The 144,179-nt window shown below is 41.3% G+C and overlaps 1 long non-coding RNA gene across 1 annotated transcript; it reads right to left on the reverse strand.

Moving 5' to 3' along the window:
* Positions 1-25,614: 25,614 nt before the first annotated feature.
* Positions 25,615-112,215, reverse strand: LOC149858254 (uncharacterized). The gene is made up of 3 exons (XR_016443965.1): positions 112,094-112,215; positions 26,281-26,369; positions 25,615-25,725 (listed from the first exon to the last, which is right to left on the reverse strand). It is a non-coding gene; the product is annotated as an uncharacterized LOC149858254 (long non-coding RNA).
* Positions 112,216-144,179: the final 31,964 nt, after the last annotated feature.

Genomic DNA, 144,179 nt, shown 5'->3' on the forward strand with positions numbered 1-144,179 from the left:
TTTTAGATTCAGGGGTAGCAGTGGATGTAGTCTTTCTGGACTTTAGGAAGGTGTTCAACAATGTCTCTCACCCCATTCTCATTATAAAACTAGGGGACTGTGGCGTTGACACCTACACAGTCAAATTGGTCACTAACTGGCTGGAGGGATGCACCCAGAGAGTGGTGGTGGATGGGTCATTTTCAACCTGGAGGGATGTGGGCAGTGGGGTCCCCCAGGGCTGAATCCTTGGGCCCACACCGTTCAACATCTTCATCAGCAACTTGGACAAGGGGGTAAAAAGCACCCTGTTCAAATTTGCAGATGACACTAAGATGAGGGGGGAAGTGAGCATACTAGAATGGAGGAACAGGCTGCAATTGGATCTAGACAGGTTACTGGGGTGGGCGGATGAGAACAGGAAGGGTTTCAATCCTGACAAGTGCAAGGTGCTGCACCTGGGGAGGAAGAACCAGCAGGATATCTACAGTCTAGGGAACTCCCTTTTCATCAGTGCAGAGGCAGAAAAGGATCTTGGAATCATTATTGATGCCAAGATGAATATGGGCTGGCAGTGTGGGGATGCAGTCAGGAAGCCCAACCATACCTTGTCATGAATCCACAGGTGCATCTCGAGAAGGTCCAAGGAGGTGATCCTCCCCCTCTATGTGACACTGGTGAGGCCACAGTTCTGGGCACAGTTCTGGGCACTGGTGAGTCCAGTTCTGGGCACCGCACTTCAAGAGGGATGTGGACAACATGGAGACAGTCCAGAGGAGGGCCACTCGCATGATCAGGGGGCAGCAGGGCAGGCCCTTGGAGGAGAGGCTAAGAGACCTGAACCTGTTCAGCCTCCACAAGAGAAGGCTGAGGGGGGATCTAGTGGCCTGTTACAAACTAGTTAGAGGGGACCAGCTGGCATTGGGAGAGTCCCTGTTCCCCCAAGCACCACCAGGAGTGACTAGAAATAATGGTCACAAGCTGGCAGGGGGTAGATTCAGACTGGACATCAGGAGGTGCTACTTCACTGTCAGGGCAGCTAGGATCTAGAACCAACTTCCAAGTGAAGTGGTGCTGGCTCCTACCTTAGGGGTCTTTAAGAGGAGGCTGGATGAACACCTTGCCGGGGTCATTTGACCCCTGTACTTTTTCCTGCCATGGCAGGGGGTTGGACTTGATGATCTGCTCAGGTCCCTTCCAACCCTACCAGCTATGAAACTGAAACTATGGAAATGGTGCTTGCATATGGGTCACAGAAAACACTGCGATAGAGGCAGATGAGAACTCTTCCAGGCCCTTGTATCCAGGAAGATATGGTTACTATTCAATAGCTAAAACAGTAGCAATTGTAACAAGGGATGGAGCTGTGTAACATACATATTCACTGGCCTGTGTTAGAAGCTGGATTTCATACCTCCGACTCTTCCACAATCCATCTACACAGATCCTGTTTATTAAAGATTTAGGCAGGTGAGAGGATTTCAGTCCTAGAGATTAAACCCTGAACATCTATTGTATTTTGGATTAACTTTATTCTCGAGACATGGTTACAGATGCATCTTCTACTATGGAGAATGGATTTGGGGTTAGCATTAGTAGAAAATTGATCAAATACACTCCTGGAAAGAAAGGTCTGTATTCAATTGCAGGAGTGCTTTACAGCCAGGTATTAAAAACCTTTAGAAAATGATTTCCAGTGGGATGGTTTCTACTCTATTTATTGAGTTGCAGGCTAAGATTACCAAGCTTGACCTTATTGTAGTTTACAAGGCTGAACAAGCTATTAGACATTTAAATCTAAGTGATAGATACATAGAGAGAAATTGCCTTAGCTGTTGACTTTTCAACTCAAAAAGTCATGCATCACTACTAGAAAGTGTGCTTGAACACATAATGCAGATGGACAAATTATCTGCGCATAGTCGAAATATCAGGTTGACATTTCAAAAATATTAAGAGGATGTATAGACCTGCTTACACTCCCCACACTAATATTGATTATAGCTGGCTCTCTAATCATGACATGCTTTATGTTGTTGATGCATAAAAGCAATATTCAGATGCCTTAGCACATTCAGAATGATATTGTGTTTATATAGTTTAGTCTGGTAAACAATCTGGGAAAACATTATATAGCTAGTTGAAATACATGCATGTTACCTTTGTATTTTAGACTATTTGCTGAACTTAATTCTACGCACCCTGCTTCTTCCCATTTGGTTATCCACTTTTCTGATGAACATTTTGATATATCAGTGATATCTTCAGGTTAGCATGTTTCGCAGAACACCGCAACTTGCATTAGTCCTACTTTTGTTTATTAATTAAAGACTTTAAAACTGCTGCTGAATACTGTACTGTGTCTGAAAAACTACTTAGTAAAACGCTACTTTGGCTTTTGATACCACTACAGGTATCTGCATATATTATTATTTATAGGTGCTTAAAAAGCACCCAGCTCTATTCTGCTGAAACTGTTTTACAGTTCAAGGAGGCCCTAGCATGCCTGTTTCAGTGAACAGTCTGGAATATGGGAAGAGCTGTCCCACATGAATCCTTCATCTGGAGATCTAGTCCATTAAAAGTGACAGTTGTGAATTGTGTTTAGATTTGGAAGAAAAGTATTTTTTGTTAAGCTGATTTCAGGTTTTCATTTTTCTAAATGGGGACATGGTAGAGAATTAAAGAAAGCCTGATTGGGTTATATAATAAATGGTGGTCTAAAAAGTCTTAGGTTTATCAAATGACATGAATCAAAGCTTCAGTGTGAGTTGCTGATGAGAACGTCATTATGTACGATTATCTTTCCATAAATGCTAACACCAGAACTACACCACAGTACATGCACTAATCTGAACATCACTTAACTTTATAATTTTTCACCTGGTCTTTCTCATGCCATATTTTGTACTGGAGGCAGAGGCCTTTAACTTAACCCCTCATGTTTTTAGAAAGAGGATTGCTCTTAGCCTAAACAGTCCAGGTGTACTTGTTGATCCCTACAACTGAGATAACCAACACGAGGTGTAGGTAGAGAGTAGGATGCTTAAGCCTCATCCTAGTGAAGTTATACAGGGCTTCAGCTTCTTTTGAGGAAACATTACATTAGACCTATTCGAAAAGAAATGTATAATTTACTTTCAAAATACTAAGCCAGCAACTATATACATCAGGCCTCTAAATGTTACTAGGTAAAGAGCAGAAAGTTTGTTTTGTGGTATACGAGGAAAAAATTGGGGAAAAAAAAATCAGTTGGTGTGGTTTCACTCATTTTCAGGCACCTGAGAATAACCTAAGGGATATTGTAAATACAAAAAAAACAAAAACAAAACAAACAAACAAACAAAAAAACTCCATTGTTTACAAAAAAATCTAAATTGCTATTGTGGTTACTTTCTGCTCTTTGTACTAAACAGCTAAAATGTGGTCAAGAATTCTGTTACATTGGGAGGCATCTGGAGGTCCTGTTAACTGTCAGAGTGATACCTAGTAATGATCTGCTCTAGAGCAATGAAAAAACTACTGAACATTTCATTTTTCTTGTCCAAGAAATGGAAACTTAGCTCTACACTATATTTGTTTTATCTCATTAGAGAACATCATGATGACTAAATAATTCAAAGCCCAATTATGCAATGTTCTAAGTATGTTCAATTCCTAATAAATAGGTTCTAAAGGCACATAACATTTCAAAGGAATGGGACCCCAGAGATTATCACCAACCTTGTTTCTTATAGTCTTTGGTGTATCTTTTTTTTCTCTACCATTTTAATTTCCTTTTCAAATTTAACCTGACATTGAGACTTTTTTCCATTGGTGTAGTCACATAATGTGCTATCTATATTGCATGGGAATGCGCTATTTTATATATATGACATGGATATCTGTGTTGTATATCTCCCTGAATTAAATGCCAGTGCTCAAACAATCATCCACAGGAAAAAATCAGTCTAAATTCTTTCCTGTAGTGCTTTGGTTTCTGTTTCTTAAATTGGAATACTGAAGTGGCTGCTGGCAGGGGGGAAAAAATCACAAAGAAATGTGCTATTTTGTCAGTCTTTATTTTATAGTAGAGAAATTTAACTATGACTTTGCTATATATACTTACCATAAAGATAGCAATACAATTTAGTTTTTTCTCCTTCTAGATGCCTCGCAAGTCTGATGACTCAGCAGTCCTTGTTCCTTCTCATAATTGGAGGTAGTTCAAGAAACTGTAGCTCCAGGGTATGTATGTAATCTCATTGTCTGTACTACATGAGTTGGGATTACATATAATCCCATTTTTTGTATCACTGTAGGTGTTAGTAGAAGTACTCAGTACATACACAGAAATGTAGGACTATGGATGCAATATTCTGATAACATCTGACAAAGGTTTTGATGCATCAGATAGCATCTAATAAAGTGAATATGGGCTCACCAAAATGTATGCATCTCCAATTTAGTTAGTCTGTGAAGGTGCATCTCTGCTCTGCCTTCTAAAGGTATGGATAGCCATTTATTTTTTTCTATCCAATGCAAAAGTACCTTTTTTCTATTCTTTATATCAGTTGCCTTTTAGTTGCTTTTATTTCCTAAATTAAATACACCAACATATTCTTCATTCATAATTGAAATATCCAATTTTCATTTCTTATGATAGGAAGACAAAACAATGGATATGACTCTTTATTGTTAGCATTTTCCACAGATCCTGTGGTTAGTGAATATTTGCCATAACTGAAAAAGTAGTAACAAAAAATTATGTGAGTACTGGGTTTTGGAGATTTCACAAGCCCCTGGCTATTGAGGGTTAACTTTCATAAAGTTACTTAATTATTCATCCTGAGTAAGCAAGCGGCTGGATTTAAATGCATTTGTTTTGGGTCATGAGAAAAATCTTTTTTTTTTTTTTAACTTTATTTTAAAGATGATAAACTCTAACTCTGCTTTGATGTGAATAACCTGCACTTAGTTTATCCACACAGATAACCACAGAAGAAAATATTACAAACATAATGAATATTTGAAACATACTACTGTCATTTTAATATGTTACTTGGGTTTTAATATACCTATTTTGAAGAAAATAGGTATCATGCATTTTAGCTAAATGTAAAGTAGATTTAGAGATGTAATTTTCAGATTGCCAAAGTACATTAACCTGATGTCTATTTAATGTATGTAATTGTACTGCTGAGGGTAGGATGAGGCATAAAAGAGGCTAGAGACATTTAGCCAAAAGAGCTGATTAATTGTTCATCCTATACAAATAGACTATCTAAAGAATTTTACCTATACCTAAACTATTAAGAAAGTTACAGATGTATATAATTTTACTTATAATGCAAAGTGTAAGGGAGGTGAAACATTACAGCTTCTATTTAAAATAAATTGTTGTTTAATGTTTCCACTGCAGTACTGCATTGGTGGAAGCCTGGGATTCTCTCTCTGCACTAGCTGGAGGAGAAGCAGCAATGGTGAGTAAAGATGACTAAAAGACACATTCTAAAAGACACATACTATTCTTATACTGCAGCATAAGATGATTAATTTAATTAAAATGAATATACAGTTAATACTCTTTGGTTACCATTCATTTCTTACAGCTTGTCAATGCTCTTCATTTCTTTAAAGAAATCTTCCTCCCTGCTGCCTTCTTTTCCCCCTTACCTTCCATTTTTTTTCCCTAAGAAGATCTATTATGTTTTAACTCTCTGATGCCAAGGTGATGCTTAGGAGTATTGTGGAAAACACCCCCATTTTAAATACCGAAAGAAAAAAAAATAGGGGGATTTTTATAGACAAGTAACTAAACATATAACTAATATCAGTTCAATTTGGGTTCCTAAAATCAAAGGGTTTTCTTAGCTACAAATTATATCCATTTTGCTTTCCAGCAAATTTGCCCTACCTTGCTGAGAACATTCTTAGGATAAGTGTAAATGAAGTAGCTCAGCTAACAACTGCTTTGGGGGCTGTCATGTCAGAGGTCTCTTAGTCCCACAAACTGCAACAAAAACCACCTCTCCCTTTCTCAGTGTCCTCTCTTATGGACACATCTACACATGCTATTACTGCACACCAGAATTTATTGCTCTGGAGTTAATAGTACACAGGCATGCCATTTGAACATGCACCTAAGAGCAATTAACTCCAGAGGTTATTCATGTGCAGCATGTGGAGCTGGGCTGGAGCAGCCCCAGCTGTCTGAGGGCACCAGGGCTCAGCCTGCCAGCACAGAGTTACTACCCTTGGCTCAGTGTGCTGTGGAGGAGCTGTCTGGGGCACAAGGGTGCTTCCATGTGGTGGCTAACGCCAGGCAGCCCTTGAACTAAAGCATCCTCATGCCCCAGCCAGCCTCTCCAGTGTCTACACACGTGTTCTGAAGTTTTTACTTTCCAGCAGGATAATACTTGTAAATAAAAGTACTATTCTGCTGCATGGTAAATTATTTACTCCAGCCTAATAGGGGCATGTGTGTAGCTACTAAGATATTTACTGTACAGCTAATTAGTCAACTGTATAGTAAATATCTCATGTAGATGCATTACATGTGGCCCAGAACACCTGGTACTCAGTTGCTAGTTTAAGATAACTGACCTCATTTAACACCTGCCATTTTCACCTGTTTCATTTGCAAATCACAGGTGTTCTCTCTTGCCCATCTAGACTATATTATCTCATCCACACTGGCAGGGAAGTGGTGATAGAGCATTTGACCAAGAGGGTTGTTAACTCATCACCCACCAGCCTCTAAGACATGTTTAATCTGGTGTTAAGATTGCTGTAAAGAGAACTGCATTGCTCACAAATATGCCAAGGTCAATTTCTTTTTCTAGGGATGCTAGTTTAGGCATTGACCAGCTGCCCTTGCTAAAAGGTTTATTTCTTCACTGGTTTACATCATAATAAAAATGACAGTATGTTCATTATTTAAATTACCATTATTGGCAATGGTATATTTATTAACATTAAAATATACCCTTTCATAGCAGTAAATGCAATAGTACAGCAGAGGTTATGGTTAAGGACCAGGCTAACCCCTCTTAATTAGTAAAGAACTCAACATAAAATTTGGATCTGGATTTTGAATTTCTCCCAAAAAGATCAGTATTATTAGTGTTCTAGAGCAGGGGTTCTCCCTGACTTAGAACTACTGTCCTAGGGATTGCTTTGGCCTGTTATAAAAAGGCATGCGGTATTTATTCCTTTTTGTAAGAACTTTTTTAATATATAATATGGTTTAATTGGTAAGACAGTTTGAAAAACAAACACTACCCTTTATCCAAATAAGTCTCTCACACTGAAATGAATACAGCATAACTCAATTAAAAACAGTGGGATCATTTGAGATTTACCATAGGTATAAGAGAGTTCAACATGAATATTCAACTAATATATTTCTGCTATAACATGAATTATTAGTATTTTAAAATGTCTGTTAAATACACAGGAAAATCTATTATTTATTAGGGATTTTACTTCTCTCTTCTGTAAGCAATAGCTTCTTCTAGCTCATCATAACACTATTCTTCTGTACAATAGGGAAACCAGCTGACCTCATATATTCACATCACTGTTGGATGGAGAGAATTAAAAAGCTTTGAAAACATAATCCAGTTGTTCATATATTAAAATCTTTTATAACAATTTAAAAATATTCTGCATGAAAGAAAAAATGGTCACGATTTGAAAAGTTGGCTTTTGATTCTAGGTACCTGAACAAAGCACATTAAATGACTTACCTTTGCAGACCTACTTTTAAATGCTTTCTGAAAATCTGACCTTTTTAGGGCATCAATTTACCAACCAAAAATTAAGTGATCCGAAACTACTAGTCCCTTTATGAATATTTCAGTTAATAGTCTGGGAGTCTTTCTCCACTAGGATGAGTTACTTGATGTTAATTTGTTTAAAGTCTAAATAAACTCTGAAAAATTGGCTCTAATGATGGATGCTGAGACCTTCCAAAGATTTCAGCCTTGAGATGGAAGGCTGAAACATGCTTGTTCTGCAAAGTGATGCAGTAAAATGGTCATCGGCATTATTCCCCTATGCACAGTATTACTTTTAGCACAGTAGGGCCTAGAACCTCTAGTTATGGACCAAGAGACCATTGTCCTACTGTTGGGTAGTCACCAGGTATGGGCATGGACCCCTACATCCCACTGACATTCACTGGTCCCCTCAGGGTGGCTGCACCCCTTATAATCAATCTGGGTGAGGTCTGGTACCCTTTCTTCTCGCCTGCCACAACTTTGATGATAAGAAGTTGTTTATGAAAGGGAGGTGGTGATTGATCATCGGGGCTGCCCCAGTACCCGAAGCCCAAAAATCAAAGTGATGAAAGGACCAACTTGAAACCAATTTCTTTACTCCCTTCTCGTTTAATTTTTTTTGGGGGGTGGGGTTAACTGAAATCCTATTGCTTTTATCCTTTTCTTCTTTTGGATGTTGTCGAAATCTGGTCCTGGTTGACTGGGGCTTTATTATCCTTTGGAGCCTGTCCGTGGCTTACTCTCTGCCCCAGACTCCTCCTGGATACTCTGTAAATTAAAACCATGCTGGGCTTAATTGGTGGTGCATGCTGTTTAATGAGGAGGGGAACTCCCTCTTGTGCAATCAGCTGGTAAGGAGGCATGGTCTTCACAGACCATCGGCTTTCTGCCCTACTCCCAATCTGGTTATGAGGCCCCTCGGGGCACACAATCCCCTTTCCCCAGGAAAATGCCTGGCCCCAATCTGGGCTTTCTTCTTTCTGGAACGTCCTGTGGTTCAATGGCATCCAGCAGCACCTGATACCTGCCTCTCAAGCAGGCAATGAAACATCAAAAGAAAGAAAAACAAAACCCATGGCAGATGGTTCAGGCGGATCCACTGCCTCCACCATTTCTAGGGTCTTTCCCCAATTTGCCTTCCACCACTTTCCTTTTTCCACCCTTCTCTTCACTCCCACAGCAAGGGTGTCACCACCTCTTTGGGATCTGACCAGGGGCTTACCCAACTTTCACCGCCTTCTCCCCATGTCTCTGGCCCCCAGGCTTCTTCTTTCTCTTTCCAACCACCCTTCTCTCTCTCTCTCTTCCCCACATCTCTGTTCCCAGCCCCCAGATATTGCCCCCACTGCAGGTTAGCACCAATCTGCTTTACCTGTCAAGGAGGTAAAGCCGGGCAGGTGCAGATGGGGAGCTCCTGTCACAGCATGGATGTCATGATGTGGTGCAGTCCATGCCCCTGGATGGGGGCATACTCTAGGTGAGTGCCCTCTAGTCTCTCATGCCTACACTATAAATACAAAAAACCTTCTTTATAAAAATCCTGGTCCTTGGGGAGAGTCACTGAATCATAGAATCAATGAGTCAGAAGGGACCTAGACAGATCATCTAGTTCGACCCCCTGCCATGGGCAGGAAGAAGCACTGGGGGTGGCAGGGGTCATAAGACCCCAGCTAGGTGCCTATCCAGTCTCCTCTTGAAGATTTCCAGGGAAGATGAGAGCACCACCTCTCTGGGAAGCCTATTCCAGGCTCTGGCCACCTTTACAGTGAAGTAGTTCTTCCTAATATCTAACCTAAACCTATGCTCCCTCAGCTTGTGGCCATTGTTCCTGGTGACTCTAAGGCGGGCCCTGGTGAACAGACTTTCCCTGAGTCCCTGTTGGTGGCCCCTGTTAAGATTGTAGGCAGCCACAAGATCCCCCTTCAGTCTCCTCTTGCGGAGACTGAAGAGATTCAGGTCCCTCAGCCTCTCTTCATAGGGCTGGCCACGGAGGCCCTCAACCATACGAGTGGCCCTCCTCTGGACCCTCTCCAGGTTCTCCACATCCTTCTTAAAGTGTGGCATCCAGAACTGGACACAGTACTCCAGCTGCAGCCTGTCCAGCACCGCATAGAGGGGGAGCAAGACCTCTCTGGACCTGTTAGTGGTGCCCCGTTGATGCATGACAGGGTGCAGTTGGCTCTGCTTATTGCTTCGTCGCATTGACGACTCATATTCATCCTGGAGTCAATCCTGACTCCAAGATCCCTCTCTGCCTCTGTGCTGCTGAGAGGGTCAGCCCCTAACCTATAACCATAATGCTGGTTCCCTCTCCCCAGGTGCGGCACTCTGCACTTGTCCTTGTTTAACAGCATCCTGTGCATATCCGCCCACTTTCTAACCTATCCACGTCTTCCTGGATGCAGTCCCTGCCTGCCGGTGTATTCACTTTACCCCACAGCTTGGTGTCATCAGCGAACTTGAACAGGGTGCTCTTCACACCCTTGTCCAGTTTGCTAATGAAGATGTTGAACAGCATCGGCCCTAGGACCGGGCTCTGGGGGACTCCGCTGCCTGGTCATAGAAAGAGAACAGATTAGTCAGGCAGGATTGGACTTGCATGAACCCATGTTGATTACCCCTCAACATGACTTCCCCTGCAGGGCTCTCACAAATGTGGCCCTTGATAATTTTTTTCAAAGACCTTCCCCAGGATACAAGTGAGCCTGACTGGCCTGTAGTTGCCAGGCTCTTCCTTTCTCCCCTTCCTGAAAATAGGGAGCACATTGGCCCTTTTCCAGTCCTCAGGGACTTGGCCCGAGCACCAGGAGTCCTCAAACAGCCGTGCCAATGGCTCCGCAATGACACCAGCCAATTCCCTCAGCACCCGCGGATGAAGGTCATCCGGGCCCGCCAACTTGGACACATCTAAGCCTTCCAGGTAGCCTTAACTAGGTCTGAACTAACAGTCGGGAGACTCACATCCTTCCTGGGCCTCTCCATGCTATCACCCAGGAGCACCCCATTGTCATCAGACAGGAACATGGAGGCAAAGAATTTGTTGAAGAGTTCTGCCTTCTCTCACACGTCTGTCACCAACTGCCCTGCCCTGCCTCGTAGGGGTCCTATGTTACCCTGAGACTTCTTCTTGCTACCTACATGCTTGAAAAAGGATTTTTTGTTATCTTTAATCCCAGAAGCTAATCTAAGCCCCAGTGCTGCTTTAACCTTCCTTACCAAATCCCTACAAGCTTGTGTCAGGAAGGTGTACCTGCCCCCTGCTTTGTCCCTGCCCTCTGCTTCCACCACCAGTATGCTTTTTTCTTTGCCCTCAGGCCAGCCTGGATATCCGTGCTCAGCCATGAAGCTTTCTTGGACCCTTTTCCCGCCTTCCTGTGCAGAGGAATTGCGTCCTGCTGCAACACAAGAGTGTATATGAAGTCACTGAACATCCTAAAGTACAGGGAATTCAAAGCATACTGCTGCTGCTGAGGTCTTCCTACTGGCTTGTGAACTCCTAGCAAACCCCTCACATAACTCACAGACATTTACTCTACTGGGGTCCTCCTAAAGTATAAAATAAAATAAAAACCTGTAGCCCACAATCTGACAAAAAAAACCTGTATCTAAGAAAAGTGACAAACCACCTGCAAGATAGTGGGATCTTTCTAAATATAGAGACACCTGTCAATAGTCCAGATTTGACAAATCCTGTTTTATTGATGTACACAATCTGATTGCTGTTTTCACAGTAAAATTGACCTAGCAGTAATGGCATCAGTTAAAAATTATTATAATGGCTAAGAGATATGAATAATTAGAAAAATAAAATGATGAAGAATCAAATAAACTATATTACTGGTATTTTGATTACTTTGCTTTTAATCTTTAGTTTTACTGAGCTGGCAAGTAACCAAACAATGTATTTTGTGGTAAGCAACGTTCCTAGCTTCCTAATAGCTGTTCTCAATGCTTTGGGTTCCAGACAAACAACTCTGCTATGATCCACTTCTGGTAATATAGCAAGACAGCTAAATAAATAAATTAATAAAGAAAATAGGTCAGCAAAGCAATTGTTTTTTACAAGGGACAAGATTTGGAGTATGGTGTCAGAAACAGAACTGGAAGCAGAGGATGCACAATAGTGGAATAATTATTTATACAAGAGTCTAGGTATTTATATGGACATATCCCAGCATCTAGAGTCTCCCATGCATTTATGAGTTTGGTATAAGACCCAGTTCTTTATATGGAGATTTTCCGCAACAGATCTCAAAGTACTTTACAAAATGGTAAGTGTGACTATTGCACTAAGGCACTAAAAGAGAAAACAATTGTCCAAGGTCACCAGCCAATCAATAGCAGAGCCAAGCATAAAACCCAAGTATCCTGAGTCCCAGTCTAGTACCTCAGGCACTAAACCACACAAGATGAAAATTCCTGATGGTGATACCCTTATCTAAATACTATTAGAATCCAAAATGGAAGTCTCTTCACTGGTTGAAAGAGATTTTGGACCAGACCCATAGCAGTAGAAGAATGTGCCAAGAGAAATGGATAAATGGATCTGGCCAACTATTATTTGGATATTCAAAAATATGATAAACAAGCTACCAAAATCATAGGGAACAAGCACAGGTGTAACAGGGCAGTTCTGCACCTGAAGCAGCCAATGCACTGATGCCAGCAGTGCAGTCACCTCTCTTTGTTTCCCACCTTTAAGCCCTCCCAAAGACATCATCCACAGATGCTGTCCCAGCTGACACCTGTTACTTAAGCCACTCAGAACAATCCTGCACTGGTAGCAATATGGATTAGACTGGCTAGCTAGTCTTTTTCTTCTCTGACTTTCAGTATTTCGTTTCTGTGATGTACAGAAATGTCTAGAACTTACCCTTTATTATTTTAGGATGAAGATGATCACATGAAGGGTGAGAGAGAAGAACACACAGATGGAAGAAAAGATGAAATTCAGAGTAAAGGGAAATGGTATGATTTGTTTTTGTCAAGACCATGTCTTATGAATATTTGTGTTGTTAGTATATGAAATATGTGCATTCTTAAGATACCTTTTGATGTAAGCAGTTTCCATAGATGTCCCATGCATGCTAGACATCTGCAAGTAGGAGAACTATTATAGCAAGAATAGAAAGGAAGTGACTTCACAAGTAATTCTGGGAGGGCTGCTTTTGCTGTTAAAATGCGGGCCACACCTTGGAAGTGTCTGAGAAGTTTGCAGTGTGTAAAGATGAAGGTCAAGGAGTAAGTACAAGAAACCTTGGCTACCTGCAGACTGTGAGATGTGTGGGGCTGATACATTCTCAGATTATTCCTAGAAACTCTGTCTATTTTTCCATAAATGTTGTCACAGCTTTTGAGATCATCAGCACTTTGTAGTGTCAAGTTATGATGTGATTTATAAAGCTCATGTTTTCAAGGTGGTTCATCAGGGAATTGCAACAGCTAAGATGTTAATAATCAGTAGGCCTAAAGCAGATATGTCAGGCAAAATACCAGGCTTCCTCAAAAACTTTTTGCTCAGAGATATCTGCTATAAACATCTTTCAGTCATCTGCAGGCAAATGCAGTACCAGTATATCTTGCCTAGATTTTGCATTCCCTTGCTAAGCCACCTCCTAATCATATTCTTTCATCTTTCTCTCAGCCTGTCTTGTGCTAGTACAGCATTTTGCTTGCCCAATAAATTACTAACATTATTCTGAAATTAAAAGTTACTGAGTCACAACATGATTCATGTGGATGTTCAGAAGTAATCCCATTTCAGCTGGAAATATTCACTTACAATATGTCATTTTAGTATATAAATATCTTTGTCCTGCATTAAGATATCAGATGATTCAAACACAATTATTTAAACATTATCATTTTTTATTGAAGTAGAAGTCTTTATCTCCTGAGAACTGGGTAGCTTACAGAAATGAAAATTAGATTCTAGGGCTCACCTAGATACACTGTTGAAATCCAGTCCAGGGAAGCCATGAAACCAGAAACTAATATCAGAGGACTACTCAGAGCCTGTGTGAAATAGGGTTGAAAGCCTCAATCCATTGATTCATATAAGCAAAGACTGAAGGTCCCTTAAGTTTCTAATCAGCCCTGAATTTACCGAAGTCTTTCATTCACTGTAGTGAGAGCTTAGTCAGAGTAAGAACTGAATAAAAACTGAATAAGGGCATCAGAAACTTGGCCTTTTATATCAAAACAGTTCCTGTCTTACAATTAAACAGACAAAATTTAATGGAGAATAACTTTCCTTTCTCCGCATAGGGGGAGATGAAGTCACCTGCTAAAGACAGACTTCTTTAACAAGAATGTAATTGGATGCACAGCTCTGGGGCAGAAGCCCAGCTTCAGGGGTTAATGAGCAATTTCCTGCCTGCTCAGGGACATGGGAGCCATCTGAGAGAGATGATTCCTAGTCCCAGGGGAAGTTAAAAACTTGGAGACAGGAGAGCTGGCAGGGAAGTAGTAAGTAAGTAAGTAACAAACAGACAAATAAACATTGATCTGCAGTATCCTCTCTCCAGGTCTGAGAAAGGACTGTAGCTGTGAGTTAACTCTTTGTTGACTCTATGGTTGTTTGTTTAAATGCTTGCCTAGTTATGGATGTTGTTTTCCTTGTAGGGACAACTTTGCCCCAGGAAAAATAAATAACTGAACAACAACCCACTACAAAGAAATTTGTTATAATACTGGGAAATGAAACCAGATCTTGAATTTCAATAAATCGTCTGAAAATGTGTCCAGAGTCTAGTGCCTAAGCATATGCCTACTTAAGAAGCAAAGTAGAGTCATAGGGTTGAAAAGGACCTCATGGGTCATCTAGTTAAGCTGCTGCACAAATACAGGATGCATTATTCCTATCCTATCTCAGACAAATGTCTATCCAACCTCTTCTTGAAAACATCCTAAACTTCTCTGAGCAGCTTGTTCTATTGTTCTGTGCTTCTAGCTATAAGGATTTTTTCCCCAATAGTAAACTAAATCTGCTTTACTGCATTTAATTCCATTGTTATATATTCTACCCTCTGCAGCAAGGGAGAACTCCCAATTTTTTATGGCAGTCTTTCAAATGCATGAAACTGATATCATGCCCCTTTTCGCAGTCTTCTTTTCCACAAACTAAACATATGTAGTTTTCTAAACCTTTCTTTATATGATTAGTCTTCTAAACCCTTTATCATCTTTGTTACTCATCTTTAGATTCTCTCCGGTTTCTCCACATTCCTCTTAAATTACAAAGCCCAGAATTGCATATAATTCTCCAGTGGAGACCTAACCAGTACTGATCTGATGAATTAGCCTATGCTGACTTCTGTGATGGCATGGCTAGATTGCTTCTGATACCTGACTTAGCTCATTTAAACCTAACTCAGGTATTCCTGCATTATACTGCAGTCTGCAGCAGGCACACCCTTAACCACAGGCATCTTTACTTAGCATATAACAACATTAAGACCCTACAGGATGTGTTTTACTGACCCATTAATACAAACCTCACATGGCAAAGGACCAGCAGCCTCATGCATCACAGCACACCTTGAGGCATGTATTAATTGATCAATAAAGAACACCTGTCGTGTCTTAATGTTATAATAAAGCACCCTACCTAGTCTGATAATTTTGTATTATCTGTTCTTTATCAATTATTTATTAAGAACCAACATTATAAATAATCTTCTGAGAGAGGTGCAGTAGTGTAAAGGAGGAGGGAATGGTACAAAAAAACGTTTTATCATCTTCCCTCTACAGTTCTAGGCTTTCCAGCACACTTCATACCTATAAATGCTTCAAGTGAGATTGAACTCTTCAGCTCTAAATCTTCATACCCTATTCACCAGGAGATTGCTTTGTTGAAAGTAACAAAAGAACAGGCTTTCTTATATGTATTTGCTTGTATCAGGTTTTCTTAAACCTAATGTTAGTAATTCCCTTCTGTATAACAGCAGCAGTTTCATCCTTTGTGAGGACTTGTTAGCTGACTTAGTATTAGCATTAGCTAATAGAAATATTTCCATTATGAGGAAACTTTAAACCCCGTTAGGACTAAAATGGCTTTTTAAATTTAAATGGAGGATATTTAGAGTCAAGTTGAACAAAAATAGTATATAATGGGATAGGAAGTTTCATCAGAATTCAAGGATAAAATATAAGAACTAGTATGGATTTCACTAAGGTCTCATAATGCTACAGTACTTAGGAATCACTGTCACCTGGTACTATCTCCAGGGGTAGCTGTGAAGCCCATGGAGGCCAAAAAAATGTCTTGCACCTTGCTCTATGGGCAGTCAGCCCTTCTTTCCCTGCCATATCTTGATGTTAATTGCCATTAAAATAGGGGAAGTTGAGCTGGTCTCACTGTAAAAATCACCAGATGGTGGTCGATGCTTTATGGGTTAATTGCATGGCTCTGTTCTGTTCCTAAACCATGCCCCAAGCTTCTCAGGTGTCATCCTCACTGATGTTCCCTCTTTACACACACAGCTCCTCTCTGGGCTGCCAGACCCCTTCAGTCTCTCACCAGTCTCTTCCTCAGCCCCTCACTGGGCCCTCAAGCCCCTCAGTCTTTTACTAAGCCTGTCCCTGGACTTCCAGACACCTCAGTCTCTTGCATAGTCCCTTCGCTGGTCCTCAGACCCCTGGTCTCACTTTCTCCTGGCCACTCTCTGGCCTCTGGCCCCCTCTGGTCCTACTCTCTCCCTTTCTTTTCTGTTAGGGTTTGATCCCTTAGATTTCCCCCTCCATGGGGTGACCTACAAGGCAGTGGGAGCTGAGGCTTTCAGGTGCCCCATACTCACCTTTTCCTGGGTGGCAATGCATGACATTTTGTGGTGCCTGCTCCACAACAGGCAGACCCACCACACTTGCCAGCCCCAGTAAGGTACAGTTTCAGGTCATCCTCAAGACCAATCTCTTGCCCATCTTACTCTATCCTACCCCACTTTCCCCATTATCACATGTCCCTCCTGGTCTGTGGGCTTTCAGTTCCATTCCTTGCCCCTTTTAAGCTACATACCTCCTGGCCCCCTTGGCCCCAGCTCAGTCTCACCTCCAGGCCTTGCACCAGCCATCTGCAAGGGGCTGCATGCCCCTTGACCCCCTTTCTGTTGGGTGTGGTCCTCTGGCCTACCCTAAGCCATGGCTCCACCCAAGCCAGTGAGATCTCTGAGCTCCCTTGGCTCTTGCAACTGTCCCTCCTGGATTCTGGCATATAGTAGGCCCTGGCCACCACCAGGGCCAGGAAGAGTCTGTGGGTCAGTCCTTCAGCTATCAGTCCTCTCTAGTCCATGGGTCTGCCCTCTCAGTCTTTTACTTTCAGACACTGGAGTCTGCTGGAGTGCTGTAATTACCACACTCCAGCAGACATGATTATTTAAGTCTGCTCTGACACACTGTAGTTACAATGTGAGGGAGCAGCCTCTCTGCACATGTATGGCCCCAAGATGTTACTGCCAGCTGTACTCAGGGCCTGGGCTTATATCCTGTCTGAACTTAGCCTTCCTACTGGGTCAGAGGACTCCATCATCAGGCCTGGCCTTACTGCAGACTTCCTGAATCAGATAACTCCATAAATAGTCCTCGCCTCACCTGGCTGCCTACCTTCTTAAAATGGGAGGCACCTTAAGCATTCTGTCACAATCACTCTCTCTCCCACTTAAGTAAAAGGATGTAGGGTTTAAACTATAGCTTTAATTAATCAAATATGCATCAAAACAAGTCTCAGCAGAAAAATATCCCAAATTTTTAAATAATTAATGTTTAAATATATGCCAAACTTTGAGCATAAATATTTGAGGCCATATGTCCAGCTGGTATAAACTGTTGTATCTACACTGAAATCAATGACTGCTTTGTACCAGAGGATCTGACCCGCAGTGAGAATCCATAATACAACATGGAGGTTGTAAAAATCAGACCCTTTTCTGTTTGTGGCATCCACCATCTACCAGTTTGTATGCAAGAACAATGAGACACCCATTTCCCCCAGGGGGTTGCCACTGTAATTTAGATGGGAGGCTTAGTACAATAATGCATCTGGAACCACAGTAATAAAACAGGATGGCTCCGTGTTTGAAATGTTTTCCATAAGAGCAATGGAGCAGAAAAAAATTAGTGTGGTTTCCAATAAAAGACATACATAGTAAAGTAGCATGCAAGGTTCTACCTCTGGGCTCTTGGGATCATCTCCCATTCAAGTGAAGAAGATTTGATAAGCTCAGATTTCTTTAAAGCAAGTATCATTAAAACTACCAAGCTACAGTCTAGTAAACAAGTGGTCAGTGCTGATCATAACAGAGGATGTGGGAGGTTTTTTTTTATGTCTTCCATAACAACTACTCTTGCATAAATAATAGAGCCATAATAACAAATCTGCAGTATAAAATGAGGCTGGCTATGCATGGGTATTACTGTTTATTTTTATCCTAACATCTTTTTAATTGACACATTATTTTAAAAAAATAGTTTGTACTTTGCAAATTTGGCTTTATCTATGTGAGGTACAGGATCAAATTAATGTAAACTGCAATGGAAGTGTTCAGATTAGAGATAAGGTGGGCAAAGAAAGGGCTAGATAAGATAGAAACCCTGACATGCTTTTTGGTAGGAGGCAGCATCTAACTTACAGGAGTTAAGATATTTCCAAGTTGGAAAGTGATCCAATAATTTCCTAATACAGGTTTGCATTGAAAATGGGGTACTGAGCTAGATGAACCTGTAAGGCACTGCATAGGGCTGCTCTTACCTTCAGCACTGGGCTGGCCCTACCTCCTCAGCTATTACTGACCTAAATCAGTGATTCTCTCTAATCTCAGCTTCCTGTGCAGCCTAGCTGGGGGTGTGGGGAGTTTCTATTCCTGCAGCTGCCCCCACACCACAGTGACTATTTCTAACCATATAAAAATACTAAATTAATTTGTAACATGTAACAAAGAAAAGTGCTAGGGCAAAAATCTGATATGTACAAAATTGTAAAATAAACTTTCTGAAGGAGGCAGCTGCATTTTTAGGCACTGTTTCCATGTTTGATTTTTTTTTTATTTGCCTGAATTTTGTGCAGTAGTACTTACGAGATGTCCAAGAGCAATTAGAGTAAGATAAATTTAAGGCAACAAAGTGCAAAAGCTCTGTGTGCATTTGAGATATGTAAACAGCATTTCATATAAAAAAAACATGCAATTTACAAGTCCCTACCAGTTTACATGGAGAGGCCAAAACTGTTTTGCCTCTAAAAACTAGAATGAGGAGTATAGTTTTGCAATATAGGAGCTGCTAAATGGGAAGGACTCTGGGGTCTCTCTCTTAGCAGCCACTGCCATAGTGGCCCCTCTCCCCAGCCCCTCCCCTTCACCAGCTAGTGACAATCAGAAGCAGCTGGGGTTGGGGGAGGGGAATGGGAAAAGGAAAGAAGCGCCCACCACAGCTTACTAGCATGGGTGCTGGGGGGGGGTTGGACCAAGTTTGTGTGGCATGGGAGCTCCCTTCCTCCCCCAGCCCCATGTCCTTGCTCACCAAAATGTGGGGCCAGGCAGCTCTGATGCAACTGCTGGCTACCACTGTAAAGAGGCTTGGATGGAAGTAAGAGATCCCCCCCGGCAAGACCCTGGTTTGCTGTGAGGGGTACCTCATGCCAGGTGGGGCTCCCTTTCCCCCCACCCCAGCTTCTTGACAGCAGCTGCAGGAAGGGCAGCAGGGCCTCACAGTAGGAATTGGGGCCAGTGGGGAGGGAGCACTGGCTGTTCAGCTGGAATGCACTCTAACTTACAGCACTTTAAGCACTCTCTTCCAGGGGCTTTTTGAACCTCAGTATTTAGCCTTTATTTTAGCAGATGTTTATTCCCCTGCGGCAGAAGAATATGGATAGCCAGAGTTGCTCATGCTGCCCATCCACCTCAGGCAGGCATGCTAGGGGCCTGCAGGTTCCTCAAGCCCATGGAGCCCTTGCCCAGAATTCCCACACTAGGGAATCGCAAGGTGCCTCTCCATAAGCAGAGAAGCTGGAGTTTCCTGCTTACAGAGGCTCAGCCAAGATCTCCAGAATCCCGGGTGTCCTGTGCTTGCATGCAGGGACCTGCTTACCCAGACCCACACCTGGTATCTCTGCGGAGCACCTGTATAAGCAGTAGGGATCTGGGTTTCCCATTTCCCACAATAAAAAAACAGTAAACCATGGATTTTGCCTTTTACCAGAGGCAAATGTAGATTTCTCATTTACCAGAGAAATCCATAGATTTTGCCACTTTGCAATGTGATGGAATACAAAGGCAGAGCTCCAGCCTGCAGGGAGCTGGGAGGGAGCAGGATGAAGGTGGGAAGTCAGGGGGTGCCATGTGCATAAGCATGCACCTGACTCCAACCAGTCTGCAGAGCAGCTCAAGCAGGTAAGGATGGTGGGGGGAGGAGGATTGAGGCCCCTGTAAGGAGAGATCTGGGCAGAGCTGGGGTTGCTGCCCAGACAGGTAGGGCTTGGGGCTTCGGGCCCTGGGCTGCAATGCACAGCTGCAGGGCCCCAGCTGGGAGAAGGATGGGGCTGTGGGTGGCTCATCTAGAGCAGGGAGAGAGCCAGTTCCCTACTGCTGCATGCACTCCTAGGGGGCAGAGGGGACCTGCACCCCCAGATCTGTACCTGAAGCAGGCTCAGGCTGAGGGCATGAGCTCCCACCCTGCTTCCTTCCCCCAGGGGCCACTTGAACTGGTAAGCATGATCCGGCAAGGGTGGGGACAGTGGGGCCACAAGGAGTTTCCTTGCCGGTGTGAGCTCCCTCCTCCAGCCCCCAGCCCACTACCCTGGTGACACACCTCCAGCACCTGCCACTGCTTTGTGGGGGGCAACCCTGCACTGCTGTCCTCACTGCAGCCATGTGTGCAGGAGGTGCATCATCAGGGTAGTGGGGGGACAAGAAGCGGCAGGAAGATTTTCTGCATGGTCATGGTCCCTCCGCTCCCTGCTTTGCCAGGTTGTGTGGGGGGGATGGGAAAAGCAGGGTGGCAAGGAACAGCAGGCCCTCTGCTTGCTGCTGTTCTCTGCCACCCTGCTTCCACCCCTGCAACACAGTGTGGTAGGGAACAGAGGGGCCATGCAGAAAACCTCCTTACCGCTGCTCACCCTCCCACTGCCTCAGTGACATGCTTCCCATTCACAGGGCTGCAGTGAGAGTAGTGGAATGGGGCTTTCCCTCCAAAATCAGTGGCAGGCACTGGAGGCACATCACCAGGGCAGCAGTGGGGGGGGGAGCTCACACTGGTTTGCACCTACCCCAGGTACAGATCTGGGGGGCACAGGTCTCTCCCGCTGCCGCACGCACTTCTGGGCGGCATGCAACTGGCCCTCACACTCCCCTCCCCCAGATGAACCACTCGTGGCCTAGTCCTGCTCCCAGCTGGTGCCCTGAAGCCATACATTACATCCTCAGGCCCTAAGCCCCATCTGGCTGGGCAGCAGCCTCAGCCTACATCTGGCCCAGGTACAGATCTGCGGGTGTGGGTCCCCGTGCCCCCTGGGAGTGCATGCAGCAGTGGGAAACTGGCCCTCTGCCTTCCCCAGATGTGCCACCCATGGCCCTGTCCTGCTTCCCACTGGGGCCCCGCAGCTTTGCATTGCAGCCCTGGGCCCAAGCCCCAACTGTCTGGGAAGCAGCCTCAGCCTGCACCTGCCCTGGGTACTGCTCTGGGGGGGTGCAGGTCCTCCCTGCCCTGCGGGAGTACAGGGGAGCTGCCCCACCAATGCCTGCTGCAGTGGGGGAGTGGGAGCAGGGGGCTGTGGACCCAGATGCGTATCCCTGGCAGCTCCGGTATGGCTGGGGGAGAAGGAGCTGTGGGTGGGGGGCAAGGAGTACCAGCAGGACTTTGGGGGCTGTATGTGGGGAGTGAGGAGCACCAGCAGGGCCTGGGTGGGGGGATGAGGGAGGGCATTCATTTTAATTATGGATTTGTGGGGGGTGGTAGAGAATTTGTGATTTTTTTTCCCAGGGAAATCCAGGATCCCTGGTAATGAGGGGAAGTGGGAATTTCTTTACTTACCCCTAATTGCCTCTAAAGATCACATCACCTCTTGCCCCTCACCATCAACAGGTGGGACAAAGGTCAACATGCGTTTAGCCCAATGAAGGAGATCATTTATGCTGCAACATACTGCAGCAGAGCTGATCCACTTCTGTGGCCCTATCTAGTTCTAGAAATAGCTTTGGATACCTGGGGGCCACATTCTTCACTAAAGACATTTTCTGGAGGGGTCTGACCTGGTAGGTTCAAAGTGCATTTGCTCAAGTGGAGTTCAACAAAGAGTCCACAGCATTAAAATACTGCTCTCAAATTATAAACTCTATTTTAAGACAAAATTTTAAAATTGACATTTTGGTGAATATTTTTTCCATCACAAAACATATTAAGGATGTTTTCTTTTTTGTGTAGTTTTTAAATGTAGTATTTTGAAAAATACCACTACCACTGCATTTCCCAAATGTCTCTTATTTCCATGCTTTTTCTCCTAACCCTGCAAATTACTCTCATCTGGCACACCACTGAACCCCAGTTTCCACCAACATGTTATTTATATACAACTATTTATATCAAAGTTGAATTGGGACCAATATGTCAAAATGAGTTTCAAAACCAGCACCGCAAGCAGAAAATTCAATTCTTTTCATTTCTTGCAGTTTATAAAACAAAAGAAAACTCTTTTTGAATACAGTACTTACGGAAGTACAAGATGGGAAAACTCGGGCTTTCGCAGTTGCCTCTTGGAAATCTGCTAGTAATTTTACTACAAATTTCCACCCATTTGAAATAGTATCTCAAGAAGTCAGTGCTGATGATACATTTGAAAGACACACAGCGCCACTTATCAAGTATCTACTCCTTGATGTTTAAAATAGTTTATATAAATAGAGTGCGTGTGTGTGCGTGTGTGTGTGTGTGTGTGTGTGTATCTGCAATAACAGGAGAATTGAGATAGGGAAACATTGGCAGAAGATATAGATTTTAAGTCATCCAAAGTCTGATTTACATTTAGTAAAATGTCTGACATAACATTTGTATGAATGTGCACTACCTACCACATAATTCTTGATCTATTTTTCAAACAAAAAATTAAATCATATTTCCATAAGCTATATACTTTGATTATAAAAAAAAATTGTTAACAAGGTACTAAAAACCTCATCTGATATCATCATCTGCTCCCTTCTTTTCTCTATTTCCATGAGCATGAAAATGTCTTTTGGTTGTGGGAGAAAAAGATCTGAATTAAAGTCTAAATTATTTATTTAAGATTTAAACATAGCAAAAAGAAAGCAAGAGCAGCACTTATTTAAGCAGCAGCATAAGGAAATGTTCATTTTTACTCCTTTCAGAAATGGTTTCATAGTTTCATAGTTGGTAGGGTTGGAAAGGACCTGAGCAGATCATCAAGTCCAACCCCCTGCCATGGCAGGAAAAAGTATTGGGGACAAACAACCCCAGTAAGGTGTTCATCTAGCCTTCTCTTAAAGACCCCACGGTAGGAGCCAGCACCACTTCGCTTGGAACACAGCCCCCAGTTCCAGATCCTAGCCGCCCTGACAGTGAAGTAGTGCCTCCTGATGTCTAGTCTGAATCTACCCTCTGCCAGCTTGTGACCATTATTTCTAGTCACTCCTGGTGGTGCTTGGGGGAACAGGGACTCTCCCAATGCCTGCTGGTCCCCTCTGACTAGTTTGTAAACAGCCACTAGATCCCCCCTCAGCCTTCTCTTGTGGAATACAGGTTGTTCCTGTATTTATAAAAGTAGTGGGACATTTGAGGAAATTGCAATATTGTTACCAATTCAGAGTCAGGAAATATTACCAAAGTCTCTCAATAGCTGGGAGTGTAGGAGAAAATCTTGTGAAAGTGCTCATAACCTTGCATGCAAGAAAAGTCATACACCATTCTTCATCTCTGTAGAGTGTATTTTAAATTGAAAAATAGGACTGGTTGTCTTGAATAGAAATAAAAAGTTTCCATTCCATAGTGATTGTTTTATATGCATCCTTCTGCTCAAATTTTCAGTGATTTATGATTTAACTAGGACTCAAATTCTTGGAGGTGCAAATAACTGGAGGTGAAATCCTGTATCTGCAATTATTCACACCAGCAATTTAGGTCACTTGGAGCCAAGAGACCTAAACTCAAGGCACAGTTAGCTCTGCCTGAAAAAATGAATGTCAGTCTCTGGACCTGAACATTTAACACAATGGAAGTAGTTTCATCTGCTCACTACAACTGTACTATTTCAAAAAGCATAAAACATATTGTTTCTCTGTCAAGATATGTTACAGGTGCACAAGATATTGTCTGTCTGTTGTGAACTGTGGTATTTTGTTATATAAAATGTTAGTCAGTTTACTAGTGTCTGTACCAGGGGTATCAAACTAATCCACTCTCATGGGCTAGGTGAGGGTCACTGGGCCTGTCTGTGAGCCAGACTGGGACCAATCCCCTGTGCAGTGTCAATGGCACTGGGTCTGGCCTGCCCACCACTGGGTCTGGCCTACCTACCAGCACAGAAGGTTGTTCTGGAGCATCACATTCCTCATGCTGGCCTCATATGTTGCATGCACAGCAAGTCTTGGGGGTGGCACCTACTGCACACTGAACACAGGGCCTGGCTTGGCACACATATTCCACACAGAGAAGCAGGCTGGCATGTGGCATGTTCTGCATGTAGCATTCTGCCAGAACACCCCTTTACGCTGGTTCTGGCACAGCCCAGTCCAGATCAGCTCTAGACCTAATTCACTAGCCTGATCCAGTAGGGCACCACATACAGCACGCGCCTTGTGCTGGCCCCAAGCTGTGTTCATGGCAAACAGCACCAGATCCAGCCCACACACAACACACAGTGCACAGGGCTGGGTTCAATGCATGGGGTCAATCCAGCAAAACCCATGAGCTGGATCATACAGCTCTGTGGGTTGGATTCAATTGATGGGTCATATGTTTCACACCCCTAGTCTACATGTGTTTCACACCCTAGTCTACATGGGTTTTATCTACCCGAATCATCCAGGCAACACATTCTAAAGTTCAAAGTGGTTAAGATGCTATGTAAGGACTCAAAGATGTCTTAATTTAGGGTTACCATACATCCAGGTTATCCGAGACATGTCCTTTTTTGAATCCTCCAATCTTCATTTGGGCAGTTTTTTGAAATCTGAACAAATGTCTGGGATTCTGCTCTGCTCCACTGGTGAGAACAAGAGAAGGATGGTTGGAGGCAGGGAGTATCATATGTGTGTGTGCACATGCACATGGCCAGCATCCAACCAGGCAGGGTGGTGGGAGCAACCTCAGCAGCTAGTTGCAGGTAAGTCTATGGGGAGCGGGTTGAGAGGGCCAGGGCGTGGGGACTGTCCAGGGTGTATATGTGGCAGGGGTGTTTGGAGGGAATGGGCATGTCAGTGCCCATGCTTGCATAGGAAGGGCAGCCCCAGAAGATGCTCCCTGGAGTGGGGTGGAGCATGGGGTGTGGGCAGGCCACCTGGCATGGCTCTTGAGCCCCAGCCCAGGGCAGGGGGTGCCACAGGCCTCCCCTCTTCTTCCCTGCAGCCTGTACTGGGGCTGGGCTGTGGCCCAGGAATGAGTGCCAGCAGCACAGCCCAGGGGGCCAAGGGACTGTGGGTCACGAGTAAGGGACACTGGCAGGCCCAAGGTGTGAGGGGCAGCAGCAGGGACAGGGGGCTGCAGGTTGGGAGTGAGGGGCCTGGCATAACCAGGGAGGTGTGGGTTGGGAGAGAGGTATCCCCCTGACAGGAATCTTCTTTTTTGGAACTGGAAATATGGTTGTAAAAAGGCTTCCCCACCTCTTCAGATTTAAAAAAAACCCCAAAGAGAACAAAGGTACTTACTGGACTGACAGGAATCCAGACAGAAGGAGAAATGCAGCCACCAGAAAGCCATGTCAGGAGCTTCCAGTCCTTCCAGTTTGGCATCCACAAAATCTGATGCCCTTCTATGGAGGTGAGCCCTGGGGAAGAGAAGAGGGAGTGTAAACAATGGTGTGGTCTGACCTGCAGTGGGATCAGCAAGGGGAAGGCTCTGGAGGAGGGGAAGAGAGGGAGAGACAATCCCTGAGCTCAGAGGAGCTTTAGCTTCAGAAGATGTGCTGCAAGGTCTATCTGCGGTGAGTGGGAGGGACAGAGAGTAACACTGGAGACAGTTTCACTGAAGAAAGATTGTTTTTTTCCCATCTTTTTCTCCTTGTGTTTGATATATTACCAAGTAACTTAGAGAGGAAAACACTGAACAAAGGCGAACCCTCTAGGGGAAGGGAGGCCTTGAACAGAGTAAGAATTGCAGGCAGCTGTAAGTAAACACATTGCTTAACCATGGGGTATATATATTTTCTCATGGTTTTTACTTTTGCTTTCTTTGGGATGCCAGTTTATACCCAGGACTGATTTCACTGAGGAGTGTTCTCAGAGTCTGGGGAAGAACTGATTTCATAGTAAAAAAGAAAGAAGACAGAAAAAGAATAGAAAGTGTCTAGCATCCCAGAAACTTGAGACCATTCAATACTTACTTAACTTGTATGTCTGCTGGCAGTTACCATTTTCTGTCAGTCATAACCATGAACGGACCTATTTCGGGGTTCACCCGGACATTTTCCATCTGAAAAATAGCATTGAAGGAGATGCTGAGCTAAAGAAAAGTAAAGACCAACAAAGAAATAGAATATCTGTTGGTGGCTAATATGAACTGCCATACCAGAACATCTGGTTGGTGTTTGGCTTGGGTGTAAGGGGAGGTTAGAGCCCCAGAGGAGACAAGCCTCATATATCTTTAAAGTGAATTCTCAAAAAGGGAACACCTCCAGATACCCAGAAGTAACAACAAGATGTGGCAGGCAGGCACAGGGTGATTACCATTGCTAGATTCTGCAAGGATAAAGTTAGTTTTTCCTTTGGGCACAGCACAACTTAGTGCAAGATCTATGGAGACTTTGATTTTCTCCAGAAGACGCTGACATTGGTAACCCTACTTAACTGGTTTTGATTTTTATTAGTACACAGTATCAACTTAGGCTAAACACTGGCTGCCTGCAGACATTATACACGTGTATAAGCATAAAAGAAAAAACTCAGGCTTTACCAAAAGCATCAGCATGTTATTTTGGCTCAGCTTTGTAGTGTCTGCATATACTGCATGCTTCAACCGTGCTTTTTGGCATTGTTATCTAAAGCTGAGTCAATCAGCTATTAGATAAAAGCACCAAAAAAGTCTTAGTAAAGCACCTGATCTATACAGAAGTTGGGCAAGTTGGGTCCAACTAACTTCTGGGCATATACTGGGCTCAGCCCAGGAATGATCTGAATTTAAAGTAAAGCACCATTTTTTTAAACATCTGTCAGCAGCCTGTATTCACTGTATATTTGGTGAGTTTTGACTGAGGATGTCAAAGGAAAAACAGTGAAATATGAGAACATGGGAACATTCAGAATGTTGTGTTTCAACAGATAAGGGAGTATGAATGATCAAGTCATCCCAAGTCAAGAACATACTTCTAACAGGGCAAGGACACCCCCGTTCCTCTGATGTTACAAAGTTGCAAGTAACGGGGAGAGTCCGGTCAGGGCCATGACAAAATAAATTACTTAGTAAACACAGTTGGGAAGGGGGTTACACCCAGGGTGAATGTTGACTGATTAGGAGCCAGCAGCTATTTAAGTCCACAGCAGAGGGTTTTCCTTTGCCCCCTGGGGCACGGTGTGCAGAGATTCAGCGGGGACGTCAGAAGCAACCAACCCAGCAGCGGAACAACTTGCATATAAGACTGTCTGACCAGGTGGAGGTAACAACGGTGACCAGTGAAGCAAGGAGGTGAGGGAGAAAGGAAAAACTTACCAGCCAAGAGGGGGTCCCATGGAGAAAGGATCCCTTGGTACCAGCAAGAGAGAGAAAAGACAGTGGGACTAGAGTCGAGCTGACTGGCTCAGGGGAGTGGGCTGCACAGTGGTGGAGGGCAAAAGAAAGACCATGAGCTGTGAGAACAGCCGGGGTTCTTCACAACCTGTGGGCAATTCATTAATAAACCAATTTTCTTTTATGCTGCTTGCAGGATGATTTACTACACCGTCTCTTGTTGGGGAATTAACTTCTTATTCTTCCATCATTCGAAAGCATGGCAGGTGAGCCCCAAGGAGAGAGATTTCATTATTCACCCCCACCTGGCCACAACACTGTTAAAAGGGTGCTGTTTCAGAGGAGTCACTACATTTTCAGAAATACTGTTGTAATTATTTTAATAAGTCTGTTCAGCTGACAAGCTCTTCAATGATCTACAACTGAAAATGAATCTCACAAAAAGTAAAACCCTGACCATATTATTAAACATAGCTCAAGCATAGAGACAAAATTGGAAAAGTAGACAGTAGGGCAAAGTAGCACCTTAGAAACAGAGATATAGTTAACAAGGAAACTAAGAAGTGTGGGGGGGAAAGCATTCTATAAATACTTTAGAAAGACTAAGAAAGATAAAGAAAATATAGGTTCCTTACTGAACTGGAAGCTAAGAATGATGAGGTGCATTTACTGTGTTAGAATATTGAAGTGTTTAATTCCCCTTTTTGTTGTTTACTTCACTCTGTACAAAAAAGGTCAACTATTAGATGCTTCACACAATTAGCATCAAAGAAAGTGGAAAGAACAAAGTAAAGTTTATTTCAGCTCATGGCAGACATTATTTCCATCAAAGAACAGGTGATACCACTTGATGGAAACTGCCACAGCATGTGACCTGCTTCTCGTTCAAAGGACAGAGGTGGAAAAAATATCATGGGAACTTTCTCTGTCAGAGCTCATCAGCAAGGGGAGCTGGAGAGCTCTTGGCAGGAGCTGTCGTCCTTCTCTTCATCTGTGATGGGAATGAAAAATCTACTGGACCAGAGAGGGTATTGAAGAGGGCATAGATCACTCTAGAAATATCAGTGCTCCCCCTGTACACCATCCACTTCTGCCACCATCAGAAACAGGCCTATTTGAAATGCCTTAGAGTCATAGGCCTTGGCCCATCATGGAAAACTTTAAGCCTCCCTTAAGAAGAGAGGCCACTGAAGACACATTAACTGAATACTTGGGACAACAAAAAAGAAAACAGGAAAGGGAGTGAGGTCACAGGGTCACTGAGCAGAGCTCGCCGGTCATTGCACACTGCCCCCTGAATAAGTCGAGGGAGCCTGTAGATGCCAAATAGCGAAACTCTGCCCCGAGATGTGAGCAAAGGAGTGACAAGAAGACAGCTCCACACTTGACTACATTCTCCCCAGCCAGAGCCTCCTTCCTGGTCTTATAGATAGCCAGCTTGGCCAGAGCCAGCAGGAGCCTGACCGGGAGGTTCTGGGACTTTGTGGGGCCATGGACAAAAAGGTACATAACAAAAAGGTGTGGGGAGAAATGCAGCCAGAATCCCCATCAGAAACAGGATACTGAGCATTTATCTGACCCAGTATGGTCCTGTTCTTGTTACCTCCCAGGTAAAGGAGTTGCTTCCCCCAACTCTTGTGTGGATCTGGGGATACCCACGCAAAGGGCCAGGCAACTGGGAGATCAGGGGCAGAGGGGCAACAGAAAACTCAAACCCTCCAGGGAACTTCTGAGGTGCTTATTTGTATGTGCTTGTCCTGCCCCCAGGGTTTCTGGAGGAAAAAATCCCTACCCCATCTTTTTTCTGTGTCAGACAAGTAAAGCATTTCACTTCAGGGTTTATTTACACCTTGGCTTTCACCAAGAGGTGCTAATGGCTTCTTAAAGCAGAGTTCAGGATGGCTGAAGAAAGGGAGGAGGGACAGTGAGTCATGCCATCTCCTATTTCTGCATCCTGGGGCATCAGAATTAACTGAGTCAAGAGAGTCCCTTGCAAGGAGGGAGAGACAGAGAATGAGAACAATCTACCCTGAGATGCCAGAGGACCTGGCCAAAAACCATCACCCTATGTGTGACATGCTACATATAATCACTGAGAAGTAAGGCTGGCAGGGACCTCCAAAGGTTATGTAGCCCCTGAGAGCTACCCATCTCTATCCAGCCATCCTATACAAATCTATAATCTTACTTCTTAGCAAAACACTGATCAACTCTAACACAACACAAGACATAACACCCTAAATTGACACAGGCAAAGTAAGGGGCCAAGGCAGCCAATGTCCTGCTTCTGTAAAAGATTGATACTGTACACTCAAGAGATTCCAGGTTTAGGGCTATGCCCCTTTCCCCACCAATACAGAGGAGATTTCAAGCTTGACAGAAACTAGCTTCTACCTTTGTCAAATATCTTTGCAACTCATTGGCCATTGCTATAGCTTGTTAGCCGTTTTTACTTTGCATATGTAGTATGTATTACGCAATTAACCAATTAATTACACAATAAATGTAATGTATGTCAGGGACCTTAGATAAACTAGATATTTTTTAAATTAGCAAGCACTATGAGATTTGCCCTTGAGTACTAGAGGAATTGGCTCAAGTAATTGCAAAGCTATTTGCTGTCATCTTTGAGAACTCATGGTAAGGGAATAGAAAATTGAAAAAGGACTTTTAAAAAGAGAAGAAGAAAGACCCAGGGAATTACAGACTGGCCAGTCTAATAAAGGCCTGGAAAGATACTGGTAGGAGCATAAACAGAATTTTATGTCCAGATTTGGGTAACAAACTTTTAGGGAGGAAGAGGGCAAATTGGGGAGAGTCCAGTAGAATATAACAAAAAATATTAGACATCCAGAAACCACAGTTTATGAAGTATGGATGTAAGAACTTATATGGAATTACTTAGTCTAAAGAAGAGAAGACTTAGAGGGATTTAATGCCTGTCTCCAAACACAAAAAGGATGACATTCAATCGTTCTCTGGGTCAACAGGGGGCAAGAAAAGTAGTAATACACTTCAATGGCAGCAAGGGATATATAATGTTTATATTAGAGATAATTTTCTACCTATGAAGGTAAATAAACACTAGGAAAAAATTCCTGAAGAAGTTGTAGACTCTCTATTGCTGGAAGTTTGTAAGTGCAGATTAGGAAAACACTTGTTTTGGGATAGTTTACACAGGGATGATCCTACATTAAGCATACTGTTGACCTAAATGACCTCTTGTCATCCTTTTTAGTCTTATTTATTTATTAAGATTGCTCCCAACTACAAATATAATAATGTTTGTAATGTATTAGTTATTCTCCACTCTCCTATTACTCTTCATTATTCAGCATTATCCCAACAAACCTATAGCCAACTTAAATTTGTCCTCTTTTTTTGTTCTGTTGTGGAATAATCCCGTCAAATATACATTGCTGATTTTATAGATTGTTCATGAAATGTGAAATAAAGATTCTGAAAGGAATATTGTTCCACTGTACTCTGAGTTATGAGAGGGTTATAAAGGGTCTCTTATACTGCAATTGTGGTGGTAGAATAAGATAATATTTCAATGGATAGCATTAAAATGATTGATCTATTTTATGCTATCAAATATCTTGATTATATGGTGTTGTAGGCCTTGCAAGTACATGTTACTGACAATTTAGGGAGACTGTATAGCAACTAATATATGCAGGTTTTTCATAGGGAATACTATTGCAGACCACATTAAGGTTATATTAAATTATATTGGAAATGGATCACTGGAATTGAAAAGAGATTTTCCTATCTCCTGATAGCTTGCTATTTTGATAGTTTGGAAATTATTATAGCACAAAGTTAAACCTGGATGGGATTAAAAGTCGTAATGCTCAAGTATTATATGGCAGTGGGGAACTGGACCCATCCCTTAACTGCTCATTTCTGAAATAGCGTATTCTTTTTTTAAAGGTTTCTCATTTTAATTAAGTATAAGATAATTTGTGAATTTCTGCTGGGCTGCGCTGAACTGTTCATTCACCTTAATATTTTTAATGACACACTTTCTCTAGGAATCTTCACAAGTATGAGCGTTTGTGTGTTTTAAATGTGCAGGAAAAATGTAAAACAATTTGGGAAGTACACATTATATTATTCAAGATATTCCAAAATAGTGACATAGACTGCTTAAAACATCCAGAAGAAAGGATATCCATCTGAAGAATTACTTTCTTCTTCATCCTGCAACACCATCCAGCATTTTTTTGTCAGTTCATGTGCCCGTTCTACACATGTAGGTGACTATATAGGTGCAAAGGCTATGCCATCAGAATTAGAAATCCTACCTGTGCCTATGAAGTATTTTTTACCTTAGAAGATGGAAAAGGCCAAGCAGATGACCAATATTGGACACCGAGACAACACGGAAGGGACAGAATGCCACCTTACATCCTTTTGTAATTTTTTTTTAATTTAAAAGAAGAAAGTTTTATTTATTTAAAACACATATGGTAAAGAGAAGGAAGGGTAGCTTCCAGTAGGATTACTTTTTCATGTCAGGATTAACCAATTGTTTTGTTTGGAAACAAAAAATAGTATGGAGTTTATTACAGCTTTCAAAAATCAAATATAACTAAGCCCTCTGATACAAACTCGCGTAAGTAAAAAAAAAAAGGCTAGTTGTAATATAGTCTCAGTTGAAACGGATGTGCTATTTATAAATGCAAATGCTACCATGTTAATTGTTCCTGAATATTAGTATCTGAATTCATACAGTTCAGATCAAATATCCTGGATTACTGGCATCTGAGTAATAGGATCATAATATCACAAATTTTACCTGAATTATGAACAAGCTTGAACCTCTGAGTTATGGGAAATTTTACAGTAAAGCAAATTATTCTATTGTTAGCATGGTGAAATTGATGTGAATGCTAGTTTTATTGAGTTGTTTGCAGGGTCTGGAAAGCATTTTTCATTTCACTATGTTCCAATTTACAGGAAATTATCAAAAGTTAGGATTGTAGTGTCGTGCAGACAAAAAACAGATTTTTAAGTAAGAAAATTTCCTGTCAATGAGAATCCCTGAATTTTGGACAGCTGTATGTCAGCACCTCAGTGATTTTTCATAGGTTAGAGAGACCACAAACAATTTTTTTCTAGATACTAGAATTGGTATAATTTACAGACATTTTACTGCCAATAAATCTAGAGGGATTAACAAACTAGAAATCTAAAAATTAGAAATCAAGCCATTTTGAGTAAAACAAAGCAATCCATTAGAATATGGAGATGGCTTGTCCCTGACTTTCATGTTAAAGATAAACCAAAATTAGGACTTTTAGGGTAGGCGAGGATTACTGTGGAGGATATCTTGTATTGGAGGACAAACTCCATTCCTGGGAAGGATTTAGGCCTTATAAAGACATTGATTTTCTCCTGGGAGTCATTCTCCCAGCAGAAACCATGAATGTACAGATGTTCAATCTTTTTCTCCAAGAGTGAAAATGGCTGTTCTAGGAGAATAACCTGGGAACAATCTGTGTAAATCATCCCCAGATGGTATCTATACATGCTGTGGCAGGAAGCCACCTTTGTTTCTCCCCAAAATCTCTGTGCTGTGACAATTTGATTAGGATGGGCCTAGCAGAGGAGACACACCTTTACCCTATCTCTTTAGGTAACTGGAGCTGGCTGCATTCCTGAGGGAGGGGGGAAACCTGTTCCCTCTGCCTACATGACTGGTATGAGCTACCGGGGTGAGGGGCTTCTTCCTGGTGGGCTAGAGTCTGCCCGGCAACTAGTGATGTATTTCAAATTGGTTGGCTGACAGCCAACAGGTGCTGGCCTCCATTGGACCAGGTGAATGAGATCACAGGGGCTATATAAGTTAAGACTGCCCAGGAGGAAGGGGCAAAAGCCATGTGGGGGACTCAGACTTAGAGAGGAGCTTTACCATCTGAAACTGGCTCTCTCCCCCATAACTCATGAGCAAGGAACAGCCTGCCCCCAGAGGGCATCTCCAACAGCCTCAGGATGATGCTTGTGAGCAAGCTACTCAAGATCTGATTAGATATATAGCTTGCAGTAACTCAGATGTGTGATCAAAAGGCTACCTCAGCCACACTGTTTGCTCTATGGGATTTCTATGATATTGCTGTATCTTGTATCCTATTTTCACCCTACCCCTGTAATCAATAAAGTTCTCCCTTGTGACCGGTGTAGGAGACTTATTGAAGGGTGGGTATAAACTATGCCTGAGAGGCCCCTTAGGTCTGTGGACTAAGAGGGACTTTCTTTTTTGGCCCCCAACTTGGGGAAGTACCCCAAGTGCCTGTACTGGGTCAAGTCCCCATAGGGCTATTAGGACTGTGTCTCCCCGAGGACACAGGCCCAAGAGAGTCCCTTCTCGGGGTGGTGGCATCTTACATTACCCCCAGGCTAGCGTGTTGCTCCAGGAAGGGGGTCAGCCAGATGTGAGGCATCCCTAGGGAGGCACTCGGAGCCTGGAGGGTGGTCAGGCACAGTGAGGTGAGTGGCTTAACGCAAGAGCACCCTCTACTGGCCCACCACACGTGCCATGGATTCTCTCAGAAGAGAACATAGTCTTCCAGCAAACCCCTCCAACTCCAGGGAAACAGTATGTCACTCTGGATTCTGCTGTTCCAGCAAGGACCAGAACACACTCCTTTCACAATTCCTGCATTGTGCTGAAGAGAAACACAGACTGCCCAGGCAGCCTGGGGCAGACAATCAGGGCTTCCCTATGTACTGCTGCCATCTGTCACCAGGCAGAATAAAGAAACCTACAGACCATAGTGAAGTGCACGCATGGGTCGTCATTTCTTCCACCTCACTCCTCACCACCACAACCGTCCCCTTGCTCTCAGCTACACAGTGTCAGCTTTCCACTCCTCAGGGCTTCAGTACTCAAATGTGTGTACATACAGCTCTGGGTAAGTTTCTGTATCAGGAGAACAAACATAAAGAATTGCCCCAGATTATCTGAATGTGTGTACACAGCCTTAGAATAACTTTTGAATGCAAAGCATTCTTCATCGGGTCACCTAATGCTAGGTGCCAGGTCACCTGGTAAAGAATGCTTCATATTTGAAAGCTTGTCTAGGTTTATCCCAACTATACAGTTGATCAAATAAAGATTTTAATCTATAACAATCCTTGTCTCTTGCATAATTTCTGGACCACCATTGCTACAATATCACCCCTACATAACTTCCTAGGTTATATTTTGGATCACTTTGTCAAAGCAGCAGTAGGTAATTAATCTGAATGAAATTTTCTAGGTAAATCCAACTATACTGTATAATTATTCTTGAAGTGGCTGCTTCAAAATGCTCTGAACTTCATATGAGTCTTTTTTATTGACTTCAGTGGTGTTTAGACCAAAGTGAATAAAATGAAAAGCTGAGCAGTTTTTGTGACCAGATCGTATTGTAAGGCATCCAGAGTCACTGACAACATTACTTGGGTAGACACTTGTTTTTCTGCTGTTTGAAAGTTTAACCATGGTAGAATGATTTCTTTGGCCCACGATAGTATTATCTTTATATGCAGAGTTCATTAAGCAGTATTTTTACACAGAGCTCAGTATAGACAGGGGAGCATACACTCTGTGTTGTCTCTCCCTATGTCTATCTCAAGGGAATTTTAGTTCTTTCTTGTTTGTTGCTCTGTTGGTCTAAACTAAAGGGAATTTGGTCTAAAAATGTACGTGACGATCTCTGAATATGAAAAAGTAAAACATCTCTATGCTACTTTCACTGACAGACCTTTTTTCTTATCCCAAAAAGTAAGGTTAGCAGTATTGGCAATAGAAGCACAAAATTTCAGTGGATAAATATGGAATGAGGCTGATTTTTCCTAAGCTGTCACAAATATAGGAAACATTTGTAAAACACAATCCCGTAATCATATGAGAGGTAACATGCCAGACCCATATACTTAAGTAGTTTTAATATTTGTTTTTCTTACAAAGCCTCTTAGGAATGTATGTTATGAGGGAAAGGATGAAGTGAAAGACAATAGAACCTCAAATTGCAGTGATGGAATTGTTGAAAAAAATCCATAAAAGACAAAGTTCTTCAATCTGTGACTGATATGCATTCACTATCTTAAAGCTCTGCAGAAAGAATAGATTTATGACTGAATAACTGGATAAGCTTTTGCATATGAAGAGAGGAGAAAAAAACTCCTACAGCAGTAAACATTTCACATGTTCTCCCAGAGTCAGTGTTCCCTTTCTAAGCTACTTCAATAGAATTTCAATTGTACTGGATGCTTATACATAAAAAATATTGAATTGTGCTAAGAATAATGCTAAATCTCCCCATAAAAAGTGATTGACAGTGACAATCAATTCAAATTCAACAGCAGATCTATTTAACTAGAAAAGGCTTATGATTTGTGGTTTAATTTCTATACGTGACAAATTATGTGGGTTTTTTTCCATATACAGTGAAGGCCTAGAAGTGCTAATAGAAAGCTGTTCTTCATTTGTCAGAGAATTTACTAACTGTTGTGCTGAGTGGTATACTACACGTAGTGGGGCACTGAGGGTTTGTGCACTAATTTCTGAAGCATGAGATATTGTTTGCTGCCAGAAGCATGATGAAACATTACGTAGGAAGACTTCTACCTAATGAGGGAGTGAGGGCTGTGGGGGAGGGAGAGCAGAGGATGCCTATGAAATGGAATTGCTGGTAATGTTTTTTGAATGAAAAATATCAAAATAACATTATCTTGGGCATGCATGAACCTATAGGTGGAGTTACAGAATAAATTATTTCTTTTCAATCTTGTCATAGTCTCTAAATTTTAAGCATGTTTTAAGCAAAATGGCCTTAATCTGATGCGAAGAGTAACAAATTTATACTGAGTATTATCATTTTTCTGCCCCTGCATCCATAAAAAATAGTGCTAAAAGCCACATTCCACCACTGCTACTGAATTCACCATGGAACTGTGCTGCATGGCAGCTCCTTTAATCTTGCAGGTTCCTCCACATTCCCCCCTCCCCACATCTGACAATTGGTGGAAGGGCCCTGCTGCTTATTCCTGATTGGCAGGGAGATGAAAATCACATTTTTAAATATGGTGCCATTTTGCCTCCCAGCTAGTCAGCAGGAAGCAGCAGTGCCATCAGGGCCCCTCAGCCAATCAGCAATGGGGGCCATGAAGGGGAACCTCAAAGATTAAAGGAGCTGACATGCAGCCCACTTCCACCATGAATTCAGTAGGTCCCTACCAATGCTTGTTCATATTAAACTGCCTAAGAACTAATCTTGAGGTTAAATCTCACTCCATCACACCTCAAGAGAGGGGACTGTCCTATCTTCCAAAATCAAAAGAGCACATCCAATTTGAATATTGGATATGCCACATAAAATACTAAAAAATCACAATTAACTTTGACTTAAAGCTCTTGCTAGTAATGCAATATGTAAATACCAGACTAAAGATAAACCAAAGTTCCATGCTACTATTTGCTGTCATGTCTGTTAAGAAGTCAGTAACACTTTTTGAAAAATTCTCTATTATGACTCTGGTAATACAATTCAGCTATAAACTTGCTAGCACTAGTGGAATGCTTTTATTCAAGCCATACACTGTTACTCTTTAATGGCCAGGAATGACAAATTAAGAGCCTATTTTATGAATCAAAAGGTTGTATTCATATTAGCAACTAGGGTGAAACTGATTAAAAGCAGAGCACAATAAGGAAAAATTAGAAACAAGGTCCCTTAGATGATGGGACAGCTACACACTCTTCTGGAGGGAAACACAACAGGGAAGGAAATAAGGCAGCTACTAAAAACAACCAAATAAGACAAGAGGAAGTAAGACAGAAACACAAAGTGATCAATAAGGAGTTGTTTTGGATTGAATGAACAGGAATAACCAAGCTCCCGACCTCCTCTTTCAACCCAAAGTGGAATGGCTACAAGTAGAAAAATTTAGACTGCCAGGCAGAGGGGTGGTAGAGCAGTGATTCTCTATCAAGGCATCAGCAAGTGTGGAGTTCTTACAAAATACATCCCTTGTCCATGCAATACATGCATACTTCCAACACAGGAAATAGCCATTTTCAACAGGCAGTTAAATAATAATAATAAAAAAAAGACAGCTGCTGATGTTATAAGTTATAGACCAGAGAATCTCAACCAGTGTGCCATGGCACACTCTGGTCTAGATTCAGACATTATGAGCATCTTTACACATGCTCTGGGATGGAGGTGGGGATGTAGGGGAGGGGGCACTTCAATTAGAACAGCTCTCTAGAGCCACTCTAATTAAAGTACCCAAAGTATCTCATATATTTAATATCCCATGCTTCAAAATGGTGACAGGAGTGCTTTAACTAAACTCATTCAACAAGGTTTAGTTAAAGTGCTCCTACTGCTATTTTGAAGTACGGGGATGCTGAATACATGTGATGCCAAGGCTCCTGGAACATGCAAATTAGCAATATATCCATAAATAATAGTGCTAATTAGCATGCTCCAGCAGATTCAATTAATCAAGTGATCTCCGATGTGCACTAATTAGCATGCATCAGAACAGGCACCAGGCACATGTGTAGGTGCCCTATACTTTTACTAGTATAACAGAACATATATTCAGCACACACAGACTGGTTTAAAAATGGCAGAACCTGGTTTAAGATTTCCACCCCATCAAAGGGTGAATGTGTGTTCTGTTTGCTACCGATCCAAACATTGCCACTTACAGAAAATGGCATAACTAAGATCAATTCTTCCTTGGGTTTTTTTAAAAATGTACTTAGCCATGGAGTGCCTTGACATCATTTTGAGGATACCATAGGGGATCGTGCAACATTAGGTATGCAGATGTAATTCACAAGATAAATCCAGAGATTTCAAATAAGAAACCATAGTATTACATTCTGATGCTCTGTGTTTTTCCTGGATTCTCTGTAACAGAAAAATTCCTATATTACTTTTCTGTAGTCAAGAAATGAGTGAAAACCAAGACCTAGAATATTCCAAGAGGTGAGTTTAAAGAGGTTGAGAACCCTGGCCACAGACACTGCAACACAATGGAGGCAAGTGCCTAATTCAGTTATTTCAGTGCTTGCAGAAAATACAGTGCAGACATAGTGCATCGTAAGTTTCTATAACAGTATGCCTGGTGCCAGCTCAGACAATGTGGCTTGGTACCATTTCAAGCACAATAGTCTTACAGTTCTAAGATTTAGACCATCTATGGGAGAGACATTATTTTCAGAATGATATAACTGCATTTTTATGCAAGCAGTGTGCAAGCCAAGTGAATGCAGATCACCAGTGCATGCATACTTGCCAGATATTTGCAGGTGGGGGCATTATTCAGATCTCATGTTTGTGTTTTACACAATGCAATTCAATTTTAATTTCTGATTCATTTGCTGTAGGATAAAAATCAAGACCTGGGCATACAACTAGACATGCGTATTCAAGCACCTTATCTATCTGTGTTTGTTGATTGCTGCCTTTTTGTCTGTGATTATCAGTAAAAGTATCCTTGAATATCTGATGATATATTTTATTACTACTATCATTCTGCATTTATTTTAATGCCAAACAATCAAAATCCCAAATGATAATTAAGACCTCATTCTATCAGGTGCTCAAACATGAAAATATGGTTTCTATCCTGCCATGATATCTATTTCAAATGTATTTAAATTGTAGAAAATTCAGAGAAGAACAATAAAAATAATTAAATATCTGAGCCAACCCAGAATAGAGGAGAGTATGTTTAGATCAGCTAAACCAAAGCATAAGAGATACATACATTGTGTAACTGCTGCATTAAAAGAATATGGTTGGATATAAATTATTTCAGATGGAATTAGGAATAATGGGATGAAAATAAAAAGAGAAAAAGAGTTGAATAACAGAGAAAACCTTCCAAATACAAGAATATCTAGGCTGTGGAATAATCTGCTACATCAGTTACTAAAGAAATTTTAAACCAGAGTGGGCAGAAGCACCAGAATAAATATTAAAAGCAATGTAAAACCTTGGGCTGGCAAGGGGGATGGATAAGACTAATAGATCTTTTCCATTGATATGATGTCAAATGGTCCAGAAGGGATTTCAATCTGTAATCTTTACCTAAAAGCCAGTTCCTTATTTGAGTCCATATACTTAGTAGAGCAGGCATGGGGAGGCTGTCAGTTGGCAGCCTGGCATGCACAAACCGTACTTGGGCCAGGCAAGACTGTGGTCAGAGTTGTTTGGGACAGTCCCCTAGTGGCATCGACAGGAAGTTGGGGGTGCACCCTGACCTAGCTGACCACCAAACCATTGCTAAGCCTGGTCTTTCTCTGGTCTTTCTTGCTCCCCCCCCACTCCCTCCCCCCATTTGACAGTGCCTATTTTAAAGCCCCAAAACTTGGTTCTATTTGAGATAGGCACTCTTGCTCTCTTGCAGACTTTGGGGATTAATGGAGAAGACAACACTGCTGGGTAACAAGGGAGCTGCTCATCCTAGCACTGCCCCTGCACCCTTTGGCACCACGCAGCACATAGGGCTTTCCAATGGGGGGTGTGCACCTGGGGCTTCACTCCTTGTCTGTCAGCCTTGCTGTGGTGCTGGTTTTAGGGTGAGCCCACTGGTCACCCAGGCAGTTCCTGGGTGATAGGTCAGCTCCCCCTGACACAGACCACAGTAGAAGACCATGGTACTGTCTCCTCATCTCTCCAGACACAACTGTGTTGACCCAGGACTGACCTAGGTGCATCTAGCTGTGGATTGTAAAGGCCACATATAACAGTGTATGATGAGGGCTGTGATGAAATGTTATATGTGGCCATTGCACCCAGCTCTGCGGTGTATCTCAGCCCTTCCCATGCACTATTATATGTGGCCATTACACCCCAGAGCTGGGGCTAACCCACACTATGCCTCTGGCACTGGGGACTCTCTTGGACACCCCTGACCATGGGACTGGGCTGGGAAGGATATCCAGCTGTCATCCAGGCCCAAAAACCAGGTCCTTATTCAAGCCCATATACTCAGTATAGTGCCCCTGGGGGGCTGTGAGTTGGCAGCCTGGCAGCCACTTTGGGCCAGGCAGGACTCTAGTCAGAGATGTCTGGGAGCGTCCCCCAGCAGCACTGAGTCATGGTGTGGGGGGCCTAAGAAGAATTTCCATCTCTAATCCTAGCCCAAAAGAAATGCCTTTTCCAAGCCCATATACTTATTACAGTGTGCACGGAGGGTTGTCAATCAGGCCACGCTTTAGGCCGCTCAAGAATCTGGCCAGAGGTGTCCAGGAGTTTCCCCTAGTGGTACACAGGCATGGTGAAAGCAAGATATTAATTTATATATTATTTGGTAAATATGCATAGCTAATGACAGTCTCTCTCTTTAAGAATGTGTAATTCACTAATAAGAAGCTTTTATTGGGTATAGGTTAGTTTTGAAAAAGGAACTGGGAACCAGGAATAAGGACCTGGCAATTAAAGGAACAAACTGCAGCCTCATGAACCATAGCATGTAGCCTTGGTGTTGGCTGCCCCCAAACAGTGGATGGTGGGAAGGCCAGTCACTGCCAGCCAAGGGTCCGTGCCTCACACCACCAGGGGCGGGGGGCGGGGGAAGAAGGGGGCTGTGTGGTACAGCTCTTCCTTGACCTTCAGTAGAGGCAGGCAGTTAGAAATTTGGGGATAAAACCCTAGTATGTGGCCTGGGGCACCCCAAAACAGTGGATGGTGAGAGCAGGCCACTCACTGTGATCAGAGGTCCCCCACAACCCCAGGCCCAAGCAGAGTGGGGTCAAGCAGGGAATTTTGCAAGTGAAATGTTCCTGGGACCTCAGAAATGTGTGTGGGTGGGCTGACTGATGAAAAGAGCAAATAAAGTTCATGGCTTGCCAAGTGCAAGTCACCGCTAAGCAGGCTTTTGCCAATACTGGGAGAGAACCCTAACATGTAGCACTGGGTGCATGTGGTATGGGTCGGGTAGCTCTGTGTAATTAAACATGGAATAGGCCTTATACCAGAAAGTAATGCAGGAATGGGGATTTGTCTCTGTGGACTGTTTGTGAGGGCATGGCTTCCTCTATTCCTAACAGGGTAAGCAACAAGAAAACAAGAATATTGCTGGCCCTTAAACAGTCACATCACAGAATGGTTTATTGAACTGGGCTGGTGTCTGTTCAAACTCCTGGAAAGGAAAGCCAGGTTCGGAGGTCTGCCTCAAAGCACAGACTGATGAGAGACCTGTACCCTGAGCTGTGGGGAAACCAGAATTGACAAGCAAATAGGGTTACTGTGAAATGCTGATAGGACAATGCACTTTCAGATTACAAGTCTCCCCCCAAAAAGCAGACCCGGGGTACTTGGACTCTGCAGCACAACATGATGAAACCATGTCTGACTCTGTATGAAAATAACAGTAAAAAAAAATTGCTGAATCAAAAAGAGTGTGGTCACTGATGTGTTATGCTTTGGGGCACCTCTCACACCCAACCTGCAGCCCCTGCCCCCGCCAGCGCTGCCACTGCCCTTCACTCCCAACTTGCAGCCCGTGCCACCCAGCCCTGTTGGTGCCTTCAGCCAGGGCTGCAGCCAAAAAGCAGTTTCTTTGGAACACTGTTAATGCAAACCAAGCAATTCAAAGGGGGTCCGCACTCCAGAATTTGGCCAGAGTCACTCAACTGGTTTTACAGGTTCTGTTGAGGAATATTAAGGTTATGGGGGGATGGGAAATGGTCCTCTCCAGTCCTACAGAAGGCACAATATATAACAATCACACAGAAAACATGATCATGCTTTACAGCCAAGCCACTGCCCCCCCCAGCCCTGCCTGTGTCCCTCACTCCCAACCTGAAGCCCCCTGCCTCACCAGCCTTGCCAGTGCTTCTCATTCCTAGCTAACCTGCAGCCCCCCCAGCCCAGCTGGTGCCCCTCACTCCTGACATGCAGCCCCCTGCCCCTTCAGCCCAGCTGGTGCCCCTCACTCCTGATTCACAGCCCCCTGGACCCCCAGAAAGAGGCAGCAGTATGACTGTCAGGCAGAGCAATGGCAAGCAAAGGGTGGTCAAAGAAGGACAGCTGCTGGGGACAAAAATAGGCTTAGGAGAAACAGGAGTACCAGAGAAGAGGGACAAGCTTTGGGGGCAGAGGCCAGAAGAGGGAACAAATATTGAAGGGATCTGGTTGTAGGCCAATGCAGCGGTGAAAAGATTGATATGAAAATAGACTAAGTGATAAGAAAATTCCTCTCATTGAGCCTGGGATTTTGCTTTATTCACCTCAGCCCACACCATGCCCCTGCTGTGTGGTGGGGGGGTGTTAGCTCCTGCTGGCACTGTGTGGTGATCGCAGGGGAAAGGGGAGTTGGAGTAGACTGATTGCACCCCCCCCCCCCAACACCACTCTGGGAGAAGCTGTCCTGGGCATGGGGATCCCTGGTACCCAAGAAATCCTAATCAACCTCAATAACAACTCCAGGCCACCCCTAAACTGGTTCTCAGCTTTGGAAAGTCCTGCTTTTTGATACAAGGATATAAATGGCAAGAGACACAGGATTCTTTCTGTTTTACATAAAAATTCCTGTAGTAATACTTCCATTCAGGCTTTAGCCTGGGTAGCCTGGGTACATGCTACCCAGATGCCAACACACCTTTGCATGAAAAGATTTCCTGCCCCAACCAGCAGCATCCTGTAAAACAAGCAACAAGCACCCAGAAAAAAGTGGGAGGCTTTGCAGGAGAGGCAGGCAGCACTACTTATTGAACTCAAACCCCACCCAAAAACCCATGACTCTCAATCAAAGCCATCAACAATTTCCCCCAAAAAGCAACTTGGCATGACCCAAGAAAATAAACCAACCAAAACAACGTGTCCTAAAATGCCACCTGGCAGTAAAGTAATACTGAAAGGGCAGGAGGGTAAAATTGTTCTGACTTGCCCCCTAGCACATTTTATTAGGTATAGAATAGTAAGTCTTTATGTGGTAAATCACATCCACATTACTTAATTAGTCGTCATAAACTAAGAAAGGAAAATTAAACCAAGAACATCTGTAGCAGGTTAAACCTGATTATGTGGACAAGCATCCTCCTAATTAACTGTTCATAAAATTACCATATAGAATAAAAATCACTGAAAAGCCTTGAAAAGTAGAATCATGATTAGGGAAAACTAGAAATGTTTTCTTTGGTTCTGTTTTTCAATTGAAAGCAGCACTTTTTACTTTTATATTTTTGAAGCTATTTCCCATGGATAGAAACCAAAGAATGAACAGAAACCAAAGATTTTTCATTAAAAAATTGAAATATTACAGTCCAAAACAGGATTATTTCTATTCAGACATCCCCTCCTAGTGCCCCCTGAGATTTCTAGTTTTGTTTTTGTTTTTGTTTATGAGTGAGCTCTCCAGTTGGACTTCATCCCCATGACATCCCATGGTCAGTGGCTCTTATGGTGTATTGTTTCCCATCACAGAATGGAAAAACTGTAGCATATCATGAGTTATATAACATGATGGGGAGGATCCATTTTAGAGTGGAGGATGGAAACATGAGAAACCCAAACCCCATCTTTCATAAAGCATCTTGAACACATTTACAGACTAAACTGTTTTTTTTTAAATCTTAACCAAGTTATTTTGGTTTTCATATGTCTCTAGAAAAATTCTGAACACGTTATAGCCTCAGAGTTTTGAGAACAATTCCAACACCTTGCCATAATGTACTAATCCCTTCCCAGAATTTAATAGCCTATCTAATCCCCAAACCATACAGCCACATGCAGCATGTGCCTATCTGAAAGTGAATAGAATACTCCTATAATAAGTCCCCAGACCTCTCCATACTTTACAAGGTTCTGGAATGAAGTTGCTAGCTCCTTCCTCAGTGAGAAATTAACACCGATATTAACAATACCAAAATCAAATAGAAACGATATTCATTATGCAGGTCAGCATATAAAAAACCAATGCAATGACAACCTGGTGACAGGAATAAAATCCAGTGAATAGTTTTGCATAATAATAATTACCCATTGGAAAAACAACATAGCAACAAAACCAAAGATGAATTCTAATCCTGAGTATATCTTCCCCAAACACCACCATGGGAAGACAATAAGGGACATGAAAAGATGATCCATCCCATAGCATCATCTTTTTGGGGTTTCCACAAGCTAAAGGGATTTTGTAGAATTTGACTTCACTCTTTGTGAGCAGCAGCACAATTGGGTATAATTAAATATACTCCTAGTTCCGAAGCCAATCTTTATACCATAAATTACACATCTTCTTCAGCAAATAAGCTGTATCATAAGCTTATCAATTTGTCAACAACAAACCTGTGCCACTCAGTTTCTCTTTTATCATGGATTTAACATTTATTTGACATGTAAAGTCACATCCAAGTTATGCTTTCCTTCTAAGCTGCCTGCTTGTTCAGTCCTTAGGACTGCATACAGCAGCTGAATATAAATTAAATGCATTCTACTCTAAAATTGGAGCATCCAAGTAAAATGGAAGAATGATGTGACAAGTACACTAGCAAAATGAAACAAAGCTGGAATGGTAGATTAAATTTTATTTCTATCAGTCTTGAGGGTGCTCTTTTAATATTTTATAACACCATTAATCACCATCATGCTACTGTCCCAATAACTCTAGAAATATGGCTTTTAACCTCTTAGAATACCATGCACCTAGAGATGATTGAAATCTAAGACTGAAATTTACATGGGGATCACTGATTACATACCTGAGGAAGGCAAGATCCTCAGATTTCTTCAAAAGATAACCGCCAGCTGTCACCAAAACCAAGCTAAATATAGGTATACAGAGCACCTAGGTATAGGCATAGCAGTTCTGTTTTTATATTGCATATTTACCAAATTCTTCCTCTGACTCAACTACCACCTAACTTTAAAATTATATATATTTTAGTTTTTAAAAGCTAAATTATTTTTTTTCGAAACTTGAATGTTGTACTGCCTTTCTGGTAATCACTAGGCTCACTCAGTTACAATCAATTTTGTTTAGAGAGCTAAGTGTTAGCTACATGAAATTAATACTCCCCACTATAGTCCAGAATGGCCATTCTTTCTTTGGGCCTAGTATGAGGAAAGCCTAATGCTCAATTTCAGCCCAGACTCTCTTCACAATGACCTATGCAACAGAGACATTAGATTTATTGTGCACTATTCCAGAGTACATCTCTATACCCCTGTCCATAAAACTTCCTGTATAACATCATCTGCATCAGATTGCAGTAAATGGAAAGAATATCACTGACTTAATTATTTTTGGGAAAAGTCCCATAAAGTATTATGTTTTGTGCCAGTCCTCTGCACTTCTGTGAGTTTTACCCCAGGTATTTATTTTGTAAGCTTGAATACTTATCGGTAATATTTATTTCTATCTTGACAAAATTGGTACCATATTATTTGATGATGTTTTGTTTGCAAATTAAAATTCCTACTTCAAATTACATAAATAATGAATATCAAATAGACATGATCAAACTTAATTTGACAGATTATAGAGTAGGAGAAATAAATAATTGATCACAAAACAACTCAAGCCCTGTCATGTAAGAGTGAGATTTCATTTAGATATAGTGACTGCTCATGACAGCTCTACAATATTTTCTTCTCAGGTAATTATTTAAAGAATATTTTTGATATATGCATTTAGCTCATACTATATATGATCAGTGAACCATTTGTTATGATGCTACATCTAAAAGCAGAATGGTTCAAAGCTTTAAGAGCTACTTTTTCACAGAAATAAACACTCTTGAAAAGTTAGTTGTATGACTTTAATTAAGGTGGGAACCATAATATAATGTAAGAACTTAAAATAAGTTTTCATTTCTCCCTGCAAAAATTACCACTTTATGGAAGAAAGGGAGAGAAAGAGAGAGAAAGATCAATCTATTGATTTGACATATGAAATAAATGTGTGTGTATATGAACTTAAAAAACATTAACAATGGTTTCAAGATACCCACTGGAAGTGTATTGAAAAGATGTTCTAATATTCACAGATAATAAATTTCATTTTGAGGGCAAAAGTGGATACGGTTGACTGCATATATAAACATTAATATTTCATAAAAATGCATTGTTTCAAAAGAAAAGCCAGAATTGGTAAATGCATAATGTCTTCTTATTCCTCTTTCATATGCTAGCATAATTCTTGGAAAGTCTTCATGTTATGTTCTTGGAAAGCTGTTTCAAAACCTATTTTTACATTAAAAATGACACAGAAAACCAACGTCACATACATGAGTACCCTTACAATATTAATATAGATTTTCCAGATTATTAGAGAAATGTATAACTAGCCTGTGGGATTCACTGATATCAAAATATCACGGCCATAATTTAGAAGGACTCAAAACAAACAATCCTCCCTTCCCCCGCCTCAAATAACCAACAAACAAAAGAATCCCCTCTGGGGTGTAATTATAAAGATTAGGAAGAAAATCTAATGTGAAATTTTGTCCTTAATGAAGGCAATGAAAAATGTCCATACTGATCTCAATGAGGCAAGAATTTCAAGCCAAATTGTTGGGTAAGGCATTTTAGTCTTCATGTAATGTTACAAGGGCAGAGCTGAATTCTAATTAGGGACAGTAAGAAACTTCCCTTTTTTGGGTAGGTATAACATGCCCCATACTGGAGCAAGAAGGTCTCCTGCCTGGCTCACCCCCTGGGCCCTACAATGTTTCCCTCTCTGGCTTCCCAGGGTTTGCCTATATTGTATCTTTCCTGCCATGTCTTGATGTTACAAATCATAGGAAGACTACCCCTAGGAGGCCTTTTGTAGTAGGCCTTTGTCAGGGTTGAAGCCTCTTTCAGCCTTGGCCCATGTCAATCTATCTGGGTTCCTTCCACCCAGGGCCTACCATACCATGACACCAGGCTTACAGACCCCAGCCTGCCCCGTAGGGTGTGGGCCTCTTGGCTTCCTGGTCAGAACCTTCATGGGCTCTGAGCTTGTGCTCCCCACTGACCTCCAATTCCTCCTCCCCTCTTACAGCCACATCCAGATGTCCAGTTTAAACAAAATCATGAGTGTCTGCTCCCAGACATAAAGGTCACACAACACAAGCTCTCCAGCTGGAGTTAATTTCACCCTGCAGTAGCATCAGTGTAAAGTTTTGAGGGACTTGCCTTGTGTTGCTCACAGTGCAGAGTTTCTTACACCTTTCTGCGGTGCAGAGTCCTTTCTCACCAAGCAATCCAGACTGGTCTCTTCATTGAGCTCTGCTTCCTGCAGCTTCTACAGACAAGCTCCCCTTCTGGGCCAAGCCCTGGACTTATGACACACTCGCTAGGTCACCTGACTCTACACTTCTATCCCAGGCCTGCCAATCACCGCCTATACCTTTATTAAAAGCCCCTTGTTCCATTAATTCTGTTCATGGAGCTGGGCCCTGGGCTTTCTCTCCTTCTCAGTACTGGGGCATGGGCCGTATTACAGCAGGTTACCCCATAACTACCAACAGCTAGGGTTCTTTAACCTTAGTCTTAATCAAATCGTTGTATTCTGTGCAGTAAACAAGACAGATCATAGACTAACAAATCCCATGTTCCTAATAGAATGGTTAGGAAAGAAATTTCTATTTCAAGCTCTTGGGGGCTATGAGAGCTGGGTTTAAGTATTAATGGAACATAGCAGCAGATGCTAATATTAAACAGCAATACCATTTGTTAGCTTCAGCCAATATAAATTGCACTGCTTTCTGATATAAGCTGAATGAAAGTAAATAATGTTTTATGTTAAAAATAGTTTTCAGTAGTAAGATACTGCATTTTTTTTAAAGAAAACAAAATGTTTTCTAAGGTCTTAATCCTGAATAAATTCCTGAATTCCTTAATTCCTGAATAAATACCCACAGAAGAGGCAAGAGCAATCTGCTTTCTACCCCATATGGTCTACTTCCATGGCTGGAGCTTATAGTAGAGTTAACAATAGTTGAAGATTTCCTCTAAGTGGGTGCATCCAGAAGACCGTGGCCATGTGATATGTAGGACTACAAACACATCTGCAGCACCATATACCACACAGTCAGGTTTTCTCTGCACTGCAAGGGCACGTTTCCCATGTGTGTGCTGCTCCGGTTTTTGTTTCCATGGGTTTTTTTGACCCCTGGTAGCTGTGGTGCAAGGTGTACTGCTGCTACTTGTGCCCAGGGAGCCAAACATCCATGCTCATCTGGACATAGCCATTCCCAAATGCACCAGATCTACAACTTGACACATGTAAACATTCTGGTGTTCAAGTTCTGATTAAAGGGAGTTCTTGGAAAACAGAAAACAACAGGAGTGAATAACATTCTGTCATAAAGCTGAATGCAATTATTTGCACAAAACAAGCTACAGAACACTTACACTGGCTAATATATTTGGACCAAATCCTATGCAACTATAACCCCAGTGAAGTCAAAAGAGTCAAACTAGGCAAGATATTAATCTGTTGTGCTTTATTAGATTGATTCTTACTCAAGTCTCAAAGAAACAAGTCTCAAGGAAAAGGCCACTAAAACCCCAACCCAAACCACTTCTGCAAATGTAAAATAAACACATGTAAGATCTTTGTAAATCTAGAACATTTCCAGGTTTTTGTGATGAGCAACCTTGAGCAATGACTGAAAAGTGAAGAGTAACAAGTACTGAAAACAATTGTCAGAAATTGTTGAGAAAGGAATGAAAAATGGGACAGGTTCAATGGACAAAAGTATATGAGTAGTATGAGAAGAAAAGCTTAAGAAAGAGGTTATGTAGAATAAACAGGGACTTAAAAATAATTTGATTTTATCTGAGCCCTTGCATTACTCTTCTATAGAACCTCATTAGAATAGCTGGTTTGAGATCTTCATTTGCACCCATGCTTGTCTGAATATAAACATGATTAGGTTCATTGTGGTCTACACTCGGGAAACCTCTACATTATGCCCCTCTGTGTCAGTGACTCCAATGAGACTGACATATTCATCTTAGATAAAGATGCTTTTTTTAAAATCGGGGTTGTATCACATATCACACATGTACACTTTATAAGACTAGAAACACAATTAGTTTTCAGGTTTGGTATTCAAGAGAAAAGCATCAACATTTTCTTTCACCTTTATCAAAATTAACCATAAAGAAAAAAAAGCCTCAGAGAGAAAGCCAAGGAAAAAATGTAACCTTTGTGCTGACATATAATGAACCAGAACCTTATTAATTAATTATTGCAATTATTATTAATTATTTGTTATTAGCAACAGATGTAAGAGGCTGGCAGCAGATGGCAGGATGGTGTGAGAAAGAGATTAATCTCCTGCATTTATTTTTGGCAGCCCTTCTGCCCCACCCCCACCCCCGCCCCATCTGTGGCATGTTAGAGAGATCAGAAGTTGCACCATGCACGTTGCAAAAACAACTTGAGCTATTTGACTATTTTCCTTTCCAATCCAAAATCCATTTATTATTTGTGATCACAGAATTTTAAGAATGTAGTTTTTCACTAGGCACATTTTGGCCCATATTCTACTGATGTTTCCATGGTACACATTGTACATGCTGCAGCATTTTGCTAAATGGTTTTTGCACATTTTGACATTTTTGACAAAATATAACTGAATTTCAAAAGTCTGACGTGACCCTGCAGCAGTCCTTATACAGGGAAGAAGATCTTCACTGATGATCCAGCATCATTGGTGTTATCCTTCATTGTAGTTTCTGATTCATATCTAAATGAAAATTCATAACCTGCTTACAGCAAACTAGCATACAACTTACTATTAGAATGATCTGGGAGATGACAATCTTATTTTCCATCAATTTCTGTATAATGGATTTCATGTTTAAATGATAGTGTTCTGATTAAAAAAGAAATCTCAGTTTATCAGTTCATGTCTTCCTCTCTCCCTCTTTTACTCTCTAGCCAATTATATTCTGAGCCAAAAGCTTTCCCCAGAAAAACTGATATTGAAAACAATATATCTTTATGAATAATCATATAGCAGTAAAAATCAATATAATATCACTATTATGTGATCAATAAAATGTCATTCAAAATGTTCTATCCAGTTCTATTTAATGCAACTGTATACAAAGATTTAAATTTCATATCTAGACATAGATATAAGTAGTAATTAGAGACACAAGCTGTAGTATTTGGAGATACAAGCTGTCATCATTTGGCATACTAAAAGGTGAAATGCATATTGATGATTAATATCAACATAAGTTTCTATAAATATTATGGCAAATTAGAAGCCATTCTTTTTAATTTATTACTGTAATTTCTATGCATGCATCAGTATCTCTTTGCATTTGGGGGGTTTTACTTTTGAGAAATCCTAATCACATAGGAAAAGGTTTAAGATGCCCAATGGATTTCATACATGGTGTTCACATCTATTTAACATGTAAGAGTTATTGCATAGAAGCCCATACTTAAAGCTGTCCAAATTAACAAAACCCCTACTCATCTTATTATATAAAATTGTTTATGTCAGCAAGAGTCAAAGACTAAATTAGACCAAACATGAAGATTTACTGTTACCATCTACAGACTGGTAAACAAGAGGTGTGGGACCAGAAATCCATGGACCAAAATTGTGGTGCTGAAAATGTAGTCTAATAATTGACAAAATAATGGGAAAAAAAAGATGTCTATTCCAAAAACCCTTTATGGGATCCAAAATTTGGTACTGCTGGTAGAGTAAAAAGGACAAACATTAGTATCCTGGCTTCTCATGCTACCCTTTGAAACCTGGGATCCATACGACACTATCTTGTACTTTTTACCCTCATTCTGTGAGATGTTCTGACTAGACTGAGAAACTCAAATGAAGCTGCATCCTCCATCAGTTTTGGCTAAATCTTATTTAACACTTGTGCTGTGGGACTTGTGTTCTTCCTGTTACTCTATGCCTTCTGTCTCCCTTTCTTTCCCTAGGTTTCTTTTCTTTTTTGTTGCTATCCCTCTGTGTTCTGCTCCCTATTTAATAACATGCTATTTAGCCAGCCAAGACTGAATCTTTTGCAACACTGCTATGATCCTGTGACCAGAAAGGCAGCTAAAAGTAATGTTTTAAATGGCCTGATGCTGATAAAACTTTCCAGGTCACAGTGTGGCTGTGTGCTGCCTTTTATTTTCAGCAATCAGGCTCAAAGAGTCAGTGCCAAAAAAGGAGCAGTGCTTTCTATCTTTGTTCTTTCCTCTCACCCCTTGTGTCTGTTTGTCCTGTTTTGGCATCATAGAAACAAGACTAGACTCTTAACCACAGCAACTCCACCCATCTCAGCTAACATTTTCTCTTTTCCCTCTAAAGGGCAGGTATTACTGTCTCTGATAACTCCAGAAACATTGCCCAGAGAGTTAGTTCCCCTATAAAGAACTCTTTATAGCTAAAAGAAAAGGGGACAAGGAAGATGATTAAAATAAAGCCATATTTAACACTTTACACTGCTAATGCTTTAACTGCTTTTCTTCTTTTTCTATATTTTGAATAAAAGGTTAAAAAGTTATTTTATGAAGACAGCTTGTCATAGGTTCTGCAAGATAAAAACTCTGAACTCATCAATCTGAATCTTAACTGTTTCACGTTGTACAGTGTACAGAATTTTAACACTTGATTCTCTGGGGCATTTTTTCCTTCAACATTGATACATACAACAGATTCTATCAGATCACTTTCTAATGTGTTTCATTTTTCACCTTTGCATTCAGATAATATGCAATGTATATTTGTAACAAAGTACACACTTGATATTATTTTCCTCAAGGTGACTCCTAATTTAATTTTAGTTGTGCATTTGTCTTATTCATGTTATCAGTTTTGGAGAACACCTGAAGCAGGAAAAAAGACCCATCTATTGTTAATAAATTAAGCTGAAGGGAGCATACAGATTTTTCTTTTCCTCTTCACCACTGCTTCCACTTATTAAGAAACTAAAAGAAAAATAAGACAATTCAACAAGGTATGAACTTAAAATATACTGGACTTGTTACTTTTTTCTTATACAACAGCTGTATGTATAAGATTGATTGGAATCCTTCCACCTGATATCATCCATGTGCTGTCATGCAGATCCTGTTTTTGTGAATGATAATGCCCAACACTAATTATGAGAATGAGGGTGCAGTACCAGTTATTCAATGCTGACTAAGTGAAACTGCAACTTTATTTCCAAAAGCTAACATTAAGTACCTCGAAGAATTACATCTGCTTAGTGTAGTTAGGTGTATGCCGGGTGTTCACATACCATAGCAATTAACATTGTATAGATACACATTTTAGGTAGATGATGACTACCTGACCTTCCTCACAATTACACAAGAATGTAATAAATATCAGAGCCGGTACAATCTATTTTTGAACTGATTATTGTCGTTATTTGAGATTCAAAATGAGTTCAGATCAATACAGTATACAAACAAATGTTTCTTCACTTATTTAACTGCAAATGCTATTCTCTTCCCAGTAATATATGCCTCTGCCCTCAAATAATCCCTTACTTTCTTCCTTCCTGAATCTCATTGTTTAGTCTCCAATCATAGTCCAGTTCACAACCTTACCATCCACAATGATCTTAAACACTCTAGTGCCCCATGAAGACACTAGAGAATACATTTAGTAATTTTAGATCAAAAGAACTTGAAATATGGCATTAGAATGGATTCAAGATGGAAGTAAGCAGCAGTTCATGTTACCTGCTATTGGCACCTGGCTAGGGAAGGAACTAAAAACAGGAAGCTGAAGAGCAAGCTTTGGGGAAAGAGCAGTAGTTTTTGCCTGTTTCTCTGTTTTTTGCAAAGGAAGGTTCATGAGTTTACAGAACTGGTTAGTGGGGCATAGGCTGATCCAATATCAAATATTGTATGTGGGTGAATTTTAGGCACTCTCCAGAATGGAATACTAAAGTCTGAAAGTGAGGGAGCCATTAAGAGGACCAAAAAAGAAAAAATATATTGATAAATTCAGACTCATGGGGATTTACTTGCAATGTTAAGTACCACAACACTTATTCCTACTTGTAGAATGGGAACAGCAACAGCATTATTCTTGATAATCCTTTGTGGTTTGCAATTCAAAGATTGGTGCTAATAGAATCTGTTGTTTTGAACAAAAGTATTTATTAGTTATCAAAATATCCATTCTCACCTCTCACCTCACAGCATGAAGCTGTGAGAGCAGGTGAGTTATAACCTAGAGACAGGAAAATGTGATTTTGATTCAGTTTTTATATACACCTTTGTCAGCCAGGCTTAAAGGTCTGCAGAAATGAAATGATATATATGTTGGATTCGGATGACATTCATAGAATTAGAAGTGAGAAAGATGGAGATTACAGAGATGAGCCAAAATCATTGCATATTTCAAACACACATGCTCAGTGGATCTCTGGCTTTTCATTCCCATTTGTGAGGTCACTTTATGACATCTCTTCATTTTGGATCAGTATTCGATACAAAAATTTTGGTTTTTTTCCTCTTGATTTGAGTGCACGCATCTTTTAAGTTGAAATCAAATGGGAGCTTTCTAGTTGCCTTCCCATGATACGATTTCTTCATATATAATGATACATTATACATGTCTCAATAGAATGGTATGAATGATTATGTGAACTTGTGGAGAATAAGCTGCAAATCATAATAGAAAGTGCTATCTTTATTCCCAACATGCATGGCAAGGAATTGGCTTCACCAGCCATAGTAACTGAGAAAACAGAAAGCAGGAAGAATTTGCAGTGATGTATGACCAACCTGCACTCTTTTAAAGAAGATTCATTTTCCATCAAGTTTAAAAGTCCAATCCTTAAAAGACAGAATTAAAGTTTTTCCCCCTTAAGCAGATACAAGATTCTAACTCACTGAAACATGACCTATCTTCTTCTCTTTTTCCTTTCACGATTGTAAGTAACTCTTCTGCTGTACAATAGCACAGAGACCAATACTAGATAACTATTACTGTATTCAGTACATTCTATATGAGCAAGTAGCATCTTTTGTTCAACACAGTAGCCATATAATCCCACTTCAGAGCATGTTTCAGCAAAGGCATCCTTCTGAATCTCATTTTGAAAGCCAGAGTAAAGTTTGTTTCTGGGGAAGCTAAATAACCAGATGCTGATGCTTTGTATACATACTAAAGTGCAGCTGAAACAAAAAATCTGAGAAAAAAAATGAGGAGACATATTTATTTTTAATTTGGTGAAGCAAAAAATTTAAATATTTGTTTTGGGGTCAAACCTTTCATTTTATGTCCTAAAATGCAGTATTTTCAACAAACTGTTGTGCTGAAATGAAAAGAAAAAAGCTTTTAAAAATGAGTTAACATTTTAGTATTCTCAGAAAAGGGCTTTTTGGAAATATCAAAAATAGTTTAATAATTTTGAAGTATTTCTCCAATTTTGGGGGTGAATTAACTATCCTTGCTGCCTCTTTTCTGTCCTCTCCTACTGTCTTCTGGTAGTACATCTGCAGTTTACTCATTCTCATTTTAACATAATCCTTGACTGAGAGCTTTATGTACATCAGAAGGCTCCTGGTCTTCCACAGGGTGCTTCTGACATAGGACACAAACTGATCTGAGTGGGCTAGTGGGGACCCCTGTTGTTTGATCGGGTGCCCATACAGTGTCCTCTCTCCCTGTCACCACCCAGCGGAGACAGTTTACTTTCTTCCACAACTCCCTGGTGTGAGGGCAGAACCACAAGAGGTAGCTGATGGTTTCTACTTTCCAGGGGTAGGTTTCCCTGGGCTAGTTAGGTTGGCTTATCTGTTCTTGTGTATCAGAGCCTGCATAGACAGTGCTCAGTGGGCTACTTACCAGTTCAAATCCCTGTGGTCCTTCTTTAGGCCCTTGTGGAAGATATGCTCCCATGCAGCCTGGTAGTTATTGCCAGGGAGCAGGTGCACAGTTGACAGTCTCTCTCTCTAGCTCTAACCACCTCCTGCATTTTCCAGTGGTTGGTCATGGCTGCAGAGGCTTCTTTGAGCATGTCATACTTGCTCTGAAAAATGTCCAGGGCCCTGTAGAACCATGGCTGCTCCACTGTCCACAGTTTCCCATTGGGCACTGTGTCAACATCTCAGCAAATGCCCAGAATAGTATTTGATAAAGCAGGCCATTTTTTTCTCTGTACCAGTCACCAGTATGAAGATCTGGCTCAGGTACTTGCCCCAGAGGAACAACAGGATATCTGGCATTGCCTTGCCTCCAGTCTGTTTGGTCTTGAACAGCATCTTCCTCACTACTTTCTCCCATCTTGATTCCAAGAAGGTGCACATGGGGATCTACCACAAGGATAGTCCAGTGTAGCCCATCTGAAGAAGATATATGCTAGTGACCATTGATCCCCCTCAGTGCTGGCTTCCAGGTCATGGTGAGTCACTGAACTGAATACATTTCAACATCCTCTTTACTCCCGAAGTTGTGCTGAGTTGTGCCTTTTTTTCTCATTTCCAATCATTCTTGTTTCTTCACCAGCCTTAGATGTCTGGCAAACATGACCAAATGGGGCCCTGAACTGTTCACCCAGAATCCCTCTGTTGGCCACTCTCTCAGCCTGTTGCATATGATTAGTGTAGCACTACCCTTCTTGGGGTGAAGCCAGACCAAGTTGCCCTGTGCTTCTTCTGTATATACATTTTGGAGGATCATAGGACTCATGACAAGAACATCCAGTTCCAGTCATGAGTGAGAAGCTAAGTAGCATATGGATCTTTTCTCGGGGGACATCTGGAGTACGTATATTGATCAGTGCTGAGCTATGGGGTCACTACATCTTGAAATGCTGTTGACTCTACTGGGGCATAGCCCAATGAACAATATGGTAAATCATGTGCCTTTTGGCTTTGGATTAATATCATGCATAATTTGTGCATATATATACATAGGTAGGAACAAAAGTGCTGAAGTGTCTTAATGGAGTACCTGTGCTAAAACATGCAGTGATTACAAAAAAGGTAAAATGCGTCAACTCTGGATAAACGAAGCCTATAGGTATCCACAGTAATTTGTCTATTTCAAACCATGGGTGTAACAACAACATCCAGGGTGAAAGGGATAGGGGAAAATAGCCTTACTCATATCTTTCCCCTTACCAGGTTGTGGGTAAGGATCTACCTCTTCAGCTGCTGGAACTACTGGAATTACACGTGCTTTGTTGCTGAGTCAGCCACTTGTGCCAGGCAGACAAGAAGCCTACAGGGAGCGCACCTAGTGTCTGGTAGGGGAAGCCTCAAGTGAGGACTCATATAACCTCAACAGTGTGCCAGGGCTGGGGGAGTGCTAAGTCGCTGGTGTTACTAAGTACGCCCCCGACTTATACCCTTGGACTCACCTGCAGGAAACTTGAGTGCCAGTGAGTCAGAGAATGCCATTCCTAATTATCTGGGTTTCTGAAGAGGTGGCACTAAGAGAACACCGGAAATGAGTGGAGGAGGCTCCAGGTGGCAGATAGAAGGCCACACATTGAAGGACATAGTGAGGGGCAAGCATGCTGCCCATGTTCTCTTTTTTTTTTTGTAGAGGACAGACTGTTGGGGATTCCAGGCATAAACCCTGGAGCCTATTGCTAAGGGATGCTTCCAGGTCAAGCTCCAAGTGTCCAGTGAATCCTTCCAGCCAGAGCCAGGAGCCACGAGACTGTATATAGATATGGAAGTTCATGGTAGGAATGTGGGGCAGAAGAGCTCCCAATCATTCCCCAAATGGGGTTGTGCCAACCAACATGGAGTAAGGGGCCCCAGCTAGCATTTTGGGGGTTCCCATGTGCTATATCCCCTTGGTAAAGAACCCAGCAGAAATGGGACTAAGACCACAGGAATCCAGTAGACTCTGAAAATCCAAGATAGGTTTTAAGACACAAGCTGGGTAAGGCAGAGGCCTTGCTGAGCAATTTCTATCATTTTACAACAAATTGTGGTGGGTAAGTCATTAGCAAGGACCAAAACCTCACTCAAATAAGGTAACAGGAAAGCTGGCTGGATCTCAGCTCCAGCCGTGTTAGAGTTTTCAAATGTGCCCCTCTCTTACATGTGCTCAGAGAGACCAGGATCTCAGGAAGGAGGGGGAGGTGGGGAGGGAATGCAGAAGGTCAAAGTTGGCAGGGCAGAGGGACTTCCTGATTCCTCTAGATTTATTTTCCCTGCTGTATTAGTGGTATGGGGAAAATTCAGGGCAAATCTCCAATAATTAGATTCTAAACCTGGAAAATTATAACAAATGTATATATTTTCCAGATATAGAATCTAATTATTAGGGTGTCATGTTATATTCAAGTACATATGGTGTATCTTTTCCATACTTCACCCTAATCTGTGATTCACTTACTAATGTCTCTCTCTCACATTCATTGCCAATGATCCCATGACTTGTCCTCAAAATATTATCTCTGCTTCCTTTGTCTTTCATTTTTGTCCTTCTCTGACATCATTAAGCTGTCTATATTTTATAACTATAGTGAATTTGCTTGATTCCAAGATAAGGTTTTTTGCCCCCATTCAACATGGAGAAAAACCCACATTTTGAATCTACAAGTGCTGGGGCAGGCAGTTTCTGTGGTTCAAACTTTGGGCCTAACCCAGGTGGGGGAACAGGGTCAGAGTCAGATATACTTACTTTTTCAGGCAAGTTTGATTTAAGACATCCATGTATAATAGAGCAGAATCCAAGATTATACAAGCAGTGGAGATTCAGTTCAAAGAAATTCTTGTATGTAAAGCTATTAAGGGACTAAAGCAAAAATGCTTGGCATCTTAGAGCTCATGTTTGGCCACAATCCAAGAAAAGACTAATTTTGTGCTCTCAGTTTGAAGGGGGAAGGGGAAAAGGTTCCCCAGGCTTGGTTAGGAGTGGCTGTACATTTATTTTGCAGTCCTAGTACCTTTTTCATTTTTTTTCAAACTTTGTATTTTATAATAATTTATTTTACTGTATGCTACCTAAGTAATTCTAAAACTACTAAAACTACTGCCAATCTTCAAGAAAAAATAGTGGCCCTTTTCACAGCTAAGCAGTTTTACAGAATACCATTGCTCTGGAAGGAAATACACTTGGTATTACAATCAAACACTAATCTCCATGGGCAACTGTTTCCTTACACAACAAGCTATGCTTCTCTTTCTTGTTAACAAAACATTGCCTAAAATTGTTTATTGGAAAAGTCTGATAGCCAAAACACTAGAAAAAGGTAAGAGGTCAGTCAATGAGCTGCTGTACTGGGCTGCATTGTCAGCATAAACAGTCTTCTAGTGGTTTATCAATTTATTTCCTGTATTATAGAGTAATTTAATTGTCATATCACGTTTCTGTTTGCTACTGACCCTCCAGCCATACATAAAATTGAACCTGACCTACATGAATAATTGAGTTTGATACTACTGTCCTAGTCCATTATGTTGACATTAATTTTGTAGACAAGAGGGAGTTTTGTTCTTCTAGTGCATGACCTGACCAGACCTCTGCTCCCTATGAAGATGAAACAAACTTTGCTCATATGGGCAATATGTACAGGCCTTGTTTTCATTCACCATTGCAAAAGTATGAAGTATTTTGGTTTCTGAACTTGGAATCATTATTGGTTTGTACTTTCCAGAGGTCAGTAAGCATAACTGAGGTAGCTGTGATATATAAAAAAATTGCTAAGTAGCGTTGTGATTTTTAAAGGTATTTTAGTAATTTAGGAGCACCTACATTTAATTTAAGACACCCATAATATATTATTTTGACTGTGCTGCACCCACAAAAATAAAATATTGTTTAGCATACCCCATAGTCAGAGGAAACTGAGAAGGAGCATGGAGCAAATGTACTGAGCTCCCTCAGGATAGAAAATAAAAGTAAATTATTGGGGTCTTCATTAGAGTTCTTTATAAAACTGTGTCTTTCTTACGGGAACTTCAATTTGCAGAGGCTTAGTTACCTCTAAATCCTGACTTTCTACGAAGGTAATTTCAACTGTTAGCTACATCTTGCTCAGGGAAATTTGGTCCACCCACCTACATCTCAAATCTCTCAATTGAGTAGGTGTAATACTTTCCTTAAATGATATTAGCAGTAAACTCAATGGCACCTTTAGTCTCTCATTTTCCTTACTTCTTTCTTGGACCGTAATAAGCATTTTCAATCTTATTTCAAATTCAGCATTTTTTCAATGGTCTCTTTCTCACTCTAGTTTTTCTCAGACTTTTAGCATTCTCAGGCTCATGAACATTCATTTCCCACAACTCCCAACAAAAAAAAGTTCCAAAGGACATATATTGATTTGTTCCTGCAGTTCTTTTGTCTTGCTGTAACTTATAAAAACCTTAGAGCAATGATCAGAGAAATGACTGTGAATAGCAAAGATTGTGAGTTCACAGGAGATCAGACTCATGTCAAAACAGAGCAGTAGTTGTAAAGTAATATAATCTACAAAGTCAAAGTGATACATGCTATAATGAATGTGGGCAATGAGTGCAGAGATAACTACAGGCATCAATACATGACCTGACATAAGACAATGTTCTATAGTTGGGTTCACACAAGCTTGTGCTCACCATATATGTATATACACACACACACCTCATTTAGTTCATCTAAAAGATGCATATCTACCCTGCTTTCTATATTTGTTAGAATATTTGATTTCAAGCTTGAACTTCTTGGTTCTATTCCTAACCCTAGCATTGACTAGTAGAGTAATGTTGGTTAAGTTACATGACCTCTACTAACCATTAAATTTAATATGAAGTGATTTATTTCTTTGTTCATATTTTCTGTTCTCTCTCATCAAACACTAGCTCTCTTAATACTTCTATAATATCTGCAGTAAGAAGCTATTTTTCATAATCTATTTCCAAAACAGATCCACAAGAGCATCAGGTCCAGCCCCCCTGCACTTGGGCAGGAAAGACAGTGTGCTGGGGAACAGGGAGGGGGGCTTGGGCAGGCTGCTTTGTGGCAGCGAAACCCGCAAGTGGTACTTCTGGTTTTGCTTTTGCCGCATCCCTCGGAAGCTGGTTAAAAGAGTTTTCTGGCTAATAAAGTTCCAGTTAACACAGGTTTTGCTGCATATGACATCAACCTCAGATCCCTTATCTAGGTGTCAAGTTGTCTGATCATAGAAGGAAATGAGGTTAGTCAGGCAAGACCTGCCCGCAATGAAGTCATGTTGGCTGTCCTTTAGAATACTGTTAATAATATATTTTTAAGGTACTACAGATGAAACTCATATGGATTATCTACTCTTGCCTTTATTCCACTGAAAGCTAAAGCAAATTTTCTGTATCTATCTCAATATAGCATATGCACTATTGAGCCCTTGCTAATAGTACACACTCTCATCTGCTATACCAGTGGCAATGCATTGGTGGGAATATATAGAAGACCTACAAGGCACAAACATTTATACCCTGAACTGACTAAAGAGATTCCCTCTGTTTTCCAACATAAACAAAAAGGAGCAAGCAAAATAGAGGAGTGTCCGTTTTCCAGGGCCTACCACCTGACAATCTGAAGGGCATAAGGTTATGTGTTTGTTACAACCATGTAACAAGTCCAGTAACTTTAAGGGGATGGGTTCCAAGTAAAATTATAGCTTTATTTTCCTTTTCTTTACACAAGAATATTCCTTTTTCCATTACAAGAAAACCAGATTTAACAACATCAGAGAGAGATTACAAACCGCTGATTATAAGATTATTTTAATGATGCTGTTAATTTATGCATCTAACCTTCTCTCTCTACTGTTGTGTTGGATCCCCACAACACTACCTCTTGTCAAACTCTTTTTTTATCCTGTTCAAGTTCTGAGCACCAGTAAAATAGACAAAATCATGCAAGGCAACTAAACAACTGGAGAGCATGATGCATTAAAATTTCTTATTTGTTAGACAGCAATGTCCAGGGGCACATGCTGAAGAACAGTTAGTCATCTACACAACAGCCATCTATTTCAACTCACTTATTTCAAGTTCTACAAACTGACTTATCTCCCAAGTACATCAAGGAGCTATTTTTCACAGAACTTGCAGATATTTCATCCTGCTTTTTTTTAAAAAAGGATACTAGTCAGAGTCAACTATTAAATCCACAAATTAAAAAATAAAGCAAACCAAAAACAACAACAACAAACAATGACCATTTTCTCCTAAGGCTTTAGTTATGAGAAGTTTAAAGGCTCAGACTATTTTTATAAATTAATATTGATGAAGTAATAGTTCAAGTTACACAAATCTCCTTGTCAGCAACAAATAAATGAACTTACTATCAGTTTTTGAAGACATTTATTTAATCCACACATTTAGTTCAGCTTTCTTTGTGATGGATGGATTCATAGTCTAAACTTTCTATTATTCAGAGATGGCCCTTGGTGTTCTACAATAGGCTGCATTTACAGTGTCTATTACTAGATCATGCCTAAAACAAAAAACATCTATCAAGACAAGTGACAGATCTAAAACATGGGATTCCCAGGGCATGCATTTCAGAGAGTCATCAGTATTCTGGCAATGTTTCTTATAGCATTTGAAAAGTTTTGTCTATTTTTCAGGGGGGAAAGTAGTGCTCTTAATTTTAAAGGCACTTACATGTTTTCTGTCCTTGTGTTACCCAAAAGTGGCAGATTCTTTACCTTGTAACTACATAAACTTCATCTAGTTCTTTGCTATTAACTGATGTCATCTTTGGCATGTAAAGATGCAAAGTGGTATCCTTTGTCTAAATAAGTATTTACATCCAGGGGTATTCTGGGAACCAAGAACAGTCTGAAGAATCAGTCTCACCAAAATTAAATACTGACAAGCAAAAATGTAGATAGATTGTATTAGCAAATTTAATAATGAAATACAGATAAAATATAAATGACCAAACAGTACAGATAAGGCATATGAAGGAAATTATTAGAATATACAAAATGTGCACGTACCCCGCAAAACAGTAATCTTATTAGAGTTGAAAGAAATTAATCTTAAATTCTCCAAGGCTTAAGAGTTTTAAAAGCCTCCAGTAAGTACCCAGCCTTCTTATCACAGTCTCAAAAGTTTTCTTACTTAAGTTTCAGAAACTTTTTTTCAGAAGCGCTAACTGGATACACCTACAAGTGGGCAATTCAGCAAGCACTATAGTTCAAGACTGAAGAATAAAAATCCTGAGCTGGATCTGGATTTTTGTATTTTATTACTAGGCTAAATATTAAAAATTTACTAAATAGGGTTAAAATATATGTAAAAAATGTTTCTAATGTTCTACTCTAATTATTATTTATATACCTATTTTATTCCCTATTTAAACTATGTCTTTTCTGAAATCTAATGTAACTATCATAAAATCACTACGTGTTCTAAGCAAACTTTAAACCTACTTCTTTTGACCTCTCTCTAAAACTTTCCAAAATTATTCTCGTTTTGACATGCTCTAGCTTGCTCATTTCTTTTGCCTCTTCTTTTATCCAAACTTAAGCAAATGCAAATAAATGTTACACCACATTGCCATTAAGCAGCTTAGGGCCTACTATAGTCTACATGAGGCAGAATCATATGGGATTTGGTGTAGAAGTTAAGTTGTCCTGTCAAACTAGACCAGGTTTACAGGTAATTCAGATGCAGAATGGAGTTTGGGGACAAGGGAAGAGGCTCAAGACCTGCCATGAAAGATAAAAAATACTAACAACGTGTATAGTGGAAGGTCAACACTAAATCACATTCAGTTTGGGATCTGCTTTCACCAGAGATGCACGGATGAAAGTTTGTTGTATCCCGGAGAGCTGAAGACCCCCAGTGGACCCTCTGGTGAACCCTGGCCCCCAAGCACGGAGCCAGGAGGTAAGTAGGGATCACAGTGAGGTAAGTGGAGCCATGGAACCAGAGCCACACAAACAAAGAGCACAAACAAGTGTGCTTCTGGGTCCAGCACATGAATTAGTGTGGGACTTTTGGCAGGACAGGGTAGGAACAGGGCAACCAGTCCCTGCAAGTGGCACAGTGCAGTGCAGGCAGCAGTCTGTACACGCATAAGAGGCCAGAAGACTCTACAAGAGTCCACAGGACTCTATCAGTTCCCAGCTGAAAGCACTTCTAGTTTGGGACTTGCTCTCAGTGGAGATGCATGGGTGAAAGCCATCATGCCTCTGAGAACTAAACACGCCCGACAGAACCTTCAGTGAACCCTGCCCCCCCCCCAGTGCAGAGTCAGGATGTAAGTGGGGACCACAATGGGTAGGACTCAGCAGTGGCAGAGCAGCAGAGCAGCAGCTGAGTGAAGTCAAGGAGGGTAACACCACCCTACCCCAGCTCCTACTTAGCCCAGCCCCCAGGGAGCTGTGCAACTGGAGCCACACAAACAGGCTCACTTCTGGGCCCAGCATGTGAGTTGTTGCATGACTTAGCACAGGAATTCATGCATAAGGACATGTGGAAAGGGCATGAGGCTTTGTGCAGCGAGCCTGAGAAGTCAGGTACATGGTAATAGTGCAGTCTATATTGTACAATGGTGGGGATGCATTGTACCCTGAAGATTCTCACCTCGTCCACTGCTGGAGCTCCTCCTTCTCTCACCACTGAGGCCTGGTTGCCAGAAAGTGTGAATGGGAGCAAGGGCACACACATTTTGGGGGTATGCTCCCTAGGACTCTAGAGTGCCATGTGAGGGAGCTCCAGGCAAAGATGAGCAGGCATCACACAATCAGGGTACACAAGCAGGAGACTGACAACTACTACCAGGCTTTTCACCAGAAGAATGAGGAGGAAAGAGCATAGGAGCCCAGCAGAATGGAGAAGTACAATTGACCTGGAATCCCATCCCGGGGTTGCTTGGAAGATGGTCATCTCAGGTACCAAGGCACACAACACTAAGGTCAGTCCTCCCCTGGAACTGTGCAACAGGTATGAACTTCTCACAGTACCAGCAGAGTCATCAGCAGAAGCACTGGCTCTGGAGGAAGGAAGGCAGTCATTTACCAACCTAAAGAAGAGATGCAGGGTGGTCATGCTGGCTGACTCCCTCATGAACAGGATTGAGGGAGCGCTTTGCCACCCCAACCCTCTAACTCATGAGGTGTGCTGACTCCCAGGGGCTTGAAAGGATGAAAGGATTCCTAAATTTGTCCAGCCCTCTGACCACTACCTCATGCTTCTAATCCATGTGGGCATGAATGACATAGCTAGAAACAATCCTGGCCAGATCATGAGTGACTACAGGGCTCTGGGGGATGGGCTCAAGAGGTTGGGGGCACAGGTAATTTTCTCCTCGGTTCTCTTGGTTATGGGTCATGGGTACAGGAGAGACAGATGCATAGAAGAAGTGAACAGAAGACTCTGGCACTGGTGCTACTATGAGGACTTTGGTTTCTTTGACCACAGCACACACTTCAGAGCCTGAGACCTAATGGGAAAGGATGTACCTGCACACCCAATACACATACACAAACATGCACTTTCATGACTGTGTGTTAACCGTAGGGGGCATTTGGGGTAACTTAGTGCTTGGGCTTACTTAAGGTCAAGTGGCCCTGGGATTACCTGAGGTCACTGGGGCTTGGGTTTACTAAGGGATAATGTGTCCTGGGGTTACTTGGGGTCACCTGGTGCCAGAGTGGAAGCAAGAGACAAAGCCCAATGACAAGGAGGTAACAGCCAGGAAACTGAGAGGTAGAAAGCTGGGAGATTGAGGCTGGAAACAGGGAGGCAGAAAGCTGGGAGATAACCAGGAAATCAAAGAGGAGGCACACAAGGTCAATAAGACAAAAACCCAACTCAGGCTTTCCAAATAACAGGTTTATTAAACAGACAACACACTACACAGCCCCATGAAGTTATTGATTCCTATACACACGCATACACCCACACCCACACCCACACACACAAAATGGTAGCAGGAGAGAAAAAGGCTTGGTGGAGAGATTGAAGTCAAGGTGGGTAGGGACACAGTCCAGGTCCTTTGCTTAGGGAAGGAAGATGGGTGATAGCTACCTATCCTGGGCTGTGAGTTGATGGCCAGTCGGGGGTCTTCTCCAGCAAGGTGTTGTCCAGAGGGAGTCACCGGCAGGGCCTCTGGGTGGATAGGTGGTGTGATGTAGTGCTGGTCCAGGTGGAGAGGGCATCCCACTGGGTCTGTCTTCACTACCCTACTTTATAGGGGAAGACCTTCTATGAGCCCTAGTGGCAGAGGCATGCCTAGGCAAGGGTCAGCCCTGGTGTACTGAGCATGTGCACTCCAGGTGAGGACATGTAGTTCTAGGTGTCTGTGTTGCAATAGTGGATTGGCTTATTTTTGTTGCGTCTTTGTCTTTCAATAATTGGTCTGTGGTTCCTGGGTGGGTCAATGGAAGGCAAGAGTCTAGTTATTGGACTGATGGTCCAGTCATTGAGTTGATTATTCAGTAGAGGCCTGCCACCATTGTATCTCAAGCACCCTCATTCATCCCCATTCATTCAGGAAACAATTTACATGAGACTGGTTAGACATGAGTCATAGGTTACACCCAGGCAGAGGATGCAAGATGGAGGCTTGACAGACAAAATGGAAACTTAACATAACTTGATATTACTTATGCTAACTTGCACATGTAGACCTAAATCATATAATATAAATAGAAAAAAAACAGTAAAAATCAGTAAAATAGTATAAACAAAATAATTATACAATATAAAACAGTGGATCAAAGAAGGAGAAAAGGAAAAAACCAATGCTACAAAAATGATAAAGCTTATCCTATGTCTTAACTTAATCATACTTACCTATAGGGAATAGAGAGGGAGAGAAAAAGTCAGAAATAGTTAGGGAAGAAAGGGAATGCATTTCAAAATTAAAAAACAAACAAACTGGGGGTTCTGTTGCACTGACACCAGCCGAAGGACAGACTTTTCCACAGCACACCAGGAAGCCTAAGGCCTCCAAAGGAAGGCTTAGTTGCCTTTACACAAATGCCAGAAGCATGGGGAACAGGCAAGAGGAACTAGGCCTCCTGCTAACCAACAAGTAATATGATTTCATAGGGATTTTGGGGACCTGGTGGGGCTCTTGTACCTATGGATGGAACACAGGTATAGAGGGCTACACCTGGCATAGGATGGATCATCATAGGATGGATCATGTTGGGGAGAAGGATGAAGGAGTTGCTCAGTACATGAAGGAACAGTGCACCTCCACAGAAGTAGAGATTGGCAATGAGAAGGGCAACTTGAAACCCTCTGGGTCAAGATACGGGTAGAGGATGAAGAAGGGGATTTAACTGTAGGAATTTACTACAGACCTCTGAACCAAGAGAAAGAGCTCAACCAGTAATTCTCTAGAAAACTGGCACAGGCTGCATGGTCTCAGAGCATGGTCATCATGGGTGACCTCAACTACCCAGACATCTTGTGGGATGAGCATTCAGTAAGAACTGATTGCTCACAAACCTTCTTCACTTGCATTGAAGAGCTCTGTCTGACTTATCTCTTTCTTCTGCCCTCTCCTTCCCAGACATACAATCTTTGAACATAGAATAAGAGAGATAAAACTAACTCTTAGTTAGGAATGTATGTGCAGTCAAGCAAAGGATGTACACACATTGAGCCTCATGCTAGAGTTTTCCACAGCTTACTTTTTGAAAAAAAGCTTTTCAGACTGGCTATATTTCATGTAAATAAGGAAGCAAGATACAAAACATATTGGGGATCTTTACAGGCCTATTAAAGGGCAACAGCTTTGCCTTACTAGAACCAACATTTATTAAGTTGGTGACTCTGACAGATGTCTTAATGTCAAGGTTCTTCTCTCTCATCAAATTAAAAGACTTGTGAGGCTAATGGAAACAAATGGGTTTCAAATAGCTCTCAGGAAATTACAGGGCAGTCAGTGAAGCACGGTCTCTTCCTTGTATGAGAAAAGGAAGAACTTTTGTCCAGAATTATCAATATGGACAATATGGAGATCAGTGATCAATCTCCTAGGAGCCTTCTTCTCCTTTTGCCAGTAGAAGGGGTTGTTTGCTTTTTGGAGGGTGTGGGGTGTTATATATATAGATAACTTGGTACTTAAAAATAATAAGACAAGACACCAGGGACTGAAATTCAGATTCAAAGCATTATAGTTTTCACAAGGTGTTAAAAAAAATCTGGAAATAGGAAATAATAGAATAATGGAAGTAGGAAATAATATGCCAATTTTAAAAAGTGATCAAAGGGAATATAATAACTATTGGGGTATCTCCTTACTGTGCACAACATACGCATTTTTTCTCAGCTGCTGCTAAACCATTTGATCCCATATGTACGAAAAACTTGCATGAAATTAGCAGCGTGGGTTCAAGAAAGATGGATCAATTTTTCATCAGATATTTTCAATGCAATTATTGCTGGAAAAGACATAGGAAGTTGCAAAAGAAATATACCATCAAGGCTGATGGTAATATTAGCAGAGAATCACTATGGTGAATCATGGTAGGGTTTGGAATTTAAAAAAACTATGCCTTAATGATATGTGCATTGAAGGATCAAGTAGTTACATGAGAATTGAGGGAATGCTATCAGACATGATGAAAATCAGTTGTGGGCTCAAGCAAGGGAACTCCCTGTCTTTTCAACTTGCTGTTTGAGCAAGTTATAAGAGCTGTTTAACAAGAAAGAAAAGGTCTGAATCTGTATGGATTACAACAGGTATTTGCATATGCAGATGATATCTGCCTAGTAGAAGAGGAAATGGAAACAGTACAAAAGATACAAAGATCATAGAGCTGAATACAAAAGAACTTGAGCTTGCTATCTATTTCAGCAAGACTAAATACATGATCACATCCAGAAGTAACATCACAGGAACAAAATGATAGAGAATGACTGTGGAATGAATGTGGAAAAGGTACAGAAATTTAAATATTTACGGAACAATAATGACTGAGGACAATCTAATAACTGAAGAAAACAAGACAAGAATTTACTATGCTAACATATGCCTGGTGAGCCTGGACAAATTAATGGTATCAAGGAAAATCTTAAGAAACCTTAAAATTCAGCTGTATAGTACAATTATTCATCCTATTCTTTTATATGGAATTTTGATGCTGACAAAAATCAAATGGGAAAAAGGATGCAAGTGTTTGAAGAAAAAGTGCTAAGGACAATATTTGGTGCAGTTCAAGAAAATGTTATGAGGGAGAAGACATCATCAAGGGCTTGTGGACTTTTACAAAAGTCCTAGTATCTTAAGCAAGATAAAAGGACAGAGCATACTGTGATTCCTGACAAGAGAAGGCATGTGAGGTAGACTTTGGAAGTTGAGGTGGAGGGTATCAGACCTCAAGGTAGACTAAGGCAACAATGGGGAAAATAACAAAAACTGATGTGGAAGAAGTAAGCAAAGATGTGACAAGGAAAGAGATTTTACAAGATTGGAGGAGATGGAAGGCTTTAGTTAAGGAGGTTATAGACCCTTGAGGCCTTGAGACCAGACAGAGAGAGAGAGAACCTGAGACAAGTGAAGAAAGACAGCTAAGAGACTGGTGGAGTTCTTAATCTGGGTCTGAGCAACTTTAACAAAGGAGATTTAATACTATCTGTGGAGAAAACAAAAAGGGATTGTTGGTTTATTTGCTTATATCATAGTTGACTAATATAACTAAGAGGAAATGACTGGAGCAGCAGTCCCAGGTGCTCATTTAAGTTGTGGGAGGGAAGGGAAGAGCTCCGCAAAAATAACAGGAACCAGTTGCCAGTTGGCTGCACTGCACCTGTCAGCAGCCCCCTGTGCCGCCACCACTTGGGGCACAGACAGAACTGCCTTAAAATTTGCTCTCAGTATAGTGGGTAACCTTGGTGAATTCTTGTTGCTTCTATCTTCCTTGAAAATGTGAATACATAATAACTGAACAGAATAACATTATTTTTAGTTGTATATTGTAACTCCATTCCAAGCCTGCTGAGGCCTGGAACTTCTGGGAAAAGGAAGCTTAACACATTTCTGCTATCTCCTCCTTACAATATTGTTTCACTCCTTCTGATTTTGTCTAGTCTTTCCTATCCTTTTATCCTTCTGCCTAATCAGTTCTAAACATGGTCAGTTTTGAAACTGACTCAGCTTCATTATACTATTGCTGTAATTGGCATGGCAGGAGAGAGCAGCATGCACGGTCCTTTCCTGGTGTGAGAAAGAATCAGCAGGAAAGAACCAAAGCAAATCAGCCAGATGTCATCACAACCCGAAGAAGTGCACTGGGATCCAGAGCCTGAGTGAACAAGCTGTTTTTTTCCCTGTGTAGCCACATTACAGAGAAGCTCTGCTTTTTTCTGTCTTATCCTTTCTCAATTCCGTGTGTGTGTGTGTGTGTGTGTGTGTGTGAGAGAGTGAGAGAGAGAGAGAGAGAGATCTTGAAAGCAAGATGATTTTAACAAAAATAAATAGTAAACCAATATACAACAGATGACTCGCTGACTTTTTCTTATGCTGGACATTTGATACTGCCAATAGTCTATGAGTGAAAATCCAGTCCAAAATACTTTATATGTGAATATAAAACCTAGAAAATAGATTTTTCCAGACTTAAGATACATTTAATATTAATCATTTCTTTTTCTTAGAAATCTTTAATACTATAAGGATATCTAGCAGGAAAGCAAACCTCATTGCTAGATCTATTGAACATCTAAATCAAAGTAGCAATAAGTGGGAAGACAATGGAATTTATCTCTTACTAATACAATAGGATTCTGATCAGAGAGTCCAAGAGGCTCTAACTGTTATCTAAATTAGAATTTATCATTATCCCACAAAGTCCATCCATGAGAAGAAGTTGGCCTTGGTATCCCCTTCTCCCATCAATTTGCCAAACCCTAAAATGAATTTAAGGTCAGATTTCAAGGTCCATCTATTTCCCCAGGCTTTTAATAGCATATACAAGTTCATGTGTATGCCAGTATGTGCTACTTGCAAAAGAGGAAGAATGGCTCAGATGCACTATGGTGAGGATACCCAGGTGTGGAAGATCCAGAAGGACCTTTGTTTCTAGAATGTTTTTTGTGGGGTGGAGGGTTGGGGGGGTTGGATTTTTTTAATGCAGCACTGAGTAGGCACATGCTCAGGAATCTACATAAGGAAACTGAAGGACTGAAGTGCTCAAGACAATTTTGCTGGACTAGCACTAGGTGAACTTACGGAAAAAGTTGGCCTTTTGTTCATTCTTTCTAATCCCAATATATCTAGGACCACTGGGTTTGAACACTTAAGAATAATCTCAGGAATTCTTTAAATTACTTTTGCTTCTGACAATCCAACCAGCTTAATCAGAGGTCAGCATGACCCACCTATGCTACCATCACTCCTACGCTCTTTTCTATGGCTCTTTACACTCTACTGCCCAGTTGAAAATTGGTACTATCTACTGCCCAAAATAGCTTTGTAACACTAAACCACTTGAAAGGGGACTTAGAGGGAAAAGATCTGGCTCTAAATCTTTATAGTAAATGCCATACATTATGCAGCCTTTTATGTATAGTTCTGTATCCTTTGCACAGCAGAGAGATAAAGTATCACTGAATTACTGAATTAGCTGAACTCTTTTTCCCACGGAGCTAAAAGCAAACTAGATTGTTCTTCCATTGTGCGCTTTTTATTAATGCTGCTTTCAATCTCCTCCAGTTTCAGAAGAGTAGGTTTTAGCTCTTGTATTTGACAGCAAGAGCTCGATTCAGGCTAGACAGATGTAAGGCTTGTAAGCAATAACAGTTAGGTTTGTCTTATTTAAATTAGTCAGTAGTCATTACCTCAGCATGTACAAAGTCACCATTACATAAATTCTTCAGTATCAAAGGTGAGACAGAATTAAATTGGTTCCAGATGGGGTGGACTTTATCTAAAGAGAAAAAGTCAAAAGTCTAACCATATGATAGACCTAGAGGCAAGTCCAAAGCTGCCAGTGACTGCCTTTGGAATCTGCCAAGGAGACAGCTGCTGATGCCAACAGTGCATAGATTGGCATCATTTATATCACATCAGGTCTCCTGCTGTCATGATGCCACAATGCAAACTACCATGTCAGACAGCTTATATTTAGAAGAAAACAGTCACACTGTATATATTTAGATCACATATCCACCCTATGTTCCCACCCTAAACTCTCCTTTACATTTGGTAACATTATAAAATGCAATGTCATAGTAATGTACCAGAAATAATTTTCTACCTAAACTTATTTTTGTCAGTTCTACTAGAAGATTAGATCCATAAAGTTTGAGTACTATTGAAATGTGTTGGATTATTAAAATGCAGCTATTAGGCAATTTTTAACCATGGGGCAGTTTCAGTGTTGTATTATTATATACCATTTTCTGTAGGGTTGTAAATCTGTATTTTACCTATACAGAAATAATACTAGGCATGCATTTAAAATAGTGGATCATTAGAATAAAAATATAGCAAATATTACTAAAGAAGTACCTGTGGATATTTATTCTTTCCTAAAGCTGTTAGAACAGTGGTTCTCAACCTTTTGAGACTCAAGCCACTCCCCATTAAATTGAAAACACCTCTTGGAAAATGCCAGATCTTACCTTTCACTCATTTCTTAACTAGGGAAAAATAATAGAGCAATTCATGCTTTGCAAAGAACTCAGAAAAACAACAATCAGAATGTTGTTGACACTATGGATTCTTATTTGTAATCTCTAGGGAGCGTTATCCTGCAAATCACATGTAAATGTTTGCATACATAATAGTGCTAATATCATGTAGCACCCTAGAGTGGCAGGGCAACTTGGTTGAGAATTACTGTGTTAGAGGTTCTGACTTTAGAGCTTGATAGATGACATCTTATTGGTTAGGCAGCAAATTGGGCTGTTTTCTGTTTTTTGTCTGGGTATGCCATATGAAGATTAACTATAGACATGGGATATCCACAAACTCTGTCATGGCACCAGAATAACCATGACCCATTCTGTGGAATTGTAGGTGCAAAGTTATTACCATGAAGATATCAATACAATGTCTGTTTATACATTTTCATCATGGAGAGGCAATTTTTATTCCTCAGCTGTGTTTGGCCAGCAGCATTGTTAAATTTCTTAGAGCTGTTGCCATCCAAATGATAAAATTTCATTAGAGGCAATTTATCCTAAAAATGCTGTGAGCTAAGGAATTCTGAAAAAACCAAAGGCCTCTGGTGAATCAAGCAGCAATTTTCTCAGTACATTACTTGGCCTTTACAATTTCCACATCTGGTATCACAACAGCATGGGACATGATAACAGTTATTGGTCTGAGATAAGTTAGTGACCATGGAGATGCTTTCCTACTTTAACAGTGGTAATTGTCATGAGAAAACCATATACATTTGAGTGGGAGAGGTCTCCAACACTCCATCAGCCATCCCCTATAACCAACTTTGTTTTAACATTGGCGGACACATTCCAGTAAATTCCCACTGCCTACTCCTATTTTCCACCTCTTCTCTTGCAAAAAACGTCCAGACTCCCCTGTAGTCAACTGCCCAAATTCTCTGTAGGCCAGTGTATATATCTTCCTTCCAATCCCTTAGTACTAAATTCCAAGTCCTCCCCCTTACAAAATAAAGGATGATCCTCATCAACTGCTGAAATCATTCCTTCCTCTCCTATGGTAAATAATTGCACCTAACTTCCTTGAACTTAACCTCATTCCCAACTGTGCTCCTTGCAAACTTCTCTACCCTAGTCCATACCTCACCTCAGATCCCCTTTATTCTTGAAAGCCATCTTAATTGTATATGAAGCATGCACTGCATTCTTGTCAACAGATAACAGAAAACTCCCAAGGTGCACAGTGATAAGGCAGAGAGATTGATGGCTGTGGCAGTCTGGCATCAAACTGACAGTCCAAAAGGCTTGCTGGGGAGTCACTATGCAATCAAAGGCAGAGGTCAAGGAGTAGCAATAGAAGTGGAGAAGGTGATTAGATGAGGGATCTGAAGTGAATAAGGTATGCTCAAAGGCTACAGTATCTAGAAGCACTAGGACAGACCCAGCTATTTAAAGCTGCTTGCATTATCAAAGCTCCCATTTTTAACAGAGACAGGATGCATTATGTAAAAAACAAAATTGTCTCAGTGTATCCAAATAGCTTTAAAGTCACTGTATTTCCATATTTAAAAACTGAATAGGCATCATAAAGGAAATAATTTGAACCAATGCACTGTTTACAAACGCTAGCAGTGCTAGCAATCTGCTTTAAAATGATAACTGTGCTGTAATGGTCTATTATTTATTTGAAAATATTTTCACAATTCATCTTGTTTAATCTAATTTGTTTATATTCAGTATGACATAAGTTATAAATGAGTGGATTTAATCTTTCTAGAGTTAATATTTTCTTCCCATTATACAGTACATTTCTGAAGAACCACAGAATTATTTTAAAATGACAAGACCTTAGTTACCACCTGTTATCTGTAATATCTATTTTCTATGTAATAATATAATAGTATTTTGCATTTTGGGAAGCATTTTGTGTTTAATTCTAAAACCACTTGTCAGTATACTTGATTCTATTTCTGAGTAATATAATTATGGAATTTAGAAGACACACCAATGATACATAATTTTTATATTAAATGTTTTGCAAGTAATAGACTATTAAAATACATAAAGCATTAGCTGAGAGCCAGTGTACAGATCCTTTAAAAGAAAGGATGCAACACATAGAAGAGTATGCATGGGAACATATGTAATGTACCAGGAAGAAGTTATTTTTAAAAAATGTCAACAAAAAGGTTAATCAGGTTATCCTACCTATACTTTGTCATAGTGTAAGGCCATAATTTTTATAAATATATTAAATAGTTGGCCTTAGTGAGCTGTTTTGATAATCATTTCCACAGAAATATGTGAAAAAGAAAAATACCCATACCTTCACTTTCTGTTAGAGTGTATGTGTGCATGTGAAATGGATGAAGAGAACATTCATCATGTAATTAATCAGATATGAAAACAATATGTTAATATAAACTCATGTCTGAGGGCAGAAGACAACCACTGACTGATGGAAAGATACTGTGTCTGGGCAAGCTATTTCACAAATTTCCCTTAGGAGATTTATTACTTCTGAAGCATATGGTACTGGACACTACAGGGACCTATACATATGACAGAGCTCTTCTCCAATGTGTACTAATTAGCATGCATCAGAGCAGCCTCGATTAATCAAGTCTGCCATGAGTCTCCTGGAGTGTGCTAATTAGTGTGTTCCAGCAGCCTCTAGATCATGTGGATTCAGCATCCCTGAATTTCAGAATGGTGGCTGAGGCACTTTAACTAAAGCTCATTGAACGAGTTTTAGTTAAAGTGACCCCACCACCATTCTGAAGTGCAGGACACTGAATACACGTGATGCTATCAGCACTTTAATTAGAGCAGCTCTCAGAACCACTCTAATTAAAGCACCTCTCTCTCCACCCCTGAGCACGTGTATAGACACCCTAGAAGACAGGATGCTGAAACCAGATAGACCACTTATTCCAAACAGGAGTAAATAATATTTGTGTTATACACACTTTTCAAAGTACCACTGAAATCTAGAACTTTTTCCCTTTTCCATCTTCCATGCAAGCTCATGGACTTCCCCCATTAGGTCAAGATTTTTTGTACTGAAATTTCATTTTTTAAGTGTGCAAAAGACAAAAAATATATTGGTATCAACTAAAGCATAGTGATTTATTATTATTATCCATCATTTTACTCTTACTATAAGATTGAGTAAGATTACAGTATAATCTCTGTGGCCCAGAAATAAATCAGTGTAAGTATTGCACCTTGCCAGTAACTTATAGCATCCCCTCAATTTTATAGTCAACTTTATAGAGCCTATGCTATAAATTAAGGATTCCTATTTGAAGACTCTTGTTTTGTCTTGCAACTCATATGCAGGTGTTTCCACACCAAACAATGTGGCACACCTATACACCTGATATTGTGTGGCACTTTGTACCATCCTTAAAATGATCTCATGGATTCAAGTTGAGAATCATTGCTATAACCCTTTCTAAACACAGCACTAGAGAACTGGCCAGGGCTTCTATTATTCCTAGAAATCTAGGCTACTGGAATGGCCTGCTCTAGGATTGAGGCTCCCAAGCATGACTAAGAAACCTCCCCCCTCTATTTATTTGCTTATGATACTATAAGGTCTTCAGAGCGGAGGCTTCTATTATTGCAAGAGGCCCATAACTCCAGAGCAAGGCTCATAATTATTATTGTAATAAAATGTAAGATAAATATTTTATCTTGCAAATAAAATAGAAGTATTGGCAAGATGAGTGTCTTAAATACATACATGATAAAATATCCTGACCTAATAAAATACCAAAATATCAAACCACAAAAACAATGTAAACTATTTAAATGTGTGGCTATTTCTAAAATGTATTTTAAAGGGAAAACTAAATGCCATCTAGATAATCATGAGACTTTATACACTATCCCATTTGTATCACATAAGATAATTTTCTAAGAATTCCAAGGAGACATAGAAGGAAAAGAAACCAAGACTGCCTCATCAAAACTCATACTCCCAGTAGAAGGGGGTTTCAACTCCAAGATTTAAAACATATTACATAGCATTCACACTTGAGCAATTGATAGAATGGTTTTACAAGATAGGCAAGCAGTCAGCAGAGTGGATAACCTTGGGGGAAAAAGTATATGAAATTTGTATCCCTCCAGGTGTTATTCATTTGCTGAAACTGTAACAGCAAAGATCGACAGCTTCAGACCATTAAGATTACAAAGGAAATATGATTACAACATTTTAAATCTAATCCTTATTTCCTGCTTAAAGGGAAAATCTGAACTTTAAAATTAATAATAAAAAATACTGGATCCTACAAAAATTAAAGTGATCTTGAAATCAGTCAGAAAGTGTGAGACACATCTTTGAATTTGAAAATATAATATGGTCTTGGTAGAAACAGTTATTCCTAATTCTGTGGCCCCCTCTACACACGCAGGTTAAGGCACAATGGGATCCAATAAACAATTCACATAATCACACCTCCTACCATGCTGTATTTGCATAGCAGGAGGTGCAATTGTGGGATCATGTATTAGATCCTATTGCACCTTATTGCCTGTGCAGGGATAGTCCAATCTTGGGCTTCCCCTCTATCAGCAAAAAGCCATTTCTTGCGTCCCTCAGCTAAAGGGGGCAGCCCATGTACCTCCATGGCTGGGAGATGCAGCTGCAACAATTGCCCAGCCTCAAGGGTGGATTGGAAGATCACAGTTGTCATGATCTCCTAGCCCCATGGGCTCCATGTACCCCTGGGGCTGAGAGATCATAGCTGCAATCCATGGGTGCTGAGACCCAGCTGGTTCCTGGCACACTGCTAGGACTCTGCAGCTGTAGGACTCTGGTTCCCAGCAGCTGTGGAGTGCAGCCAGGACCCAAATTTGTCAGATGCTGGGGCTGAAAATCTCCTTAGTTGTGGGAATCCCAGCCCCTGCTGGACAAGGTACATGTCTATGGCTGGGAGCCCTGTCAGCTGACCAGCTTCCCAGCTGCAGGGAAGACCCTGCTGCACATGTAAATTTAAGCTCAATAGCAACCACCTATAAAATTAGTACACACTTTTGAGGTCTAACTTCATAGCTGATCTGAGCTTTTGGTGGTGTGGTAAGTATTTGGCATGTGTAGCTGGTCTCTAGGTAATTGCATGATAACTGTAACATGTAAAGAGGGTCTATATATATCACAAGTTTAGGAGCTTATCTGAAGAGACCAAAATAATAATCATTGTTGCCTTCAAAAATCCTCAGATTAGCTCTGTAACAGTAATAAAATAAAATCCCAGAAAATATAAACACTGTGATTTGTTAGTCAGCCAATTAAAATATAAGTGCCAAGACATGGTTTTCTATAATTCTCAGGAATATGTGATCTAAGTGTGAATTTTGAGAAAGGAATATACTGTACTTTCAGAACTTTTGCTAAAGATATGAAACTAAAATGTATACAAAAAAATTATATTAACATCCTGCAGTTTCATACTTAATGTGAAAACTTTCCAGTGAAAGAGGCTAGTACTGTGGGACTTCTAACAGTGGTTTATAATTCAAGACAGAATGACATAGTACTTTTTATCATTGGATTGAGTGAGACAGACATGCAGATAAGAATCCTTGAAATTAAAATGAAATAAAAATGTAAAACTCTTTCCTTCTACCAACTGTTGATTGTCTTTTTGCTGACATCTCAGTATTTTGGTTGCATGGATTATACTTTCCTCAGTGAGATGATCTGTTCTGAGCCAGGTTAACTCCTCAGTGATTTCTGAGAGTACAGGGTCATTCCAAACCCCAAACCATATTGAACAATCTCTTGGCAACAGAAAAAAGCAAAAATGCATTAGAGGCTTCAGAATTAGCTCTTTAGTGTTTGCCAAAAGCCCAACAAGCACCAACTGCCAAGTTCAGGCTGCAGGCCAAAGCTGTATTGTAGCCGAGTACAGGATTCCTTCAGTCTCTTCAGCTCCCCAGTAGCTTTTGCCTACAGGCCTAAAGACTAGGGTAGTATCTAGGTCTCAAATGGACTTGATGGCAGTAATCACAAGCCACCTGTCTTTAACAGCTGTTTGCTTTACTGGCCTAAAGAACCAAGCTGAGGCTCCTTCACAGAACTACCAACAGCTTCTTTGCTTCCATCTCTGTTTAAGCTAAAAAACAGGCAGTGACTTTTGCCAAGTGTATATGGTACTCTATACTTAATAGTAATGTTGGGTAATCAGACCCAAATTGTCCATTATCTTTGCTTTTGCAATGCTGGCCAAAACTGGGTCTTGGATGAATAACTGTACTTGGTAGAAACTTAATCTATACAAGATGAGTGAATTTTAGTGGGCTGGAGGTCTTTAGAATGTACAAGAATGCTTCCTGGCCCTATTATTAAAGGATTTTCCTGCCTTTTTGTGAACACAATTTGGAAATATTTTTGCATCTTTTAATATTTTTGAAGTTTGAATTAGGGACCAGTTCACTAACTCTATCTAGTAAGATGACTATGACTGTTTCTTCTGAGAATGTATCTGTGACAGTGTAATCAGAACACTTATCATTTGACTATGTGGTGCTCTTGCCAACAAACAAAGTGCATCAGGCTCAAGAAATCTCCAATGTGATTGGTGGAACATTTCCACCAATCTGATGACAAATTGAAAATTCACAACGCGATTGGTAGAGCATTTCCACCAACTGGGAAGGGACAGGGAGGAGCCTGCCGGAGAGTCTGCACCTGGTTTTGAATTGTGCTTTTCAGGTCTGACAGACTTCACAGGTGGAGCCCCCGGACAGACTAAAAGGAACAGTGTGCCCAGCATGAAGCAGATGCATCGGGGGATGGACAGACAATTGAGGCTAAGAAGAGCTGGGAAAGCGATCCAGCATGGTAGAGCAGATACCCTGAAGACCCCCTGAAGATACCTATAGACCCTATTGGAGCAACGGTCAGGTCTGGCTTCAGCCCCAGTCAGTGAACAGTGCAGCATACAGAGTGAGACCCTAGGAGCTGTTTGAGGCAGTTCAGGTCTCTGACCATTCGGTGCATGATCTGTGCATGAGGCCCAGACCCTGGAAGCTGTTCAAGACAGCTGAGGTCTGTAGCCCCGGCATGAGGCTGGAACCCCAGGTGCATGTGATGGTGCACAGGGCAACCAGGGCCCAGATACGATGCAGGCAATACTGCATGGAGGGTCTAGCGTCGGGCCAAGCCCTGGTGCCGTATGAGGCAGCCCAGGCCTCCAACTTCCTAGCAAAAATCAGAGCCCATGGTGCACGAGGATAGTGCATGGGGCCTCCAGTGGCCAGTGGTCCAAGGAGGATCCAGAAGCCCTTGGGCTTCGCATGTGGAGGGGCCCACATGCTGAAAGGCAAGGACCAACCATTTAAGGCCACAGAGTTTTGAGTTTCTGGGGAAAAGGACCCCAAAGGGGTGGGGTAATCTCCATATCTAGTGAGGGGGGAGCTATGGGAGAGTTCTCCCCTGATGTTTAGAGGTTCTCTGGAGGTGTGAGAGGCCAAAAAAGGGTATTTGTATTTTGCACAGTAATCCCTGGGGCATGCCAGGGCTTTGGGGACCCTTAATAAGGTCAGTTTTATAACTGTTGTGTGCACATCAAAGTTTGTAAACCAGTGCCTTACATTTTGTTAGCCACACTGTGATTGGTTGGTTATTTGATTCATATACATAAATGCCCTATAGAAATCCTTGTCAATAATCTCGCCAGTAGTTCACCTGTACTTACCTGTTGTTTGCTTGTGTTTACCTGTCCTTGACCTATTTCAGTTTATTCACTTACCTGTATCTGGTGTAAAGCTTCTGAGGGGGCATAATCTGCTAGCCTTTATTTAATAATTATCTATCTATCTATCTATCTATCTATCATGATTGTATATTGGAAATATGTTTATTAATATTGCTTTTATTTAAATCTTGTATATAATACATTTGTACATAGTTAAGTCATCCCTTGTCCTGGCCTGACTCTATAGGGAAAAGAGGGAACTGGCTAGTAGTTACAGATCCCTCTCACAGCACTCCTGGCTGGTCAACATTTCCCTTCCGTTTGAGGAGGGAGCACTTATCCTGGTGCACTGAGGCTACAACTAGAATTCATGCTACTTAGAGCTTCTTTTGAAACTTAGATGCAATATATTCTTCACCATCCCTTATTTACCTACTACATATTACAAAATTTTAGAACCATAAGCTTCCTGTTCAGACTATCTTTAAAACTTATGAGAGTGAAACAAATCCTGGATCAATAGAAAGGGTGGTTAAGGTCGTCCAGAGAATCCTGGCAACAGGATGCTTAGTAAGCAAGGTTAAATGGGGATGTCATGTTGTGGCGGGGAGGGGAGCTATGTTATATCTAGAGATCTTTCAAGAACAATAAAGTGGACAAGAATGATATTTATTTTTCTGTTACCAAAATTAAGCAAAGCACTCATGAGATTTATTTTGAACCAATCCTTCAATTTGTCTAGGTCTCTCTAAATCCTAACCCTATCTACTACTCCCTACAAATTGGCATGTTCTGCAAACTTGCTAAGGGTGCACTCCATCCCATCTTTCTAGTCACTGATGAAGGTATTAAACAAGACAGGCCCCAGGACCAAACCCTCAGGCACTCCATTTGCTGACTGCCAACTAGATATCGAGCCACTGATTATTACCCTTTGAGTCTGACAATCTAGCAAGTTTTCCATCCACTTTAGAGTCCATTTATCCAACCAATACTTCCTTAGCTTGCTTGCAAGAATGATAGATGGTTATAAATATTTATTATTACCTATTAATGTTAAGCATTAGGTATTAGTTAAGGATAATAATTGCTGTTAAGCAAAAAATGATCAGGAAATGTAAAGCATTGTTTTTCTTTTGAAAAGCAGTCTCTCAATTTTTATTCACTGTTATAATGCCCAGAAGAAAAGTTCTCCGTTAGAGCTCAATAAAGTACAAACATAAGAGATAAAATTCTAGAACTGTGGAAATTCTTTTTTTCTGCTTAATTTTAAATCAATAGAGTTTTCAGTGCTTTTAAGATCTCCTACCAATGGATTTTTATTCCATGTGAAACAGGAAAGTACCCACGTATTGCACTGGCAGTTTCTATGGAGAATAAAAATGAAATAGCAATCTGAGAGAATAGCAAAGCCCTCCCATTGTTTTTTGTTGCACGCCTGAAGAATGTTCACAGTCACCTTTAATGAGTATAAGCATAGTTACCCTTTGAATAGCACTTCTGCTTATTGTGAATATGCAGATCATTTTTAACAAAAACACATAGGCAAATCCATATAAACACCAGTGTTGATGCCCACACATTTAATTTGTGTACATGCAAGATAGTCATGTATATATAATTTGGTGCCGTCCTTTGAAAACTTCAGATAGGTTAGGGACAAACATTCAAAAACCCCAAGCCTAAATAGATTCAATCTTTGCAGATTAGTCTAAGCTTCACAGCTTAAACCAATTAATAACTGGACATTTTTTGTTAAATTGGAAAATGCAGCCACAGGTCTGCAGTGGATCAAGTCAGAAGCTGGGGAGTGCTAGAGCACATCTGCCAGCCACTAACAAAGGGGAGAGAAGAGAGACTCCCTCCAAGGCTCTCACTCCTCCCTGCTGGAGTGGAGGGTGCATGGCCAGGCACCATCCAGGGCTAGCATAGCACACGGGATGACAGCCACCAGCCTGTTTTTGTTCTGGGGGGGAGGGCAGCTGCTGCCAGACTGAGGAGTGGGGGTGGGGAGAAAGTCCTTTCTCTGAAGCAAGCATGTATTGAATACATCAATTTACACAGCATACAACAGAGAACTACCAAAAATCTTCATCTAAACTAAAATACAGCCCAGTAAAGGACAGAATACACAACTTAGTCTAACTTAAACTATAAACCAGGAGACAAGAGAAAGCTTTGCATAAGTCTTATGTAAGCCTGAGGGCAGAGAGTCTCTTTACAGCCAAAAGAAATCAGAACTCATGGTACAGGTAATATCTTTTATTAGACCAACTAGGGTTTTGCAAAAAAACCTCTTTAATTGCAAGCTTTCAGGCACAAACACCCTTCTTCAGGTACAGAAAAAAAGATTGAAAAACTTCTCCTGGGTATAAATGAAAGATCATATTTTAAAGGTGTGGTCAAATCTCTTATTTGGAACAATTCATTTTATATGCAGATTAGGCTCAGAGAAAAATTGGAAAAAAACTGTTTACTTTGAAGTTGTTTGGTGGTAACAGGAAGTAGTCATATTTCCTTCTGGTTATGGTGTTTCATATTTCACAGAGGAGTAAAAAGATGGAATGCTCTTCTGGGCAGAAATTTCTTATGTGGTAACATGGGTGACTGGTGCCATCTGACTCAGGGGCACATGCCCCCCCAGTAACAAGTTAGCAACCGGGGTGTCCCTCCACAGTCAATCTCACTGACTGGGGGGCGGGGGTCCCCTTTGGCCAATCTTGCCAACCCAGGGAGTGGGGGGGAATGCATGGCCAGTTGCACTCACCTGAAAGCAGCCACAGTGCTCCTGTCTGCAGCTGAAGCCACTTCTGGGAGCACCTCAGCAGCTTTATGCACCACTTCATTCCAGCCAGCACTTGCGGGGGGGCACCGGCACTCCGGCCTTCCCCCCTGTCCCCCCGCCCAATGCTTAAGTGGGGAGCATTGCCTGACAGGGGGTGCACCGGTTCTCTCAGGGGGTGCACCCCCTACATGTCAATATCTCTGAGCTCTGTGATGAAGCTCTATGATGATTCAAATTACCTTGGACAAAGGCAGGAGCTGGGTCTCAGGTTTCTAGTTGGTCTAATAAAAGCTATCACCTCTACCACGAGTTCTGATTCCTTTTGCCTCTATATCAATAGAGATCCAACCTGGATACTTAACACATGAAAAATATCCAATTTTAGCCAATTTTTAAAATGAAATCTTCATAATTTTATAAGGAGGAAGCAAGCTTTAGCACCTGAAACCTGAAACCCTGATTCTGCCTTTGTTCCCACCTCTGTCTCCTCTTGCCCTGCAGACTGCAGCTGTGGTTTGCCACCCCTGGCTGCACCTCCATGGCTTGCCTGCAGCCAGGCAGGGAGTTAGTTGATTCCTCCCTTTGTCTCCTCTTTCACCTGCTCCAGGACCCACTGTGGAATTAACTTCCTTCCTTCCTTGCTGTGGGTAAGCCACAGAGGTCAGGGCCAAACCCCGGGGTCCCATTTCTGATAACTTAAACCAGTTTCTGATCACTTTTAACCAGTTTATGTGTAATGTCTGTCCCTGGCCTTAGTTTTTTAATCTTGTGGTGTTCAAATAAATAGCATATCTAGTAAATATTACTCTTGAAGGTGGGATGTGTCCAATTCTACTGTACTACTTAATGTGGAATTATTTTTTCCATTCCCCTTCTCCAAGCGGATGCTAGAGGAGCTTTACTGACCATTGTTTACCCATTCTTTCAAAATATCAGAAAACAGGACCCATACAGCTTGTTGGGTTAAGAATTATTAAAATGATAAACCAAGATATGAAAAAAGAGAGATAAATAGTATTTCAGTATACAGACTGTTATTATAAGTATTTGACAAATCTCTGGGCCATAATCTTCTTCACACAAGTCATATTTTTAAAATTAGCTAGAATTCCTGGAGTTCTTGATACAAGGCATTTAGTAAGAAAGATTTAATTAGGATATCTTTTAGGGAGCTTTTGTTATGTTTTATTTTAAAATTCTACCTGATTTATAAGTGATTTTGTCTCTTACTGAAGCTAAGACTTTGTTGGACACATTAATGACTAAGCAAGCAAGTGCACCAAGGCTACTGCAATCAGATATCCAGAAATCTATAGAGGCACCATGGAAGAAAGCCATGAACCTTACTCTATCCCAGTGTGATCTTACTCCTACTCTAACAATGCTCTTGTTTCAAAATGTTTCAAGTAAAAAGCTGAAAAATGTAGTCAGAAATGTATCTTCTACCATTTTAAACCAATAATGGCAGCTGCCAGAGAGAGTAATAATTGAGATAGATCACTCTAGATATATGTGCTTCAGTGTTCTCCAGCTAAAACATTCAGCCCTGCCACAGCTGGACTAGATGAACTATTGGTTTGATCTACTATGTTATTTTGTTCTTAGTTTAAAACACACATATTTAAAAATATTTAGATGCTCTCTTTAAAAGTGTTTATTTTTCGTTTTAATCAAAAACAATTTCTCAAATTTGAGACAAAATAAAAGCTAGGTTTGATCAACTCAATCTGTGTTTTCCAGTGCATGAAGTACTTAAGCAAAATATTTTTCCACCTCCATATAGTATACCTTAGGACAAATTATGGAAAATGCTATGAGTTCATTTTTACTGTACTGCGTCCAGTTTTGGGCTCCACAATTCAAAAAGGATGTGGAGAAGCTTGAGAGAGTCCAGAGGAGAGCCACGCGCATGATCAGAGGTCAGGAAAACAGACCTTACAATGACAGGCTGAGAGCCATGGGACTCTTTAGTCTGGAAAAGCGTAGGCTCAGGGGTGATCTGATGGCCACCTATAAGTTTATCAGGGGTGACCACCAGGATCTGGGGGAACGTCTGTTCACCAGAGCGCCCCAAGGGATGACGAGGTTGAACGGTCACAAACTCCTGCAAGACCGTTTCAGGCTGGACATAAGGAAGAATTTCTTTACTGTCTGAGCCCCCAAGGTCTGGAACACTCTGCCAGCGGAGGTGGTTCAAGCACCTACATTGAACACCTTCAAGAGTAAATTGGATGCTTATCTTGCTGGGATCCTATGACCCCAGCTGACTTCCTGCCCTTTGGGCAGGGGGCTGGACTCGATGATCTCCTGAGCTCCCTTCCAGCCCTAATGTCTATGAGATGAAATCTATGAAATTATTGTAGAGGAATTGAAGATGCATGAGATTTAGAAACTCAGTACCAATTCTGGTCCACAAAAGTTTTTTTAAGCACTAAGATTATAATTGAGTAAGGTCTCTTAAAATGATATTAAAGTGAAGTCTAGGTATTCATTTGTTCCGAATGCAAGCACCAAAATAATGAAATCAGGCCTCTTGTTTTACAGCTCATGTTATCACTAGATATTCAAAAGGAAATCACTGGGTCTTTACTGCAAGGCTTTCAAGAGAAGATAGAGAAGCTGAAAAATCAGGTGCTGATAAATGGCAGATTGCCAGAAATGCCATCCATCAGGCTTTCCAGATAATATTGTAAATATGATGAAAATTTTCTTTGACTGCAAAGTATATAGTGTGGTTTGCTTAGCTCACACCCCAGAATGTGCATTAATGAGGCATTACTGAAAGCAACTTATATGTAAAATATTCTAGCTTGGCCAGAAGCTTCTCAGTTGTTATCATAATAATTCCTTATTATTGTAACCACTCCTCTGCTGCTGTCTGACATCTTCATATGGCAAAAAATCATTGGTATTGATGTGAATATATAGTTGTATCCATAAGAAAGAATCTGTCATCATGAAAAGCTTATGTTCTGAGGATGACAAAAATTGAAGAAATGTTTTTGGGTAGGTGGGTACAGTTCAGGAACTTTGATCCAAACTTTTAAGCATTAGACCTCTTAGATAGGACAGTGCTTTCACCATTCCTTCCCTTTATTGGTCTGTGACCCTGGAGAAAGTTCTGATGTATACAGCATATGTATTTCTTATACGCCTCCAGAAAGAGGGATAATACTCGCTTATTTTAAAATCACAGAATCCCTCCTGTCACAACTTTTGTAAACCCAAAAGTTTTTTCTCAGTAATGTTGTATGGAAGGAAGGTCCTTAATCTTCAGATTAATAGTGCAAAAGAGAGTCAGATAGGTGCTGATTCTGAATGCTTCTAGATATTAAGCTCAACCTGGGGAAAGAGACAGGGGCCCTACTGAAATCAATGGAAGTTTTGCCATTGACTTTACACTACATTTAAATATACACTACTGTGTTATTTGGGAAAACATAATTTAATGCAATGTTTACTAGTTTGTTGCTTAATTGTTTATATTTTAGGACTAGCTATTGTTGAAACATTTTTACAGTTAATAAAGAATGAAAATGGCTGATTTCCTGCATTTTAAGAGAAGTCTTGGCTTTCCCCTAATTCTGTCTTTGCTCAATAGTCTTTATATTCATATTCTTCACATTCAAGTTGCCACGTTTTGCATTCAAAGTCTTGCTGATGCACTACCAAGTACATTCAAATGATACAGAGCTATTACTTGCAAGGAGATGGTAGTAGAGAATAAGAGGGAATCCTGAGTATAAGGAACCAGTTCAATTTAAAATGGAGAGAAAGACACACTTTGCTTACATGGGAGAATTTAGAACAAAGTTCTCAAGATACTAAACAAATTAAAGATGAAAATACTCATTGAGATTTTCAAAAGTATTTTAGCAGTTTGAAAATCAATGCGAATAAATACATTTAAAATGTCACTACTTGCATCTTTAGACACTTAAAAACACCCTATAATTAAATATCTGGTACTAAGTGTCCTAACTGGACTCTAGGTGATGTGATTTAACAGAGGGGTAAATGTATGTGTCAATGCCCAAACCATCACTTTCTGTGGAAAAGTGGTTAAGCATGAGAAGTTCTCCAAATACTTTGGTGTAATTCTAGATTGGAGCCTTACCTTTCTTGAACATGTACAGAATATTGATAAAAAAAATCAAAGCATGAGTTAATCTTGTGCATAAACTGGTTGGAACCACATGGGGAGCAAATGCAACCATGATTCAAACAGCTACTCCAGCACTTGTTTTCTCGGCAGCAGAATATCGCTCCCCAGTCTGGAACAAAAGCATGCACACAAAGATTGTTGATATGCCGTTAAATGCAGCTATGTGGATTATATCAGAAATGCTAAAAAGTATGCCATTGGCATGCCTTCCAATCCTAGCGAACACTGCTCCCCCACAACTCTGCCATGATGCCAAATGCATGAGGGAATACCATAAGGCTATTGGTAACCCAAACCTCCCAGTCAACAAAGATATCACCACGCCACCACCGGATAGGCTCAAATCTAGAAAACCTTTCTGGAAATATGCCAAGAAGCTCTATAATGATAACAAAAGTCCCAGAGAACAATAGAGAAAAGGCTGGGCAAATACCAACCTGCCGCAGAAATACAGTCAGCAACCCTACAATCCCCAGCCAGACCTACCAAGACCTACCAAGAAATATTTGATCCTCCCTGAATCACAACTGGACACTTCATGGAAAACGTGGACACCTACTCCATAAATGGAAAATCGAAGAGAGTCTGTTGTGACTGTGGCGCAACTTTTTACATGGAACAGCACAATTCCCCAAGCAGATCATTTAATGGCAGTCTAAAATCAATCCATGCAGCTACCTGAAAGCAGTTGAATGGTTATCAAACTTAGATATTAAACTATGAATGTTGTATTCCTAAAATGTTATACAGAAGAAGAGGAATGCCCAAGTTATAGACTGACTCAAAATCTGATCACTGTTTAATGTTAAAAACAATAAAATACATATTTAAGTGCTACCCTAGATGGAATGTATTTATATGTTTATCTCAGTTCATGCTTTTCACTCAAACATAATGTATCAAATCTAAATATTGATTCATCTTTTTAAAAAAATCTAATTATTTTTGTTAGCAACAAATCCAATTTGTTTATTAATTTCTCAAACATGTCAAATGGATTTTTAATTGGGAAGTAATTGCATTTTGCCTTATACAAGCTTTTGTTGATTTCATAAACTTATCATCAATCCTTTGGTGATTTCTCACCTGATATAGAAATAACATATCTAATTAATCACGTTGTGTAATAACAAATCTCCTATTTAGGAGGTACAATAATTAGATTGGGAAAATGCTAGAAAAACAAGAAAATTATTTCCCAAGGTAGAGGAATTGTAGATTCTACTTGAAAGGAGGATATGCAGTTTGCAAAGTTGATTAATTAGTTTTAAGAAGATCTCGAAAGGCATGGTACTTTGAAGCACGCAATCAGTTTTCAAAAACATTTCTGTGCTACAAAGATACCTTGTACCAACTTTCAAAATATTATCTGTGACAAAACACAACATTTGCTTTGCTATATGAAAAACCTGTTTTCACTTTTGGAGACACAGTATGATAAATTTTGGCTAGCTCAGTGGTTTTCTATCTGTGATTCATTTGGCAAGACAGAAATGCTAAATAAGAAGTTTGCCTTGAATTTACTTATGCTGTCCACACAGTTACAGCTGTAGTAGCTGAAGCTGAGGAAGATGAGATGCTATTTCAAGTGCGAAGTCTATTTGGAAGAGACTCAGTAATGAATCACCCAGTTTAAATATGTGGTCACTCACCACTGTGTGTTTGGCTTTTATTAAATGGCCTCAAAATATGAAATTCTTCTTTCCTAACTGAAGATTTTTAAATTCCATTTTGACAACCTCACTAGAGATGAATAGGCTCATTTTTTAAACAAATGATTGGAAGCTGACAACTAGCACAAACTATGGATCAGAAATCTGTGGGCAAAGCAGCAGTGGTATCATTCTAAACGTATTACTTTCCCAAGCCCTAGCAATTGTGCAAACATGCCTATATTTCATGAATGAGAACGAGTTGCAATTTATCAGTAGAAAGAGTAAGTGGGGAGGGGGAACACTAAAATATTTACACAGGTAAAAATGTATATGGAAATCCCTTAAGCACCAAACACCTCCAAGCAAGTTTCTTCTTTAAAGGTATAGAAAATACAGAAGAAAAACAGGAGAGAATAGGGGTCAAGGGTGCTGTCAATGTGCTTTGAACTTGCAGCTATTCTTTTCTCAAGATGCTTTGTGGGCACAAAACTCACATACTTGACTGAAGCAACCAATAAAAAAGAGGTTTTCCTCCCTCAGAAATGAAGTGACAGCATATTAAATTACCCAAAGATAAATCAGCCATTATGAAAGACTTAATTTCTAATAGCACAAAATATACATTGACAATTAAATAGCTGTCTATTTGCCTTACTATTTGTTTGTACACTTGTGTGCATCTTTTTCCACCCATTGTCTCTTGTATCATGTTTAGAGTATTAAAAAATAACCCAAAAAGAAACATAAAAGGTCTAGTTTTTTGTTCAGAATTTGCCCAGTAGAGCCTGGGCCCATGGTTAGTGCCACTAAGCACTGGTTTAACAGAAATACCGTAAAAGCTACTATCCTCTCTTGAATAGATTATGCAGGCCCCCAGTTCAAATGTATCTCTTTCCTTGGTTACTTATGACTGTGCTGGTAAACTACTAAATAAAGAAAAGTAAAAATGATTCATCCTCAATCCTTAAACTCAAGTATTTTCTCCCTTCTGTATTTGCTCTCTACAAACTGCTCTTAGTTGCTGACCAAAAGAGATTTTCCCCCTCGTCTGCTTACATTATCATCAGTGTTAACACCCTCAACTGACAATGTGACACAGCTGTAATTACACTGAATTTTGGTGCAGGATCTGCTCCCACTGTGACTCAGCAAAAGATGCCTGCATTGCCACACAAGATATTACAGCTTGTCTGAACAGTTTTTCCCTCCCCACAGTTACAAATAAAACCTGCTTAGCTGTAGCTATTGATGACAGCTTTTACCACCAATACGTCTTTCTTACAGTACAGAAATTTTCAACTTGTAACTAATAGAAACTTGATATAATAAGGAATAGATTCATTTAATGAACGCATTCTGTACCCAGATAAAAAACAACATAGCCCAGTTCAGCAAATACCTGAATACTTCAAGTTATATAGTTAGATATTTAAGTTACATACTTCAAGTTCCACTATATCCCCTAAATAGGCACCTGTGTAAAAAACAACCTCTTGTTTACTTATTCCTTCCTTTGTTAATCCATCTAGCTATTTTTGTACTTCTTTCCATTTCAAAGAGGTATTTTTAATATTAAGAAAGCAATTCTTTCAGAATATCAAAGGCCTACTATTTTAGAAAGAGTACCAAATCTAGCCTGTTGTTTTGCACCAGGAAGTCTTTGCAATCCCACTTTATTTGAATACACTGTGAAGACAACATTGTTAGACACATAAGAGAAGTATATACTCCTCCCATCATGTGGTGGTCATGAACTATTTGTTTGACTCTCTATAATCTCTCATTTAATCATCACATAACCTAGAAATTACTGTATTCTTTGCTCAGACCCTTCTGGCAGCCTGAATGTATCTTCTGATTTAGCAACAAGTCTTTGCAAACACTTGCTTCCAGTTCTGCTACTCATAACTCCAAGTAGTCCCATTACACTGCATCATGTTACCCAATGCTGCCAACTCTTGTGATTTTACTGAGTCATGAAAAATTGAAAATATGTCTCTGAGCTCAAAACCGGGGTGAGGGGAGGGACATGGAAGGCAAATCTACGTTCAGATTTGAGCCTTCAAAAACAGATTAAAAACCATGATATATCCCATTTTTTAAACCAGTCACATGACCTTGGCAGGCCTCTCTCATTCTTATTCAATACTTGAGTTTCATAATAATGCAGACTACTTCTCATGCTAAGCAATATTCTTTACAGTAATTATTTGCAAGATCAAGACTTTAAGATCAAGATGTTCTACCTTGCTTTATCTCTGTATGGATTTACAGTCCGATAACCTTATATATTATGTAGGAAATTAATCACCCTCCCATTTACTACTAAAATTCTAAGTCTGGCTCTCTGTCTGTGTGCCACTTACCACAGAGTGGCTTATTTATTCAACATTTTATTTATTCCACTTTGCTCATGATTATTTCATGATACCTTTAAGAATCATGCTTTCCTGCTAGATTACTTTTAATTTAATCAACAAATTCTTGCTCTGTTTTATATCTGAAAAATAAACATTCCTTGACTTATCTTCTCACGTCCCATTCCCACAGCTGTGCCCTTGATGAATCTGGTTAGAAATTAGTTTAGATCAGATAACATTCATCTTGTTTGCTAATTTTACACTTTTTCCTTCTCAATTCTGACAACACTTCATTCAGCTATTCCTGATGCTCACTTATTGGCAACTACAGTAGCCACCAAGCAGCTGGTATAATGAATTATGCCTATTTATCTTAGAAATGGGCCAGCACTGCAAAATTTAGAACCAGGTGAGAGTGTTTGCAAAGTCTGGAATAAGATTCTGAAAGTATGGGAGGATACATGTAAGCAGCAACTCACTTTTGAATTGGCAAAGTCAATGTATGTTAATATTAGTGAAAAATATTTTAGTAAACTCACCTGTTTCCAAGGCTTTACTTTTTTTTTTTTAAACAAAAATATAAAAAAAGCAAAGAAGTTCAGCTCAAAATTTGTGTGCACGCACATGCAGTACAAACAGTCTTACCTGGCTTTAAATTCAGCAGTACTAGGTCACTTCTAAGACAAATACAGAGTTACATTTTATAACCAATAATCCAATGTGGAATTTAAGGAAGTTTAACATAAGTTTTATTTTTTTCTCTTTTATTCTACCATGCAACAAACAATGAAAATAAAATGTGGTGTTTGGGGAATAAGTAGGTTGCAAAGTAAAAGATTAAAAAGAAAGACATTTGACAAGTTCTTCATTCCATTTTTCCTCACACTCTATGTCTGATGCACATTACCTTACTGTATCTCTATAGAATAAGAGAGTAATGGGAATAATAATTCACTAAAGTTTCATAAATCTAAAATAGCTACCTGATACTCTGTACAGAAATTTGTCTTGGTTAACTGCTGGCCCAAGTCTGTTACAGAAAAAAGTTCAGGAAGAAAATTAGCTTCTGTATTTATAGCTTATTGAAAGGCATTACTGAAGGACTGTTTACCCATTTGTATAGTGATCTCTGCTGCTATTTCCATAAGTGATATACTGAAACCTAAAGCCAACTTAGAGCTGTCTCAGTTCTTAACACACATAGGATGTAAAGGATGATCACTCACTATTGACGTCATACTTAATGTGCAACAAAACAAACCAGGTAATTAGCAAAGATGAGTGATAGTTCTACATATAATAAACACAAAGGCACTGTTAACTACCTGTATTTTTGAAAAACAAGAAACAGAACTCAGGGACAAACTTTCTCTTGGTCTAATGTCATTGAATTGAGAAGAGAATTTGGACTTTAGAGTCCATTGTGAGACCTATTCAATAACTGCTTATATTAATAAACCTCTATTTGTAGAAATAAGGTGTGTATTTCTGTATCACAGTAAGGCTGTTTGCAAGCTTATATTGCTGCAATTTCTTTTAATTTTTCTTACATTTCTTACTAATTCTGAAACAAAAATTACTTGTGCTTAACGAACTGTAGTTCTAAAAATACCCCAATGCCTATTTTACACACATGCATATGGGTAAATTAAGATATTCTACAAAATACTAACCCACTCTTCTGTTTTGTGTGTGTTTGCATGTACTCATGTATGATTATGTTTTAACATAATGTTATGCACACCTTAAAAGATATGTATTAGCCTTAATTAATACTAAATATTATTAATTATTGCTCATTAGTACCATTTTTCTGAAGACAGTCCAGTAATTGCTTGTATTTAAAAAGGGCTTTGAACTGAAAGGTATCAAATTCAAAGGTACGTGTTTTTACTGTATTACTGTTTTCACTAGTGACCACACATACACATAAGAGAATTACAGAAATGTAAGAATTATGCATTCTCTGAAAAATAGTGATAAGTTGTGGTGAGCATCTTTGGAATTACATGCACTTCAACATGTGTATGGGACTTCCAGTGACATCAGTCAGACACACCAGCAGAAGGCCATGTCAGCTGAAGAATTCATCTTCTTAAAGTTAATAACACACAATTAACTTTGTTTACAGGGAGACATTTTTTTGATAAAACCTTGAAAACTGAGGTCTAGTTTGATCTACACAGACACTATAGATCCCATAGTATAATGGCACTCTTTCTCTTAAAACAAAAAAAGAAAAAATATATATTGTCTCCTCAACTCACTGTCATTTATCCGCTTCTGCATTGGTTAGCTGGCTGGCTATATTCCAAATGTGGCTACAGTTCCATGCACATACATGCATGATACACATACTCTATGTAAATGCAAACTACTACCAACTCCAGTACTTTTAAGATCTTTTTTTAAAGGGGGCAAATTCATATATGTATATTTCATATTTCATTGTCTTACCTTTCCTTTTTCCTACCCCCGTTCTGTCATATTCAGTTCTTGCACTGATGTTCCCAGTGTATTGCAAAAATGCTAATCTTGAACTAATATAGACATCTAACACATATGGCCTATACTATCGATTTAGACAATCGTTCATCATGAACTAATTAAAACTGTCTTTTTCTGTTTGATTATTGGTCTTGGATAATATTAAATGAAGACAATGTATTTCTCAAGAAGTTGACAAGTGCATACTCTCTGCAACATTGATAGCTGTCATGCACTTGGTGGTTTCAATTTTCTTTCAAAATTATGCTGGAGGAAGCACTTCTGAAATGCCTTGAGAAAAAAAAAAGTAAAGAACATCTGCTCATATTGATTCTGTGAATCTGAAACTTTATGAAACCATAGATAGGATGCATTTGACAAGCATTTTTCTGGAACACTTTCAGACTTAAGCAAACAACATCTGTTAATATTGATTTTTGGGTTACATTGAAACTTTCAGAAGAATTACAATCAGTGGGAGATTGAAAAGTGAGTTTTGTTTCCATATAAATTAAAAGATCAAATACAAAAAAGAGGTTCAAAGGGTCTGCTCTGTTTTCAGTTTAAATGATGTCTGTAAATCATTCTTCACTTTAAACATATATGAAATGGAAAGAGAAACCTTAATAAACAATGGTTAAGGATGGGATAGAGTGGTTTTGTAAAAACAAGTACAATAAAATATCAGAAAATACATTACCATTAACAACCACAATACTTATATTAGAGCTGTCAGGAAATAACACTGACATGAGTCCTTTTTCTTAAATTCTCATAAATTAATCCAGACTTCACCAAAGCTATATTATATATTTTTTTAAAACTGCCTGGAGTCTGCAAAATATAAAGCACTGTTCTGCAGGAAAAAAAATCCATTAAAAATGACTGGCTTCAGATCTTTTACAACTGAAATCCCGGGACGTCATTCTCCCCTTGTACTCGGCCTTGGTGAGGCCGCAGACGGAGTACTGCATCCAGTTTTGGGCTCCACAATTCAAAAAGGATGTGGAGAAGCTTGAGAGAGTCCAGAGGAGAGCCATGCGCATGATCAGAGGTCAGGAAAACAGACCTTACGATGACAGGCTGAGAGCCATGGGGCAATTTAGCTTGGAAAAGCGCAGGCTCGGGGTGATCTGATGGCCACTTATAAGTTTATCAGGGGTGATCACCAGTATCTGGGGGAACATTTGTTCACCAGAGCACCCCAAGGGATGATGAGGTTGAATGGTCTTAAACTCCTGCAAGACTGTTTCAGGCTGGACATAAGGAAGAATTTCTTTCCTGTCCGAGCCCCCAAGGTCTGGAACCTCCTGCCATTGGAGGTGGTTCAAGCACCTACATTGAACACCTTCAAGAGCAAACTGGATGCTTATCTTGCTGGGATCCTATGACCCCAGCTGACTTCCTGTCCTTTGGGCAGGGGGCTGGACTCGATCTTCCGAGGTCCCTTCCAGCCCTAACGTCTATGAAATCTATGAAACATAGTCAGTCCTGTTCATCATTAACTTGTACCTCAAGCAGTCATTTATAAAAGTCCATGAAAGTCTTAAAAAAAAAATCTTCACCTAGGACAGGTACATAAACAAGTCTATGTAATTAGAAATTGATCTAAGCATATAACCATACAGAAGTTTGGCACACATACACTAGTCTAAAAATAGCAGAACCCATTCTAAGACAAATCTGGATTGATGTGCATTCAAACTTAATGCATTTAGATTAAACCAGTAAATCAAACACTTGTACCGCATGCCCTAACAATTCAAGTTAGATTGCTATCCTCTGACATCCCAGGTTCCTTTGTGGGGGGTCCTGGCCCCCCACAACCCCTGCTTGCAGGGAGATGCATGAGAACTCAGACCATGCTCAGCTGCTCTGGCCAAGCACAGCCCCACAGACCACAAACCTGAGTTCTGCACACCACATCTCAGTGGCCAGAGCCAGGCACCCTGCCACCCAAACCCCAGCATGGAGCCTCCCAGAGCAGGACCCAGTGCAGGAAGCTTACCTCTGGTGGGTCAGGGTGGTAGGGGGTAGAACATTGGGACTGGGCCTGTATGGAGGTAACCCTGTGACCTATGCAGCTCAGCCACTGCCCACAGGTACCCAGGCCATGGGCACCTGTGGTACTGTAAGGCTTTTTTGGCCCATATCAACAAGGTCCTAGAGTACTGGCAAGGGAGGGAGAAGGGGGCATTGAGAACCCAAAACAGGGCAAGCATGCAGATGCTCCTGGAAACTTCAGGAGCAGATGGGTCATTGACTGATGTGACAGGAGGTTGGGGGTGCTTGCCCATGTCGGGCAGCCAGTCGGGGTGGTCTGGGCACTCAGCTGCTTTTGGCTATCTCTGGCAACTCAGGGACCCCATAGGGTCTTCTAGGAGGTGTGCAGGAGTGCCCCCAACCTGCTGGACTCCATCAGTTCATTCAGCCTGCATGCCCCTTCCCGTCACCTCTCCCCCATCAAAAGGTGAACTTGTGATCTGTTTGTTCCTGATCTAACCTGGGCCACTTTTAAACAAGCATGTAAATTAGATCAATTCCTCTTTGAGCTTTTTTAACATCTGTACCTGACTATAGTGTAAATGACTGCAGGCAACAGAAAATTCATACATGTTCCTTTACACCAGTGATTCTTAGCCCCAGTGCTGTGGTTGTGGGTGCCATACAATATTAGCACCACTACATGTGCAAACATAGTTCACAAGGTAAATAAAAAGATTTTAAACTTAGAGGGGTTCCAAAAGCCTCTCTAAGTGTGCATGTATCAGTGTTCCCATGCTGAAAAATGGTGGCAGTGGTGCTTTAACTAAAGATCATTAAATGAGGTTTAATTAAAGTATCCCTGTTGCCATATTTCAGCATAGGGACACTGATATGCATGATGCTGGAGTCTGCTGGGGCGTGGTAATTACCATGATCCACCAGACTCAATTATAGAATCATAGAAAACCAGGGTTGGCAGGGACCCCAGGAGGTCATCCAGTCCAACCCCCTGCTCAAAGCAGGACCACCCCCAACTAGATCATCCCACCCAAGACTTTATTCAGCTGGGTCTTAAGAACCTCCAAGGTTGGAGATTCCACAGTCTCTCTGGGTAACCTGTTCCAGTGCTTCACCACCCTCCTAGTGAGAACGTTTTTCCTAATATCTAACCTAAACTTCCCTTGCTGCAACTTGAGACCATTGCTCCTTGTTCTGTCATCTGCCACCACTGAAAACAGTCAAGCTCCATCCTATTTCAAACCACCCTTCAGGAGTTGAAGGCTACTACTTACACATGTATATAAGGTGAGTTATAATGCCCCTTGATTGGGGCCTATGGTGGTTATTGAGTTAACTAGCATTAAGGTGCAAGAGTCATTTACTAACATTAAGATGGTCTCTTTACCAACCACATCCAGAAAGTCACAGGAATCTTTGGAGCCTGGGTGAGAGGTCTTAGCAGAAGGTATGAGACAGACATTTTCACTTCACAACTTGACAAGTTGGCGGGCCCAGCTGAGTTCAGAACAGCATCTGCTAACTCAGTAGGATGGAGTTTGCTCTGACACACTGTAATTACAACATATTGGAGCAGTCTTGCTGCATGTCTATAGGTGAGTTTTTTGCAACAGAAGAATTGTTGTGTTATTTTTCTGTCACCAAAAAAGAATTGCAAATCAAGAGCTAGCAAGAGGTGCCTTGAATCTAAAAAAGGTTTAGAATGACTGCTTATACTGTCCTCCCTCTATATTGTTCTTTTCCTTAAGGTGAATTCATAGGGAAGTGAACATTCACTTTTAACTTTGGAATTTAAATAGACTCAATATAGTAAAATGATATTAAGCTAAAGAATACACCAGATGCAACTCAACAGTGATTTTGCCCAAGTCTTCCTACAGTGTTTACAGACTAAAGCTAGTGCCTGCTGTCCCTCAGTACTTAAGGCAGGCTTTTATGGTATGCAGTTCTATACAGCATATCAAAACATATATAACAGCAACAATAAGGTTCATAGAGAAATAGATATAGCATCCTAGCTTTTGCAGTAAAATATACCAGACTTGTAGGATTAGCAAAATGAATTTTAAAACAAAAAGTGTTTTTCACAAATTGTTTCTAACACTACTTAAGCACGCACTGCTCTGGGGTTTTTTTGGGGGTGGGTTTTGTGGGTATCCAAGGGTCAAAAAAAAAACAACACACAGAAAAAACTACCCAAAACAGCACATGCTCACGCAGCATACACTGCTAAGAAGTGGAGCCAGGCCACTTGGATTCACTGCCACTATTTGTCCCTGGGGAACCAAACATGCACACACATCTGGATGCACCTGTAGAGATTTGAACTCATACATTTTAACCAGTTAGGTATGACAGTTTTCAGAAAATTTGGGATCAGGTGTGAAATTCATTCCTAGATCTTAGCATGCCTTAATCAAAGGTTCACATAACACTGATTTTTAGCAGTTCTTAATTTACCAGTAGCTGCTTTTTTAACTTTTTAGAATCAATGGGATGGATAAGTGGCAGCCGGATATCGAATCTTCCCTCAAAGTTACTAGCATGAATTCAGCCTAGCTTGAAGTGACAAAAATTTGCTACTATCATGAACAAGTATGACTCTTAACAACAGGAGAGTGGAGTACCTCATTGAATTCATTTCACATGTTACTAACAGTAGTCCTAAAAAATAAAATCAAAAATAAAATTCATGGAGCTCAGCCCGGTGGCAAGAGACAAAGCACAGCCCCGGCTCTGCCTGCCTCTCAGCACCTGGCTGCACTCCAGTCAGCACTGCCATCCCCACGGAGTACAGCCTGGTGGCAGGAAGTGGGCACAGCTGGTGTTGCACTCTGATCAGCTCCGCCAGCCCCATGGAACACAGTACCAGGTCTGTCTGGGGTAGAAGCAAGGGAAAAAGCCCAGCAGCGAGGAGGACATAGCCAGGAAACAGAGAGGTAGAAAGGTGGGAGAAGAGGCTGGAAACTGCAGCAGAAAGCTGGGAGAGCAGTGGATGGGGCAGCTGGAAACTGAAAGTCAGAAAGCTGGGAGACTGGGCCTGGCAACAGAGACAGAAAGCTGGGAGATAGCCATGAAATCAAGGAGTGGGGTTGGGAGGTCAAGAAGACAAAAACCCAACTTGGGGTCTTCTCCAGCAAAGTGTTGTCCAGATAGAATCTCCAGCAGGGCCTCTGAGTGGATAGGTGGTGTGGCATGGTGCTGGTCCAGATGGAGAGGGCATCCCACTGGGTCTGTCTTCACTGCCCCTGTTTATAGGGGCAGACCTTCTATGACCCTAGAGGCAGGGGCATGCTCAGGCAAGGGTCAGCCCTGGTATACTGAGCATGTGCATTCCTGGTGAGGACATGCAGTTTCAGGTGTCTGTAATGGTGGATTGGCTGGTTTTTGCAGCAGTCTTTGTCTTCCAAATCTTGAGCCAGGGAGTGTCAATGCAGGGTGATGGTCGGGTCGTGGAGTTGATGGTTCAGTCATTCAGAGGGAGCTATTTTTAGACCTACTACCATTGTCTGTCAAACACCCTCATCCATCCCCACTCATTCAGGAACCAATTTACATAGGAGGGGTAGGTATGAGTCACATAGTTACAACATATTGTATAGGCCACTAATGGTGTGATAGGAACCAACAAAGTTATTACACAGTCCTTATTCCCAGTGATGGGAACTCTCTACTTGCTGATGCAAGGGGAACCTTGGATCATGATACCGGGCTCTTCCTGCACCATCAGTAAGGCATGATGGGATCTTATGCTCAATTCCATAGTCACATTGCCTACCATACATGCATAGCAGGACAGGAAGCATGATTGTGAGGATTATACATCAGGTCCTGTGGTGCCTTTACCTGCATGTCTACCAGGGGCCCCAGTTTCAAAGCTCTCCATGGACTTGTCCCAAGAAACTGTCTCACTTTCCAGAATCTCACTTGCCCCTGACTGTTATACTTCTGAGCTATAATGGAACTGTCTACTTCAGTGGTACTCAACCTTTTTTATACTGTGGACCAGCAAACTCACTCAAAGAATTTTGGTGGACTGAGTATAAAAACAATATAATTTACATATTTAAATTTATTTTTTATGTGAGGGGCAGTAGGGTTTGAGGATCAGAGGCAGTGTATAATACAAAACAAATTCAACACAGCACAGTGAAAAAAAAGAGTGCTTTTTCCAGAAGCACTGTTTCCAGAAAAACAATCCATTTAAGTTTGTTTGATCATCTCTTAGCTGTTGAGTTTGATAGAGAAGTGACTAGCCACAATTACTGTGGTCCAAAGCTAAAGTCACAGCATTGGCCAAGTAAGGATATTCTCACCTAGCCAATCAGCATAGCATGGGCACGGCCTGGGCAAAGAACTGTTGCTAGCACTGGTCAAAGCTCATGCCATGACATGGCAGCCAACCCTTCAGGTGGCTGGGTACCTCTGATCTACTTCATATGTACAAGAGGTGGGGCTTTCTTGACAGCTGGCCTGAGACTTTAGAATTTACAGCTGGAATAACTTGAATGACCATGAAACACTGTTTCCAGGACCTAATGCAAAACAAATTTACTTTTCCACAAAGCGAACTTGTAAACATTTAGTAGAAACAAATAAAAAACCAAATGAAATTGTCATTTATATAAGAGTTAAAAGTAAGTAAATAATTTTTTTAAAATACTTAATCACCCCCCAAAGCTGGGGAAAATAATAAAGGGACTTTAAATTTTCAGCTTGTTTGTGCTGAATTTTAAATACTATGGTGGCAAGCGAGTATAAGAACATAAACAGAGTAGGGTAGGATTTGAAGGATGTTTAGCACCACGTAGGACATAAACTGATGGTATGAGACCAGTTCCTATTGGCTAATGTCAATATGTCCACAGTACTTCTCACTTGAGATTTGGGACCAACTGACTTTCAAGTCAGTATACTATATAGCAAATAAGCCTTAAAAAGTGGACATTTTCTGAGGGACAAGCTTATAAATCATGTTTCATGTCACAAAACTTCAAAGAACTGTTTGTTGAAAAAAATGAGATGCAATCAGAAGAACAGAAATATGCAAAGAATAACCAACAGATTTTCCAGACTCCATGCAAACATGTTATGGCATCTTCAGTTCAAACACATCCAAAACACTAGTTACACAATCAGATGCATAAGGCAGAGGTCATTCATCATTTGTCAATCCCATTCTAGGTCTGGTTCTTTAATTTGTCAAAGCTGGTACTCTATAAAGTTTTTGTTTCAGTCACTACTATATCACAAACTCTCTCTTGTGTTGTGCTGACTTCCTTTAGCTTTAACTAAGATCTGTTTTATTTATTTACTCTGGCATTCTCAAAATGTGACAAAGACAGGTCCTCTTCTCAGTGATACTGTTTCCACAGCTGTAAGCAAATAATACCTGCCTGCTGCCAAAATTTTGTCGTTCTTTGTTCTACCAATCTCCTTCAGAGTGAAAGTGTTTCTTTAGATAGACTTGTTGTTTTCTATGTCCCTGATTCATATAGAAGTACATTTTGTACATTGTTTTGAATATTCATAGTTCAGTGCTGACAGTGTTAAAATTCCATATTGACAAGAGTATCAGAAAAGTACTGCTCATCTTACCCACTCAATTTATCTCCATATTTTATGGAATAAAAATGCAAATTAATTTATTGCATATGACATACTTACTCCAAAAATTCAGCCCTACCAAAATTAGGGTATATGTCTTAAGCAAGGAAGCTGTTTTATTTTCTGGAAGAGAAGCAAGCTTAGAAATACCATGCATACCATACAGGTACCAAGATGGCTGCTGCTTGTGTCTGTCTCAACCAGCTGAAGGGGTAGAATCTTGTGTTAACTTTCTCATCGTTGTAGCTATTGTCTGAGCACTATAACTTAAGCCTGAAGCAGCAAATGTATGATGTGGAATAACACCTTATTTACAGAAAATAATTTTTAAAAACTACTTACAGTAAGAACTAGCAGTATTGCTATTACTATTGCCCTTGCCAGGCTCTATGGCCTAGCCTTGTGTGGCATAAAGTAAAACCTCCTGGGAACATGCGGTGTCCAAGCAGTTAGTCTGGGTGAGACAGCAGCCTAATGACTGCTGGCTCCTGGGATCCCACACTTCCTGGACTCTTGATATTCCCAGGAGGACTTATTCTATGTTACACAGTGATCTATGATTCAGGAAAAATCTTCTTTCTCTACATTTTGCCTTCCAGAAACAAGCAGTGTGTTTTATGTGGTGGCATGTTGTAGGCGAGAAAATACCATATATTGTAGATGCAGTCATGAGAATTAGGAGACTTGATACCTAAGTAAGTAAATCCATCCACTAATACTCATGGCTATGCCCTTCAGAAAAGAAGGGAGTCCAAAAACATCATGACTTTTATGTTTGGCTGGCTGATTCTAAGAAGTAATTGTTCAACATTCCTAACTAACCTACTGATCTTTTGCTGTATTTCACTTATTGATGTTATTAATATCTGCCTCCCAAACCCAAGCAGTCCATTTAGCCAGAGAATTCCAGTTAGCATTACAGGAGTCTGTTGGATAGCAAAGTCAACAGCTACACCAAGCAATACAGAGAAGAGATGGTATGTTTTTCTGCAGTGGTTAACACATGGATGGGCAAAGGAAAAGATAGCTTCTTGTTCTCAAACTATATTGTTGATGTTACCTCCAATAATTAATACCTCCAGGAGTAATTGTTCCCAAACACAGACCTATCCCTCAGTATCTATTTCATTATAATGTGCTTATATACCCAAAGAGGGGTCAGAAGCTTCCAGCTGGAAAGACTTTCTTCTGCAATTAAGTCAATATAAAAACAAAGGAATCAAAGTAAATCATTCATGAGAGAGCATAATGCGCATCTCTCCTTTCATAATAACTCCAAGTATAAGATGGCTTCAGGTCTGAACACACAAAGGGTACTTAGAAGTTGAAAGATGTAGAACAGAAAGTAAAGCCATACCACACTTCCTCCACTACTGAACAAAAGGAATTTATAAATAAAGCAATTTTACCATGGGTATCTTGAAGTTAATTGCTACATTTTAAATAAGTTTGCACTTTTAAACTGATTTTCCAAAGTTGGCCTTCAGAACCTGAGTCCTTTTATCTAGCTGCATGGACCCTATCTAATTGAAAATATATCTTGTCTTAGTAGAAAGCTCGATCCAATTCAAGTAAAGAATGAATAATTAAGCTTGCTTAAAGTATTGTAATATGTTTAATTACACCTATTTAGTCTTATATAGAAATAAAAATAGCAATGGCTAAAAAGTAAGATGTCAAATTGTTGTGCATGCATCATATTAAGGGGTTTTCTTTTGGCTCAAGAACAGTGAAATCTGATTTTATAAGGCTCGTTACAGTGCAATTAAAACATTGTTTCTGCTGTCAGTGCTTTTATTCAACAAACTACTCAAAGTACTTGAAAAAGGACATTTTAAATAGTACAAACCTTTAAGATGATCACAACACACCTATTTCCCTGTGCAAAGATTTAATTTTGAGAGAGAATGAAAAATTATTTAAGAACAAAAGGAAAAATATGATTGATAGGTATTAAAAGACAGTGTGCAGTGGGTTTCCAATCTGGTTCATGTCATTGCCTATGCACCACTAACACAAACTTAAATATGAAGGGAGTTGGAGAAATTCTTGTTTGAGAGCAGGTTGATATGAAAAAGGTTTTTAAAAAATAGAACATTATCTGGCCTGAACACAATCTTGCACTAAGCTGGCCAGACCATGAAAAAAGTAATGTTCTTTGGCACTGCCTAGTGCATAGCCAGATGGAATTTGTATTGAATTCGGCCCATATTCTTGTAATGATGAAACATATTTGAAATTGTTGCATGCAGCTGCCATCTATTTAGCTGGCATAACTAAGCACTCAGTGAGTAAAAGATAATGCTAGTAATAAGTCAAGAGATGTACTGTACAGGTGGACAGGTTATTTTTAGTTATCTGAAACTCCATGGGAGCTTGAGTCAGAAACATAAGTCTCTATTAGATAAAAAGAGCTTTAAACTATCTAAATTACCACAAATTCTGTAGTGTAAAAGTCAATATATTTCCTTTTCTAATATTATGCCTCAATATATAATAATAAACACAACAACAGGAGGAAAAGAAGTAGAGAAATAATACTTTGCACAGATTATATCTTTAGTCAGAATTTCTAACTGATTGACAAGCACTAACTAATGAAGCTTAGCAACAATTCTGTGAAATATGATTTCTGAGTGGGTGTCCCTAGAGAAACCAATGACAAAAAATGCATTTGACTTCAGTGGGGGTGAGATCATGCTCTAACAAGGCCAAAACTTTTCAATGAAAAAGAGAATACATTTTTATGAACAATGTTCCCATTTGTTCAGCCAGGCTTAGACATATGTGACAGACTGAGATGACCAGCCATATATAGTTGTTAACCAATTAAAAAAAATCAGATATATAGGGAAACCTTGCAGGATCAGGGACATAATTTCCATCTATATATTGAGTTATCAGATGACCTTGAATAAAGTATGTTGGAACTGTCAGTCATGGAAAGAGTTAAAACTTCTCTTTTAATTGTGAGGTCACTTAAAGTAACTTTCCGTGAGTTTAGTAACTAACTAGATGAGGCAAGGGAAAGACTCAGCTGTTACAACATTTAAAGCAGTAGAACCTCAGTTTACCTTTCGAGACAATTATGAGCCAGACTCTGAAGAAGCCTACAAGATGGGAGACTCTTAAGGAGACATTTCTGAATCTCTGATACTGAGAGAAGATACCGTCCAGAGCTGCTTTATGAACTGAGACTAATTTTGAAAACATTCAAAACAAAAGAAGGGGTCACAAAATAAAGAACTCTGAGACATTGACCCACTGCTAAGAAGTAAATCTGATTGGAAAAAAAAATCAGTTGAACTTCTTTTTCACTAGGGAATATAGTGCTTGCAAATATAAAGTAGTTCATGAAATGGTATCAGTTTTGCCAAATCTTGATTAGAAGAAAAATTAAAATGGGAAAAATTTTTATAAGACTTTCCAAACATTCTGTTTGACAGTATCGGAAAGCTGCATTCCAATTTCTCATTTTAAAAATTTCTACTTGGAGATATTATATATACACCCATACATGTACTAGAAATTGTTTAAATTCTGCATATCGTAGTTCATAATTATTGATTACATATATTAGTATAATTTAACACAGGGGTATGCAATTTGTAGTACAAGTGGCACAGGGAGCCTCTATGTGTGTAAGGAAGAGAACAGAAAGCAGAGCATCAAATTAGGAAAAGTGTAGAGGCTGAGAAAAAGGAGACAGAATAGCAGCTTGGCCAGGAAACACAGGGCAGAGAGCAAGAAGTTGTGCAGATTGGCTAAGGGAAAAGGATTGGAGTAGCAGTTGGGGAGGGTGTAAGGCTATTTGTTGCAATCCTGCCAAAAAAAGGAGCTTCCACTGATCTAATATACTGTGTTTACCAAAATCCAAGATGCCTTGGAATTTAAGATGACCTTCTCCAATTAATTAGTTACTATACGTGGAAAATTAAAATGTTGTTATAATTTTCCATGTATAGAATCTAATTAATGGAAGGTGATCTTAAATTCACCTTCTCTTACCACTGTGAAGGGGCAAATGGTGGGGAAAGCAGTATCATGAGGACAGACAAGCCTGATCCAGATCCCTTTCCCCCCCTGCTATTTGCCTTCCCAGCCTCCCTACAATACTGCCTACATTTTGTGACAGCTCTGGCTCAGGATAGGGAGCACTGGTAGCTTCACCTTAACTTTGGCTAATCAGTGGTGGAGGCTCCAGTCCCAACCCTGGCCTGGGGCAGGTGACAGCTGCAGCTCTTGGCCAGGGGCAGGGCCAGATCCACAGCAGCTGCCTGCCCCAGGCTGATACTCAAATCCAATATGAAGCTTTTTTTCCCACCCTGTTGAATGTGGGGAAAAGCCTCATCTTGGATTGGAGTAAATATAGTGTGTAAATAAGACATCCTGTTTTTCAAGTTTTTATTAACCCAGAAAAGTTTTTGTGATTTTCTTTGGTGAAGAATTTCTAAATTGTGGAGTTTCCATTGGAAGGCAAATGTTGACATTTTGTGTCCTCAATGTAGCTCTATTAAGAAGCTGAGCAGGAAGAATGTAACTGGCATATAGATTCATACTGAGGGCATTGTGTTAACTGTCACTGAGATTAATACACCCAACAGTGAGCATTGTGCTAGCTGGCATTTAGATTTATATAGTATGCTTAATGAAGATATGTGCTATGTTTAAATGTTTCTGAATTCTTCTTTAACACTGTCCCTTGAGTTTTACAGAAAATCATTGTTGCTAAACATATGAAAATTGAGCCCAGCCACCCCTTTGTTGGAAAATGAAATTTCTTGCTTTCCTTGTCTTTTTCATGTTCATGTCCTGTTTTCTTGTTCTGTGTTGATACCAGCCTGACAATTTAATCTCTACATTGTCTGTTCTTCTTCACTTTACTTCTAATCCTGCTGATAGTCCCTTCCATGCTACTCATTTTGAGAAACATTTGTGAAGATTTCCATGGTGTACCTGAATTACACTTGATTGCATTTTTCTGTTTATTTGCTTATTTTTTTATAACATGGCAACTTTGGAAAAAGATAGCCAAACGATTCCAACATTTCAGGGAAACTATGAGACAACGTTGGGCAGAGCTATATCGATCTGTGACATACTGGGAAGTTGAAAGGGAGAGATAGAGGCTAGCAGACCTACTAAGAATATCCATCAGTTCTGTAACTGGAAACATAACATGTGACGGGCAAATGAGGCACATTAGGGGCTGTGCGAAGCTTCAGTAGTCTCCGAATCCAAATTGAATCAAGAGACGCATTACAAGCTCCAAATTGAATTGAAGCTTCCGAATTGATTCAGAAAAGATTTGGAGATTCAGAAGGCAAACATGCAGGAGGGGAGAGGGAGAGGAAATGGGGAGGAGGAAGGAGTGGAAGGGCTACTCTGATACTGACATCTGTAGCTGGCCAGTGACTGTGATTTTTCTATGAGTTTCCTTCAAATCACAGTGCTTTTGGGGAGGGATGTAGAAACAACGTATAAGGCTATGTGTGAACTCATCTGTGTGCCTTTTGTGAACTGTCTGTCTGTCTCTCTGTTGCAGCAGCAGTATCTGAAGGATTCTAGCTTGGTAGTAGGTAGTCTCTTGCCACCCATCCAGTCCTTTCCTATTTACCCTTGCCTACAATCCCTATTGTTATCCATTCCTTTCAGCTTATTCTTCCCCCAAAATCCTCTTATTTGTTCTTGTTAACCTGTTTTATCCCCCCTTCCCCCTCGCCAAAAAAAAGAAATCTGTGTTTTCTCTGGCAGTGTGTCATCACTGTGCAGGAAAGCACACCATATATTACATACATTACATACCAACACACACACTTTTTGCAGCACACCAAACATCATGAAGCATGCTGGAAAGGTAGGTGCCAGGTCTTTTGGCAAGGAAGAGAGAGGGGACAGAGGGAGAGCTGCAAGTTCCCCCACCCCACCCCACCCCAACATAGACACACCTCCTTTCCTGGGAGAGAGAAATCTTCCTCTGCTAATGGGAGCAAGGAGGTGAGAACTGTGTCTGCACCTGCAGCACCACCAGTAACACAACTAACTCCAACCAGTGACAGCATGACATTCTGTACTCCAATTTCGGTTGCTAGCATGAGCCTTCCAGTGCCAGAGGAGGAGCTGGATTTGGAAGCAGGGGAGCTGATTGCCATAGCCAAGGAAATTCTAGAAAAGGAGGGGAACTCTGGGTTTGTGCTCTACACCCCTCAAAGTTCCCTTAAAGGCAGGTCTCCTTCTCTAGAAGGTACCTCAGAGGAGGCTGTGGGGGCAGGTGGTTCAGATCCTCCTGTTGTTGTGCCTCTGCCTGATGAGGAGGTAGATAAGGCAGGATCCCCACCCACAACCCACCCACAACCCAGAAGTGAATAGAAGTGTAGTGTGGGATCATACTGAGGCGGCAGATAATCCCAGGTATGCTACCTGCCAGCACTGCTGAAAGCAGATAAGTCAGGGCAAGGACGAGAAATATTTTACCATCACTGCAATGCTGCATCTCAGGAGGCAGCACCCCCTTGCCCTTGTTCCTCCTCAGCCTGGCACCAGCGGGAGCATGCCCAATAAGAAGTTCCCTTCTCGCTCTAAAGCCCCTCACCCAGAGCAGAGGGGAGATGCTTGCTTTGAATGGCCAGCCCTTCTCCTTTGCTGAGCATCCAGGGTTCAGGTGGCTCATGGCATTCGTGGCCCCATCCTACCAAATGCCTGCACATACCATCTTTGGCAGGACAGTGATGCCATCCCTGTATGAGGCATGCCATGTATGAGGTTGCCTTACACTTCACCTTGGACTTCTGAAGCAGCCAGAGTGGAGATCATGCTTACCTCTCCTTTACAGGGCACTTATGTCATCAGTTAGGGCACTGGTGGGCTCTCCTTGAAGTGGAGGTGATGCATGAGTCCCACACTGCAAGGGAGCTTTTGGTGGTCATGAACTGTATGGTGTAGGGTTGGCTCTTTGGGCAGGCTGAGCTCACCCATGGGTTCATGATCACTGACAATGGGGCCAAGATGGTCAAAGTGGTGCTTGATGCCAACTTTGTTGGCATCCACTGTGTGGCACACAAGTTCCACATCATAATCAGGGATGCCTTGGAGGGGGAAAGGGCTCCTGGTGACAGCATCGTCAATACCATGACCAGCCAGCTCATTTTGAATTGTAGGAAGGTGGTGAGCTACTCCCACAGGAGCATCAAGTAGGGCAAGCTGCTGTGGGAGAAACAGGCAAAGCTGAGCATCCCACAAAACAAAACCACGCAGGATGTGGAGGCTCAGTGGAACCCTATGTATCTGGTGTTTGAAAGGCTGGGTGGGAAGATTGGGATCAGTGGCCCTCTTAACAAAACTGAGTGGGATATCCCAGATCTTGATGGTCCTCAAACTGTTCTTTGAGGCCACTGAGAGCCTCAGCGCTGGTGATGCTCTCCTCATCCAGGTGATCCCCATAGTGAAGGAGCTTGAGGATCAAATGGATAGTTGCCAGGGGAATCAATGTTTCTGGCTGGGGCAAGGCACTTTCACCAGAGGTGCAGACTCTGATGAAATGGCTGAAGAAGGGCATCAAAAAGTGGCTAGATCCATTGAGTGGGTACGTGTGACCCAAGGATGAATGGGAGCATTTGCAGCAGCAAAACCCTTGATCACTGGATGGAAGTGCTGGTGAACAGAGCCAGGGAAGCAGAAGGGAGAGGCATGGGGGAGACATGGAAGAGGGGGATCCACTACTCCAAGTACCAGTACCAGTACTCCAAGCAGCAGCCAACCTCCTCCACCACAGCCACTGCCAATGTGGGCCAAGAGCATGGCTTCAATGTTGTCTGATGTCTCTGGACCCCACCATCCAGCAGGTAGCGCAGAGGCCTCAGTGGCTACCTATCTCGCCAAGGACATGGAGCCACTGTAATGTGATCCCTTGGCTTATTGGGCAATCCACAGCCAGATGTGGCAGGATATGGCCATGGTTGCCCGGCAACACCTGTCTTGTTCACCAACCAGTGTTCCAAGTGAGAGAGTGTTCAGCATTGCTGGGGAGTTGTAACACCCCACCACACCTTGGATCCTGGTTTGGTGGAGCAGCTGGTGTTCCTGAAGGTGAACCTGCAGCTGCTGGGGTTCCCCAAGCTCCACAAGCAGGTGGAGTGCGTACCATCTTCCTCACTCCACACCTATTTCCTTTCTTTAGTTGCTTTCACAACTATTAAATGCCCCACTCTCAGAGCTGGAGATAGCAGTTTAGTTTTTCACCAGCCAGCACGGGAAGAACATCTCCCTGTTGAGCTCCCATGCCAAGATGAAATTGAAGGTATGGGTTGGGGCTATGGGGAAAAAGAAGACCCCCAGGTCCTGAGCATGACCTAAAACTGCACCCTGCCAGGGTAGAGGGACTGGTGGTGGTACAAAAGCCCCAGGAAATGCGAGGACCATAAACCTTACACACACAGCCCTGGCTGGGGAAAGCCCAGACCTGTAAGATCTTTGAGAGGCCTGAGGATTACTGGTTGCAGTAGAATTGTGAGGGTGAAAATAGACAGGCAGCTCAGATCTGACCTGAGGTACCCTTGACTGGTCCATGCTTGGGGCAGGACCCAAAGTGGGGCATTGAAGGGCCAGGGGCCTACTGTGAGAAATCCCCAGAGCAAGAGGCTCAGGATTCCAACTGGCTGCAGCTGTAAGATCCAGGAATGGTGATAGTTCTATTGTGGGGTGTAGTAATCACAGGGGTAATGGAGATATGTTGCCAGGTTTTATATTTCTTGTCATGGCATGGTCTGGATCCATTCAGTGTATTTTGAGATGTAGGTTTGCTTCTGGTGATAAGGTTAGTGAGGTTCAGTGCTTGATTGAATTTACAAAACACTTTTCACAGACAAGCCTACAAACTTCACTTCATAAATCTATTGGATATAAAAACCCATGGACTCAGTGTAGACGTTGAATTTATGACACACTATATAATATGCCTGACATCTGACTCCCCAGGTACTTCTCCACTTTTACCTGCTACATACTCTAATTCTTTTGCACTTCCTGGCTACAAGTTGCAAAGGCATGGACAATGTATATCATGGGGTAAAGGTGTTCTAGGAATCACAGCCCTATACATTAACAGTGGAGTTCACTGCTGCTGGAGTAAGAATCAACCCCATATTTTGACACCGAAATTAGCAGAGTTTTTTTGCTCTCCCAACATGGGTTTCATTAGCCAAAAAAAGGTGTGATAGATCCTTGCAGTAGAAGTGTCGGTCTAGAAAACTATAGTTCCCAAGAACACCTTACATATATTGCCTGCATTACTGCCTTGCTGCTGTTCCTGTGTGTTGCTTAGTAAGGGAAGAATGAGAGAGGAACTTTCTGGTGCATTCTTCCCATGCCTCTGTATAAACACAGATAAAGAGGACCAGAAGGACCTCCCAGGACATCAGGTTCAGTCCTCTACTAACACAAGAAATCATGTCATAAACCGATCTCAAAATTATGTCAAAGGACTAGCTGAGGGCAGCACTTATGCTTTCCAGCATTGCAATCCTTTCCATCTTGAGTCTACCCATTTCCCAATGGAGTTTAAAATACTAACATGACTTATCTCCCAGAAAGAAACAAAAGGACTAATAACGAGAAGTGAAAGTGGAATACAGAAGGGGACTAAAACAAGAGGATTTCTTTGCTTCTGCTCTAGTAGCATCCAGTTTCCTCAAAATTTGGTTCTTGTTAGTAAGGAATAGAAATAGAAAGAGAGAGAGAAAAGAGAGAGAGATTGCCTCATCTTACCAATACAGAGGAAAGAAAGTTCTTTGGTGATATCTGGAGGAAAAGGGAAAATAACTAGATCCTTTAGGGAAAGGGAAAATGAGAAGATACAGAGAAGTTCTGGCGTGATGTAGAACAGTATACCAATTACAGAAAATACTATCTTTTGAACATTTTGATTATTCCATTCTCCTGCTTACGGGTAAGTTTAAAGCAAGTATCTAACCTATGAAGGTGTCCTATATTATAGTTCTTAATTTTGTTGTTTACTGCACAAAAAGACAAACAAAAACAAACCCCCAAAACCACATACTAAACAGTGGGCCCATCTACACATGCCCCTGTGGTGCTGTTGTTACTGTACCTTCCTTTCATTAGTACTAAATGATGTCACAGTAAAAGCCATTACTACATCATGTTAATGGCACACAGTAATTGGTAGGTGCTATGTCACCAGAATGATGCACTATATCAAGGAAGCACACTGCTATAGCAAGATAGCTGTGGTGTCATGGTTTGTGCCTGCCAATGTTATGTCACTGTAGCTATATAGCGTCACGTGTACATGCACCCTCTATCTACATTTGCTAAGCAGCAATTCAAGTGAAATCAATGCAATAATATTGCATGTCAAAAGTATGGGGATCTCACAAGAGTCAGTTGTCATTAACTGTTATACTGTGTTGAGGCTCATATTCAGTGTTGATCAGTTAGAACTCAGACACGGAAACAATACAACCTTTGTCAGACTCCTTGGCTCTGGGTGATTGCAAACTCTATGGGACTAGCAGTGAGCATTAAACAGTCACCTATGCTATATAAATAATCATGCAAAGTAAACCATGTCTGCATGATGACCACCACCTTCATCCAATTACTTCCTCAGAGAGAACTTGCATATACTTAGAAATTGACTGGCATCCGAACAGAAAATGTCAAATACAAACTTGTACTATAGAAACTCTTCTACAATCCCAGAATTATTTTACAATTACAGTTGTAGAGTTCTACTATTCTATTCTACAACAGAATCTGCATGATAATCAACAGTATCACACAATGGCCTAGAAAATGGAACAGTATCCAAATGTAAAAATGAAGCATCAGATACAAAATTGCTAGAATAATGAACAGAAATAGCTTAGACAACTTACAATTGTATTTAGGTTTAGGGGCAGTATCCTGTAAAACTGCTAACAGAAAGTGGATTCTCTTTGTGCATTTTTACTCAAAAACCTGAAAAGCAATGAATTGCACAGTAAGTTTGGCCTACATACGTAACTATGCAGGGATAGCGTGTAGAGGCATGCAAAGACAGAAGGAGCCTCAAAGAGCTCCAATGCATTTAATGAGCTCAGCCTCTACAAACAACAAAATATTTCCTTTCCTTTCCTTTCCTTTCCTTTCCTATATGTTTTGAAGAACTGTAAAATCATTAAAAGTACTGGAATTTAAAGCAATATCATGGATGTCTGAATTAGTACTTACCAAAATAACTGATGAAATCTCAGACCTGTTGATCTTAGGCTCTTCACAAATTCAGGCAGATGACTTTCCATTGCTTAAAGTCTCTTCACATTTCAACAGCTTTCCTTTCAAGCATAATGGGTAATAGCCTACTTAGCTACCTAAAGAAAGAAAGTTGATGCATTTAGTCACATTCCCCCAGTTTCTGTCCCCTCCCTTCCCTCTCCTCCCATTTCTGAGTATGACACATTCCATGCTGACACCCATACTTTAGGGAACACTGTTGTAAATAACAGCTTTTATATAATAAAAACGAAAATAAAAGTAATAATAATAGTATTTTGCACTTCTATAGCTCCTTTCATCTGAGAATCTTCAAAGCTCTTTATGAATATTATTAAGTCTCACAATGTCCCTGATTATATTCATTTTTCAACTCAGTAATGAAACAGATGTTAAGTCCCAGCCTTCAAATCCAGTTGCCTAAAGGTTTATATTTAGGCACCCCAGTAAATGATCTAATTTCCAGAAATGCTGAATACTGAAAGGTTCTTTTGACATGGTTCTAGGCAAACAGATTTCAGAATTTTGTGTGAATCGAATTAACCATTTTTAATTGAGTTAACCAAAAGAAGTGTGGAGTTTTGGGGACTTGATTTGCTAACCAGCAGAAGAGTTCTGTCCAGGTGAAAACACTATTGACTTCTAAGCCTCTTCTCTAGGCATTACATATAAAGAAATCCTATTAAATAAACAAAGGAATCTCATCCCTGGCATAAATCCATTGAAATCTATGGAACACAGATATATTTACATCATGAAGCAACTTTAAAAAAAATTCCTTTGCAATTATAATTTCCTTAAATTACAATTAAAGTTTCAGATCATGGCTTAAATTTATATTCTCTTTTCTTTTTTTCTTTTAAACCATGGGGAAATTGTTTGTGGTTAAGCCAAAGCTGACAAAGTCCAGAGTGCTAGAAAAGGCTCTAAAATGTATTGTCTAATATTTAAACCTTATTCCTGCAGCAGATGGAATGGCACCAGGGAAGCAGCATGTCTAAAATATATTGGTTTTGCAAACAAAAAAATATTCACTGTAAAATAACCCATTTTTTAAAAGCTTTTTAGATCCTTCTTCTATATGAACTTCATTTGAGTTATATTGTTTACACTTTTCATGTAAAACGTCATGGGGCTAGCTGCTGTTATAACTAAGGCATGTGTATTCCCACTTTGTATAAAAAGTTATTCAGAATCCCAAGTCAAAGGTTAGATTATTAGAGTATATAGAAAGCAGCACAACGTATTAGCTTAGGCTGTTTATTGATGTGTTCATCATTTTCCAGATTATGTTAACTGATTCACATCACAGTTCAAATCAAATTTCAGGTTCCAGTTAAGGGTTAATAGATGATCAACAGGGTTTGCTCCCTTCTTCACAGACCAGTAGTCCAGGTGCTTGGGCAGGCCTGGGGGCTTAGGCAAGATACTGTTACTTAGTCATGGTGATATGTTATTGGCATGACTTTGTAAAGGCATTACTTTGTGCCTGATAACCTGTATGGTGTGAAAAAAACAAAGTTTCTCTTGAGGGGATTGGTATTTGTAATGTTTATCTAAATTCCTAACGAATGTTTATCTGAGTTCCTAAGGGCTGGTTTTCCTAAAAGCAACGCTGTATATCCATGTTAATTAATACATTTTAAATTGCCTAATTTGGACTGCATTCATCTGCATTAACTTTTTTCTTCATTCAGTGAGAATTAGTTAATTCGGACTAGAGTCAATTTTAATTCTGACTACAATGCCTGCACATGTGTGGGGAAGCTGCTTCGACATGCTATAATTACAGCACCACAGTATAGTATGTGTATGGCAGTGTTTATTAGTTTACTACAGCCTAGTGGAGCTGCACATGTAGATGCAGAGACTTGACTGCAGAGCTAATTAGGCAACTCAGTAATATCTCGTGTAGATGTGCCCACTGATTGTGGATGTTGTGCTACTATTCAGTCCCCTCCACATCAATTCCCTACAAATACTGACACCCTTAAAGCAGGACTTGGGATTGAAACAGATTCTTCCTTTTAAATAGGTATGTAGTCAAGCATTTATTTGCCTGGAATTATCAGTAAGACAGCCAGGTCTCCTATCACCAGGAGCTCTGAAATAGCCAGAATGAATGGAAAACTGAAGCATGCAATTTCAGTTCCTTAGTTTAGCAATTTGAATATAGTACTCAAGCACTTAGTTCATCCAGAATTGATGCATGATACCTTTTTGTCAAATGGCTGCAGGTTTTAGCATGGGTACTTCATAAACACAATTTTGAGCAGCACTTTGGAACCTACTTATAAGCTGTACAAACTATTAAATATATATATATTAGAGATGCACTGATACATTGGTCAGATATTGGATCGATAAAAATATAAAGAAAATTTTCTGTATCAACCCCAATGGGGCTGATAATTTGGCTAATAAATGCCTGTGTTGCACACAGCCACAGCACAGCATGAAGCAGAGCTGGTAGCATGGAGAGCTGCCTCCAGCTGGTAAGTCAGAAGGCGAGGAGGTAGGGAAGGGACATTAGGGGGGCAGATCAATGCCCCTACAGTGAGGGAGGGAGCAGGGGATGCACAGGTGGGGCAGGGGCATGGTATGGAGGTGCAGCCAGTAGGGGGATGGCTCGCATTGGTGCTTGCACCCCAGAAGGGGGTGGCATGTATCCCCAGATCTGTGTGGCACAGGGCGGGTGGGCTGGAACCGGTGCTGTGCAGCTCTTCTCAGCAGGGGCTGGGCTCAGAGCGGGCACCAGCAGCACTGGAAGGGGCTATACCCACTGCTCAATATGTGTGCATATCCAGATGCCCCCCCCAAAAAAAGATCCCCCACTCATGAATTGAACTAGATGTTCTTGTCATGAGTCCTGGGATGGTCCTTGTCTGCCTATATCCTTAGACCAACATGACTACAACCAACAACCCTGGGAAGGTCCAAAAATGTATATGAAGACAAGACCCAGGGCAACCTGTTCTGGCTTCACCTCATGGTGGGTGGGGCCACACTAATAATAGAAACTATGAAACTATGAATCTAATCATATATGCCAGGCTGAGAGAGAGGGCAACAGAGGGGTTCTGGGTGAACTTTCTGGGGTGCTGTTGCCATGATGCTTGCCAGGCATTTAAATCTAGCAAAGAATGAGGAATCATTGGAAACAGATAAGAAAAATACAATTCAGCTCTGGAAATATAGAGCAGATCTAATCACTCATGATTAAGGGTGAGGCTTGTTTTTTAATATAAACCAAATTCCTCACCTATCTGTTGCCCATGTACATTTTTTTTAAATTTCAAATCAAGTAAGTGCATTAAATATCTAGTGAACATTTTTTTTTTAAATTCTCAACTCACTTGGGGTTATCTGGCTAAGGTAGTTTTGAGATATAAGAAGATTTATTTTTTAAATGTTTTAATCCAGTTAGAAAAATCCTTTCATTAACCCTGTGAGCCTAGCATAGCTAACCCAATGATTAGCTCAAATGCAATATCTCTCTTAAGGTATAAAGGAAAGACCCCCATTTCTACTTTTTCAGTGTTGATGACATTTAGCTGAATTCCTGGGGGGGGTGGGGGAGGGTTCCTGCTTTTTTTATTTTCAGTGTTAAGATAATGATTTTAATTTTGTCTTTTCATTTGTTTTTAAATTTACCTCTTTATTTACGTATATTAAATTCTCAGTTACTTAAAATATTTAATGCTTAAAAAACCACACAGTAATGGGAAGGGAAGTCCAGTTCTACATCGGAAGTTTATGAATTAAGTTGAATTGCTTTTAAAAAAATCACACAGTTGATTGACTGATATGGAATATTTGTGACCAGTTACTCCACTAAAGAAAGCAGAAAAATATCTCATATGTCTGAATAACATCAAGATTTAAATGGCAAACCAAAGAATTGCATGACACATACATAACTGCCATTGCTTTACAGCTATATCTTATAAATGAAACCTCATTCAAATCTCTGTGCATCAATTTAGAAATGCACTGAGAGGAAAAATAACCATGGTGGAACATTTCTGACAAGCAAAGTAGCTAAGCAGAAAGTTCTCTTGGTTTTTTTTGTTTTGTTTTGTTTTTCTTTTTTTGCATCTTTTCATAAAATATCTATTAAATTGAAGGAAGTACCATGCTCCCCTAGATACCTTATGCAACAAATTTACTTAAGAAAAGTGTTAATGAATTATTTATGATATCCTGCTCTTAAGCACATTACAGGCATCATCAGGAGCAGACTTTATATATACAGGTAGAGTGGGCCACAAAAGAAGAATTCCTTCTCAGTTAAACGGATGATCTGGCAGGCTGGCAACTTCTTCTTACGTCTCTGAGATCTGCTTTTTTTCTTGTTGTACCACTTTTCCCTCTTCCCTACATTTCCCACAGTTTTAGTAATATCTAACTGAGCACTGATTTCCATGACTAATCAATAGTTGCTTCCATGTTTCTGTAGGAAGAAATGGATTGCTTAAAAAATTGAACTGTCAATCTTAAAATAAGTCCAACTATAAATAAAAAATCTACAAACTACTGTCATTGTACATGCATCAGTTGTAACTCTTCATGATAAATTATATTCATGTGCAATAAGATTCTGAAATAAAAACAGAGGTCAAAATCTAAAGCACTGCATGTGTTACTGATATGAAGCAGGAATATCTGAGTAAACAAAAATATAAGCAAAATGAAGTTTGAATAATCCTGAAAGGTCTTTGGTGCCAACCATGAATTATTACAATTTAATTTTATTTTTGATATTTAAGTATTCATTTATAACTAAGTCTTTAGTGCATGCAGTTTCATTATTACTGAGTGGAACTAGAAAGACAACCTAAAAGCATTAACAAACATCAAAGCAGCAGACTTATTTGCACTTTTAACAAAGGTCATTTTAAGATCCTTGACATAAGAAAAGACCGTCTGAAATATTTTAATGTCCACAAGATGAATATCATTGGCTTGATCCTATTGCCATTTACTTTAAAAGAATCAGCCCTTAAACTTAAAACGTTGCACTGCTTATCATTTATGACATCGCTTATCATTCCAACAAACTCAATATAAAATAGCAAAATACTATATATTTTGCCATTTCAAGCCTTTTCTTTAAATATAGGAACCCTGCTGATTTAGAGGCTGGTAATTTTGGCATACATGCATCACTTCTCTGCTTTTTCAAGATTCAGAAAAATCCTGAAATGAGCCCTTGTGCAGAGTTCCCAACAAAATCTATTTAACTTGGTCAGATATATCACATTTTATGTTGTAGCTGATGAAATTTTAGTTCAGAAGAAAAGGTTTGTTCAATGTAAATTATCTATGAAATAGGAAAATTATCATGTTTGGGTAGTGGGGTAAACAATGAGGAAACACAGACAAATGGACAAATGGACATGCAGACAAAAAGAAAATTAAGTTTCACGTCTGTCTCCTCATTATTTGAAACCACCGGACTTGGTGGGCTAGTCTGCTTCTGAGCAAAGCATACCTTTTAAAGATTCATGCAGAAATAAAACATTTGGGTTCCTTATTTTTTTTAGAAGGCCGTTTTCTCTAGAAACAGGTGAGCACCTATAAATTACAAACATTGGCCAATAAAGAATAGCCAGACGTGAACAGCCAGCTGGCTGATTGATATTCAAACTTGGATCAAAAGTCTGATCCATTTCAAAGAAAAGGATATACCCTGCATAAGCATGACATGTGTTTGGGTTCAACTGGTAAAATACACATCAAAGAATATGCTGGTTACAAAGGGGAACTGTTTAATTAGTGGCTTTAAGAAGATTGACCATTTGCATATTGAACAAATAATGTAGTTATCTAAGTCTTGATCAAAGAGGTTTAGGATTTGAATGGTCAGGGATAATGTATTATGTATCAGTTAATTATGTCTTATCGCACCAGCCTGAGTCAAGAGTACTAGATATTTACTCATCAAAATGTAGTTTCTCCATTCAGTGGAGTTCGGAGACCTTTGACTATACTTGCCCCAGACACAGAGCTTGTTAGTCATGGCATGGGTATAACGTAACAACACGTCCTATGTGAATAGGGCATGAGAGCTAAAGCAGGTGCTAGTAGGCTTTTTGCTTTTATTTCTGTTCTGTGTATTGTAGATAATATTGTAGACTCTGAGAATAGTGTCAGTTTGACTTATTTTTCTATTGTTTCAAGCCGCACTGATTCACATGTCAACTTAATGCATGATGGCCATTTTTTTAATGGCCACAATTTGGAGGTCTTTGGTGCCCAGTTTCTGATACCATATATTATCTGTTTTTGGTTTCTCTATTTTGATAAGGCATCTAAAATCAGTTTTTAGAATTTTGCTGGGTATTTTTTTTAATATACAAGTGTGGCTGTTTTTACTATGGGTTTATTCAATCAATATTCATGTTCCTGCAAATCCAACCTTTAGAAAAAGAAGATTTGAAACTGTGTTTATAGGTTGAATTATTAAATCTCTCAAAAGAGCTGTGCTGGAGGGTTTGAAGAAAATGACTCTTAAAGAGATAAGATAGGTATCTGTCATGTTTTATATAATGTATAGTGATCCTTGACCCTGACTTCAATGTATTTTTTTTTTGAACATTTGATAGCTAGTTCTATTATAAGCACTATTCATTAGTGGAACATAAAACATTTTGTAAGGAAAGTAAGCATCATTATCAGAGCTCTTTAAGGACAAAAAAGGCAGGCTGAAGGCCATGTATAAAGGGGGTGTGGAGGGAGTGCTCTGGCAAGGGAAAGGATAGGAGGTATGGCTGGAGTAGGAAAATAAGCAACTGAGGAGAATTAACTACAGTAAGTCTATGAAAATAGAAGGAAGCCCAACAGGCCACAGAGGGCATCTTTAAATATGCTTCAGGGTGGGGGAGGAAGTGATTTAATTTGAGCAGCTCTTGGGAGCTCCTACAGTATCTTGTGTATTCAGCACCCCACACTTCAAAATGGTGGCGCTGTGGTGGGAATGCTTTAACTAAACTCCTTCAATGAGCTTTACTTAAAGCACCCTCACCACCATTTTGAAATACAGGGTTTCTGAATACATATGATACTGAGGTTTCCTGGAGCATTCTAATTAGAAAGCTCCAGCAGACTTGATTAATCAAGCCTGCTCCCACACGTTCTAATTAGAATGTGTCAGAGCAGGCATTGAGAATGTGTATAGATGCCCAGAGATATAGGCTGATCTGGGTTTGAGTCAGGGGAGCACGGAAAGCCAAGCTTGCTACTTGCTTATGCAAGGGAAGCCTGGGATTGGGCTCCCCCTGCATTGCAATACAGCACAATCTGTACTGTGATCTGATACAAGATACCACAATTGCAACCCCCTGCCATACATATGGTATGGAAAGAAGCCATTGCTGGGATCCCATATCAGATCCTATTGTGCTTTTAACATTAATGTTTGTCAGGGGCAAAGAGATTGGCCAGGGCTAGAAGAACCCAGAGGACAAACCTGTGGGTATGTCCAAGCCAAGATGCAAGAGGCCAGGGTAACCAGCAAATCCACAACCCTGTCAAATAGGCTTTCCTTCTCTCCAGCTACCTACACGCTGAGTAAAATCAAGATTTCATAAGTGAGATAAGAAAGGACACCTGATGAGAATGACTAGCTAGGGCAAATCAGGAAGAAAGGAAAGGTGTGAGATGTAACAAACTGTGCTTTGAAACTGGCTATAGGGGAAAAAAAGGTTTAATATGATTTTCTAGGAGAAAAGTTAATGTAATGTCATGCTTTTCTACTAGAAACGATTTTGTCCAGGACAATCAAACTTTTAAATATTTTCTTCTGTACAAACTAAGATTCAAGAGTTTGTACACTGGAATTATTATTTAATTCTACATAATATACCCGTTAATGCACCTACCATCCACATGATGGTAATCACCTACCATCCACATAATCATGCAAATTACGGTACCAGAAGCTGGGCACCCAAAAATTAAGACGTCCAAAATGTAAAAATAAATAGCTTCCTCTCAGGAGGCATTAACTGCTTATTTCACTGAAAAATCCTATTTTCATGAAAATGTATGTCATAGCACTGACTTGCAATTTTAGGACTAGAGTTCATTTTTTTTCTCTTCTTTCCATGAAAAATGAAGTTAGGGTTATTTAAATTATTTTAATACTATTCATAAATAGGGATTAAATGTTCTGAATAATTCTGTATGAAAACAATTGAGGATACATCTACAAAACAACCACCACATCTGGTGTCAAGGGCCTCCTTTTGCCTGATAGTTGAGTAGCTGGAACACGCACCAGTATGAGAAAGATCTGCTTCAAACCACTTTTTTGCCTGAGGGGATTTGAACACCATATTATCTACATCTCAGGGTTGTGTCCAAACTACCAAATTATAGAACTTGTTTGACATGTATTGGAGGATGTTTCACACCGTTTGACATTTTTCTACTTTGTATAAACACACATTAACTGGAGAAAGGATTATTATCCAGGAGTTCTGCCTCCTGGATGTGTATTCTAATTACCATTTCCGAGGATTAGAGCAGGAAGGACCCTCACAAAACTCATCTAGTCCAGGCTTCTTCTCAAGGCAGGATCATGCCTGACTAAAACATCCGACTTAAGTGTCTGTAGCAGGGCACTAGGGTGCCTGCTACTGGCATTGGTAATAGGGCTTGGCTGCCAATCAGCAGGGCAGCACAGCTGAAGGTTGCTTAGGCAACAGATTAGGTCAGCTGACTGAAAGGGGGTAGGGCCTGGCCGTTATAAGCAGCCAGGCTGAGGCCAGAAGGCAGTTCCCCTCTGACAGGCAGAAGCTCTGCTGCAGAGCAGAGCAAGGCAGAGCTGCCTGAGCACCCATGTGCTGATGAGATGGAGAGGCCTCTGACAGGGAGGCTTGACAGAGAGCCAGGGTGGCATGGGATGTTATAGCCGGTAGGCTGATTTCTGGGTTACCACCAGTTGGCATGGCTTTGAGTTTGGTTTTGATGGTGATTGTGTTACTGGAGGACTGGGTGAGGCTGTAGGGGAAGGAGGAGGCCTCAGGGGAGCACCCCAGCAGAATGGCGGGGGTTCCTGGTGGGGTGTGCCCAGGGAGGGCACAGTGATTGGTGCCAGAGCTGGCACTGTGGATGAGGCACAGTGTTTTGGGGTGTCCCGACCCTCGCCCCAGTGGGGCGACCTCGGGAGGAATTAGGGGGGTGTCCCGACCCCAGCCCAGTGGGGAGCACTATCAAAAGTAAAGCCCATTGGGGTATAAGACCCAGAAGAAGGGTCAGGGGGCCAGGCACAGCTACAGGCCACCTGATCCCCAAGTTCAGGAAGTGTGCGAGCGAGGCCCAGAGGGGGAGAGAGCGCGAAAGGGTGCGGGAAGCACGAGAAGCGTGGACATAGGCCCCAGAGGGGGCGCGTGCGAGAAGCGCGAGGCATAGGCCCCAGTGCGGGCGACAAGATTGGGCAAACTCCAGAAGGAAGGGGTGGGCCTATCAAGAAACCTCAGAAGAGGGTGAGTGTGCGAGTAAGCCCCGGAGAAGGGCAGGCGCGTGGTTAGAAGCCTGGAGAGGGGACAGGCGTGCAAACAGGAGCCCAGAGGGGGAACATATATTGGGAAGGCCCTGGAGAGGGGGCACGCATACCAGAGAGGCCCCGGAGAGGACACATATACCAGAGAGGCCGTGGAAAGGGCAAGCATAAGATTAGAGCGTCTGGTGAAGACGAGGATATGGGAGAGGCCCTAGACAAGTGCGAATCGAGTGGGAAGCCCCTGGAAGGGGTGAGGGCAAGTCTAAAGAGCCTGGAAGGGCAGGGCACATGAGCAAGACCCCGGAGAGGGCAGGGCACATGGGTAAAGGCCCGGAGAGGGCACGGACATGTTGAGAGGCCCTGGAGAGGGTGCGTAAATAGAGACACAAGAACGTCCGGAACACCGGCGAGGCTTGGGCATGGTATTGGGGGCGGAAGGAGCCACGCGACGCCCTAGAGGGGTGCACCAAGAGATATCCGTAGAGGGCAAGAGCACCAGGTCCGAGAAGCCCAGGAAAAGCAGACTCCCATTAATATTATATAAACAGCAAAGACATGGCGGGCGAGATGAGGATGTTAAAAGGGCAACTTGGCACGGTAGGGGCACAGGAGAGATCACGGCCACTCCTGGGCCCTGCCCCGTGACAGTGTCTATCTAACCTGCTCCTGAAAGTTTCCTAGGATGAAGATTCCACAGTTTCTTTAGGTAGCCTATTCTAATGTCTGCTAATCTCCAACTTAAATTTCCTCTGCTGAGTCCCAAGTCTGACTTGTCCCAAGTCCTGTCTCCTACAATCACAGAGAAACTCATCTCCATTCTCTCTATAATCTCAGTACTTGAAGACTGTTATCCAATCCCCCCCCGAGTCTTCTCTTCTTCACACTAACAAACCCTAATTTTTCCATCCTTTCCTCATAATTCTTGCCTCCCAGGCCCCAAAGCACTTGTGCTTCTCTGTACTACAACCTTTCCAAACTCTCCACATCCTTCTTGAAGTGTGGTGCCCAACCTGGACATGATACTCCAGGTGAGGACTCACCAGTGCTGAAAAAAGCAAAAGAATCACCTCCCTTGATTTGTAAGTGACACTTCTATTGATACAACACAAGTCCCTGTTGGTTTTTTGCAACAAGCTTACACTTCTGGCCCATATTCAGCTTATGGTCAACTGTAACCTCAAGTTCTTCCCTGAAGTACTACAGCTGACCCAGTCATTACCCAGTCTGTAGCTGTATAGGCAATTATTCTGTCCCAAATGTATGACTTTGCACTTGTCCTTAATGCATTTCATCTGACTGATTGCAGATGTAGTTGTCACAGGTGATCTAAATTACCCGGACATCTGCTGGGAGGAGCAGTCAGCCAGCTCTGACCGCTCACAGAGGTTCCTAGCCAAGATACAGGACCTCCACTTAACCCAGAAGATGTACAGTCTTACCAGGGGGAATGCCCTGCTGGACTTGGTCCTGGCCACAGGCGACAACCTGGTGAAGGGACTTGAGGTCCTCGACCACCTGGGTGACAGTGATCATCACTTGCTGGAATTCACCATCCAGCTCAGGGTGTCAAGGGCCTGCAGCAAGGCAGGAGCCTTAGTGTCACAGGGGCACTTGGATGCCCCGTGTCTAAAAGGAAATAGAGAGCTGCCAATCACCAGGGCAGCCCAGGTGCTGGTTGCTGGGGCAACCAGGCAGGTCATTTGGCCGGAAGGGGGCAGGGCCGGGCCTTTATAAACAGCCCAGGCCGGAGCCTAGCTGGAAGTTCCCTTCTGGCAGCCGCAGGAGCAGGAGCAGGAGCAGGAGCAGGAGCAGGAGCAGGAGCAGGAGCAGGAGCAGGAGCTCTGTGGGAGAGCTGAGCAGGCTGAGAGGATGGTTGCAGCCTGACTACCCTGACTGGCTTCATGATGATATGGAGGGAGAGAGAACCCTAGAAGGGGTCGTGGCTAAGAGCCAAGTGAGTGCGGACTTTGTGTTATAAGCCAGTAGGCTTCTTGTTTGTGTTGCAGCCGCTTGGCTCATGGGTTTTGTTATGGTTATACCGGAGGACCGGGTGAGGCTGTAGGGGTGCGAGGAGGCCTCATGGGGGCCAGCGGGGGGCACAGTGAGCAGTGCCACAGTGGGCACAGTGAGAAGAGTGCGGAGAGGTGCTCGGCGTGTGGGGGTTGTAGCCCCAGCCGCGGGAGGCGCAGCGAAGGCCATAGAGGGGGCGGGAGGCACCAGAGAAGGGCGCTGGATGCAGGCTGAGCCCAGGGTGCCAGGTAGGGTGCCGGTAGCAGGCCATAGGTTGTAGCACTGGCCCAGAGGTGCCGGTAATGGGGTGCAGGTTGTTTAACTGGCCTAGAGGCGCTGGTAAAGGAGCAACAGGTGCATGACCAGCCCAGGGGCGCCGGTATAGGGGTGCCAGTGGTGTGATAGGCCCAGGAGGATTGGAGATGGGTGCCAGGGCATAACGAGCCCCAGGGGCATCAGGTGAGTGACAGGCCCGGGGGATGCCAGAGAGGGGCACCAGGGCAGGATGAGCCCAAAGGGCGCCAGAGAGGGAGCCGGAGGGAAAGGACAGAATAATGTCCAGGAACAGCTGCGAGGCTTGGGGCATGCTGAAGGGGAGGTAGGAGGCACGCATTGCCCATAAGGCTGGCGGTGTTGGAGCACCCCACTTGGAACGGAGGTAATACCAGCACGGTGTCAAGGTGAAAGTAGGCAGCCTCCCTAAATGAACTCTGTAAGAACAAAGACATGGTGGGTGAGAAGAGGGTGCTGGATCACCTTAATTGACAGGGCAGGGGGCACTAGCGAGCTCACGGCTGCTTGCAGGCCCCACTCCGTGACACTTAGACTTTAATAGGGCCCACTTCAATGAGCTGAGATTAATGGGAGAGGCACTAGAGTCCTGGAGAGTAGGGGAACTGGGTGCCCAGGATGAGTGGTTGTTCCTTAAGGAGATGATACTCAGAGCCCAAGGGGTGACAATCCCAACAAGAATCAAAGGGGGCAAGGGTGCACAAAAGCCCGCCTGGCTCACCAAGAGCATTTGTGAATGCCTGATTGCCAAAAAGGAGGCGTACATCCAGTGGAAGGGAGGGGCTATCACTAAAGAAGAGTATACCTTCATCACTCGGGTCTGTAGGGGGACTGTTAGGAAAAAATAAGGCAGATACGGAACAAGGGCTAACATCAACAATCAAGGATAACAAAAAGTCCTTTTTTTAAATTCATAGGGAGAATGAAGAGGGCCCCGGTAATGTGGGGCACCTGCAGGATATGCTTAGCAATCTGGTGGTTGCACCAGAGGAGAAAGCAGACCTCTTGAACAATTTCTTCACCTCTATTTTCTTGTGCAGGGACTGGGATTCCCCTTTGGAGATTCAGGACTGATTTGGGAGAAACTCTGTCAATACTAGGGTCAGGGAGGACTGGGTTAGAGAACTTCTGGAGGGGCTGGACATATTCAAATCAGCAGGTCCAGATGCTGTCTACCCCAGGGTATTGAGGGAATTGGCAGGGGTTATTTCAGGGCCCCTGGAACAGCTTTACAAGCATTTGTGGTGCTCTGACCAGGTGCTGGATGACTGGAAGAGGGTCAATGTGGTCTACATCTTTAAAAAAGGGAAGAGGGAGGACCCGAGCAACTATAGTCTTACTTCAATCCTGGGGAAGCTCTTTGAGAAGATTATCAAGGAGCACATCTGTGATGGGACAGCATCAGGGATGATGCTCAAGGGCAACCAGCATGTTTTCATTAGGGGCAGGTCCTGTCAGACCAACCTGACTGTCCTCTATGATCTGGTCAGAAAATCGTTGGACACAGGTGTCACGGTGGATGTAGTCTTTCTGGACTTCAGGAAGGCCTTTGACACTGTCTTCCACCCCATCCTCATTAAAAAGCTAGGTGACTGTGGCATTGATACCTACACAGTCAGATGGATTGCAAATTGGCTGAGGGGTCGTACTCAGAGTGGTGGTGGATGGGTCATTTTCAACCTGGAGGGAAGTGGGCAGTGGGGTCCCCCAGGGCTTGGTCCTTGGGCCCACACTGTTCAATTTCTTTATTAGCGACTTGGACAATGGGGTGAAGAGCATTCTGTTTAAATTTGCAGATGACACCAAGATTTAGGGTGAGGTGGGCATGCTAGAAGGGAAGGACAGATTACCGTAGGACCTGGACAGGATACAGGGGTGGGCAAATGAAAATAGGATGGGATTCAATACTAACAAGTGCAGGGTGCTGCACTTGGGCAGTAGGAACCAGCAGCATACTTATAAGCTGGGGAACTCACTTCTCAAAAGCATGGTGGCAGAAAGAGATCTTGGAGTCATTATTGACTCCAATATGAACATGGACTGACAATGTGAGAACACAGTCAGTAGGGCTAACCATAACTTGTGAAGCATCTGTGGATGCACAACAAGCAGGAGCAAGGAGGTGATTCTCCCCCTCTATGTGAGCTGGAGTACGGTGTCCAGTTCTGGGCACTGCACTTCAGGAAGGATGTGGACAGCATTGAGAGGGTCCAAAGGAGGGCCATTCACATGATCTGGGGACAGCAGGGCAGATCCTATGAGGGGAGGCTACGGGACCTTAACCTGTTCAGCTTTTACAAGAGAAGGCTGAGGGGAGACCTGGTGGCAATCTGGTGACCGTCTATAAATTTCCTAGGGGGGACCAGCAGGGTTTGGGAGAGAACTTGTTCCCCCGAGCACCTCCTGGAGTAACAAGGGATGTCGGCCATAAGTTGCTAGAGAGTAGGTTTAGACTAGACATTAAAAGGCACTACTTCACAGTCAGAGTGGCTAGGATCTGGAACCAACTTCCAAGGGAAGTGGTGATGGCTCCTACCCTTGGGGTTTCTAAGAGGAGGCTCGACATTTACTTGGCTGGGATCATTTGAGCCCAGATTCTCTCTCCTGCCCAGGGCAGGGGGTCAGACTAGAAAATCTACAAGGTCCCTTCCAACCCTACATTTGTGAATTTGTTTCAGACCATTCTCTAATCTATTCAGGTCATTCTGAACCCTAGCACTACTAAGTGACTGCAACTCCAATCAATTTAGAATCATAGAAAGTTATATTTGGAAGTGACCACAGGAGGTCATCTAGTCCAACCCCCTGCTCAAAGCAGGACCAGCCCCAACTAGATCAACCCAGCGAAAGCTTTGTCTAGCCAGGTTTTGAAAACCGCTGAGGATCAAGCTTCCACCTCTCTGGGTAACATGTTCCAGTGTTTTAGTACCATCCTAGTGAGAAAATTCTTCCTAATATTTAACCTAAACTTCTCTTGCTGCAACTTGAGACTGTTGCCCTTGTTCTGTCACCTGCCACCATTGAGAATAACCTAGCTCCATTGTCTTTCAACCCCGCCTTCAGGTAGTTGAACACTGCTTTTAAGTCTCCTCTCAGTCTCCACTTCTCTAGACTAAATAAGCCCAGTTCCCTTAGTCTTTTCTCATAAGTCATGTCCCCCAGCCTCATCACCATGTTTGTCACTCTCCGCTGGACTCTCTCCAATTTGTTCCATCCTTTTTGTATCAGGAGGCCCAAAACTGGACACAGTACTTCAGATGTGGCCTCATCTGAGCTGAGTAGAGGTGAAAAATTACTTCCCTGAACCTGTTGGCAACACACCTACCAATGCAGCCCATTATGCCATTAGTCTTCTTAGCAACTTCTTGGCAACTATGGAACACTGCTAGCTCATATTCAACTTATTGTCCATTGTAACGCCCTGGTCCTTTTCTGCAGAGCTGCTGCCCAGCCAGTCAGCCCCTGGCCCGTACTGGTGTATGGCATTGTTCTGTCCTAAGTGTAGGACTTTGCACTTGTCCTTGTTGAATCTCATGAGTTTCCTTTTGGCCCAGTCCTCCAATTTGTCTAGGTCACCATGATTCCTAGCCCTACCCTCCAGCATATCTACTACTCCCCCGCAGTTTGGTGTCATCTGAAAACTTGCTGAAGGTGCACTCTATGCCATCTTCCAGGTCACTGATGAAGACATTGAACAAAACTTGCAGCAGGACCAACCCCTGCGGGACTCCACCTGATACTGCCTGCCAATTAGATATTGAAATATTAATTAATATTTGCTGAGCCTGATGCTCCAGCCAGTTTTATATGCACCTTACAGTCCATTCATCCACCCCATACTTGTTTTGCTTGCCTGTGAAAATGCTGTGGGAGACCATATCAAAAGCCTTGCTAAAATCAAGGTATACTACATCTGCTGATCTCCCCACATCCACAAAGCCAGTCACCTCATCATAGAAGGCAGTCAGGTAAGTCAGGCATGACTTGTCCTTGGTGAATCGATGCGGACTGTTCCTAACCACCCTTTTCTTCCCTTCTCCAAATGCTTACAGTTGGATTCCTTGAGGGTCTGCTCCATGATTTTTCCAGAAACTGATGTGAGGTTGACTGGTCTGTCGTTCCCTGAATCCTTCTTTTCCCTTTTCTTACATATGGCCACTATGTTTGCCCTTTTCCAATCATCCAGGACCTCTCCTAATCACCATGAGTTTTCAAAGATGATGGCCAAAGTCTCTGCAATCACATCAGCCAACTCCCTCAGCACCCTTGGGTGCATCCCATCTGGCCCCATGGACTTGTATACATTCAGCTTTTCTATGTAGTCGCTAACCTGTTCTTTCACCACTGGAAGATGCTCACTTCCTGTCCAAATTGTGCTGCCCAATGCAGTAGTCTGAGAGCTGCCCTTGCCTGTGAAGATGGAGGCATAAAAAGCACTGAGCACTTCAGCCTTTTCTGCATCCTCTTTCAAAGGGTTGCCTCCCCCATTCAGTAAGGGACCCTCACTTTCTGTGATCCTCCCTTTGCTACGAACATACTTGTAGAAACCCTTTTGGTTACCCTTCACATCCCTTGCTAGCTGCAACTCCAATTGCACTTTGGCCTTCCTCATGTTATCCCTGCATGCCTGAGCAACGCTCTTATAGTATTCCCAAGTTATTTCTTCAAGTTTTCACTTCTTATAAGCTGCCTTTTTGTGATTTAATAACTTGATGACATCCACGATTTTGCTAAGTATGCACTTCATCCCATCATCTAAATCTTTAATGAAACTATTAAACAAAAATCACACTTGGGACAGACCCTGAGGAGCCTCATTTGATACCTCCTTCAATTAGACATTGAGCCATTGGTGACTATTCATTAAATACAATGATCCAACCAGTTATGTATCTACCTTACAGTATTTTGTCTACTCTGTATTTCCTTATCTTGTTAATGAAAGTGTTGCAAGAAACAGTGTGAAAAGTTTGTGAAAATCAAGGTATATTACATCACAGCTCTACCCCTAGCTACAGAGCCAATCACATTATCATGAAAGGAAATCAGGTTAGGCAGGCATGAATTGCTCTGGTGAATCCACGCTGGTCATTCCTGATTGCCTAGGTGCTTCTTAATAGATTCCTTGAGGACCTGCTCCATGATCTTTCCACGTATTGAAGTCAGGCTGAATGGTCTGTAGTTCAACACATCCTCCTTTTTCTTAAAGATGGGCACTATATCTGCCCATTTCCAGTCAGAAAATCTTCATGAGTTCTCCAAGATGGTAACCAATGGTGCTGAAATTACCTCAGCCAATTCCTTCAGTGCCCATCTTGCCATCCCAACTTGAAAGCATTTAGATTCTCTAAGTAATCCCTAACCTGTTTTTACCATTACTTTAGGCCTCTTGTCTCCTTTGCTATCTCTGCTGCCAACTGTGCTCATCATTTGGTAGCTGCCACTGTCTGTGAATAGTGAAGTAAAAAGGCATTAAATACTTCAGACTTCTCTATATCATCCATAACTAAATTGCCTTCCCATTCCATAAGGGACCTATGGTTTCTTTGGTCTTCTTTCCTTTGACATACTTGTAGAATCCCCTTTTATGTCCACTGCCACCCGCAACTCAAATTGTGCCTTGACCTTCCAAATTTTCTCCCTGTGTGCCCATGTAATACTTATAATCTTTCCTAACACTACGACTAAGTTTCCACTTTTTATAGGATTCACTTTTGAGTTTCATTCTTTGAAGTCTTGCTGTCTAGCTGGTTTGGTCTCAAATTGATCTTCCCATTCTTCCATTACATCAGGATAGCTTGCTCCTGTACCCTGGAAAGGACCTCTTCAAAGTTCAGCCAGATTCCTGGACTGCTTTTCCCCTCAGGTTTGCCACTCAGAGGATCCTTCCCACCAGTTCCCTGAGTTTGTTAAAGTCTGTTTTTCTGAAGTTCTGTGTCCTTATTCTGATGCTGTCCTTCCTTCCTCCCCTTAGGATCTTGGGCTCTGTAATGTCATGGTCATGGTCATCCAAGTTACCTTCCACCTTCACATTCTTAACCAAAACCTCCCTGTTTGTGAACAGGTTAAGAAGGCCTTTTGTGAGCTTACTAGTTAAGAAGACCTTCCCCCAGTTGGCCTCTACCATCTGTATAAAAATTTTTCACACTAGGAATTTGCTGGGCTACTTTTGCACTGCTGTGTTTTCCTCTCGGCAGATAGCCCAATAATTAGAGTCCCCCATGAGAACCAAAGTCTGTGATTTTTTTTCCATTAGTTGTTTATAGAAAACCCAGTCCACCTCTTTCTCCTCCTGGTTTGGAGGCCTGTAGCAGAAAATCATGACATCTTGTTGTTCTCCTATCTGACCTTTACCCAAAGATTTTCAGTAGGCCTATCTTCTACTTCATGCTGCCAAACACTTGTACATCACCTTTATAAGGCAATACCTCTTCCTCCTGTTCCCAGCCTATTCTTCATGAACATGCTATACCCATTCATGGCTGTACTCCAGTCATGTAATATATCTGACCACATCTCCATAATCGCAATGATATCATAATTATATTCTTGTACTAGGATCTCTAATTCTTCCTTTTTATTCCCCATAATTATCACATTAGTTTATACATATTTCAGTTATCTGACTGTCTTATAAACTCCCTGGAAAATGTGGTTAAAGTTTCCATTATTGCTTCTTCTCATTCAGTTTTTATCCAGGTGCTCAGGCTTTTTACTCCACTCTAGGATTTTGTCTCCATTCCCTGGCCAACCTAGGTTAAAGGCCTCCTCAGTAGGTTAGGTTAGCAAGCCTTTATGTGAAGACACTCTTCATCTTATGGAACTGATGGCTAGAAAATGGTATTTACAGCTTTGCTTTTGGGAATTCATTTATAGGTTTTATAGATAGATATACACACACGAACAGTAGTCCAGGGTGGCAGCAAGGGTTAATCAATTTCTAAAGCCTTGGTCACATAGTCACACAGTTCTCACAGCCTTTATGATAGACAGGGTGTCTAAGACAGCAAGGCCATTAAATATATACATAGCTTGGGAAGTTGTGGACATATACCACACTGTTCCATAATATGAGATAAGGTGGCACCACCTCACAAGGCCCAGGAGTGGAAGCCTGAGAGTTCCAATTTTGGGGGAGTAGACCAAATTAGGAAAAGCCCCAGAAAGCCCCAGTTAGGTTGTATGCATGTGATGGCCTTGTGAAACAAAGGAATATGCTGACAGGACAGAACATGGACAGTATGATGGCTACAGAAAGACCAGTCAGTGATGCCCATGTATGAAGAGTCATCAGTAGGGGGAAAGAATACAAAACAAAGGACTTTAGAACAGAAAAGAGTCCCCATCTTCATCCCTGAGAGCCCTCCCCCCTCCCCCCCCCACGAGAGGGGTCCCCAAGGGGGGAACCCAAAGCCACCATGGACAGAGCGCATACCATGAGCCCATCTCAGCCATCCCACTAGGAGATGGGTCTCAGCCAGTGACCTCCAGGCTGTTGACATGCTTGCATTTGGGTCCCGCTGGGAAAAGGCATCTCCATCTCTTTCTAGCAGTCCATCTTTTTACCTTTTGGTTGATGAAACCAAAGGCCTGCTGATGATACCATCTAGGCAGCCACTTGTTGTTCTCCAGGATGCATCCACTCCTTGCTCCTAGCTGGGCCTTTACCTTTGATTGGAAAGATCAACAAGAATACCACCTGGGCCTCCATCCCCTTCACCCTTGTACCCAGAGCCATGTAGTCACTTTTGCTCTGCTCAAGGTTGCCCCTGGCACTTTCATTACTTGCCCCTTACAGCACGGGACAATAACCAGATTTGTCTGAGAAACATTTTTGTGACCAGGGAGACAAAATTGCACCTTATAGACTAACCAAATGTCGTGTGCATGTGGGAGGGGGAAGGTGGGGAGAGAGACAAGCAAACCTCTCCTAGGGGTGCATGGTTTGGCCTTCCTTGCCACTGGAGTGAGTTCCTTCTCCTGTAATGACAGGGCTTTATAACTGTTCATCAGCTGAACAGCTGAAAATTCAGAAGGAGAAGGTTGTCTGTTGCCAGAGGTGACAAGCTTCCCGCTTCCAACTTCCAAAGAACCTATGTTCTCTGTGTCTTCCAATGCCTCCCATAGATGTCCCTCTGATAATAATGGAAGTCTCTTTGTGCATTGAGTCAATGAAGGGCTCAATTCACAGATGCATCTGAACTTATCCACCTCCTCCTGCAGCTCCCTCTAACTGATTCTAGAAAGAATCTACCTGGAAGCACCTTCCACACCAGAAACACCTATATGTCCCTGCAGGGACAATCAGGCCACAGTCTTTAAAACCAGGCCGGAAGCTGGGTGGAAGCCACAGTGTTTAGTGCCTGTGCTTGGACAGATCATGCACAGGTACAGGCAAAGGAAAGGCTGACAGTGGCAAGAGCTTTGGCACTGCAAGGTTTTCAAGCCATCCTATTGATTATACTGTTAGTTCCTCCTTCTGCAACTATATTCTGGGAAAGAAAATCTTCATCTTCCTTCACTCAACAAGCTTACAGTGAAGAAACGGTGAGAATGAATGCAGAGTTTGCCTGGATACTTTCTAACTCCCCATTTAACTCCACTCTTCCCTTATCTTGTGTTTCCTGTTCCTTTTTCATTCTTCTGCTTTCTGTATCAGGAACTATTTACATAGTTTATACAAATTCAAGCCACTCCAATTAAAGAACCTGAAAGAAATCCAAAATACCCTACAATTTGGTGGAAATAGTACTTTCTGTGGAGGTGTGCATTCAGTTCCCATCAAAACACGCAGAGAATAAAATCCATATTGTATACCTTAACTTCCAAGCTACTGAAGAATATGATAAGACCTCCATTTTTTCTGGCAGTTGTCTGAAACTAGACCTTCCTTTCTTTTGCCTTTTTACATAGCATCAAAAAATTAGGGTTGAAAGGGACTAAATGACCTCTTGCAGTTAAACTGCCTGCTCAAAGAAGGACCATCCCCAACCAGATCATCTCAGCTTTGTCTAGCTGGGTCTTGAAAAATGCCAAGGGTGGAGATTCCACAGCCTCTCTGGGAAGCCCGTGCCAGTGCTTTATTATCCTCCACATGAGAAAGTTTTGCTAATATCTAACCTAAAACTGAATAATGTTTAATTTTAGTTTGATCCAAAGCATCCCTTGTATTTCTTGGGTCAGCTGCTGAACTAAAGAATTCTTTAGTCCAACAAGTCCAAAAAAGGACCGTCCATCCTTTGTGTAATTACGAAGCATCTCAATTGAAAAGAAAAACAATTATTTTAAACAACCTCAAGCATCACAGGAGGAGTTTGGAGGCTATATTATTTTACCATTCATTTATCAGAACAAAATAGGACTGTTTCACTCCTTGGCTTTAACACTAGCTGTAAATATTATCATCGACTACCAGAGTTCAGAGAATTTTACTCTCTGTGCTGGCTTCAGCCTATTTTCTAAGACAGGAAGGAATTATCAATAAATAAGAGTAACCTATATCATTTTCTAACTCCCCAATAAAATAATAAGGATATTGTATTAATTACTTGTATTTATTGATAATAATATAAAAATGAAACAAAGTAAATACTTTTATGTTTGATTTTCAAGTTATTTCATAATTTTTTTCCACAAAACAACACTCTTTAGTACACTAAATTAGCAAATGTTAAATTCACCCAACGATGGCACTTTTCAAATCAGTATTCTCACCACAATAAAGTTACAAAAAGAAAAAAAAAAAAAGAATCCGCCCCCCACAGACCAATATATTACTAGGAATGACAGCTGCAACAACTTATGGAGCCACTGAGTATAACAGTCAAATAATGTACATTGCATAGGACAAGAAAAACTCTCTTTCCAAGGTCTAAATTCTCTTCTGAAACTCACTAAATTTAACTTTAAAATTTGCCTCCTGTCAAAGTCTTGGCTTATCAAATAATTAAGGATGTTTCCATTTTTTAAATAATTAACAACCATTTCCTTCAATCTGAAACCAGCAGAATCTATTGTGTTAAAAAAATCTAACAAAATCCTCCTTGATCATAACGTTGCCTTCTCTCACTTCAGTTCCTTTCTCTGCAGAAACAAATCTAACAATGATTGACATAGTAATGGATATGAGGGAGGTCAATCAACCTCCAAACATTCTTGGAGGCAGCAATTAACCAGAAATTAATAGGGGGACAGGGCTAAACTGTACTGCTCACTGGTATCTGTCCTTATGCCCTCAGTTAGCTTGAATTAAATAGGGCTAAATTCCCTAGCTTTGCTTTCCCTTACCATGGGGTAATTGCAAACACATGAATAGATACCATGGAACAGCAGAGATGAAGTACAGCCTTGCCCTCTGTTAATTTCAGGTACATTAATTGTTTCTGTATCTGAAATTAGGCCACAGTAAGTAAAAATATAAAATGCAGGAACGTAGCCCTGCTTCCATCAGAAGTAAACTCTATTGATTTAACTCCCACCACAGGATAATTGAGGGCACAGGAATAGTTACCGAAGAAGCAGCTGAGGTGCAGAATACCCCATCCTATGAATTAAGGGCACAGGTCCTTAAATAACAGGGGTGGGCATCTACCAGAACATCAGGAACTGCTCATGAATCAATTATTTCTTCTCATGTGCAGTAAGGAGGAAGCAAAGCTATTGTAAAGGGTGAGGAAAAAAACCTTCCCCAAATGTTCTTGAAATACCAAGATGTTCATTCTACCCCCTTCCCCCAAATGGGGAGATGGGGACAGTGGATGGGGAACAGGAATAGTTAACACTGTTGAGAAAAGATTAACATGACCATAAAATTCTGATGCATAACCTAGAAAGCAAAACACCCCTCCCTCCACTCTAATTTACTTTCACCTTGTTCCTGGTGCAGCTTCCATGCTGAACAGCTGCATATGCCACTCCTGGTCTACAATCACATGGCTTAATGTGCAGCTAACATTTGTATGCACCGTTAGTTACCAGTGTTCAGGTTGTTCTTCAACATGTAAGAGGCAGAACTCCAATATGAAATAAAGGAGGTATGGCCTGACTAAAGTGTTGCCAAAGTAGGCAGTTGTCTTCTCAGGGCAAAGTTAAGGAGTGGGGGGGGGGAGGGGGGGTGCATGCGTGCGTGTGTGTTTGAAAATATGAAAAATTTGGCATTTGCCTACTATTTCTGTTTTTAAGTTTACAAATATATATGTTCTAGAGCTTCCTGTTGCACAGTAGTAGAAGACAGGAAATTGTCTGTACATGGATAGATCTGTTTGTATTTGATTTAGCAAATCCTAACTTAGCTTGCTCTTGAGTACACACGTAGTCAATTAATGATCTACAGTGGTGGTATAAATCACCAAAGTAGGCAAAACTAAAAGTGATGACAAGCTTTTCTGAAAATAAAAATGAAATGTTTTATTAAAGCTGAATGTCACAACTGAAAGACTTAAGAAACATAACAAAAATTGAAGTCAAAATAGGTACTTTTGGGGTGAGATTTTATATGTTTTTAACATGGTTACAACTAGACCAGGTTTAAAGGGATTTTAAACTCAAATGATAGCACATTGAGGCTCATTAACAAGTGCTAAGTGTCTTCTAGACATCTTAAAATTATGCCATTTCAAGTGAGGATCATCTTTGAGCTATGCTACCTAGATAGAGGTAAATTAACTTCTGGCTTAGCTAAGATAAAACAATCAAAGAAAAAGGCATGAGGTGAGGGAGTGGATGGGCAAGGGTGGACAGAATCTAGGCGGGGTGTCTAGTGGGTCCAGGGTATAGTTGCTGGGATTGTGAGGGGGAGGGGGAAGCTTGTGGGTCTGGAGGGGATGTTGATCTGGGAAGTGGAAGAGTCAGAGGCTAAAAAAAGCCTGTCATGGTCAGGGGGAGGGAGAAAGAGCACAGCTCTGGGTCTGGGATGAACAGCTGAGCTTTCCCAGACCTGGGACTGCACTTTAAATGTGTGCAGACATTTACTATATTGGGCTTACCTATTTCTGTTTCATAGATTCATAGCTTCATAGACATTAGGGCTAGAAAGGACTTCACAAGATCAAGTCCAGTGCCCACCCCAGGGGCAGGAAGTCTGCTGGGGTCAAATGATCACAGCAAAATAAGCATCCAAGCGTGTTTTAAAGGCATCCAGAGTAGGTGCTCGCACCATTTCTGGGGGGAATTGATTCCAGAGTTTGGGGACTCCGATGGTAAAGATGTTTTTTCATATGTCCAGCCTAAAACGGTCTTCCAGAAGTTTGTGACCATTAGACTTGCTCTTCCTTTGGGGTGCCCTGGTGAACAGATGTTCTTCCAGGTCCTCATGCACACTTCTAATATAGGCTGCTACCAAGTCCCCCCTGAACCTTTGTTTTTTCCAGGCTGAAGAGTCCCACGTCTCTCAGTCTTTCCTCATAAGACATGTTCTTTTGTCCTCTGATCATGTGCGTGGCTCTTCTCTGGAGTCTCTCAAGCTTCTCCCCATCCTTCCTAAAGTGTGGAGCCCAGAATTGGATGCAGTACTCCAGCTCCTCACCCAGGCTGAGCACAGTGGGAGAATGACTTCCTGGGACTTCCTTGAGATGCATTGATATACACAAGGCACGATTTTGTTTCCTTTGCTGTCTGCAACATCACATTGGTGGCTTATGTTCATCTTGTGGTCAGTGATGACCCCCAAGTCCTTTTTAATCGTGGTGCTAGTGGATGTAGCACTGCTGTACCTATAAGTATGTGTTAGACCCCGAGTACATGCAGTGCTTAACGACTAAGGAGACGGTTCAATTACCCATAGATCCTGTTACTCATTAGCCAGAGCAGAGCACGGAGCAAACACCAGCACGCATTGCTCGCAACAGCTTTATTCAGAATGGAGACAGCTTCAGACTAGCTCCCACACCAATGGAATCCCAGAAGCCGCAATGAACAATAGCTTTTTTCCATATTTATACACTTTGGTTTATACTCATTAATATTCATTCCACCTTTGTCCCTCCTTCTGTTCCACCCATTTCTTCTCCCATCTCAAGCTCTGACTCTTTACTGTTTGCTTCATTAGTATGGAATTGCCTATTCATTTCGTTCATTTACATGTCTTTTAGCTATGACTGCATGTCTAAGACCTTAACTCCTTTTCTTCGGTCAATGGGCAGACTTTAACCAAAACCTGGAAGTTTCTGGAGGCTTCTTCACCAGGCACCATTCACCTTTTCACATATGTTCATCTCGGATTCTGTTACCAATTATGTGTTATTTTCTATTTTTTCTGTTTCAGATTGTATCATCTTCCACCCTTTTTTTGGGTCGCTGTATCTTATCTCGTTCCTTGCTGTAACTGGTTCACAGCACACGGACTCACACAGATTCACTTGCTGCTTCTCCCTCAGAAAATGGTTGACACAGTTAAAATGATTACTTAACATAAGCAAATGGCTGGCCTAGATATAATTTTGCCTTGTGGTTAACATCTCTGCTAGGCTACAGGTTAAAGCCTTTATTCAGCTACAAATCCAGTGCTCTCTAAGTTCCAAATTATTGTCACCCTAAAGTTCCAAATTATTGTCACCCTAACAGTATGATGTGGATTTTTTTCCTTGAGGTGGAGCACCTTGCATTTCTCAGTGTTAAATGCCATCAGGTTTTGGTTTGCCCACTTTGCAAGCCTGTCCAGATCAGCCTGAGTCTCCAGCCTATCCTCTAGTGTGACCACAATTCTCCGTAGTTTGGTGTCATCAGTGAATTTAGCTAGTCCACTTCCGATATCTGAATTCAGATTGTTTATACATATGTTAAAAAGTACTGGTCCAAGTACAGAGCCCTGGGGGATGCCACTGGTCACCATGCACTATGCTGACACAGTTCCCTCAAATATCACTCTCTGGGTCTGACTACAGAGCCAGTTTCTGAGCCATTGGACCATGAAGTTATTGAGGCTGCAGTTCCCCAGTTTAATCATGAGGACTTCATGGGAGACTAAGTCAAAGGCTTTTTTGAAGTCCAAGTAGATGATATCTTATCCTTCATCCAGAGGAGCAGGGATGTAAGTGCCCCCCATTCACCTACTGCTCCCTAGGGGCTGGCCTAAGTAGGATCCATGGGGAAGTGTGACCCCCCCCCTCAGCTCTACTCAGCTGCTCCACTAGCTAGTGCCCACCTACCATGGGCCCCACTTACCTCTCAGCTCACACTGGGGTTGGGTTGGGGGGGTTCTGCCAGGGACTGAACTCATGGGGACACAACGGGCTAGCACCCATTGTGTCTTACACTGGAGTTGGGTCCCCTGTTCTAATTTAGTATACCTCCTCAGGTGTACTACTTTAGATGAGGCCCCCCACTTTTTGCCTGATTCAAGCTCCCCAAGCATCTGCACAATTAGGCACTTGGGGCATGTGCAGAAATTACATTTAGTTAATCTAAGAGCACAGCAGAATGGACACCTGACAATTTTTAAACTGATCCAGAAACAGGTTTTTCTAAACTCTTTGGTGTCTGATGCTACCCCTGCCATAAGGATTTTCATCGGATTGGGATTCCTTTCACACATTTTTAAGACAGGGACAATTCCATTAAGGTCTACAGTGTTGCAGACTTGTAGGTAATCATGATCTCAGTAATGAAGGTTGAAGCAAAATTCTAAAGGAAACTAGCTTTTTGCTCAACTTACTAGAAAGTAAACATTTGAAAATGACAGGTATGTATCCTCTCCATGTGAAAATTCTGCCACTCAGGTCATGCAGCACATATTACTACTAGACACATTTATACTGTGTAGTAGTTATTCCACTAACATTTTTTTGATAACGCACAGTCTGATTACCCAAAAAAGCACATCATCATCATTGATTTTAATGTCAAGCCTGTACGACACATGAGAGGAATCTGCAACACATATTCTTTTTAGATTATTTTCAACTAGAAACGGCATCAATTTTATGCAGACTTTTCAGTGTTTAAACAAGCTTGCCAAATACACAAACCTAATGACATCAATCCAAGAAAAAGTAACTTATTAAGATATTTAGGAAAATATAGCAATAAAATCCAGCTTTCCACAGTGGCTAATAATATGTGACTTTATCATTTTATATAACTTGATATTATACTGCAAAGAGAATTACCTACAAATGTAAACCTATCTGTCATTAATTCTTCCTCATACAATTAAAAGAAGTGGTATTAAAGTAATCCCAGAGGTATCCCTTTCATATCCCTTGACAAGGGAAACAGTGAATATAAAACAGTCTGAATAAATGTCTTCATTCCCCCCCTTCCTTCTGGGAAGGGATAGAATTAGGCTTTCATGAAGGGGGGGAGTGGTGATTCTTTTCCCTGGGCCCTCTGGAATCCCCTCCACCACATTAGTTGCATCATTCATGATCATTTTTATTGACAAGAATGTTGTGAGGTAGTGTATGATGGCATGTCAATCAAAGCTTTTATTTTTTTTCCATCATAACAGATTTTCTCAGTGTGCACAGTGATGGCTAGAAAATGGTATTCAGAGGTCTGCTTTTGGGAATTGGCTTATAGGTAAAACAAAGTATGTATTAGAACAATGAGCCAGGGCAATGACAAGGGTTAATTGATTTCTAAAAGCCTGGTTGTCACAGTTTCACTGTTTTCAAGGCAGACAGGGATAGACACACACTCTGGGAAATCGTAAGCATGTACCACGCTATTCCATAACATGAGATAAGGTGGCACTAGGTCACAGTGCCCAACTAATAGTCCTTGGGCTTTCCAGTTTGGGGAACAGACCAAATTAGGAGGACACTGGGAAAATCCAAAATATCATGTGTGCATGTGAAACAAAGGAAGATGCTGACAGGACAGAACACGGAAAGACCGATTAGTGATGCCCATGGATCAAGAGTCATCAGGAGGTGAAAAGAATACAAAAGAAGGGATTTCAGAGCAACAAAGGGTCCCCAAGAGGGGAACCTGAGGCACTATGGACAGAGGGCATACCACCAACACATCTCATCCACTTCACAGGGCAGGGAAGGGGAGGCCCAGTCCCTGACCTCCAGGCTGCTGACATTTGACATTCAAGAGAGAAGCTCAGAGTGAAGCTTTCATCCTGGCCTGATGTACTTTGACTCCAATGACAGCCCTGGGACTGGTAGATATAGACTGCTTGCATTATTATCACCTGCTATCACTATGTATCAATAAAAATCACCTATTTTGCAATGAAAAAGTCGTGGTTGGTCTGAGGGTTTTGGGTCTGCACAAAACAACGTATCTGGGTCATAAATCCAGTGCCAAAACACAGGACCTAGTGCTTTATATTCACTAGGAGAAAAAGGTGTGTTTTTACCTTGTTAGCTAACAAGTAAGCCACTCTGAGTCTTCAAATAGAGTGAGTTAAAAATTATTATTTTTGACCTATTTTTACTCCAGGTTACCTTTGAACCATCATACAAGCATTGAAAATGGAAGCACTCTCCTATTAAAAGGGTGTTAACCTATTCTAAGTACCATCTAAACATTTTAAAATTATGGGAGGGTTATCATTTCTTCAGGGGAAGTTTATCTTTCCTCTGTTTTACCCAGGTTACTCCAGATTATTGTTATTATGCTCTGAAAATGCTCTCTTTTCATTCAACTGTGAGCCTCCAGTATCCCAGGATGCACCTTTCCCAACCCTTCACTCTGTGTGCAAACTTTCTAACCTCCTGAACTCCACTGTCCACTTTAAACTGGGTGTTATATTGGCATAACAATATAGGGTTTAATTTATACCAGCCCAACTGCTATAAATGAGGTAAAAAAAGCCCCTATGATAATAACTCATTAGGACAGCTGAGTGCTGTGAATGGGATGTCCATCTCTGGATATTGCCACAAACTCACTTTGGCATATTCCCAAAGCATCATCAGTTCCTTCCATCCCTCTCTCTGCACTGCAATGGAATAGCTTATTGTGCAGCCAGTAGCAGCAATGGACCTTCCTTGAAGTATAGACTGGGCTTCTCATAGGTACAGCGTGGCAGAATCTGTGTGGTTATACTGGGTGTGACTTATGGACAAGTGGGAGTCTATCCCCTTCCCCTGCTGCATAACTTCACTGGAGGAGAGAAGAACATGAAGATAATACTGAGAAAGAGTCCCCATTCCACTGGGCTTTTCCCATATTTCTCTGAGTACTTTAATAGAGGTGAACTCAATTGCTCCCTCCATTACATTAAGATAACCCTACTGAATGCAACTGCGTTACACCGGAGTGGAGAGTAAGTCCCACAAGTTTGAATTAAAAGAGGATAGATCCTCAGCTGCTTTAAATTGGAACAACTTCAAAGAAGTCAACAGAATGGTGCCAACTTCCATCATAAGCAGATCTGGTCTGTTGTGAACAAGGGGAGATAGCAATGTAAAGAGGAGCAGAAAATGAGGCACAGATGGGGAAAATTAGTTCTGGCCTTTTAATAAAAGAAAGTATTCTATCCTGTATACAACTGCAATGTAAAGTATAACAAATGAGTATGAGTAATGAGCAAAACTATTTGCAGATAATATATAAACAAACAAGGATACAGGCATTTTCATAATTATTCAGTGAATTGAACGTTTTATTTTTAGAAAAGGACTTGAACAGGCAAACAGTGCTGGTTTAGGACCAAGCTGTGAAAGTGAGTGTGCTGTGAGTGGGCTGTGTTACTAAAAAAAGATTGCAATTCTTTGCATCACCCACTGGAACACCGAAACTGCTGGTAGCATATTGCCAGCATCTCTTGCTTTTTTGTTTTCATTTGTGCCAGATGGGTTCCAGCAGACTAAAAGTGCAGATGGTCTGTAATTTCTTGCGTTCTTGCCATACATATCTTTATATAGGTGCATTTTTTATTTTCTGTGGGAGTCTGGGGAAGTAATGGATGTCATGCATGCCTATCATTGCTGCCAGGAGGCAAGACTTCCTTTGGGTAACTGAGTGATAAAGGTCTGAGGGTTGCCCTTATCTTTTACACTGTACATGCTCAGTAGCTGCTCAAGTTAGTGGGCTTTATGTGGTGGGATATGTTTAGTTCAAACCTTCTGCTTTCTATTTTCCTTTCATTTTTACTTTGCTGCCTGAGTGCTTTCCCTTTGAAGCAAAGAAAAGACATCCACATGTATTGTCTGCAAATCTTTGCAGTTTAATTGCTTTCATCTGGGGACTTGTTATTGTTAGATTTAATAGACTTTTGGGTGTTCTCTGTTGAGACTTTAAATGTGCTTAGGGCCTTTGAGCTCTCTCTGTTCCAGCTAGACTATAGAGAAAAGTGGAACTTCTGTGGGGAGGGGGAGGGCAAAAAACAAAACAAAACAATGATCTAATGAATAAGGAAAATCATACACTTGGCACAAAAGCATGTCACTTTTAGTACTACACAGTAGCCACTGGATTCTAGGGGACTAGGGTCACACGATTCAATGCCTAAATACTTACTGTGGTTCTACAGCATACCCAAAGCAAAATTAATTGTTCACAATACTTTTTCTGTTCAGTATTTTCTCAGTTCTATTAAAAATAGTTTTCCATAATACACAGGTTCATTCACTAATTGGCATGTTATATGCCAGAAATAATTTCTGTATATAACAGAAATTACAGAGTTCCTGTAATTGTTTAAAGTGAAACAGTGAGTAAACATTACTTTAGACATCTTAGGGGCAAACTTTGGCTTCTCACAGCAAATTCATAACTTAATGCTTGTAAGGCTCTAGACTTGAGGGACTGCTGTTGTCAAAAGGGCAGGCCTTGCAAGTACTTTTATAGATACAGAATCCACAGTTCAATGCAAAGCCTTGTTCCTCAGAGATTTAATCCATGCCTTTATTGCAGCGACATTAAGAACTCCCCTACAGGCAACTGGTGGCCTGAGGTCAAGGCTCTCACACCAATATATATCTGCACCTCCCTGGTTTTAGCCTTCCTTTATATGTAGTCTCTCTGGATTATTAGCCTTTCTTTCTCTGCTCCACAGTGTAGCCACCTCTCCATTGTGCTCTATCTTGTGCTACAGCATTTGAGGTGACATTTTATTTCACAGCAAGTAAGTGTACCTAGGCACTTAAGTGCCAGTGCACCCTGATCAAGCTCAGAAAAATCTGTTATCTACTCTACAGATAACCACTCTCTTAGGCTGAAGTTACATGTTACACATAGACTACATTAAGGACACCAAACATATGCATGCCTGGAAATTAAAGCACATTAACTCCTGTGAAGGGCCCTCTGAACAGCTCAAAGTTATGCCACTTCAGGTAAGGGTTAATTCTGGGCTGTGATAACTACCTCCTGTTGGGGCAACTTCCGCCTGCATCAGTCTGCAAGATAAAGCAAGCAATCTGCAGTTCCTCAGCACCTCAGTATCCATCATTCCCAGCTCCCCTCCCCACTCAGAGAAAGCATAGAGCCCAGGTGTCCTGGCTTATAGACCTCATGTGGCAAATCAGAGCTGTGTACGCTATAAATAATATGAACCCTTAATGTGCAACTACTCACAGCACATTCTGGCATTACCACTGCTCAGCATTCTACCAATTTAGTATGATCTAAGTGTAACGTGTAACTTCACCCTGATTAGGAAACAGAATCTAATACAATTGCACTTAGGCACCTAACTCCACCTATGTGACCTATGGGACAGAATCTAGTCTATACTGTCTAAAGCATCATCCAGTGATATAGATACTAGATGGACAGCAGAACACTGATACTTTTCCCTGATTTACTGTATTGTCTTGGATATATTTCTATTGGCCTTGTGGAATAACACCATAACAAATGGTAAAGTAGTTTTTGCATTATTATTTTGCCATGAGGTACTTTAACTCATGGCACTTTGCACAAAGTGCCATGAGTTAGAGCACCACTGAACCCAGCAGATATTTTCCTGTTGGGTTGGGGGGGGCTTGAGTCTGCCTTCACTGGCCCTCACCATCAGGTGGAGATGCTCCAACCAGCCTCCCAGGAGGCTGCCAAACCCCAGCCCTGCCCCCTCCATCCCAGCTCCAGCTGCAACAAAGCCCAGCTGGCAGCTGCATGCTGCCACTGTCAAGATGCTCAGGTGGGCTTGGACAGGAGTGAGGGAAGGGAACTCCCCACCTTTCAGGCCTCCCCAGGTACCCTGGCTCTGGTCTTTGAGGGAGCTGTGCTGGGCCCATGAGACAGGGGCCCTCTGTTCCCCCAACCCCCTCTCTGAGCCCCTGGACAGTAGCAGCATGCAGCTTTGGGTTTTGTCATTGGAATGGAAGGGGTGGGTAC

This window comes from Crocodylus siamensis, chromosome 8, assembly GCF_052110815.1.
Source record: "Crocodylus siamensis isolate JL-2025a chromosome 8, ASM5211081v1, whole genome shotgun sequence".
In the NCBI taxonomy this organism is placed as follows: Eukaryota; Metazoa; Chordata; order Crocodylia; family Crocodylidae; genus Crocodylus; species Crocodylus siamensis.